Source organism: Carya illinoinensis, chromosome 13 (assembly GCF_018687715.1).
Source record: "Carya illinoinensis cultivar Pawnee chromosome 13, C.illinoinensisPawnee_v1, whole genome shotgun sequence".
NCBI classification, from domain to species: Eukaryota; Viridiplantae; Streptophyta; class Magnoliopsida; order Fagales; family Juglandaceae; genus Carya; species Carya illinoinensis.
Window position 1 is genome coordinate 20979759 of NC_056764.1, and position 144179 is coordinate 21123937.

Below are 144179 nucleotides of genomic sequence, written 5' to 3' on the forward strand. Positions count from 1 at the left end.
GCACCGATGAATAAGAAGATACCTCCAATGTCTTGGTTAGTTTTCCATCGGTAATAATGCAAGCAATCTCCAGTATTCTATCAACTTCAACATTTAAACCTGCACAGACATGGACGTACAAAGAGAGAAATGAGAAATTAAGGCTGTGTTTGTTTCAACGAAAAACGAGGAAAAACAGAAAATGTATTTGGATGAAAATATTTTCTGAAACAATTGTTGATTTTCCAATGTTTGGTTGGCATGTCGAAAATGATGCAAAAATTCTGTGTTTGCTTATATTGAAAATAATGACTGTAATTGTATGCCTTTTTTTATTATATTTTTAAAATATATAAATATGATGAATCAAAACTATTATTTGTGAAGTCATACAATTACAGTTAATAGAAATAGAATAATCCGTTAATTTTCTCATCCATCACCATTAACGTAAAACACGTACCCAATCATAGACTACCAAGTTAAATTTTAAAGAAAAATAATTAAATATTTTCTAACAAATAAGAAACATATTTTTATAATAAAAAGCAAATTATATTTTTAAAATTTATTTTTATAATAAAAAAAATTTAATTAAATTTTTAAGAAAAAAATAAGATCGATATGTGACAGTTTATAATTGGGTCACGTGTTTTATTTGAGCAGAAGACAACGTCTATCTTTCGTTTAGATGGAGAGGAATGCGTGAAGGGGTGGAAATGACTCTCGAGGGGTAACTCATTTTCCGGACACAAGAGTTGCCTATTAACCCACAAGTCCTTTTCCATTGACCTCTATTTTCCACCCTTTCCAAAGAGACAGATGAAAACATATTCCCCAAAAATATCTTCAGCCAAAACAAGCACAGCCTAAAAGGAACTTAAATTTTCTTTTGCATCGTCAGGTAACCACGCATTTGGCAAGAAAAGTGAATATCATAACAAACAACACAACAACATAAAAATTCGCTAAGAAAATAATCTTTTGCCTAGACTGATCAAAAACTGTATCGCAATAACAGAATAAATGTAAAGCATAATCAAATAATATGGGGAGCATTCATTGTAAATTTTTTGTTATATGATCATTATGACTGCACTGCACAAACAGAAAAATGTAATACAATACAGGAGGGATGTTCCCTTTTCTTTATTCATCTATTTATTATTTTTTTGCAGGGGGGCAGGGGGGCAGGGGGAATAGAAATATACCATGAAGTGGAAAATCTAGAGTTAAGTGAATATAGCACAGGAAAATTAGATCCGTACCCCCATCCAAAAACTAATGTCAGAGGGTCTAGCCCAGGAGGGTATAAATGTCAATTGTGAGCTGAGTAATATATAGTGCAACAGTAAGGGGGTAGGACAAGATTTTTTTATTACCCATTAGTTCTCTCAATATCCTAACCTTGAGGTCTGAGGAGCTTAGTGGTTAGTTTTACGGCCAAAGAGAGCATTGTAGGTGAGCTAGTGTGATTGTGGGGGTCCCAAAACAACTAGTTATAGAATCAAAGGTGTTTGTTTTTTGATGAAGGATGGAGGCTCCTTGCTCATAACTAATAGGAGTTGGAAGACAGTAAAGGAGATGAGACTTGGGAAGGCACTAGTGCATTGGTTGTTGGATTATGGGATCCAGCAATCTCCCTTAGTGACTCGCTAGACTTATGGGAGTCCAACGAGCTGGAGCACCTTGTGTGCACTGCAAAGCCCCTCATGCCTACCCGCAGCACTTATAGATGTGGGGCATGCGCTGCCAAAGTGTATAAGGAAATAAAGTTGCGCCTCTGCTAACAGTGATTGCTTGTTAGTAGAGATGGTAATGTGGGGTGATAGTCCTAAGGCCTTGAGGGGGCACCCAAGTTCCCACCAAACCCAAGAAGTGTGTGCTGGGGGATAGATTAAATCCTTGCAGGGAGCCGAGGGTTTGAGGCCTTGCCAGCTAGGTAGTCTAGCCAGTGATCGCTTTTGGCCTAGTGGTAAGCGCTTGATCCTAACATTGGTTTATCATAACGTTGGAGGAGTGTTTGAGGGGTGGGACAAAGGACTTCTACACTATAGCTAGAGAGGGTGCTAGATGTTTCATGGCGCAAAGATGTTCAAATGCTTGTGGTAGATTCATGGCACTAGTGGAATATGGTGGGGGTGGAAGACGAACTTTATCTTCATACCGGAAGAATGGAGGGGAGGGGATGGAGGAGGATGGCTACTGTGATGAGGGAGGCAATATTGGAGGAAGAAAATGTGAACCATAATAGAGGTGGGATATCGTAGAGGTTGCCGATGGTGGGGGCTCGAATGCAAAATCGCTCGTACAGGGAGGTACTGGTGCAGACGACATTGCCAGTGCAATATAGAGAGCACAGTGGTGGGCCAACTCAGTGCAAAACTACCTTGAGACAAGACAATACAAAACTACTGTGGTGTATTTGGCAGGAATGAAATGACGAGACATTCAAAGATATGGAGCGTTCTTTGGAGGAGATTAGAGCATTATTTGTTAGAACTTTGTTTCTTTGTATAGATTTCAGTGGCCTCAATATTCATGATTTTCTTATTTCTATTTCTTCTTTCTAAAGAGGTGTAATCTCTTGTATACCCCATCTGTACTTAGGCTATGCCTATTCATATTAATATAATATAATTGTTTACCTATCAAAAAAGAAAATATTCAAACCGTCATCAACGATAAAAGTCGGAGTTTGGACTTGACAAGGGTGGGAGCGGCGACTTCCCCATAACATAGCTCGAAGCCAGTTTGGTATCCCCCAGTTGTACTAAACTACATATGTCTCCCCTTTTGGAGAACCCAACAACTTTAGAACAAGGTTTTTGAACTGATCACTAGATATTATGGTTAAGAACATAATTGTGCCAGCAGAATCTAACTTCAGAAAAACTGATTCTGTTGTGGGCAAGGCAAGGGCTGAGATGTGGGAGGTCATGCATTTTGGCAGTTTAAAGACTTAAGGCATTCACAAAACATTCAGATACTACATGTCTCTTGCCATTTTACTCTCTTTTTTATTTTTCTTTTTTGGTGGATCAAAACTATGAAGATGCTACATTTTATCGGACATCTTTATGCTATATATTACAGCTACATGCACTCCTTTTTTTCTCTGTACTTAGTAGAATTCATTCCTTTACAATTTTCAGTCATGATTCTTTCAGACATGTAACTTAGTTCTTTGACTGGGGCAGCTCAAAGTTGCTCCATCTAGTGTTTTTTCTTTTTTAAGATAGTCTCCACATAGATTTATAACAACTTTTGAAGACCATGATGTAGAACAACTTGAACTTATAAGTGTCACCCTCTCTTAGCAAAACTGTCGTAACAGGCATCTATGTAGAATTTACCTAATTTTAACATCAGAACAGGAGTCTCACCAAACATGACAAGTACAAATGAAACATGAGAATGGAATGGGAAAAAATAGGCAAATGGAACAGCAAAAGATGCATCAAGAATGAGAATTACCCAAATTACAACAATAGTTAAATTTTTGATTGCCCAATTAGAAAAATTATTCTAGTCCCTGTCATATGAATGCCTTGGTGTTTCACTATTTAAAACCAAAGCCAAAATATAAATGCCCTAACCCCATCAGCTTGCTATTAGATACCCAATTGTTGCCTTCTCTAACAATATGTCACTAAGGTCTCTTTTGTTTTCACAACATCGCATCTCATCTAATCTAATCATTACAACTTTTTCAAATTCCTACACAAAATAAAATAAACAATTCAGCTCTTTTCAAATCCCAAAACAATAATAATATTAAAAAAATATTCTAACAATATTTTATTCAATTTTCAACTTTTATTTCAATTCATCTCATCTCATCTGCGAAAATAAACGAGGCATAATGTTAAATGTTATAATTATTCGTTTAACTTTTACAGTGGGTTTCCACTTTTGGTACGTCTTGCACCTTGTTACATGCAACTCTAACAGTTAGGAGAAGAAAATCAACAAAATATATCCATGTCAAAATTCAAAAGCCAATAAAACTTCACAACAAAAACACTTCAAACACAAGTAATTCAGCTTCCTAAAAGTAGCTAACAACTCAAAACAGAAATTGGGTAATTTTTCTCTACAGTTCTGTCATTACCTAATATTGTTTAAATGCAATTTTTTTTTTTATAAGTAATAAGAAATTTTTATTGACAAGCAAATAGGCATAGCACAAGTACACAGGACTTATACAAAAGGAAAATACCGAAATACAAACTAGGAACTAGAGTGGACTAAAAGCAAATCATGAAGATTATCTCCATTCAATAGTAGAGCTTTAGCCCAGATACACAAAATCGTTTAAATGCAATATTAATCTCTTTATTATCTAATTATGCCTCTATACAAATTTAACTAAGAAAATCATGTCACCAAATTTCCAAAAGGGCAATAGAAAATCAATATCACCCCTTTTCATAACCCAAAAGAGACAAGCTAGGCCAGCAGAACCTTATCCCAAGTACATACATCAGTTAGTGGAAGTCATACACCCTTTTTAACCAATCAGCCATGTTAAAGCCGCATTTTCTGAAATTGATAGGACATAGTTTTAAGGTATTTTGGCCATACAGCGCCTTGTTTTTTAAGGGTTATTCCCCCTGCCAAGCATATCAATTAGCAGCATTTAAGAGGTTCCATTAAGTTCTCCAAATCTTAAAGTTACCATTATTCAGAACATCTGATGTATTTTGGTGGTTCCTGCTAAAGAACCAATGCAATGTTTCAAAATACTGTTGATTCTAGGCTATATTGCACCATAACAAGTTTTTTGAATAGTACCAATGACAAAATTAAATAAAATTTCAACACTCTAAATGGCTACATGCATGTATATTTTCTACAACTAAACAACATACGCCTACCAGTCATTTCCAAGTCAATCCACACAAGGGGAAACTTGTACTCTACTGAAGGAGTCACTGGATTTGATAGACACTGTTTTCCATTTTCTACCACCAATTTGTCATCAAGGCCAATAATTTTCTCCTCGCTTTTATCTGTGTGAACAAAATAAATCGTTAATATGACATGCCATTCCATCACTCAGCCAACTTTTCCAACATTTGTGGCTGAAAAATAAAAAGACAGAAAGCTAGATAGATAAACATGTAGACAAGTATCTATCTATTTGTTTCAAAGAAGACTTGCCATATTTAACAAGAGACATTGGCAACATAAACTATATCACAATTAACCTAGTTTACAAAGAAATACATATCATTTTTTTTTCTTTTGTGCTAAGTAAGATAATTTTTTTTTTTCAGGTAAAATTTTATTGATAGGAAAAGGCATAGCACAAGTACACAGAGTATACACAAAATATGCCTAAGTACCACTAAGCACTAGTGAGAGAGATACAAGAAAATTATGAAAACTGTCCTCATTACAAATAATGACCAAGGCCCAAGAAAATGAAGTATAATAAAAGAATTTAATGTGTTTTTAGGGTTATGAGGGTTGTAGGTTTATGAAAATATAGATTAAGTATTTCAGGTTTTAATTACAAAGTCCATGTTTAATTAAGAATTGAAGTAAGTTGTGTCTATTTTATAGGTAATCATCAGCTTCGTCCCATAAATATTGGATTAATGTCACGGAGTAATTAGCATGATCTTACTCTTCCACATATGTACGGTAAACGAGATACATCATTGTAAAAAGATAAAAGTAAAGCTATGAAAAAAAAAATTTAAGAATGGCCATCAAAGATGCATGGTACCAATGCAGTCATGGGTAGATGTGCAAGCTATGGACCTAAGTGTGGTCCACCATAGTATGTTATGATCAGATCAACGGTTCCCCTTGTGGCCACAGAATATGGAACAGGTGCACAACCTTGCACATGGGTTAAGGTGTGTTGGACAGTCAAATAATTAAGATAAGTTAAATTAGTCAAATAAGTCAAGATCAGTTATGTTAAGAAAAGTCATGCATGCCATAAGCATTATGTTAGTATAAGTATTATGGACGCACGAATTTCAAGAAAACCCTATATTTATTATGGACGCACGTATTTCAAGAAAAACCCGTATTTATTATGTAAACTGTATGATGTACTACTTATTAAGCATTCGACTCATTTTGTTTTTTTATGTTTTTATATTTTAACCACCCCAAGTGAGAATATTTATATTGATGAAGCTACAAGATAGGACTTGACTCGGGGAGGCGTGGCAGAGGCCTAAATCATTTAGAGCTATTAAGTTATGAACACATTGTGGAGAGTCTGTTATAGATTCACAAGTTGGGGTCTTGGGGTGGATGGTGTTCGAATGAGGTATGAGGCACACATGGAGTGGGTTTGTGGAAATATATTAGGAGTCATTGGGAGTCCTTTTGAGGACATGAACACATTGTGGTGGGCGATGGTTCTTGTGTTAGTTTTTGGTATGACAAATGGTGTGGTAACCATAGCCTCCAAGACACCTTCCCTACTATCTTTGAGCTCGAAAGAGAAAAGGATGCAATGATTACCGATCTTTTGGCCTTCTCAAATGGCTCCCCTCAATGGAACATTGATTTCATTAGGGCAGCCCAAGATTGGTTCCGGAAATAAGATGCACTAGAGTCATTCCAAGAAAGGTAATTTCACTGTTAGATCATTTTACCAAGTGCTAACAAGTCCTGGAATGACTAGTTTCCCGTGGAAGAGCATATGGCAGACGAAAGCTCCTTCAAAAGCAGCTTTTTTTGTATGGTCAGCATCCTTGGGTAAGATCCTCACAATAGAAAATTTGAGGGCACGACGGATAATAGTGCTAGATTGGTGTTGTATGTGTAAGAAGTAGGGGGAATAAGTAGATCAACTGCTTTTACACTCTGAGGTGGCCAAGAACATGTGGGATGATTTGTTCACGAGAATCGGATTGTCATAGGTCATGCCTTTTAGATTAGTGGATTTCCTTGCAAGCTGGAGAGGCCTTCATGGTAAGTCTCAAATAGCCACTATCTGGCAAATGATTCCTATATGTATGTGTTGGTGCATTTGGAGGGAGAGAAATGCCAGAAGCTTCAAGGATCAAGAGAGAACAACGGATGAGCTAAAAGTTTTCTTCTTTAAGTCCTTGTTATTATGGGCGGGGGCCATTGTTTGTAATGCATTAAGTGTCCATGATCTTCTACTTTCTATTGTAACTTATAGTTAGGTTCTTATGTATACTACCTATATGCCTGGGCTTTGCCTATTTCTATGAATATAACTTCTTGATTACCTATCAAAAAAAGAGTTGTGGTTTTTATAGTACAAAGTTTCAAAATTTTCAATGTGTTTTAAGTGCTTCCGCGAGCTCTCTTTTAGATTTTAATGAAGTACTTTTATTTTAAATTATGGAATATTTTGTATCTGGTGTTTCGTTAAGAAGAAAAGTTTCAAATCAAGGTCAGTACCACACCAGTCCCCTAGATTTGCTAAAAATGACTATTTTGGGGAGCGGGGTGTTACAAGCATCTCGCAACACCTTATTGAAAATCTCCTTTCCCAACGACAAAACTGGCAGGATGACACCGGTCAAGTGATTGGAAGCAACCATCAGAGAGTTTGTGTCAGACCCAAAGGCAATGGGCCACTAGTCGACGAGCTGGGCTTTGCTAAGGTCCTAGAGCCACTATCAAATGAAGGGCCGGGAATTTTTGACCCACCACATGGGCTAGGAGAATTATTGACCACCACACAAGCCGAGAATACGTCTTGGGCCCATCCCCTACTAAGGCCTTTTCTTTTACACCACCCCTCTTAACAACAAGGCCCTTATCAACAGACTCCTTAACAACAAGCTCTGAATGGGAGCTTGGAGACAATGACCCAAAAGAATACGAACCCAATGAGAGGCCTAAACACGAGTCCACTTTGGATAGAAGACTGTTCATATGCTCCTTCACCTCGAGTAGCTCAGTTTTCATAGCCATTAACACACTCTTCTCATGATTCTCAAGCGCAACACCCTCAGGAAGGACATCGCCGCCAACCATAGTCAGCGAATGTGCAACTTCAGTGGCTATAGGACCAGGCCCAGGACAAAACAACTCACCGCTTCTCCCTGAAAAAAAAAAAAATTAATAACGGAGAAAAAGGATTTACCCCGGTAGATAATAAGTACATGAGATCTTCCCATATATAAAAGAGACAATGACAACATACAATATATCACAGTTAACAGCAACAAAAGCTAAGAAGAAAACCAAAGCAGAAAAATGTAGCATGGCATAAGGCTTGTGAACCAGAGCATAAGTATACTACACAATAGATAATAGTGTCATCTATATCCATCATAAAGCTTCCCCTCCTCTTCCTCCTCCTCCTCCTTTAGTTTTTTATGTACTTTCTTAACATGTTTACTAACTTATCTATTTCTAGCTAGATGAATTTCTTATACGCATCTAATAATATTTGGAATACACCTGTTGCACTTTTTAATAACTCTTATTAATTACCAGAATTAACTTAACATGAAATATGACAAATTTTCTAGCAGGGAAAAACTTAATTATAACTAATAAAAGAGTCTATATGTTCTAACAAGTGCTCTCCTTTTTATGAGGAGTAAACAAATAAACTCACTATTTGTTCCCTGCATGCAAGAAACCACAATAGGATGCATGTCATCATATTACCAAAACACAAATTGGGTATGTCAGAATTGTGTTGAAGTGTGTCAAAGCCCAAAACTTATGAAAAGTTCAGATTCAAGCACAATTGTCAAAGAAAGTATTCTCAAAAGTTCACATTAACAAACTTTCCACTAACTTCAACTTTAGACCACCAATACAAAAAAAAATCATCTTCCCCCAGGTTTGGTCAAAATGGAATCACCCTTGATTGCCAAAATCTCCAAACACCCTCTTGCACTTCCATTCTGGGCTACTTTGATTCTCTGGAAGTAAGACAGGCTTTTGAACCCATTAAAATCCCAAGTCAATTGGTTAAAACATATAAGAGAGGAAAAAAGATCATTCTTAGGGTCGCATCCAGATTGCTTCAAGATTTTTTTTTTTTTTTTAATTTTTTAATGAGGGGGAAACCACCCTACAGCAGATTCCTAACACCCATGGAACCTAAACCCTCATGGAGACTAGCACAACAACCCACTGCCATGGCCTCCCACTTAAATCGCAGTTAGATCCCAGGGGGAATCGAACCTATGTCATGGGGCACATGCACACAAGTTCACCCTTACCACTTGGGCTACCCACGGGTGGGTTGCTTCAGGAATTAATTGACTCAAAGAGAGACCCTTAATTGAAAAGGCAAGCTTTTCCATTGCTTTGACGTAACGAAAATATAGACTAGTGTTTCACATGCACATTCCCTTCAACTGTTGACAATTAATGGAGGCAATGCCCTGCTTTGCAGGGTATATAAAAATTAAGAAAAACAAAGCACAAGCAGCTTGAGGAGCAGTGGGAGAATTTTGGAAGCTTATGGGAGCAGCGTGATTCTATATCGTTGGAAGCATATATGCATGGAGAACAAGTTAGCATTTCAGTCAAATGTGAGTTGTTAATTTCTTTCAAATATGTAAAGTCAGTTTATGGATAGTTTAGAAAGCAAACATGCAAGAGCTAAGTAGTTGGTTAGGACCAGTTTTTTAGCTATATAAATTCAGAAATTTTGTGGATTAGTTATAAAAAAAAAAACCCACTTGCAAAATCAACTATTAGGATGCCCCGGCTCCTTCAAAGTAGCCAACCTTATTTCTATGTGCATATTACAAGTAGTATAAGACTATCGTGTCTGCCATGGAGATAACTACACAACTTTCCTAAACCATTGGCTCACAACAGCTCCATGACTAGAAAGGGCAGCCACTACAAAACAGCCCCCCACCCCCCCAAACACCCACCCCTTTCTTCCCCCAAGGGGCCCCTTGTTAGTCTTGATGAAAAAAAAGATTGAAGAATTGAAGAATTGGTGAAGTAAACGATGAAACGGAGGAAAGGGCCTAAGTAGACAACAAGAAAAAGAGTGCCAAGATGTGGTCATAGCTGAATCCAAGAAGAGGCAGTTCACTCTCAACAATACAGAAGACATAGCCATGAAATTGCTTAGGCCATGCTTTGATGAAAAGAATTCGAATTTTTTCTCTTTTTCATTTTCCGTTTCAAACATTCATAGGAAATTTTTCCTAAGATCCTTTCTTATTCTATGTTTTCTCAGGGGTTGTTTGGGAATAGAGATGGTTTCATCTCATCTCATTGCATCTTCCCAAACATCACTCAACCATAAACATTTCCCAAATTTTTTTTTTTATTTCCACCAGGTGTCCAGGAACAACGTTTTGACTATTTCCGGAGTTGCACAAACCCTCAGTAAGGAGTTTCCGCAAGTGCACCTCGGGTAATGCAAGGAGAAAACCCCCCAATCCGATGGCCCCTATAAATTGTTTGCACCCAAGAGGATTTGAACCTTAAACCTAGGGGGAGCATACCATTTCACTACTATTTATAGAATTCTCATCTCATCTCATCTCATTCCCCGAGCATCCCCTCAGTTTCTAAAAATGACACCTCAATAGAAAATTTTTTGTTCTCTCCTCCTCTCCTCAATTTGCACAAAAAAATTTGCGAACCCAATTAACAAAAAGTAACGTTACAAATAAACATGCAAATCAGTATTTATGAACAATGCCACTAGGACAAGGCCACACCGAATGAAGTGGGGAAACCATTGCTCCCCCGCCACCCCAGAAGCAAAGGAAGGTTTCAACCAGCTCCCACGGGTGACCAGTGCATGGTGGGAGCCATAGAGACAAGGTATCCCTCCACAAAGCATGACCCACCCCGCAGGGTAAAGCAGAACCTAACTCCACCACACAAAGGGGCAAATACACCACCTAGTGCTAACGACCCACACAAGGGGAATCCTCCTCATCTTCATGTGGCGTTCTTGTCTTTTCTTTCTTATATTTTATCTTTAATTTAGCTTTATTTATTTTTAGTGTTTCTATTTTGTTTTTATTAGTTCTTTAATTTCTTAATTTTTCTTCTCAAAGTTATTTTCAAAATTGCATTCCCTTTTGTATTTAGGTCTCAAAAAATAGTTTTTAATTTTTCATCCCAAACAAGATTTTCAACCAATCCCACAACCTTTCACAAACCCCAAAATCTCAAATTTTCTCTTAGAAAACTAAAAATGGGAACATTTTAAGTATCCAAACAAGTCCTTACTTCCTGCAAGTTTAATATCTCAAGAGGCTAACTGGAAAAAAAATGTTTCAAAATGCTAAAATAGAAGGCTAGTAGCAGCAATTTTTAGTATTTATCAAGATCTGATGGTTACGTCAATGTTGTGCTGAGCATCCTGTCGTTCCTCTTGTCTTTATTGTGAGTGACCCTCAACCTGGCAGACAAGGCTGCTTAAAGGACGGGATTTTCTAGAGCATGTTCCCTCTCAGCTATTGGCAACAATGGAGATAGTACCCTGCCTCTTAGTGAGCAGAAAAACAGGGCATAAATAACAACAGGAGAAGTGGAGGAAGTTTGGAACTTCATGAAAGCAACATGTTTCTACCTGTAAGCAATGTGTTTCTACATCATGAGAGGCATATGTGGAGGAAGATTGAGTTAGCATTTCTCTCAAGTATCAGTGACAGTATCTTTGCATTTTGTAAAGTCAGATTAGATCGCTAAGTTGTACGAGTTAAGTAGTTGTTTAACACCAGTATTTTAGCTTTATAAATTCTCTTGTAATTCCGTGCATTGGGTATGACAAAAGGTCGATTTGCAAAATGAAGTGTTAGGAGGTCCAATTCCCTCAAAGTATCTTTACTTTCTATTTGCCGGGTACATAGTGGCCACATTTCTTTCAGGAAAATAACACCTAAACCCCATTTGACAACCATCAACCAGATCTTTATTTTTCATTTTTTTTTAATTTTTTAATTTTTTAAAATGAAAGCTTCAAAACCTTTGTCTTTTCATTTAAGAAAATTTAAATTTAAAAAAAATGAAAAAGAGATCATTTTTGTCAATGGTCCTCAAATATGGTTGTCACAAATGGGATGCGCCCAAGAACTCTTTCTTTAGTATTAATCAATCGATCAGTGTGGTACCCACTTTTTTCCTAGAGTTTCAATACCTAACTTCCATCAGATAATGTTTAAAAAAGAATATCTATTTTATTAAGAACCAAAAGCTTGTTCCAGGAGATGAACCCGCTTCTACTTACTACAAACTCTTATCAAGTGATTTTCAAGACCCAATGATCGGCCTTCCACAGTAAGGAAAGGCCGGTCCAAATTAAGGAAAGGCCGGTAATATACACGTTCTTTTAAACTCAACGAAAATCTTTAATGGTCACTGAATTTGGGGGCCCTCAATCAGTTTCAGTTTATTCTGAAACACACGCTTCGTCAGATTCAAGATAGAAAAGAACTTTGCATAACCTAAGATCAAAGAGCTCATCATTCAAGCAAGCAAACAGCAGCCACCGAAACCCTAGCCCTATCAGGCGGTAACCCAGAAGAAAGGAAAAAGGAAAAAGTGAGTTCAGTAAAGTAAAACCTGCAGTGACAGTGGCAGTGCTAGCGGACACATCGAGTCCGGAAGCAGCAGAGGCAGATGCGGGCTGCAATTGATCATCTTCAGCATCTAGCTCTAGGACCGAAAATGCGTTGTGGAGGTTGTCCATGTTTCTCCCCTCTGTTTCTTCTCTTCGTCGCCCAGTTCAATAAAAGTTGTCTGTAAAAGTCGAGCATCCAAGTAGCTGCAGCATCCCTTGCACAGAAAGCGTCAGGTCGAAAACCAAAGTCCAAGAATCGACTACGACACGCATCCCTTGCACAGAAAGCCTCAGGTCGAAAACCGAAGTCCAAGAATCGACTACGACACGCTGCTGAGTCATCGTGCCTCCCCACAAAAACTTTTAAAAAAAATATATAATAAATAATTTAATATTTTTTCATCGAAAAAAAAAATAATTTAATATTTTAAATTTTAAAATAATAATAATATTAAAAATAATATTTTAAAAATATTTTATTTAATTTTTAATTTTTATTTTAATTTTTCTCTTCTTAACTCGTTATCTAAATTTAACCTAAATAAAAAGTGATAATAATAAATTTATTATTTTCTACCACTCATTTAAAATATAGTGTATTTGAAACTTTTATTTTTTTTATTATTTTCTTTTAATCATTTTTTAACATCCTTAATTATTGAAAAATATTAAAAAATAATATAATTTTATTAATACTTACTTCCTTAACTATTAAATAAAACAAATAAAATGAATAGTAAATAAATGATATGAGGTAATAAACCTATCATTATCTACTAAAAAATTCTATTTATCATTTCATATAGCACACATTAATATATAATTTATCACTTAATAAAATTATCAATCTAGTGTAATGATCCGGAGTGTAAATTTTAATCAGAAAATCAGACCGAACTGAACCGATGGAACCAATCTGGTTTTAGACCGGTCCGATCAAAAACCGATTTCTAAAATACCAAAACTGACCAGGCCCAGAGGTTTGGTTCTAGTTCCATAATTTTTAGGACTGAATCGAACTGGTTCACTATAATATATATTTAAATTAATTTTTTTAAATATTATATATAATACTTTTTATATTATATATAATTTTTATATATAATAATATAAATTATAATTATATATAAGATAATGTTATTATAATTTATAACATAAAACTTTAATTTTAAACATGAAAATTATTTTAATCATATGCTTTAAACATAAAATATATATTAATAATATTTTATAGCCTAATAAATTTTCAACATATTTCTTTTGATGATTCTACTCTTCTTCATAAGATTTTTAAAGATAGATATTTTCCTACATCTAGTATTTAAGACTATAAATTGGGTGGTAATCATTCTTCGTTTAGAGAGGCATTTGGGAAACCAAGCATAGCTTATTACATGGCTGTAAATGGCGAGTTGGCAATGGATTGTCTATCAATATAGACTGATTATTGGCTTCCAAATCACAAGCTACTGTCCAATCTGGTTGTTGTACCTGCTGCTACTGATTCATAGGTAGTGGCCTCTCTTATGAAGGAGGATCATAGAAGCTAAGATGTTGAGAAGGTGAGGAGTGTGCTACTAGTAAAGGAGGCATCTAAGATTCTAAGTATAGTTTTACCACCAGATAATGTGTCAGATTCACTTATATGGTAGCATGAGAAAAGTGGAGTATACAGTGTAAAAAGTGCTTATGCTTTATTTAGTTCTTTGGGGCAAAACAGAGTGAAGGCAAAAAGCTCAAGTGTTGTAGATAATAAACAATTATGGAAGCATCTTTGGAAAATGCATGTCCCTCAAGAGTTAAGGTATTTGCATGAAGAGTATGTAAAAATATTCTCCCTACTCTTAAAAATCTTAAGGCCTAACAAGTAATTGATGAAGCAAGCTGTCAATGGTGTCAAACAAAAGATGAGGATTTAAATCATGCACTAGCTTACTGTTCTCATGTTATAGATTGTTGGAAGTAACTCTTTCCTACTCTCAAAGATGCAACAAACATACGAGAGTTCACAAACATGGCTCTGTCTGTTATTAGAAGAAAATAGTGGGAGCATTAGAAAAATTGTTTCTAACAGCATGGAAACTTTGATATAAAAGAAATCAAAAAATGTATGAGGGAAATATACTGTCAACTGATCAAGTTATTGAGCATGCTTTCACTTTATACCAAGAGCATAATGCAACAATAGAGGCAATGAAAAGTAGACAAAGGTACAAGTATAACTAAAAGTGAAAGCATGCTCAATAACTTGATCATTATATAATTATACTAATCATTGATTCACTATAACTAAAAGTCTAAATCACCATAACCTTCTATATTATTAATATCACTATGACTATATCACTATGACCATATATTGTTATATAGTATTAATATCAAAATTAGTATAATATATAGTATTAATAATAATTTAGTATCAATATATATATATAATTATATAATATATTATAACATATAGTATTAGTATCACTATATCATTATAATAAATATTTATATATACACTAAATGTACTAGTAACACAATAATAGCATAATATATAGTATTAAACTATTAGACTATTAGTAGATATAATATATTAATATATAATAGATAAGGTATGCTATGACATAGCACTCTTGATCTTAAACTAGAAATTTTGGCACTTGGAGGAGGATGGGGTAAGTCTTGTGGCTTGCATGATGAGAAGGATATGGTTGAGAAGGAACTCTTTTATTTTTGAGAAAAAGTTTGAGAGTCCAAAAGCTTTAATTCTTGCTGCCATGCAGAATATTGAAGATTTTAAATCTATAAACAATCCTTCTAAGCCTGATCGAGTTGACAGGAGGCTGATTAAATGGAAAAAACCTGAGGTTATGATCTGCAAAGTAAACTGGGATGCTGCACTGGATGTAAAAAACAAACAAGTGGGAATTGGGATCATTGTAAAGGACTCGGAGGGTGAGATTCTTGCCTGTCTATGTTCAAGACTTTCTGTTGCTATTAAGGCTGTAGTGGCTGAGGCATATGCACTGAGAAGAGCATTGTTTTTCTGTTTGGAGCTGGGACTGCAGAAAGTGTTGTTGGAGGGTGATTCCCAGGTGTTAGTTAAAGATACAAACAGTAATGATGTTATATGGGCAGATTATGGTGTAGTAATTGAGGATGTTAGAAGTTTGTTGAAGGATAATAGGTGTTGGTCTGTAAATTTCAGTCATAGGGATGCTAATAATGTAGCTCATTCATTAACTAAAATGGCTCTTACTTGTGATGAAGAAATTGTATGGATGGAGGAGGGTCATCCACAGATTATGAATGCTGTGTTGAGGGAGAAATATTGTAATGATTGATTGTTGATAAATGAAATATACATGTTACACTTTCAAAAAAAAGAAAAAAAGAAATTTCAGGCACTGCCTTCTCAGATTTGAATAAATTGTGAAGGCTCAACGAACATTTCAGGCAACACTCTATGATTTCAGTGCAGCAAACATTATTGCAGTTATATCCTTTGTTTAAATTGGGCTGAGGCCTAAGAGTCTAAGACCAATTAAGATTTTCATTTGATAAAACTTACCCCTTATAGCAGAATTTTTTTAACATAGCAGATTTTTTTATAAAACAAATTTTTGTAAATAGTAACAGATTTTTTATAAAACAATTTTTTTTTTAAACAGATTTTTTTATGAGAAATTTGTATTTTATTTAAACCAAAAAATTGTAATGAAAACCAACAAAACTGGAGGTACCGGTTTAGGAGAGTACCTGGTGCGTTATCGGTTTTGAAAAATGTAAAATTGGTGCATATCAGTTTGATCCTAAATTTTGTCCAAAACAGGACCGAACCGGACCGATTACACCACTAGTGGTGATTGGGCTCAATTTTTTTTAAAGTACTGAGCTCAACTTTTCTTAAAAATAGAAAATAAAACATACTCTAAAATGTAAATGATGACTTGGCTCAACTTCTTTTTAAATGACCTACAATGCTTGTATATTTTAAATTGTATCCTTATTTCAATTAAAATTAATAATTATATGTAAATAATCCCGATAATATCTTTGACTTTCTAGGGTTTGGCCTCTCCTTATTACGTTTCTTCTAGGGCCTGGCCATGGCAGCTCCCCTGGTCCCTCCGGTGTCTCCTCCACTAGCTGGGGCCTCCTTTGAGTTAGGTGTGCTGACGCAGAAGTCGTATTTACAAGCAATGACAAAATCTACTATGCAATCTTCTTTCAAACTCCCCATGCGTTACCTTGTTGATATTAACGGGGAGTTTGGTTTCATTTTTTCAAAGTCTGAGATGAGTATAGCGACAAAAGACTTCAAGTGTGCCCTAGTGTTGAAGTTTTTGAGGACCAGACCGTCCATTGATACCATCAGACTTGTTGTGATCAAGTCATGGGGTTTGCATGAAATTCCTACGATAAGTTTTATGGATGATCACCATGTTCTTGTACAGATGACCTATGAGAGAGACTCCATTCGTGGATGCGCATGTGAGGGTCAAGTTCTAGATGGATGTGGTTTTCGGCTATTCAAATGGAATGTAAGGTTCTTGCCAGAACCTTATGCACTATCCAGAACACACACAAGGAACTATCAAGAATCACTCACACACACGCAGGAAACTCAAGAATTGATGAGGAAGATACAATGATGAATTATGCAAAGAATTTTCGAGGGATTCTCAACCTTCAAGAAATTTACTTCACAGAAAATCCAAGATACAAACTACCAGCTTACTACTGCTTATATATTGCAATCGTGAAGCACCGAATCAATATTTGATTCTACACAAAACGCAGGTTACAAGGAATAAAACGCCAACTAAACACACGGGTAGTTAAACTCCCCATTTCATTAACACAAAATGCAGCCCACTAAACACTAAACGACACCTCCCTTATTAAGCTTCAAAACACATCGTTTTATTAACACCTTCCTTTCTGTTAAAACAGTTATTTGCAATCTTAGCTCAACTCCTGCACTTCTCTGCACTGCACATTCCTTACCATAACATCTCCTTCCTCAAAGCTTCCCCAAGGCACCCGTAACATGGAACCTTCAACTGCACCTCAATGGATATTTCTCCTAGGATTGCCTATGCACTTGTATAGGTAGGATTGTCTTCAAATCTTTGCTACTCAATTTGGGAGCTATCTTGTCAAGGATAATGCAACTCTAAATAGAACTAGGGCTTTGAGGGTAAGGATTTGTGTTGAAATAGATCTCAATAAGGATCCAGTGGAGGGTTTCCCTATTGTGATGGCTAATGGCAAGAAGTTTTGGCAAGCATCCTAATATGGAAAACATGGTTTTTATTATGTCAAATGTTGTCGTCAAGGTCATAATTCGGTTGTCTATCAGGTAAGTCCGAAATCGGTGGAGAAGAAGAAGAAGAAAGAATCATGTCCAAATAAAAAACAAGTTTGAAAGGACAAGTCTGCTGTTGATCAGAATGGACATGTAGTTAAGGGTCCACAGGAATTAGTTAATGAACCATCTGAGGAGATACAATTGGTAGTGGATGCCCTTAAAGAATAACCAATTAATGTCAATGGAAAAGCTGGGACTTCTACTGTAGAGGCATATATTATAGAATTGGTAGACAACGATAAAGGTATGGGTGTAGTGTGTGAGGAAGGCAAGATTGAGGGGGAGGTAGAGGAAGTTGGTTTAGTGTAGGAGGAAGGTAGTTTGAAGGGTAGGCATGATCATTTGGGAGGGTCTGAGAATGTGTAGGCCATGCATGTTGCACTAAAAGATTTCTCATGCGCTCAGGTAGGAGAGAAGGGACACATTGATACTATTCTTTTATAGGCAGGTGGATGCGGTTTCGACCATTTTTGAACTTAAAAGTAGACTGTTTTCTATCTCCAGAGTTTCGGAAGAAACTTTACTGTATGTTTCTAAGGTGTTGTCGGATTGGGAGTAGGAGGGTATTTTGATGAATTTTTCGAAGGAGAAAGTGTATGAGTTGGATAATGAACGACAAGTTTCTATGGCCAAAGAAAAGGAACCACTTAGTCATTTTGTGAGACACTCCCATTGGGTGCAGACTCGATATACTAAGCTAAATTTATGATTTGCTCTCTTTTAGTTTGGAGTGTTAGGGGGATTCGTAGTTTGAAGATGAGGTTACATCGGTTGATCAGGAAGAATGATACCGATTTTGTTGCAATATCTTAGTCTTTTACAGAGGATAGAATGCTACCTAGTTTGGCTTCTTTTTTAGGTTTACCCAAGCTTTGTTCTAGTGACGCTGTGGGTGAAAATTTTGGCATCTTTGGATGGATCTTCTTTTATTTGAAAGGGTGTTTTATTCACATCAACTGGTTACTAGTTGGGTAGGTTTGGATCAGAAGAAAGTCTTAGTTTCCTTTGTGTTTGCTAAATGTAGACAAGTGAAACGTAGGGTGTTGTGGAAGGATCTTGAAGACATTGACCCAAGAAATTTTACTTGGTTGGTAAGAGGGGACTTCAATATCATCAGGGAGGATGGAGAGAGAATAGGGGGTCATTCTCAGCCTCTTGCTGCCATGGAGGAGTTTAACAATTGTTTAGACAATTGTGGACTTATAGAGGCGAGTTATCATGGGAGTCGTGTTTCAGGGTGCAACAGTCATTCGGGTTCTACTAGGAGTTGGGCTAGAATGGATAGGGCAGTTCAAAATATGGATTTCATGGCTTTTTTTCATAATGCTCATTTTGAATATTTTTCAAGTAAGTCATCTGATCATAGTCCTATGCTTCTAAGGTTGGATAGGGTGTTTAATAGGTATGGTCCTTCTCCTTTTAAATTCCAAAATATGTGGTGCGCTCATGCTTCTTTTAAAGCTTGTGTGGCTGAAGTGTGGAATGCTGTTGAGGTTAGCTCGGGTTTATGGAGGCTTGCGACTAAGTTGAAGAAGATGAGATTGGCTTTGAGAGCTTGAATGTTAATACCTTTGGTAGGGTGGATCATCATATCAAAGACTTGAAAGTGTTTAAATATCCTTGAGTTTCAACTGCAAACAGGGCCCAATTTTGACATAGAGGACGATTATTTTGCAACAAAGTTAGAGCTTGAGAGTTGAGAAAAAAGAGAGGAAATAAGAATGGCTCAACAGGCAAAGAAAAAATGGCTGGCCGAAGGGGATAATGCTGTTATTTCCTCTATGACTCTCCTAGATGGTTTGGTGTTGGACACTCCAAAAGCTATCCATGAAGGGGCAGTGCACTATTTTGAGAACTTCCTCACGGCTCTAGGTAGAAGTGAGATTGCGAACTTAAATAATTTGAATTCTCTTGTTATATCTAGTGAAGAGAATGAGTTTCTTTGTAAAAATTCTTCTGAGAAGAGATGAAAGATGCCTTGTTGTCAATACCTCATCAAAGTAGTCTGGGTCCTGATGGATTCGGATATACCTTTTATTCTTCATGCGGGGATTTGATTAAAGTTGAGTTAGTGGAGGCAGTGGTTGAATTCTTTAGTGGGGCTTCATTGCCTCACTTTTATAGTGCTTCATATATTGTTCTCATTCTTAAAGTGAAAGACCCTACAAGTTTTGATAAATTTAGGCCCATCAGCTTGTGCTCGATTGTGTATAATTTTTTTTTCTAAAATTATGGTGCCTCGATTTATGAGATTTCTTCCACAGATTATCTCCAATAAGCAAGGGGCTTTTATTCCTAATAGGAGTATTTTTGACAATATTACACTTGCACAGGAAATAGTTCAAAGTATTAATAAGAACACTACGGGAGATAATGTAATGATCAAAATTAATATGACAAAGGCATATGATCGGGTGGATTGAGAGTTTCTTCTTCAGGTGCTTGAAGGTTTTGGGTTTTCTGCTTCGGTTTGTAATCTGGTGAGGTAATGTGTTAAATCTCCTTGGTTTTCTATCTTGATTAATGGTACGTATAAAGGTTTCTTTGAACCGACTAAGGGATTGCGTCAAGGTGATCCCTTATCGCCCTACTTGTTTATTGTGATGGAGGAGGTTCTCACAAGTAAGGGTGTAACCACCTAACCGGTCCGGTTTGGTCCCCTTTTTGACAAAATTTGGGACTGAACCTGTATGCACCGGTTTTACATTTTCAAAAACCGATTATGTATTGGTTACTCTCATAAATTGATACTTTCGGTTTTACCGGTTCGGTCCCATTTTTTAATTTTAATAGTATTAATATATATATTAGTATTAGTTATAGTGATTAGAATAACTATATATTAGTATTTGTTATAATAATTTTAATTTATTATAACTATATCATTGATAGTGATAGTATTAGTATTACTTTATTGTTATTTCATATATAATTATTTAGTATAGTGATTTATATAGTAATTTATATATAAACTAGAAAAATATTACTAATGGTAATATAGTATTAGACTATTAGTATTAGTACATAAAATGAAAATTGTAATTAATATACATTATATACTAATGTATATTAGTATTACTAATTTACTAATTTACTTATCAAAAAGAATATATTGAGGATTTATTAGGCCATAAAATGTTATTAATATATATATATTATGATTAAAGCATATGATCAAATAAATCTTCATGTTTAAGATTAAAATTTTATGTTAGAAATTATAATAATATTATTATATATATAATTATAATTTATATCAGTATATATTATATGTATAAATTATATATAATACAAAAATATTATATATAATATTAAAAAAATTAATTTAAAATATATAATATAGCGAACCGGTCCAATCCAGTCCTAGAAAGTATAGAATCAGACTAGTACTTGCCGGTTTTGGAACTAAGAGAACCGGCCCAAAACCGGACTAGTTCCACAAATTCAGGCAGGTTTTCCGGTTAATTTTTACACCCTTACTCACAAGGCTTCTTTGAGATAGGTTTCAACAGGGTTAGATTGGAAGCTTTTGTCATACTCAGGGTGCATTTATGATTTCTTATCTTCTTTATGTGGATAATTTGTTAATTTTTGCTAATGGCTCTAAGAGGACTATGAGAAGTTTGATGCAAACATTGAGTCTTTTATAGGAAGTGGTCGGGTTAGGTGATTAATAGTGATAAATCTGCTCTATTTTTATCTTCTAAGATTGTGATTGGAAGGCAATGAGAGCTTCTTAGATTGACAGGATTTTCTTAGGGAAATTTTCCTACAACTTACTTAAGAGTGACTCTTGTCTCAGGGAGTCTCAAAGTTTGAGATATGGAGCCTTTGGTGGTGAAAATAAGAAATAAAGTTGTAGGTTGGAAAAGTTAAACTGTTGTCCCAAGGGGGAAGGTTAACATTAATACGGCATGTTCTATCATGTATGGCTATGCATCTACTAGCTGTCTTGAAGATTTCGAACGTTACATTGCATAAAATCAATACTATCTTTTCTGTTTTTTTTTTTGGGGGGGGGGGGAGGATGGTAAATTAAAGATGAAATGGAAGAGTTGGAATGAGTTGTGCAAACCTACAAAGGATGGTGGTTTGAGGTTGAGGAATTTTGAGGAGATACAAAGTTCCCTTCACATGAAGATGGCTTGGAAAATGTTAACTGAGAACTCGATGTGGTCAGATTTTTTTAGTGCAAAATAACTTAAAAATGATCACTTCAGGTAGGCTCAATATCCAGGATCTCGATTTTGCAGAGCCTTAGAGGTTGCTCTGAAGGTCCTAGATAATATTTCGGTGAGGGGTGAAGCAAGGTGATGTATCGTTTTGGTTTGATGGCTGGTTGTCGACTGGTCTGTTATGTAATCAATCTTTGAATGTGGTATAACCTACACTGAGACTTCATGACTATTGGTACGAAGAAGGCTGGAATGAGGACTTGCTAGTTGCTCTTGTTGGCACGTCATTGGTAGATTAAATGGAAGAGTTGGAATGAGTTGTGCAAACCTACAAAGGATGGTGGTTTGAGGTTGAGGAATTTTGAGGAGATACAAAGTTCCCTTCACATGAAGATGGCTTGGAAAATGTTAACTGAGAACTCGATGTGGTCAGATTTTTTTAGTGCAAAATAACTAAAAAATGATCACTTCAGGTAGGCTCAATATCCAGGATCTCGATTTTGCAGAGCCTTAGAGGTTGCTCTGAAGGTCCTAGATAATATTTCGATGAGGGGTGAAGCAAGGTGATGTATCGTTTTGGTTTGATGGCTGGTTGTCGACTGGTCTGTTATGTAATCAATCTTTGAATGTGGTATAACCTACACTGAGACTTCATGACTTTTGGTACGAAGAAGGCTGGAATGAGGACTTGCTAGTTGCTCTTGTTGGCACGTCATTGGTAGAGGAAGTGAAGAGCAGGGTTAGACACAAACCTCATATTTTTTATTTTCTAAATCCATATATGACCTTATAATTGCAAGAATCAATCAAATACTATGTCAAATCCATCCAACCTATGGCATGCAATTTGTGGGCATTTTTGTTATTTCAAGCCTATAACCTCTATGGATGCATGTGTGATCAAGTTTCATCAAGTACTAAACCTTAAATATGATCTTGGGGACCTATTTTTAACTTAGATTCAGGTCACATGAGTCATCCCAACACTTATGCATTGATTAACACCAAATCATCATAAAACCTTCAAACAGAGTATATGCATGATGTTTTTAGTTTCTCTTGGTCAATGTGAGTTTTAAAGCCTAAATAAATCATGAATCCTAACTCTCATTTTGATAACAAAGCATTTCTAGATGTTTAACACTCATGCTTTGGAAACTTAGCCAAGATTTCTCAAGATAAACTCTGACCAAGTGAAAACTAAAACATGCTAGATAATCAACACAAGATATTTATTTGTAAACCTATCATGACATGATGTTTTCCTTTCAATAATTCAATCAATATTTCAAGAAAAAAAATCTGGAGAGTAGCCACCATTTGGCAGTAGCCGCTACAAACATGACGTGTTCCTAGCAAATTGACCACTTTCTCCCTTAGCCCCCTCACCCCAAAGCCCCCTCGAATTCGAAATCCTAACAACGGCAATCCCTTGCAGAGCCTCAGTCCCGCACCCCTCCCCCTCCATCTCTGTGCCCGCTCCCCTCCCATTCGTTCATCTCTGCCCTAACCTCAAAGCCCTCCATGGCAGTCCTACACCCCTCACCCTTCGTTTGTTTCTGCCCTAACCCCACCCCCTCCATCTCAGGAATCGCACCCCTCCCCCTTCGTCTCTGTCCTAATCCCTCTCCCTCCATCTCAATCAAGATTCTAACCTTCTGTGTTGATCTTCCCTTCCTCAAAGGTATTTGATATTTCTCTTCTCCATTTTTCTCGATTCAGTCTTGTTATCTGTTATGAGATTGGGGATTTTGGTTTCCTAAAAGCACGAAGACTGTCTTGAGATATTGCTACTGTGTCGTTTCATTTAAGTTGTTTAAATTCAGTATTTTATTGAGTCAAAAGTTGTGGGCTAGGTGGGGTCTTTAGTGGGTTGTTGTTTTTATTAGTGCTTGTAACTGTTTGGGTTAGTTGTTTAATTCCGTAAGTAATGGGTTTGCCCCACGTTGTGTAATGGGTCATTGTCCATGGCCTATTTATGTTAACTGCATTCAATGAAAGAGGATAACAAATTATCTTCAATTTAGAGAATATTTAAAATCATAACAGTGGTATCAGGAGCACGATTCTGGCACCATGGCAGAGGGAACACGCAATGCTCAGTTGCATGAAGCAGTTGCTACTTTGAAGGCTGAATCCACGCAGGTTAGGGAGGAGCAGGACAGGCAGAAGCATTTGCTGGAGGCCATCTTTCAACAGCTCAACAACTTAGCATCCAGCTATGAGCACTTGGTGGTTACTGCTGCAAAACAAAACTCAGAAGAGAATTCATCAGGTAATAATCCTCTTAGAGTAAATGGTAACCCTCTATTTGAGGGTGGTGGGGGAATTCAAGCAAGGACACTTCGTTTGGACTTCCCAAAATTTGATGGATCTGATCCTATTGAATGGATCCTTAGGGCTGAGCAGTTTTTCTCTTACTGCAACACTCCTGATGACCAGAAGGTTCAAATTGCCTTCTTTCACATGGAGGGTAAAGCCCTTACTTGGTATTGTTGGCTGGTAGAGTCGAGTCTTGTGAACACGTGGGATGAACTTGTGGGTGTACTTAAAATTAGATTTGGCCCTACAGCTTATGAGGATCCCATAGGAGTTTTTACGAAACTCCGACAAGTCAATTCTGTTGAGGAGTACCAAAGCCAGTTTGAGATTCTGTCTAACAGAATCAAAGATATTACAGAAGAATTTAGAGTGAGCACTTTTATAAGCGGGTTAAGAGATGACTTGAAAATTCCAGTTGCTATGTTTAAACCAACCACTTTATCAGCTACTTTTGGATTAGCAAGGTTACAAGAGGAGGAAGTGGGAAGGAGAAGTCAAGGTTACCAACCCAAATACCATAATCCACAACCCTTCAACCAATATCAACACCCTAAGCTACCAACAATCCCACCCATCCTTAGACTACCTGCACCTCCACCTAGACCTAAATTTAAAAACCAGAATACAGCTGTGAAACCACCACCTACCATGGCCAGAAAACCCAACTTTCCCATCAAAAGAATTACCCCCACTCAAATGCAAGAGAGAAGAGAGAAGAAACTATGTTATTATTGTGATGAAAAATATTACCCAGGCCATAAGTGTAGTAGACCCAGGATATTCCTCATTGAAGGCATGGGAATTGAGGAAGAAGAGAGTGTGGAAGTGGAAAAAGAAGATGGGATATTAACTGTTATCCATTCTGAGGAGTTTGAGAAGGAAGAAGTGGGAGAATTATTGGGCATTTCCTTACATGCTATTGCTGGTTCATTATCTCCTAAAACCATGAGGTTGTTTGCTGAAATTAATCATCAAAAAGTTTTGATTTTGATTGATATAGGCAGTACTCATAGTTTCATAGATCCTTATGTAGCAAAGAAGTCCAATTTGTCAAGGGAGGAAACCCGCTTAACAGTTCAAGTAGCTAATGGTGCCACTCTTCCTTGCCTTGGTCAATGTAAGGCAGTCCCTTTTAAACTACAAGATCATGAGTTTATGGCTAATTTATATATGTTGACTCTTGGAGGATGTGATGTAGTTTTGGGCATTGATTGGTTAAGTGGACTAGGGTCTATTCTATGGAATTTTTCTGATTTAACTATGAAGTTTCAGTTTGGAAATAAATCTGTTCAGTTGCAAGGGATTCAAAGACCAGTGCACAATATTGTGGAGGAAGTTCCGACTGTGAATCTCAAAGAGGGGGCTGTGAGAGGAATTTGGCTGCACATTATCGAGGGCAATAATGGTCAGGGAAGTGCAACACAACCAGCAGACGTGCAGAAAATTTTGGATCAGTTTCAAGAGGTCTTTGCCGAGCCAAAAGGGTTGCCACCTCCCAGGAATTTTGATCACAAAATTAAATTACTGGAAGGTACTAAACCCATTTGTGTGCGACCCTACAGGTACCCTTATTATCAAAAAGAAGAAATAGAGAAGCTGGTAGCTGAATTACTAAAGAATGGAAGCATAAGGAGTAGTCAAAGTCCCTACTCTTCTCCGGTATTACTTGTTAGAAAGGCTGATGGCAATTGGAGAATGTGTGTAGATTATCGTGCATTCAACAAGGAAACCATAAAAGATAAATACCCTATTCCCAATATTGATGAACTGCTTGATGAGCTTGGAGGGGCTGAGGTATTTTCTAAGTTGGATTTGAGGTCAGGATATCATCAGATACGCATGAATCCTGATGACATCCCTAAAACTGCCTTTCGAACGCATGAGGGATATTATGAGTTTTTAGTAATGCCCTTTGGGCTTACTAATGCACCATCTACATTTCAAGGGGTGATGAATGATATGTTTAGACCTTATTTGAGGAAGTTTGTGCTAGTATTTTTTGATGATATCCTAATTTACAGCAAGTCTATGCAGGAGCATGTTCAACACCTTACTCAGGTTCTAGAATTATTACAAGCTTACCAGTTTTATGCAAAGCTGTCAAAGTGTGTTTTTTGCAGTAATGAGGTGGAGTACTTGGGACATATTATCACACGAGATGGAGTTAAAGCAGATCCTCAGAAGCTAGGTGCAATGCAAGAATGGCCAACTCCTAAAAACCTTAAGGCACTAAGAGGTTTCTTAGGACTCACAGGATATTATAGGAAGTTTGTCAAGGGGTATGGAGCAATAGCAGCCCCACTCACAGCTCTTCTAAGGAAAAACTCTTTTTCTTGGAATGATAAGGCACAAGAAGCATTTGAGAATCTCAAAGAAGCAATGGTAAGGCCACCAGTACTCAGTTTACCCAATTTCACTAAAACTTTTGTGGTGGAATGTGACGCATCAGGGGAAGCATTGGGAGCAGTGTTAATGCAAGAAGGGCAGCCAATAGCTTATTTCAGCCAAGCCCTAAGGGGCAGGAATCTAAATTTTTTCACCTATGAAAAGGAATTGTTGGCACTAGTGATGGCAGTAAGGAAATGGAGGCACTACCTATTGGGACAGTCCTTCAAAGTACGCATTGACCAGCAAGCGCTCAAATACCTCCTTGAACAAAGAGTAGGGACCCTATCACAGCAAAAATGGGTTTCTAAGTTGCTTGGGTATGATTTTACGGTGGAATATAGAAGTGAAAAAAGTAATGCAGCAGCTAATGCCTTATCCCGAGTGAAATACTCAGAACCCCATCACCCAAACAATAACCAAACACCAACCCCAAACACTAGCCAAACAGATCCAACACAACCCAAACACGATCCCATAAATCCAGAACCAGTTCCAACAAACCAAACCATCCAGAAAAACCAATTTCTCCACAACCAAGCAATTATCATCGTGCAAGCTCAATGGATAGAAGAGTTGAACAAGGCTTACCAACAGGACCCCATGTTGCAGCAGCTAATAAGCCACTACCATCATGGAGACCTGGACCTATCTCGTTACCAACTCCGAAATGAGTTACTCTTTTACAAGGGTAGACTACATCTCGGGTCATTGGTTCCCTTCCAGCAGCAGATCCTACACCAATTTCACAGCAGTCCATTAGGGGGCCACACAGGAGTATTTAAAACACAAGCAAGAATCAAAACGGAGTTTTACTGGCCTGGTTTAAGAAATGATGTCAGAACACTTATCAGGGAGTGTGATGTGTGCCAGAGGAATAAAGTTGAAGCCCTCCACCCCTTGGGGTTGCTTCAGCCTTTACCCATACCTAGCAAAAATTGGACAGATGTCAGCATGGATTTTATTGAAGGTTTACCTTTTTCGGGAGGCAAAACAGTGATCTTTGTTGTAGTGGATAGGTTAAGTAAGTATTCTCATTTTATGCCTCTTAATCATCCATACACAGCGCTAACAGTGGCTAGGGTATTTCTGGATAATGTCTTTAAATTACATGGGTTACCACAGACAATTGTTAGTGATCGAGATCCTGTGTTCACTAGCAATTTTTGGAAGGAATTATTCAGGTTATGTGGAACAGATCTATTGCTCAGCACCGCTTATCATCCTCAAACAGATGGCCAAATAGAGGCCATGAATAAAGTACTCGAATGCTACCTTCGATGTTTTTCCAGTGATAGACCAAAAGATTGGGTAAAGTGGTTACCTTTAGCTGAGTATTCTTATAATACCTCAGTTCATACATCTACAAAGGTGACACCTTTTGAAGCTGTCTATGGCCAGCCACCTCCACGGCTGTTACCATACAAGTCAGGTACTACTAAAGTCCAAGCTGTTGATGAAGAGCTTCGAAATCGAGAGTTTATTGCTAAACTCATCAAGGAGAACCTACAAGAAGCCCAATCAAAGATGAAATATTTTGCTGACAAAACAAGAAGACATCAAGAGTTTGAGATTGGTGAGTGGGTTTACCTCAGGTTACGACCGTACAGACAAATGACAGTAGCTATGAGAAGGAATTTAAAAATCGCACCAAGATATTATGGTCCATTCAAAGTGATTCGTAAGGTGGGTAAAGTTGCTTTTGAGCTAGAACTACCTCTAGAAGCTAAGATTTACCCAGTATTTCATATTTCATGCCTCAAGAGGAAGCTTGGAGAAGGAAAACAAACCTGTGCAAACTTACCAATCATCACCTCTGATGGGTCCTTGGAACCGGAACCCGAGAGAATCTTGCAACGAAGGTTGAAGAAGAAAGGGAACATTGCTGGAGTTGAGGTGTTAGTGCAGTGGGCTGGAACCAATGAAGAGAATGCTACTTGGGAAGACCTAGAAACCCTAAGGAGGCGATTCCGTAACCTTGAGGACAAGCTTCCGTAAGAAGGGGGGTCTGTTATGAGATTGGGGATTTTGGTTTCCTAAAAGCACGAAGACTGTCTTGAGATATTGCTACTGTGTCGTTTCATTTAAGTTGTTTAAATTCAGTATTTTATTGAGTCAAAAGTTGTGGGGTAGGTGGGGTCCTTAGTGGGTTGTTGTTTTTATTAGTGCTTGTAACTGTTTGGGTTAGTTGTTTAATTCTGTAAGTAATGGGTTTGCCCCACGTTGTGTAACGGGTCATTGTCCATGGCCTATTTATGTTAACTGCATTCAATGAAAGAGGATAACAAATTATCTTCAATTTAGAGAATATTTAAAATCATAACATTATCGTGTATTTACTCTCTAGTTTTCGGGATGTTTTCTCACATGGGTTTTTGGTTAAGATTTATATATCTTTGATTTTGAAACACAAAACCTCTGAACTTGTTTCCTGTTTTTTTCATTAGTTGAATTTGTTTCATATAGGAGAAGGGATCTTTTGCTTTGATTGATACATGAACTATATTCTATTATTGTTCTGGGTTTTTTTTTTGGAATTTTCATTTGTTTATATTGGAAAAAAGGTCTCTATGGCTTAGCAGACTAGCGGGTCCGATTGCGTACAACTGGTCTCAACCAAATATGAAAACCAGTGTCAAGATCATTCACGCTAGGTAAGTTTTGGCTGTTCTGCTAAGTATTAGTTTGTAGGGTAATTTCTTAATTTTGAGAGAAGATATGTTTGTTGTTTGTTTGTACCTTTGAAATGTGTTGCTAGATAAGTTAATTATATAACTATATTCCATTCGAAAAAGCAAAACTCACTTTGATTTGCTGATGAGGAAGTTTAGGGAGGAAAAACTCATGTAAATTGTCGATTATCTATTTTTTGGGCGGCAGAGGTTGGGAAGAATGAACCAAAATTGGCAAATCCTTATAGAATATATGATTTTATTGTTATTCTAATTTAATTTTAGCAAAAGCAAGAGGAGAACTCAGGCTTTTAAATCTATATATTCTCTCTCTTTTCCCTGGCTTCTTAGCAATAGTAAGGAGAAACAAGTGATATTTAAGTTTTACATTTGTACATACCTTTTGGCATTTTATGGACACAAACTTTGCGTAGGAAAGCGTAGGTGAACTTTAGTTTCTCAATTTGACAAAAACAGGAACCACATTTGAAACTAAAGTTCACCTCAGCTTTCCTACTCAGGTAGCCCTTTTCTTGGCTATGTTATCATCATGGTTACTTTAATGATATCTAATTGAAGTCTGTGATTGTGTGCAATTTTTCTATGGAGGTTGTTTTTAGTACATTTTTGCATGAATTCTTGAATTTTTCTTATGCCCATCAGCTGTTTGATATTGGACCTGTCATATAACCCCCTTATAATTTTCAGTACTGCTTGTTCTTTCTAAGAAGTGCTTATTTATGCCAAATTTAGTGAATCTGCTTATATCCTTCAATTTCCTCAATCAATGTGCTAATAACTCATGCGTAATCAATTTTATTTATTTGCATTGAGCATGTTGTTCACTACTACACCGACAAATTTGGTGGCTGCTTAAAATTTAATCAGACTTAGATTGTAATTAAAATTTAGGTTTCTAATGAAACGCATAAGTGGTAAGGACAAGGCTCATGACAATTTAGATACCTGAATTTCTGTAGTTGTTGCTGTTCCTTCCCCTAAATTCGGATTCTATTTTTTGTGTACTGCAAGACATAGTGAATTTATTTTCAAAATATCTTATATATTTTATGCTTCTGTTTGTAAACTGTACATTTCAATGGGAGTGAAGCTGCCAGTTTCTTTGAAAGTTTACATTTTGAATGAATCTTCAGATTTTGTGCATGTCAAATTATATTTTGCTTTCAAGTTTAAGTGTCAATGACCAATTTTTTTTTTTTTTCTACATACGTGTCTAGAAGGTCTCAATGGTTGGTTAGAAGGGCTCAATGGTTGTAAATTCTGAGTGTAATAGAACTATGGCTGGAAATGCAACAACAAGGCAAATTGGCTTCATTTATCACGCATATTGGAATTGACATTAGTATTTGGTTTCATTCAATTAACCTGGATAGATTCATTCTCAACTAGCCATTGAATTTTTCTTATGAGACCATTAAAGAAATATATATTTTTCATCCTTAATTTTATTATAGGTAAAACCAATAAAGCATATTAAGGGGCTTTTCATTTATGGGATTTTCCAATGAAACCATGTCAAATAACAGTGTGGTTTTGCTAAATTTGTACTGTGTTGTATTTACAGTTTTGTGGGATGCAATGACTTCCATGTTTCCAAAAACATAATAATATCGAATATGCATTATGTTAAGAGTCATGGACTAGTGTCTAGAACACATGCAAATTTTCCCGTCTTATATACACCGGGCACTTGTCAAACCATGTTACTTTATCATGTTAATTGGGAATTCGTACTGTATGTAGGGAGATACAAGGTGTGAATTATTTGTATGGGTAGATATACGCCATTTGCTAGAGGAGAACATTCATACAAAAGAGAATGTTGTTTGGAAGATGTGGGATGACATATTACAGCGCGAGTATGAACTTCAGGAAAGGGAAGATAAAGTGAGAGATAGAGACAAATCTTCAAAAGGAAAAACGAAAATTATTGTGTTTGTAATTTTGTATTGGGGTTGTCACATTTGTAATAGTGTTTACTTGGTTCGGATAAATTGTATGTAAATAGCATGTTGGTACTTGTGTAGATGGTTTTTGAATGGAAACAACTTGTGCACATGATTTGATGAGACTTATGTATGTAAATTGTATGCCATTAAATTAACCTGTGTAATGAAAATAGCTTGTGCACATGATTTGATCTTGCCTGTATATGTAAATTGTACCCGTCCAAGTCCAATGTCATTGGAAGTACCCCAACAAAGAATCAATAAGTCTAAATACCTGCAAATTGCCATTATAATCATAACCTATCCGAGTTCAAGGACTTGGTTTTCCAGAGTCTAAAACAGAGCACGTTCATGTGCTAAACCAGCCAACATTACTAATAATCACAACAAATTAGTTGACTTGCATAAGTGAATCTTTACAAATTAGAATGATCCAGACATGTCTGGGCTGAAGCTCAACATAAACATTTGGCAGAAACATTAGTTCCTATTGTACTTTAAACTCTGGGAAAATAAGCTAAGCACAACAGCTACCGAGCAGGGCTAACCCTTCTCTAAAAAGCATATTTGCCACTTTTGGGGGGGTCCACAAAAATTAGTAGCATTTTGGCCATCCGTGCCTCTACTTCGGTTTGTATTGAATTGGCCTCGTGCTTCTTTACTTTTGCTCTCCCCATTTCTTTCCAATAAGCCTAATGTAATTAGAAGTGGTCTCATTGCCAGGTGAAAATCCTCTAGGTGCTGATACTTCCTCACCATCCTTCTCACTGTCAACCAGAAAAATTAATTAATTCAACCTCAAAAATGCTGGGTGCTTCTCAAGCAGTAGTAGCAGCCATTGATATAACTTCTTTGAGTTTTGTAGCAGCATCTGAAAGGTTCACTGTAGTTGGGCGGCTAAAGAAACATGAAAGATGATCACATAATCAGACAATATTATGTGGATTAATGGGTATATGAAAAGCTAAGGTCACAACTAATACCCAAGATTATCACCATTACGAAGCTGGGGATCAGATTCACAAGGTACCTTGAGACAAGATATTCCAACTTCTTGTTTAGAAAGAAAGCAACATCATCAATTGTTCCATTAAACTTCCCTAAATGGAATAATCTGGGTTGAATATAGAATGTAAATGGAATCTCATATTGCCCATAACGTGAGAAGTTATTATGGATAATACTGAAAATTATTTTGTTAATACAATCATTACGTGGAACATAAAGCTAACATTTTTTGTGCACAAGGAACTAAACTTCCCTGAAAATTCTTCAAATGAACTGTCCAGGCTCAACTGTTTCTTTTTTTTTTAAATGTAGGTCACTACTAAAAATTGACATTATAATATAAATTACTAAAAGGTATACCATAGAATAAGCTTTTACAAATTAAGACCCCCACTTTACACTTGGCGGTAAAAAAATTGTCTAAGACAAAACATTCATACTTTCAATATCTTCTGGGAAGGCAAAGTTATTCGGAAAAGACAAATGGAAAAAGAAGATAAGAAAGAAGTAGCATATCAAAAAAATTCAGAGCTCCAATGTGGAACAGAAGAAAATGTCCAACGATCAGTTGAGGCAATTTAAATAGAGCACTAATTGATTACCATCCATCTGTGGCATCCCGAATTTTCAAGTATATGGTTTCCAAAGGAAGCTTTCTTTGTTTCCAAAAAAAAAAAAAAAACACTATTTAGAAAGAAGTAATCAACTGCAATTCTCTTGGTCCGAACAAAAAAATTTAATCCAATCAATTTATATACTTGTCTGAAGCAAGTCATTTCCAAGAGATTTTCATTTAAAAAAAAATGGAGAAAGGTAATAGAAAAGGATATTAAAGACCCAAAATTTGCTAGCTTCGAGTATTCCCTATCTATAAGGTGCTCATGAAACCTCATATAATTCCCATTTTCACTCCTTCTCATTGTCCAAGAATGCCCATTTGTGTCATTGTCACATTTGTAAACACAATTTCAGGTCAATTCACAGAAAATCAAATGATGGTAACCTTCAGTTATTATGAATGTTTTCAAGTAGATATCTTTTTATTTTCATATAATTATTTTTGTCCATGTTTTCCATCTCATGTTTACAGAGACCATTTCCATTTCAGCCAACAAAAAGGATGAGTATGTTTGCCATTCCATCGAAAATGAACACAGAAACAAAAACATTTTAAAGAACCAAAAACATGTTGTGACATCAATTTCATCTTTTAAGCATTCTTAATTAGATTTGGCGAGAGACAGAGATAGAGACCTAATCAAGAAGCTGAAGCGAACCACGCTTGTACAAGATAGACTAGAGAGAATTGTCCGCTTCCATAACAATCGACTCAGCCTTCTTGCGAAGAATTTCCCCACCACAAGTAAAGCTAGTTATGCAGCTCTGAAATTCAAATGTCTACATTTGGGTTGCTGAGGATTTCACCACAAGAAGAAGAAAAAGAATCAGCTAAAGAGGAGAGTCTAGGTTTACTTGAACTGAAGGTGATGGAAAAGTTTGCTAAGTTCTTTGATTCCTTCTCTTATGCCTGTTTGTTCTCTATCACTGTCGTGATTGGAAGCCAACGAGTTTCAGTGAATCCACACCTACAATCTACAAGCAAAGAGAGAGAAAGCATAAATGAGAAAGCACCCATGACCTCGCTCAGCAAATTTACAAGCAAAGAGAGACAAAGCACGCATGACCTCACTCAACAAATTTACCTAGTGGAGTCTCTCTTAGTACACAAGCAATAGCAAGGGGCTCACAATGGAATAGATAGAGGGAAGGCCGACGGGGGTGTTGGGGCGACACGGGATGTGTAAATTCAAGGGACAACAGAAGAGGAACGAGCGGCGGTGTAGGACAGAGGGATGGGCAGCGTGGGGTGGTGTTGGACCGAGGGATGGGTGGTGCGGGGTGGTGTTGGACCGAGGGATGGCCGTCGCGGGGTGGCGCTGGGCAGGTGACGTAGGTGCTGGGCAACGGAGGTGCTGAAGACTCGGGATCAACCTAAATTTTGAAACGCATTGGGTACAACAAGCTTTTCTATCAAAGGAAAAAAAAAAAAGCAACCACGTAGGGTGTGCATTGTGTGCACTGCTATAGTGGCTGATCTGTAGTTTTTACTCTATTTCAAGATATTAGTAAAACATATAAGATCATATCAAGACATTTCTTTGCTAAAATGTTATCCTAAAACAATTAAGCAAAACTCCAAATCTAAACCAAAATGCATCTCTTCAAGTTAAATCTCATATGACTCAATTAAATCCTCATTCTCATGCCATAATTTAAAGCCTAACATGTCAATCTAAAACCAAATAATAGATAAGGAAAAATTACTTACAGAAATTGTGACCTTTGAGCTCTCAAAAACTCAACTCACTTCAAAAACCTCACTAAAACTACTCAGCTCCAAACTTTTCTTCACACTTTGTGTGTTTTGCTCTCAAGAATACAAGAGGAAGGCTAGAGGAAGTTGTGCGAAGAAGTGAGGGATGAATGAAGGTATTTTTAGGACTCAATGGAGGGATGAGAGGCAAGGAGGGGCATGACATGGCTTAAGGGTGAGGGTTGTGAGTGATGGATATGGGCGGTAGAGTGTTGAGTGCAAAACATTCAATTGTGCCTTAGCTTGGTCAGATTAATAGTGGCCTAAAGTTTCATAATTACATTAGGGTTCAAGTGCTAGAAGGTATCCATAGGTGCAGGGGGTTGCATGGTTCAGAATTTTGAAACAAAATTTCACAAGGAAGTCAGTCATGATTGATGGTTGTGGTTCCTCCAAAATTGTCCTATTTTGATCCCTCTTTTATCCCATCTTCTTGGTCTGATTTGAGTGTATAATTACCACCATTGAGTGGCTTTCCTAAGTGGGTAAAGAGGTGGGGTTGAGTGCCAATTGGTTAAGCTTGATCAGAAAATGAAAAGGAAGCTTGAATGTGCTAGGGTTTCGGTCAACATGAGTTACTTCACCTATCCATTTGCCAATCAGTTTTGATGCTCATGGAAGGGGATTGGCCAAGAGTGTAATGGAGTGATTTGAAGCACTTTCTTAGGGTGAAATGTGCAGAGGTGGTGGTGTATGGAGGTGGGTAATTTATGTAAATAAAATCCTTGAAGAAGCAAGGGTACATGGTTTTGGGACAAAACTTCAATTCCTAGATGAATAGTGGCAAGTTTGGCTTGGCTTAAGAAATTTCTTTTGGCCAACTATTAGGTATGGTTTTAGGGGATATCATAAGGTTTGAATGGTGTAGAAATCTACTTGAAGCACTTGTGGAAAAGGCATTGGTTTTGGTGGCATGTTGAAGGGTTGCATGGTTTTGCACCAAGGGTGCCAATTGGTGGGTTGTGGTGGCATGAACATGCCTTTGCCTCAAGTGACATGGGTTGGGTTAGTTATAACCTTGAATGGTTGTCTAACAGTGAAGCAAAACAAGTGTAGAAGATAAAAATTTCAAATCTAAAATTATGAAGAAAAGAGTTTCAAGAAAACTATGCAAGTCATGATGTTTGAGTTACTATTCATGGGTGTGATGAATAGTCATTCTTAACTCAAGTTAGAAGCCTTACCATGGTTGAAAGAGAACCCTAGGAGCATGTGGGTTGAGATTGGGTAGAATAGAAATCAATGGTATGGTGTATGTGGGTCCCATTTGGAAGAGTGAAATGAAATACAAGACTTGAGCTTCAAGTGTTGGGTTCTAATTGGGCTACATGAACAAGCCTTTGTTCTAGGCCTAGAAGTGGACTTATCCATGGGCCTTTCCTTGGCCTCAATAGTCCACTAAGTTGGGCCCTAACTTTGGGTCTTTCCTAAGTTGTGCCAATAGCCTTAAATCTTACTAAGTTTGGTCTAATAGTCTTATGTCCATCAAGTGGGGTCTAAAGTCTTATGTCTCCCAATTTGGGCCTAAGGACTTAGTGTCTATCCTTAGGTGATCACATCTTAGTAAGCTAGGTCCATTTTTAAACCACTCTTGGGCCTTCTCCCATCCATCTAGTATTTTAACCAAATTACCTAGCCTATCAAAGTAGCAAGTCTCCAATATGCTACGTGTCTTTCTTCCATTGGCCTCTTGGCACTTTTTCTCAAATTTAAATAAAGCACTAAAATTTTTCTAAAAATTCTAACTAAACTAAAGTTTTAAGTTCTTCTGCTAACTCAAGCTCAAAATTTTTCCTTCTTCTCAAGTATCCCAACTTCTACTTAGCTAGGGTCAAAGCTACCAAGGTCAAAGCCTAAGGTATTTTTATGTGGGGTGTTACATGTATATATGTAATTTGCTCAGAGGGTTATTCCTCGCCATGCTTATATATTTCTAATTTACTCAGAGAGTGATTCCTCACCAATGAATATGAATACACATGTTTCTGCTCGAATGATGATTCATCGCCATGCATAAATATATGCGTTCTGAGCTTTATTTACATGAAATGGTGCATGCATATTCATTGTCATTTTCCCTCATTGTTAGTATTGTCATGGGTTTTAACTTACTGAGATTTTATAGAAGGCTCACCATGGTGGTCCCACCTATGGTTTTGTTCCTCAGAGCTGTAGATCTTGATGCAGATCTAGCTCTGAAGAATTACCCTGAGGATGAAAAACCAGCCTAGCCCAAGGAGTAGCTCTGGAGGCCTATCTTCGATTAGCATTTATTTGTATTATAAGACCTTTATATTAGTTAGCAACGGACTATATATGGTTCATCATGTTTTGATGTAAGTGAAGAACTGATGACAGTGTATAACATTATTTGGGAAGAAGTGATAATAACATATGGATAATACTATTAATGGACGATTCTATTTGTACACATCTTTGGTACATTGGGCATTAGTCACTGAATAATTTCTTAACATATTTTGTTGTGATTTATTTTACCTGGTGAGTGCTTATCATAGGAATGCATGCTTCTCGTCGAATAAAGATTGGGGTGTTGCCGACCGGCTGGCATTACACACCCTTGTCGATACATTGTCGAGGGCCAAGGGCACCACAGCTTGGTATAAGAGCTTGGGTATTGAATGAACTTTCAAAGTTTACAATTGCATAAAGGATCAGAAAGGTGTTGTATGCAAGTTACTTATTACAAGGAGAAGTGGCAATTTGGTGGAGTGCCACGAGGTAGATCCATGGAGGCCATTACTTGGGAAAGGCTTGAGTAGTCTTTGCCTCGATTCAGGGACCCAAAGTTGATGGAGATCTAGCATAGGGTGAGAAATGCAAAGGGACACTTGCATTTTAGTCTGGTCAAAGGGGGAACCTTATTTTACAAAGGATGAAGAGTGGTTCTTGCAGATTTGGAAATTAAGGGAAGAATTCTCCTAAAAGCCCATTCATTGCCATATTCGATGCACTAGGAAACCAGGAAGATGTATTGGGATCTAAAGAAGAATTTATGGTGGGAAGGAATGAGGTGGGACATCACCCACTTCATTGAAAGCTGCGTCTCATGTAGGCAGGTGGAAGCCGAACATCAAAGATTTGTTGAGAGTTTACAACCTTTACCAATCCCAAAGTGGAAATCGGATAATAGAGCTATGAACTTTGTAGTTGGGTTACCTCGAACTCCTAGTAGTAAAAATGTGAATTGGGTGATGATAGATAGATTTAGCAAGAGGGCCCATTTTCTTCCAGTCACTACCATAGATGTTTTAGGGAAGTTAACTCAACTATAGGTTAAACAGATAGTTAGGCTTCATGGTGTGCCTAAAACCATAGTGTTAGATCAGGATCCAAGATTTACTTCCCATTTCTAGAAAAGTTTACAAACAATAATGGGCACTAAGTTAAGATTTAATAGTGGATACCATCCGCACACTGATGGATAGTTGGAAAGGACAATCCAGACATTGTAAGATATGTTAAGAGCTTAAGTGTTGGATTTAAAGGGCTTGTGGGAGAACCATTTCCCACTTATTGAAATTGCCTACAACAATAGTTACTGGGCAACTATCCAAATTATACAATGCCTTTGAAGTGTAGGTCACATTTATGTTGAGATAAAGTTGTAGAAGATAACCTCATAGGGCCTAAGATAATATGGGAGATGAGAGAGCAAGTCAAGCTCATACAAGAGAGAATGGTGATGGCACAAAGTAGGCAGAAGAGCTATACCAATATAAGGAGAAGTGAATTGACCCTCGAGGAAGATGAGTGTGTGTCCCTTAACGAGTTGCCTATAAAATGAGTGAAAAAGTTTGGGTGGAGAGAGGGTTGTAATTGATCCGAGTTGAGTTGGACTTTTGGTTATTGAGTCAAACTAGACTCAAATAACTCAAGTTCGAGTTCAAGCTCAAGTTGAGACACTACAAGAAAAAGCATTTTTTCACACGATTTTTTTCTCCGTGACTAACGCTAGTGGGATATACTAGCGTATGGGACAAAACACTTTTGTCACAATAGGTTTTGACATTTATCACCAAAAAATGTGTGACGGATGAAAAGTCATGGCCAAAACCACTTAAAGCGATGAGATAGTGTTCGTGTTAATAAATTTGTGGTTTTACCTCTAATCTATATTAATTTTTGCCGGTAACAATAAAACATTCCACCACATCGTTTTGCCTTAAAAACTGAGCCCGAGAGATCCCTAACACCCAGATTGTGCCCTTCAACACCGCATAATCTGAGGAAAACTCCGGTGGAAATTTCTCTTTTCACGGCCTCGTAGAACCTCACTACCGCCAGTTGTGGCCATGAACGGCCAAGCTATGAGTTTGCTATATTTCTCGAATAGATGTCAATCTCTCTCTTAAATCTGCGCCCGAGAGATCCCTAGCCCAAATTGTGCCCTTCAACACTGCATAATCTCAGAAAAACTTTGGTGGTGGTTTCTCTTTTTGCCGCCCTGTGGAACCTCATTGTAGCCAGTTGCCGCCACTCACGACTATGCTGTTGATTGCTGGATACTCGAATAAAGGTTAATCTCTCTTTTAAATCTTTGCCTATTGTTAATTTCTCTTCTCAAATCTCTCTCTCTCTCTCTCTCTCTCTCTCTCTCTCTCTCTCTCTCTCTCTCTCTCTCTCTCTCTCTCTCCCCTGGTAAATCTCTCGCCTATTGTAGACATTTCTATGTGTGTGTATCTCTGGTTCCTAAGGGCTAGTATGATAATTGTAGCTTTTTTTGAAAGTACTTTCCCTTTAATTAATTGGGAAGGTGGTTTTGTGGCATCATGCAGGATAAGCAATAATTGTCGTACCTTGTTTCTCTCTTTAGGCTATTTGGAATGTGAATCAGGCTGACTGTTTTACACTTGGAATTACATGATTATATATCTCAGGGTAGGGAGATCTACCCTGTTAGTGCTAAAAATCAGCTTCACCTAGAGTAATATAGATCATAGACGTTCATGGAAAACATACAAAACAACTCTACTTCATGCCACACTCCCATATAAAAACGTAGAAATCGATGATAGCAACCTCAAATTAAGTATTTTATTGATAATGTATTGCAAATGGAATCTAGTGAGTATGTTGCATATAAATAGGTTAAATACCACAATTATTTCCTCAAACCAAGATGTTGAACTTGCAGTACTTATTAACCTTGATGCATGGAAAGAGTAGTACTGAAGTCTTAATTGGTAATCATTTTGACGTGGCACCCGATCCAATGTCAAAGCACTAGTGTCAATAAGACCTCAAATTATCAATGAAATTAAGTTTTATAGTACGGAGCTCTCTCTGCTTTAAAGTACTATCTTACTCAGATAATGCATGATTCTTGACATTATATTAAATTAAATTTGTATCCCCCATATATAAATGGATCGGGGCGTGACACTCACAAGTTGACTAGCATCAGTGTTCCATTATCCCTCTTGCATTGGACGATTCTAATTTTTCCATCTTTCCATGATCATGAGCTTATTGCTTACCTATTTTCCAAATCTGAAAAGAGTAGGGTTTCAAACTTGTTTATACCTATTTAAAGATGGTTTCAAACCTATTTATACATGTTTACAGATGGTTTTTTGATGGATTGCAAAAGAACGTACTACAAAATATAACTATAATGGAGAGGCACATGTCTTGTACGTAGTTGGTAGAATCTTCCTTATAATTATAACTACAAGCCTAAAAGATTACAAAATTTGTAATCTATTGTCATTTTGCCAGACCAATGGCGAAAAATGTTAAATCACGAGGTTAAGATGCAATTATAGAAACTTTGAGGTCTACATCAACAACTCTCCATATACCTAGGGCTGAGCAAAAATCCGAAAATCCGACTCCGACTCCGACTCCGACTCCGACTCCGCTCCGGCTCTGACAAGTTGGAGTCGGAGTCGGAGGATTTTTCAGGTGGGAAGTCGGAGTCGGAGTCGGAGCGGATCCGACTCCGACTCCGATTCCGATACTCCGACTCCGACTCCGACTCCGCTAATGTATATATTTTATAAATAATATATGTGTTTTTCTATATATTAATCATATAAATATAAATATAATAACAAGTAATATTAATGTATAAATACTAAAATGCTTAATAACATGTAACATTATAATACTAATGTATAATATAACATATAACACTAATATATAAGTAATAAATTTATAATAGCATTTAATACTAATGTATAAAAATTAAAATTGATTATATAGATTTTATATAACTATATCTTATATATTAACATCATTAGTTAAATTCAATAATATACTAGTAATTCACACTAGTTATTAGTTATAAACTTATAGTAAATAAGTTAATAAATATTAATAATTTACTATATACTAATAGACTAATAGTATTAGACTATTAGTATATAGTAAATTACTAATATATATAATAGTATACTATTAGTTATATATATATTAAATTAATATCTTTAAGTTATTATCTATTAGTACTAGACTACTAGTGTAACTAGTGTTATCACATATTATTAGTTACTAGTTACATAATTATTAAATATATTCCCTTGGATATAAAAACAATAAAAAAAATTTGTCAAATTTCTAATATATAACTAACTCTCTAAGTTAGTAATAATTAATAAAGTAATAATTAACTAGTGATTTTTTTAGTGAGTTAATTAAATAATACACATTAAATTGTTACTTAATTTTATTTTTACTAACTTAAAATATATTTTTACTCACTTATTATTTATTAATTTATTTTTATTATTTAGAAGTAGAAAGTGGTAAACGGCGCCGTTATTAGAAATTGGGTTGCGTGAAACGGCGCTGTTTCACGCAACCCTTTATTTTTTTTCTAACATCTGTCACTGATTTGTATTAGGTCTCCCGTCTTCCACCCCCCCTTCCCCCTTCCCCCTTCTTCCCCCCTGCTTCTCGAATCCCTCGATTCCCTCCCCTCACGCTGCGCCGAAGCCCCCAATCGCTCTCTCAGTCTCACCTCTCATCTCAGATTCTCAGTATTAGGTTTCCGTCTCCCCCCCCCCTTCCCCCTTCTGCCCCGATTACCTCCCCTCCCCCTGTGCCGAAATTTCGAATCGGTCTCAGTCACCCCTCATCTCAGGCTGTACGCTACATTAGGTTCCCCCCCCCCCACCCCTCATCTTATTTCTTGACTAATTTTGTTCTTTTTTTTTTTTCAGGCACAAGTTGAAAAATGACATTTTCTGGACCTTTGGTTATGTATTTTTAATTTTAGTTTGTAATTTTGGACCTTTGGTTATGTATTTTTAATTTTAAGTTTTAATTTTGGTTATGTATTTTTAATTTTAGGTTGTAATTTTGGACCTTTAGTTATGTATTTTTAATTTTAGGTTGTAATTTTGGACCTTTGGTTATGTATTTTTAATTTTAGGTTTTAATTTTGGTTATGTATTTTTAATTTTAGGTTGTAATTTTGGTTATGTAATTTTAATGTTTGTATTTAATTTTAATTTAGTTTTTAATTTTGGTTGCACATTTGAATTTAATTTTATTTTTTATAGTGTTAGATTTTGAATTTAGTTTTATTTTCTAATGTGATAATTTTGGTTAGATAAATTAGAAATCTCAAATTATATTTATAAAAAAAATTGATATGGAAGTCCAAATTCGATTAGAGTTGCAAATTGTAAAATTAAAATGTTAATTGAGGCAAAGAAAAAAGTCTAAAAAAAAAAACTTAATAAAAAAGCCCCAACAAAAAGCCCAACTCCGACTCCGCTCTGACTCCGCTCCGACAAGTCGGAGTCGGAGTCGGAGCGGAGTGGGGTCTAAGCGGAATCAGAGTCGGAGGTCGGATTCGGCCTCCGACAAAGTCGGAGTCGGAGTCGGAGGAGGCTAAATCCGACTCCGACTTTGTCGGTGCTCAGCCCTGCATATACCTTATCTGATCTTTTTCTCATGTATCATACAAAAACCATCAGACTCAAGAGTAATAAGAACCTTTCTTATGTGCATTATCATTGTGAGCATTATATAATCTTTTAATACCGCATTGCATATATTTAATTGCTACCAATCACAATCATATATATATCTAATGTTTGTTACCATCAAGTACTCTACAATAATTGGAAAACTCATCAACACTAGACTTTTATATGACCATAGCATACTTGTGGGAATACTCATTATTTTCCCCTTGATTGAGCAGTGATGTGGGTAGTTCGACCTTTGCACAGTTGGTAGATTAGGTTACATGTGATTAGTGTAATCCTTTACAGTTGGAAATATTTATGTTGTCAAGGGTATCTTAAACTTTGATAGCTACTCTACCATACTCCTACTTTCCATGTTTCTCTACTAATTTGCCGTGTTACTTGCTTTCATGTGACATTCTGCAGGCTTGGTAGCCCTTGATCATCACCCCTTACCACCTAGTTGTTACCTGGAATGTAGTACCAAACAACTGTCATAATCATAGCATGATGGTTATTAATCTCCTACATGAAAATCAGCCATGAATGTAACAATCCTTCTTTGCATTTTTTTTTATAGTAATTAGTGATTAATATAACTTGTATGATATTTATCTATCAATAACAATATGACTTGTATTGATATGTGAAGAAAGCACATTTGGCTATATTTTAGAAATGCTTGCTGCTGCATACCCACAAACTCCGTCAATAATTTTATTTTTCATCAAGTATCCTTTGCAGGGATGTGTGAATCATGTCTGTATGTCATTCTTATATCTATCATTCACATAATATTGGTTGAAATTTTACTAAAGAAATTCCAAAACTTATTCCTACTGTTAATTGTGCCACTCATTCTTGAGTGTTTTGAATGATGTTTATAGGCTTGTCCTTCTCATTCATTCTTCTGTTTATTCATTGCTCTATCTTGTAAGACATGTTTATTACTACCAAAAGTGGTTTGGAAATGAGCAAATTGAGCCTTCCATTGGTTGAATGTGATAACCACCTCCCTCTTTTGCTTTGAAAGATAACCTTGTATTCTTCTTAAATAATTAGATTTCTGATGAAAAACTAATGAACACCAGTTATGCGTAGGGACACAAGAAGGTCTCTAAGATTAGAATGTATATAATCATTTGTGACCTATATTCAGTGGATAACTATTATTACTCTTCCCCTCTTCCCAAAAATATAGTGTTCACAAACTATGAATATTTTGTATTTTGTATTTTTTATCACAAAGTTTACACTACACGCATTGGCTATTGGCATACCTTTCCCACTCATATGTTTGTAATGCACATGCCATAACTAGCAAGTGCTTGCATCTTGATATCTAAAGATGACATCTCAGTTTTTTTGAGGTGTTATTATGCTGGCCTAAAGAAACTAAAGTCCATTAGCTTTATTGCCTTTGGTCACAACTATAGAGCTTTGTAAATTCTAATGGTTCACCTTTACCACATATAGCTAAGAGATTCCAAAGTATCCAATAACCCTAGGTTTTCTTAGTATATTTTACATTAGTCGTATTCTAACATTCATTTTGAACACTCCATGCATGTCATTACCCATCAAAATATAAACCACCATTAATTGACTGATAGGTAATAAACAAGTCCCTTTCAATATGCATATAGCAGATTCATGCATATTTATGGATTGATGGATAGTGATTGTTCACAAACATTAGCTACTATTAAAATTTATACTGTCATAAGTTTCTTCAACAACACTAGTAACATTGGAGCAACTTAGTACCTAGCACTTTCCTCCTTATTTATCAACTTTGGACACTGGAGGCCTGTTTGGGATTCTGTCATGGTTATTAAAAAATGTTTCTCTAGTATGGCTTATTACTAGAGAGGTATAAGCCTTAAGTTAATCGTACTTTATCTACCGCAATCCCAAATATGTACTCAATCTAATGGTTGTCAAATTTTCCAGGATTGTGACATTTGACGTTCATTTTAACATATTTTCCTCTACCCTTATTTAAGCTCTTTTCATTGAATTAGCCTCTACTATTCTGATTCCTAAACAAATAAGTCCTCACCTTGGTCATTACTATTTTTACACTTAGTTTTGTTCTTTACTCCTTAGAGTTTAAATTAGATTTTAACTTTTACAGCGGAGATGATATCTGTACCATATAAGTTGAGTTAAGAAAATTATTATAAGAACCTTTTCAGTGACCATAATACGATTAAGCATAATCCCAACAAGGGCTAATTCTTTTCATCAAGCTCAATATCATTAGGGGTGTAAAAAAAAAATTGATAAACCGATAAACCGCACCGGACCGGATCAAACTTGTGGGATTGGTCCGGTCCCGAGTTTAGTTCGGTCCAGTATCGATTTTATTTTTCTTAAAACCAATCAAAATCGATCTGGTTCCGATTTTTCTTTTTCTAAAACTGGATCGGTTTATATATATTTTTAATTTTTTATATTATATATAATATTTATATATAATATATAACTATATATAAATTAGTTTTGTACTATATGATAAATTACTAACTAATATAATATTAAAATTTAAAATCTTATATCATTTTGTTTATTGTATTAATAGTTATATTAATATTATATAGTGCATATTAATAGTTATACTAATACTATATTACTATATATTATAACATATTATAATATATCATTATAGCCTATAATACAATTATAATATATATTATAATATGCTATAATATATTATCACTATAGTATTATATACTATAATATATTATATTAAAACCGGTAAAACCGGACCGAACTGGACCAAAAATAGGTAAAACTGGAGTACCGGTTTAGGAGTGTAACCGGTGCGTAATCGGTTTTGAAAAATATAAAACCGGTACATACCGGTTCGGTCTTAAATTTTGTCTGAAACCGGACAAAACCAGACCGGTTACACTCCTAAATATCATGGAACCTTAGGTCCATAACAATTTTACCAAATTCATCAATATGCTTATATATACTAAGACCTTTCTTCGTCTTGCTAGTATGTAAATGTCAATTTTGTCATTAGTTCTTCGTCTTAGAAGTATGTAAATGTCTTAGGCCCATAACAATTTTACCAAATTCATCAATACTTATTATTTTATTTGCACGATGTTTGAATCAATTTTCAATCTTATTTTTTTTCCCCCATAAGGGTAGCCATCCCTCAAAAGGAAATTCCTCCATGTGCTCTAATACCAATTTGTCGTACCAAATTGATATTTTATTGCTGAAATGAAGTATATAAATTTAATTAGAATAAACCTAATCCAACCACACAAGATACTCAGATTTATGCATGCGGTTAGCTTTCAGAAAGCTATGTAGCAGTAGAGAAGAAGATTACATAGAAATTTACTAATATAAACATGAAATATGTGCTATATAAAGGACTAGTAACAATTCACTCAAATTACAAGCTGCAATACCACCTATCCCTCACATTATTGTGACAAAGAACAGTATAATAGCCAATCTGAAGCTTTACATATATATCTTCTCTCTTTGCTTTGTGTTTACTTTATAGGTTGAATGTGTGACGTCCCCAAATCCCCACGCATGGACACGTGAAAATCAAGATGTCCGGATGGTGACATCATGGGTCACAACCCTATCAACAAGTGCCAAGTGTGTACATACAATAAGTGTACAAAAAGAAACATGCAGTGGATAGCAAAAGTCTCATAATTAAGTACCAGAATTTTTCCTAGTTTAATACAAAGCTGATCAAAACATACATAATAAAATATTACAAACTACAAATATAGTTCAAAGCAACAACAAAGCATAACTCCAACTCAGAACTCTGGTAGAGTCGCATCCTCGGGCTCAGCCTCCTCCTCCTCCTCGAATTCTGCACCAAAATCTACGGTACCAAAAATGGTACTGTAAGTAAGTAAAATCCAAACACCACTAGATAAAAGCATATTATAACTCAAACCATATGCATGAAAGAATGCCAATGCACATAACTCGTAAAACCATATTTTTCCATGCACATCAAAAATTCCATTTGGCCCAAAAACATATTATTTTCCAAAACTCGCCAAAAGTCTCATTTGGCCCAAAACCAACTCAATCCAAAACCAATTAATCTGAATGCACCATGACCTCCCCTAGGGGTCATCCGCACACCCTGGCTCCTGTGTCACACTGCGGGTAACGACCACGCGTATGACACCTAAACAAGTGATGCCCAGTTCTGCGCCCTGCGTTTTCGTAGCTAAACATCCTCTAGCCTTCGCCAGCGAAGGGCCACAGAGTCGGTACGAGAGCGTTACCAACCCGCCCGCTCCCGTTGTTGCCCAGCGACAACTCAGGGGACGTCACTCAGTATATTACGCTCTCGAGTGACTAGAGGAGCTCCACCGAGATAATACCTCATCTCGGCTTGGGGTCGTGATACACACGCACCCAAAAATCCATTTACGCCCATAAAACAGGATTTTCTCAATTAAATAAAATGCATATGTATGCTCCATATAATGCACGCCTCAATGCACAAAACAACCAACCAAGCACAAATCAATAAACCAAGCAACTCCATCCTCAATCAATTCGACCCCTGAACTCCTCGGACTCAGTCCGGAATCAACCAACCAACCAGATAATTTATTGTAAAAGCAAAATATATTTAAATCTAAAAGTAGAGTTTGGAAAATACTTACAGCACTATATGATATTTTTTGAAAGCTAGCGGCGTTGCAAATGGCGGAGGAAAAACAACGTAATAGTGTATTTTACACTATGACCGTGGGTAATAAATTACCCACTTTCGAACGGTAACAAACGAAGACACAAAATTGATAGGGAAGGGTCTTGAGATGTTTATGAAGTTAAAGGAAGTGAGGTTTGGCTGTGGGTGGTGGTGGAAATGGCGGTGGAAGGCCAAAAAGGGGCTAAACGGAGTTGAGCTCGTGGAAGCTGCTCCGGCAATGGATCGGGGCCGAAATTAGGTGGGTTAGGTCGGCAAGAGGTAGGGGAAGAAATTGTGAAGAGATGGTGGCCGGAGGTGGAACGACGGCACCAGAAATGGCAAAAATCCTTGCGGAAAGAAATGGCTCTAGGTGGTGATCGGCCGGCCGAATGGAACTGGAAATTGGTGGGGGTGATCACCGGCCGAAGGGGGAGATTTTGGTGGGGGTGGTGTTGGCCACATTTCCGACGAGTGGCGGGTCTGGGTGGTGAAGGCTAACGGCGACGGGAAGAGGGAAGGAGGGGTGTTCGGGCATGCGGAGAGAGAGAAGAAGAAAGAAGAAGAAGAAAAAAGAAAAAGAAAGAAAAAGGAAAGAAAAAGGAAAAAGAAAAAGAAGAAAAAGAGAAAAGAAAAATAAAAGATGAGGGAAAGAAATGAGGTCCAATCCTCACTCCAGAATCCAAAAACGATCCGCCGACAAAAATATTAAAAAACATAAAACGACTAAAATAAATTAAACACCACGCCAAATAAAATAAAAAATCAATTTAAACTACAATAATTAAAATAAAAGAGCCAATATATTAATTAAATTAAAAACAACTCATTCAGTGAAAATACACGTAAAAGTGGGTCATCACAGAATGGTTTTTGTAGTTGATGATAGCTATACTACCCTTTTCTCAGTAAAGCATTACACATATTAAACGCATGCAAAGAGGAAACACCAACTCCCCTCTTGACAAAGGAAGGCAACCCGCTCTACATGTCCCTCAACTAAATTTTTAGCATGCAACATCATATAAAAGAAGTATGAACCTTTGCAAACATTATAAAACTTAAAAAACCGACACAAAAATATCAATATTGAATGTGAAATTAAATTAGCAAAATCTAAATATCTTAACATAATTACGACATAACTTCAAATTACGAAATCAACTAAAACCTCAAAACAATTACTGCTATTATAAAAAGCATAAAAAACTCCACTATTGTCAGATTCTTACACCTTCCATACTTAAGTTATTATGTGTAAAACTCTTATATGGTCATGATGCTATGGTACAGTACATGATATCATATTAATTATGGGGTTTAATCAAAGCCATCTCCAAAATTTTGTAGACAGTACATGTCTTCAATATAATTTTAAAACCTCCCTATCCATCACCCCACATTGGATTAGTCAAAATAATGTTGCGTAATGTTATTATTTTGCATTAGTGATGCTTTTAATTTATTTTTTTCATGTTTTGCAATTACACTAACCATGTGTGAATTGGAAGATTGTATTTGATACTTTAGAAGAAGATACGATACAAGAAAGAGATCAACCGATATGAAATCTAATTAAATCAAATAGCTGCTCTCCCTTACAACAACAATTGATTACCACTACACTCAAATTCAAGTTATTCATACATAAGTTGTTCAAAATGAAATACCTTATGGAAGTGCAATCCCCATAAAGTCCATCATGACATAGATGAATACATCACGGGATACAAAAAGGCCAGTAAAAGCAATACCTTTGCAAACCCAATAAAAGGATGGGCCAAGACGTGGAGCTACTGGAAGCAATAAGCCTTTCACCAAATGAAGAAAACCAGAAATCTGAGTGTATGTCAGTTCATATGTTTCCTCAAACTCTCGCAATTATATGAATTGTAAGGATGGCATTCTTAGTGCTAGATTCAAATGTAAATTGGAAAAAACATGTTGTTCAGCAGAGAAGTAAGCAGGTTAGCTACCTTAACACCCTAGAACTTCCTAGCTAATGTGATTGTTTTTTCTAAAAAAACTTAAAAAAAAAAAAACATGAATAAATGACCTTAGAAGAAAACCACTTCATCAGAGAGTAAACTAGAACCAAATCTCTTAGCTAAAGGACCAATTCAGATTTCGTCATTAGTTCCATATAAAAACTTGCAACCCACCAAATTCAGACCACACTTCAGACCAAAGTGCACTATTCAAAGTCCTCATTTTATTGTTTTCCCTCCATGGCTACAACATCCTCACAAAAGCTTTCTAGCTAAATTGGACTTCATCAACATTACTATATGATGCTTTCATGAGATGAACAATAAGCATCAAACTTTTAGCATTCTTTGAGAGATGAGATTTATTTCCCTCCCCCAAACCATTATAATCGTTCCTACTTTGATAGTCTACCAAGAATTCTTTCATATCCTTCTGAACTTGTACAATTTCCTGTGCCGTTACCAGATGGATAGGGCTTGGTTGCATATCAAAAATAGGATGTGTTCCAACGAATATGATCAAGGCATTAAAAAATTCATAGATATGGCGAAGGCCCATGCACCGGGTAGAGACTACATTAGGTGTTCATGTAGGAGATGCCAAAATCGATCTTTCCATCCTATTGCTATGGTTGAGGATCATTTGTTCATCATCGGGATAGATACATCTTATACGTAATGGATATTCCATGGCGAGGAGGAAACTTTGCAATACAACACATTGTCGGATGAAGAGGGTAGTGATGACTATCACTACAATGACTACATTGATGATGTTGACGAGATGTTAGATGACATCCTTGTTGGATCCTTCATGGATAATTCCTCTAGTACAGAAGCTAATGCAAACCGAGTTCCCCAAGGACACACCACTCATACTCCAATACTCACTAACTTGCTAGATGATGCCAAAAGGCCACTCTATCCAAATTTTTCTAAGTTCTCAAAGCTATCATTCATAGTCAAGTTGCTTCACATAAAGATTGTTGGTGGTTGGACTGTGAAGTCGTTTGATATGGTTATCAAGCTTTTGCAAGCAACATTTTACTGCCTCATATAATGAGACTCGCCAATTACAACGTGGTTTGGGCTTTAGTTACAAAAGGATACATGTATGTCCAAATGATTGTGCCTTATTTTGGAAAGATAATGCTGAGAAGAATGAGTGCCTTAAATGTAATGCATCTAGGTGGGCCTCAAGCACAACTAACCAAAATAGGATACCCAAAAAAGTCCTACGATATTTCCCTTTGACGCTGCAATTGCAAAGTTTATTTGTGTCAAAGAAGATTGCCCAAGTCATGAGATGGCACAAAACAGAGCGTGTTGATGATTCCACCTACATGAGACATCCGGCGGATTCACAGGTATGGAAAGACTTCGATGCCAAGCATGCCTCATTTGCTGAAGATCCTCGTAATGTCAGACTTGGTTTAGGGAGTGATGGGTTCAACCCATTCAATAACATGAGCAAGCCATACAGTATTTGGCTAGTGCTACTTGTGCCTTACAACTTGCCTCCTTAGTTATGCATGAAAGATCCGTACTTGATGATGTCATTGTTAATCCCTGGACCAAAGGCACCAGAAAATGATATTGACATGTTCATGCGTCCACTAATAGCTGAGTTGATAGAATTATGGGAAGAGGGAGTTCGTACATATGATGCATACAAACGAGAAATGTTTGTATTGAGGGAGCATTGCTCTGGACTATTAATGACTTTCCTGCATACGCTAATCTTTCCAGCTAGAGCACAAAGGGTAAGATGGCCTGCCTTACTTGTAATACAGAAACAAATTCATCATGTTTGGTGCATGGCCAAAAACATTGTTATATGGGCCATCGTCGTTGGTTGGAGGTAGATCACATTTGAAGATGGAAAAAAAATGCTTTTAATGGTAAGGAGGAAAACCGTCTCCAACCTAAAATGATCACGGGACAGGCTTTATTGGTTAGACTTGAGATTAAGACATAACTTGGACGTCATGCACATTGAGAAAAACATTTGTGATAACGTGCTGGGAACTTTAATGGATATTGAAGGCAAAAGTAAGGACACTGCTAATGCGTGTAGGGATTTGGAAGATCTTGGACTAAGGAAAGAATTACATTTATAACATGATGGTGATTGTACTTCTATGTGTCTTGCATGTTATGTGTTAAATGCAATTGAGTGAAGGAGTTTTTGTGCACAGTTGGCAGATGTAAAATTCCCTAATGGTTTTGCCTCAAATATTGCTCGGTGTGTCATTGTTAATGATAGGAAAATCATGGGAATGAAGAGCCATGGTTGTCATATCTTCATGCAATACTTGTTGCCGGTTGTTATTGGTGGGTTCCTACGACTTGATGTGCGTCGAGCCTTAATAGAGTTGTGCTTGTTTTCAAAGAATTATGTTCATGAACACTAGATAAAACAGTGTTGGAATGGCTTCAAAAAAATATCCCCATCATTCTTTGTAAACTAGAAATGATATTCCCACCTGCATTTTTCGATATCATGGTTCACCTTGCTATTCATCTACTAGACGAGACATTGCTAGCAGGACCTATTCAGTACAGGTGGATGTACCCTTTTGAGAGATATATGGATAAGTTCAAGCAGTATTTTCGCAATAGAGCCCGTCTAGAAGGTTCCATTGCTGAAGCATATGTTCACATCGAGTGCCTGACATTTTGCTCTATGTACCTTAATGAAATCGAGACTAGACATAACCAAGAGAAAAGGAATATTGATGTTGGTATATGCTCCCAAGAGGCAAGTTTATTTGTTTTCTCCCAAAAGGTGAGCCCATTAGGGGCATCAAGCTTATCAAAATTACCTAAATCACTGTTGGCCAAGGCTGAGTGTTACGTGCTTAATAATTGCCCATAGATTGAACACTATATAGAGTAAGTGCACCCTCGTTACCAAATTCAATTTTGAATTTTCTTTTATTGTAAGTTGATAACTTATTGTTGAATTTAGTTTTTGTAGTGACCATTATAACAAGATGAAGGAAGAGGGCTTGAGTCACTTCGAGCATATGCACCAAAGTCAATTCCCAGTGTGGTTTAGAACACACGTAAGATTTCCCTTCTTGAAATATAAACATATCCCTTTATGGAAACTGCGCATTTCTATAATTCTAAAGTCATTTGTCAAATAACCATGTAGATTGAGGAGTTGCATGCAATGACTCCTCCCGAGGTGACAGATGACACTGATGTGAAGAACTATGGTCCTGTTAATGAAAATGATGGATTTCTCAATCCATTGACCCGAGTTGAGAAAGAGCAATTACCAATTGTTCCGTGAACCATCTCACGATCACAATTATCCTCAAGAAGTGATGATGAGGACATGCATAATGATGACGTGCTTAACAATGATTTTTGGATGGAGAACATAGATGATGGGGATAATAATGGTACTGAATATGAAACTTGATTTCCATCATGAGACAACATGTGTTGGTGGAATATCTTATTCTATATAATGGATGATAACGTGGTTGGTCACTTCTAGTCTAAATGCTTTCAGTAAGTTAAATAGTTCAGAATTTTGAACTCGACCAGACATGTAAACCTTGATTAATGATGGACTTTTCACATATTCCACATTTTATTATGTTATATATTAAGTGATTCACCATATAAACAACTGTGTATATTTAGTGATGAATTATATTGTGGCCTGACTTGGTGTAAATTGATTATCCTTGCAGACAACGTGTGACTTTACCTACTTGTGCCATTCCATCTCCACACTTCAACAATGCATATGGCAAGGTAGTAGACATTTGATAATGTGGTTTAGCATGTGAGGTCATTTTGATATTCAGAATGTCTACAATATGCATTTAAGGCTGAAGTTTGTGATATATTAAATGCCTATGAAACACTGATTTGCATACTATGTAGTGATGCATTAGGTCTGTTTTGGGTGATCTGCCTGTTTATCACGTATGATATTGTCATATGGAATCCTGTGCTTCTTATGGTAGTTAGTTTCAGTAGCTTTCATGTAATGAAATATGTTTATCTTCCATTTATGATATTGTGGTGCTTATAAGGTTCTGGTTAAGTGCTTTGCAGTGGCAGTGTGCATGAGCTTCGATTGGATGATGTTCTATCACTTAAATATCCTTGTAACATAACTCATTTACCTACTGGTATGGGTGTTACAGGTAAATTAACATACATCTATTTCTCTTATTTCTCTACTCCTTAACTTGCCTCAATTGTCCTAGTAGTTAGCAATATTGCCATAGGATATGTTGGGGTAGCTATGCTATATGAATCATTCTGCTGCCTTGTGTTAATTACTGTGATACAATGCAGATATTTTTAAGATTAATGCATAGCTATTGTAACTAGGCAAACACCATGTATACACCTTGGAATATGATTGCCACACTTACATGAATGGCTTATAGGGAGCAGCCAAATACACATATGATAGACACAGATCAACACCCAACTAACAAGAAAGAGACTCCTATTAATCTCCATTCTACATAGTTCACCATACACCTTGTCAGCCACCAATCAAACATATAATCCAGAAACCATCAACAACCCACTTTCAAGTCATGCCTTTAGTAAAGGAAGCAATGATAGTGCCGGTTAGTTTATGGACTGTTGAAACTGATACAACTTAAAAATTGACTAAGGATGCAACTTTATAGGCTCATAAGGGAAGCCAGCTTCCAAGATTTAAGGGCCTAGCTATGGACCAAGATGTAAGGGCCTATTTATGCAAGTAGACCTTTCAAGCTTTTGGAAGCATTTCAAAAATAGACATAATGGTCCAAACGTACCACTTAAACAACACATTTGTATCTTGATTATGGTATATTTTATAAGGAAAATGGATTAGATTGAATTGGCCATGTGCAAAGAGAAAGTCCACTCTGTACGCCACTCTTCTTCCACAAGTTGACTCTATATAATTGATCCTAAATATAGAGTCAAAAGTGTGGAAGAAGAGTGGCATAATCATCAAAAGCAATAAGGACATGTGGAAGTTGATCATCATCAAGAAGATGCACTCAAATCTAAATAAACCATAGCATGATCTTTGAGGAATTAATCTCAGCAATATTTTGCAAATGCTTAAACGTATGCATGTTTGGTCAAATATGATAACCCCATATCTGTTGTAAGTATGACAGATTCAAACACTAATTTGTAGTCAAGAATTTAATCCAAATGATTATGTAGTCATAGGTGTTAAACACATATAACATATATTCATTGAGAACACACATAACAAATATTCACTAAGGGACATCATGCTATTTATAACTAAAATCGAAGTATGCAAGGTAGATATGGCCAATTATATACCACCAATGCCAAAGCAAAGCATCAAACTTAATTAGGAATGGTTCATAGTAATTGTAGATGAATAAATGATTTCTGGAATAGTGCTGAATTGGAACTGTGTATCATTTAATTTGGCTGAAAATATAATTTTGTGGAGATGCTAGTATGAATATTCTAAGCTGAACATTAGTAAAAATGCATGAAATAGAGGTTAAAAGTATGCATAAAACAATACAGGTACGAGGAAGATGAAAATTAAATTGGCTTGTGATGCAAATAAGATATGAATAAATGACATCCACAAACAATAATGCAGTGGCAGTGTTGCTAGTAAACTTTGTACAGAATAATGGGCAAGAATATATTGTTTTTTAAGGACATAATATCCCATAAAAGTTTGAGGTAATGATACACTCATCATTGCCAGTTCAACATAAATGATATTGATGGTGAAATTTTTTTAATAGGTGAACTTTCAGCTAGACTTGTTCAGTATTTAAGAAGATTATATAACAGCTAAAGGCGTTATTAACTTTCGCAGCCCAACATAACTTATATTGATCCGTTTATTAAGAATTAAGTAAGGTATAAACCTTACTTAATACTAGCTCTTTTCCACTGTATACACAGAGATCATCAATGTAATCACTCCATTTGTAACGGTAAAATATCAAGGATATTAATGGACAACATGAGTAAACAAGTAGACCCATAAGAGTTCAGAATTTTTCGTGTTCATGCAAGTATTTATAATGGTTTATAGTAAACTCTTGTTACCATTAAAATATAGTGTCCAAAACAATAGGAAAATTTGTGTTAAATGGGTTCTAGTTTAACCAAATGTGAATTGTACCATAACATGTACAATGGAAATTTCTATAGATGTGGGCCACAATTGGCATGCTTGGTTTTATCATTTGGATGACAAATGTTGATAAAAGGATGCATGTTGCATGCATCTCCTACATGTATGATATACATGTGTCCCTTACATACTAGCTAGGTTACATCATTATATTAATTACAAAGGAAAACTTTAAAAGAAACACGTATGTATTTGCCAGTTAAAAGAAACATGTACAAATAGCCCAAACCTAATTCTGATGCCCACTCACATAAATAAGAAATAAATAAAGCTAGCACATAGTCCCAAACCCAAAAACATGTTGAAAGAGGCGGGAATTTAACCTGGGAAAAAAAAAAAACAAAACCCACGCCACACTTTTTTGCTGAAGTGATAGTAAGATTACATCACACTCTCATGGGTAGCAGAGGTTTGTCAAATTAAAAGCTAGTCTAATAATAAGTATTGGCTAAAGAGGAAGCACCAAGAAGAGGGTAGTGTCTGAAAGCATAATCCCAAAAGCCATTGTGGATGCACGGGATAGTGATTTCTAAACCTGCAGTTTAAGCTCGTCCTTCATTCAGTGTGACAAGAGGCTACCCAGAACTTTCAATGAACAGGTACATAGTTACACTCAACCCCTCCTTATTTTGTACGGATGAGGACTTAAAATCCATTGTATAGCTATGTAAGTTAACTTGATAAAAGAAGGGATTTTTCGTAACATAAATCTGTAAGGATATCTAAATGTTGACATATTTGCACAGTTTTTCTCTAGTATGGTTTGAAGTTTAACACAATATAGTTTTCAACTATTCCTGCTGGGGTTTCCATTTTATAACAATGAACTTGCAAAAAACAATAGCTTTCCAAAATCATCTATAAAAATGCTATTGATAAAAGGTATAAATTACTGCTATAGAAAGCTTTTCAACATAAAAAGACATTTCCCTTCCAATCTGTCCCTTAACTTAGAAATGACAGATCTACAAAGCCAAAGGTTAGGACATCTTCAATTAAAATATGCATTGTGAGCATTCTGATAAAGGCAAAGAGTACTGCATTTGCTTAGCAGGAGTTGTTGAAACAGATGATACAAGTGTTTATGAAGCTGAACTTTATAAAACTTGACACTACTAAGAACATTTTTGGACCCCACAAATATTGCAAGCATATTTAGGAAAGACCTTAAACCAAGAAGCGGCATTGGATGAATGATGGTACCATAATATATGGTAAAGAACAGAAGATGAGGACTAAGAATGAAATCAGTCAACAATTAAAATTTTAAATCGTGACTCATCACTCAAAACTCTTACAAAAAAAAAAAAAAACAACCAAAACAAAGAAGGAAAAAAAAAAGAAAAAGAAAAGAGAAAAGAGAAACAAAAAAAAGAAAGAAAGGAAGAAAAAGAAATTCATAGAAAAAAAAGGTAGCATGCACCAAAAAAGGTCCAAGATACCTGAGTTAAGATAATGTCAATGAATCTGAACTAATTTAAATCTTTCACTACTAAGAACATTTTGCCCAATAATTGTAGCATTTGGAAACATATCATAGAAAGCATGAACCTCCTCTATTTCCCAGTCATAAACAGTTCAGATACTTAAGCAGGGATACCAATGCAGTTCTTCATTGGAAAAAACTCATCATTTCTAAAATAGAAGCATGGCTGATTAATAGCTAATCTGAAGACATTTGGGAAGCCTCAGGACCTGTGCGGTCTCACTACACCAAATGAACATCAAACCAGAACCTACTGATTGAGCCATAACCTACCTCGAAATAAACTTGTTTCACAAAAGAATCCCAATAAGCTTCTAATGAATTTCATTGTGGCTGTGATTTTAAAATTTGGCCAATAAAAGTTTAGTGCATGATGTTTGAATCATGTAACAAAATTACATAATAGTTTATCACTAAATCTATTTGGTTCACCAAAATATTGAACTATATGTTGTTGTTTTGGTGAAAAGGTGTCACAAGGCTATGGTAAAGTGTTTCTGCATGGATATTTTGCTAGCAATGATAATTCATTTGTATTTTCTAGCAAATTTTGCCCTATCATGTATATGTTACCGTAATTGTTGGTCATTGCAATTAGAAGTGTATAGATGTTAGAAAAAACAAACTATAAAAGTTTTATAGTGGTGATAACTTCTGAGATCATGGGTTATGAGATAGCTTGCATTGATGATCAGATTTTGTAATTACAGGAAATTAACCTAATGGTTTGGATTGTAAAAAATTCACGGAGGGGACGAGTATCCCGAGGGCCACCTCGGATAGCATCAAGTCCTATTGATGAAGTTCCAGCTGTGCTGCCTCCAACATGGGGCGTAAGTGATAAGGAGGATTCCATAGTTCATGCGCACCAAAAGCAGTACCACAAGTGGTTGTAGAGGACGTAATGCACATTGTAGAATAGAAAGGAAATGAGGGGGGAGATGTCACATGTTTGGCATTTTCTAGCCTTAAATTATCAAGAAAGTCCTAACAAGTTTTTGCTATTTATAATGCATAGTCAATCATGATTGTTAATCACTATAGCTTAATAGCATTTTTATTACAGGTCCACCCATAAAAAGAGGACGAAGGGGACGATCCCAAGGGCCATATAGGATATCATCAAGCCATATTGATGAAGTTCCAAATGTACTGCCCATAGTTGATGCCACACCAGAAGTAGTAATAGAAGTGGTTGTAGAGGATGTAATGCAGGCTGTAGAACAAGAAGGAAATGAGGGGGGAGACATCAGAGGTTTGGGCATTTTCTAGCCTTATGCAGAAAGAATTATGCTACATGTTTTTGCTATTTAATCTTGCATAGTCAAATATGCTTGTTAATCACTACATCTTAATAACACTTTTATTACAGGTCCACCCATAAAAAGTGGACGGAGGGGACGAGTACCCTGAGGGCGACCTTGTATTGTATAATGCATAGCCAATAATTCTTGTTAATAACTACAGCTTAATAACACTTTTATTACAGGTCCACCCATAAAAAAATGAGGCAGAGGGCCTGCAAAGAGTATTGCCTTTGAATAGCTACAGAAGTTGGCTAAGATCCCTTTAAATATAAAGGATGGGCACTGGGGTTCATCATGCGAACATGCCAATGTATTCAGTAGTCGAGTGAGTTGGATAGTGAAAGTACATGCGGATATGAGGAATGCTAGCTAGAGTGTGGTACCTGACAAGCACAAGCACGGGGTTATCAATCATGCTAGAGTAGGGGTTTAACAAATGTGCAGTTAACAAGTTTAATTTATTTTCTGTTTATTCCTTGATTTTTAGAGTATAAACAACCATGTGATATGATGCTGGTGCATTTGCAGGCAGATTTAGTTTTGGATTGGACCAAGAAAAACCATCGTGAAGTTATGGTAAACGCACTTGCTGACAAGTACAACGCATACTATTATGAACTACACAAGCACTACAAGAAATATGCATCACATAAGGAGGCACTAGCTGGTCAAAAATCGTCGGTGGAGCCACATGTTTGCGAGTGGCTATGTTCAAGGTGGGCCAGCAGCTCATTCAAGGTACTGCTTGACTTGTATTGATGGAGGGAAGTGGGGGATTTTGAGTATTTAGAAGTATTTTTCCTATAATAGCAGATTGTATTCTAGACATTTTTGTACATGTTTTGAGGCATGTACAAAAAGTGTAAGAGCATGACATTATTTATTTTGAATTATTTCAGGAACGGTCTCTTAGAAACACTAATAATAGGAAAAGAACAGAAGGTTAAGCATACGGGGGGAAGGAAATCGTTTGTCAGAATATTGGAAGAGAAGGTAAAACAAACTTTCATTAATATAGGTTGTGTAATGACTAAAGGGGATTTTGAGCTAATTACAACATAGTTTTGCAATTGAAGAGTGGGGAGGCAACAAATATGATTGCATTTTATAAAGAAACACATTGGTAAAGGGAGAAGGGTAAATGGATCAATGCCACAGCTGAACATAGTTATGTGAGTTAGCTGATCCATATGTGATTTTCAATTATTTAATCCTATCATTCCTCATGACTGACAGGTTTTGAAATGATATTTTTGTTTGTGAAATTTTAGAATCTTATGATAGAGAGGTTGAATGAGAAAGAATCAAAAGAAGATGCCGAAGAAGTTGCAACCGATGTTTTCAAAGAGCTCTTAGGGTTCAGATTAGGCTATGTACAAGGGCTGGGCCACTCAGTCATTCCTGAGTCCAGCCCTTCGCTGAAAAAGAACAAAATTTTTATACTTTTGGCCGAGGAGAGTGAAAGGATAAAGAATAATGCAAACAATTACAAGATTCAACTAGAGAGAATTTTGGGTGATATGGCTGCTTTGTATCACACTTTTTCTAAGCATGACAAACAACTGAATATTATATCATCACAGTTGGGGTCAAGTAGGGAGTCTCAAAAAGAGACTCAAGGAGATCTCAGGCATCTCTCAGTTGGTGGCTAGTTTTTTGGATAACTGTTTTGGGGATATTTTATGTTTTGTGTTCCCCATACGGAGATGGTAGTAAGTTAAATGCCAACTTTTTTGATGGCTAGTATGGGTAGGTTGGGGTGTTTTTTCATGAATGCTTCGGTTGGTAATAGCAAAATATCAGCATATTTTGTGTTTACTCTATATATAACGCACTATCACATTGGAAGTAGCTACAAAGGTTTGGTGATACTGAGCATCAGGAAGAATTTTGAGAATGTGAATCAGTCACTTAATATCTGATCATTTTTATTCGGTGGTTTGTAGGGCAGTTTTGATATATTAATTATCTGACTGAAGAAACTTCCCTCAAGTTGAAGTTGTTTGTTTTTCTGCAGGGATACATGATTGAGCATTAAGGTAGCTAAAACTCCAGTAATGTGATGGAAGGCCACTGAAGGGTCACAATTGAAATGGCAGTGACCAAAAACAGAATACACAAAATATTACTAGATAGGAGCAAAAGGTTCTGTACTGGTAAATAGTTACTTTTAGATAACTAGTGTTTATTCCATAAGCTTAATATCATGATGTTGTTATACCTATCTTAAGATGCTAAAGATGTTTGTTTATAATATGTGAATTGATCCGTACTTGACTGGGCTATTTGGGAGAATAAATAGCTGGATGGAAATAGAGGCACTAATTTTATTGATCATAGCTATCCAAATTTGTTAAAAACACTTGGCTGGTAGCATACCATATAATGTTGTTCTTAATAAACATGTTTTACATCTTGACATCTGGAGTCTAGTAGAACCAAAATGTGTTGAAATGAGAAATAATTAAAATTGATCATGAACTTAGGTAATTGTTTTATTCAAGTTAAAATGAGGATTGTGCACAACCTAGTTGGTATGCTTACTGAGGGTGAATTTATGGGATATTCTAGATGATTAATGTAGATGTTTGGGTTAGGAATGGTTCCAAGAGATCAATCATTGGAGATCCTGTACCATTAAGATTGTGGTACAGTATCTTGAAGATCGAAAATCATACTGCAGGCACCATTTGTTGGAGAGTTGGGATATAATTGTTCAGTTGGAAATATTGTGAAAACATGTGGTCAGTAGTCCATACAAATGGTGGTAGACACAACCTATCCTAAAGGATTTTTGTTACTTTGATCAGTTACCAGGGTGTCAGTACATGATCTCTTGTAAATGAGTATAGGATTTAAGGAAGAACAAGGACAAGAAAAATGTTTTGAATTGTTGGTCATACAAAATTGGATTGGTTTCTTGTTGACTTTTGAGATAGATACCCAAACAATGAATTTGCAAATGAGGTAGATTTTATTATCACATGCACTTGTATAATTGTAAATTCTTGTTAAAATGCATTTGAGTATGGTATGTTTTGAGTTGGCCTTTACACAACTTAAAATCCTTTGAGGGTGAGAGATAAAATTGTCTAGCTTATATATGGCATCTACATTGTGGTGTACTTTATTGTATACTAGGTAGATCAGGAGGTAACATAACAAGATGTGTCATTTTGGTATTTTCTATGGAAAAAATGTATTGGCTGGAGTGCATTTTATTTTTTATTTTTTTCCTAAGTTGTTATGGACAATATATCAATATTGTAGGCTTGCAGTCTTTAACTTGATGTATGTAATACCATATACATGCATGAGGTCCAAATATTATAAATCCTTGGTTAGTATATATTATACTCAAATATATATATATATACACATCAATAGATAATAATTTTGCATTCTTTGAGATTTGTTGTTGTATGTGAATCTAAGCTTATTGATAGCTGAGTCTAGTCTATTTGTACTATGTTTTTAGATTGTTCCCAGCCATTTGAAATGTGTAGATGTAGAGGAAACAAAGTCATTTGTTCATCTAGGCAGATCAAGTTCATAGGAATCTAATACAAGAATGTTCATAAAGCTATTATGGAATATTATTTGGAGCCAAGTTGTGTGACTAGAAAGTAAATATAACTGTAATATGGGTTATGGAAAAATAGTACTTGTAGTATAATCATGCTGATCACGACCCTCTTGTCCTTCCCGTTTAGTAAACATTTTGTAATGTATTTCCAATCTATTAAATGGACAGTGGAACATGTGAGAATGTTGTAAATATTGAATTATCCATTATGTTATAGTTTATCTGACTGTATTTTGTAGTATATTTGCCATATATCTCACCAAATTGAAGTGAAATAGGTTTTTATGAAAAGTACCAAACAAATTGTTGCAAAATGTACATTATAAAAAATATTATCTATGGGACCCTCTTAGTGGGCAAAACTCCCTTTTACACTTTTACCCAAGAAAAAACATTGGTGGAAAAAGGTATAAATTCTAGTAAATTCAACCTATTTTCCATGAGGCACCTTTATGTAAATTAACTATTTCTCATGAGCATATATTTCTGGAAATAAATAAGGTCTCCTAATTTCCGACGTATACATTACATGGAGATGACATATTTTCCACGAGTATTGTGTGTGGTGAAAAATGAAACCTCTTCGGATGCAACAAATATTTTCCACGAGAACTGTCATGGCCTTTACACATTTTCCACCAAGAAATTCGATAGGGTCAAAACATACGACATGTAGCACAGAGGTGAATAACCAGAAATTACCCACAGAAACATTCGTGGGAAATACTAATAACCACTAACATCTCTCGTGGGAAGTATCCAATTCCCATGAGCCATAAAGAAATTGAATTGCCTTTTGCCATGAGTGGTGGAATGCTCTTGTGACGGAAAATACCATGTAAAAAAGTATCAATTTCCCACGAATTAATGTTTTTGTGGGATATAATACTTTTTGCAGCGACTTATATCCCACGACCTTCCCATGGAATAAATTTGTGAATATAGCATTTTTCCCACGACCTTCCCATGGAATAAATTTGTGAATATAGCATTTTTCCCATTTGCCCATGAAACTCCTCTTTGGAAAAAAACACTTTTTCTTGTAGTGGAGCTCGTAGAGCCAAGCTGAGTTCGAGCCGATCAAACACAAGCTTGAGTTAAGTCAAGTTATTATCCATCTTTGTTTGTACACTTTAATGAGCTTGAGCTGAGCCAAGTTGAGTTATTATTCGACTTTTGTTTGTACTCTTATATATATTTTTTGAATGAATTGAATAATTAAAAATACCAAATTACAAAACAAAATATTATATTTAATGAGATTTTTACAATTAATATATAAGCCTTATATTGAACAATAAAATTATAACATCTTTATGAATACATTTCCTATATGGTTGGTTAGACATTGTAGTATATAATGAAACTACCAAGTCCTATATACTAACTATTACATATTATAAAATATATACAATAATTAATCACTTAAGTACTTAATTAAATAACATATAATTATGAACTATATTCAATATATAGGTATAAATGACTAGACATAAGTAATTGGGTTAGATACTATATATTTAATTTTAAAGGTAACTATGCTTATGTTATTAAATTTAATATGTATAGAAGCATATATGTGTATAAGAATACTAATATATAGAAAGAAATTATATATATTCAATAATTTATAGATGAGCTTTAATCGAGTTGAGCTAACGAGCCGAGTCGGGCATGAACAAGCGAGCCTTAATGAGCCTAAATCGATTCGAGTTGAGTTTAATCGAGTATGTGTCCTTCACTAATTGAGCAGGTTTATGCTTTCACGAGTCAAACTCAATTTAAGTTTAGCCAAGCGAGTATCGAGTGAGTAATCATACGTACTCATTCATTTACAGCCCTAGGTGGAAAAGAAAGTTGAGCTAAAGATATGTTAGGCCCTATCAAATATTGGAAAGGGTAGGCCCAATGACATACAAAGTGGCGCTACCAAGAGAATACGAATTTTGGCATGACATATTTCATGTTGCCTTATTAAGAAAGAGCTTTAGGAACTAGCAACACTGAATAGTTAGTCCAAATTAGGTTCAATTGTAACCAAATCTCACGTATAAAGAGAGACCAGTACAAATCATAGACCAGAAAAAATAAAGGCTATGGTCCAAAATCTTACCCTTGGTGAAAGTGTAATGGGGAAGTCTAGGGAACGAGATGCAATTGGAAAAGTGAGAAGGTCATGCGGAGCAATTCCCCTACCTATTCTAGTAGTAGTAATTGAACCAAAATGCTTTAGTAAGGATAATTTGATCATTTTGATGGTAGGGATGCAGCTATAACTAACCTTCAAACTACTGATTCCTGTAGAAACTCTTGGAACTCTGAAACATTCAACATGGTGCAAGAGAAAAAGACCCCAAGAAAGGTAGCCATATTGCCAAAAATGATATGATGATTTAAGGAAAAAGGGCATAAAGCCACAAGGTTGGAGGAGGAATGTCAACAAGAAGAGGAGGAATGTCTATGGGACAAAGTGGATCACCAAAGGTAAGGCCTTGATGATGGAAATGTTGAATCAAGATGATGGTGCTGTGAGACAACAAGGAGGAAAACAGACAATCCAAGAACGTGACTCTCAAGAGTAGGGTGGAAACTTACGCCTTTTGAGGATAAATCTAGTAGGGATCTAGAACAAAGAGAGCAACAAGGGTGGGTGCTATAAAAGCACCCAACAAAGAATATTATGGGAGGAAACCCTTGATCCCGTGGCAGGTGATGATAGTCAAAGAGTGAATATAAGATTGCGTGTGCTAACACCCCGACCTGCATCAACATAGATAGATTAAGAATGCCACATCTTAGACACATTCCTAGTAATTCCATGGTGAGGGATAGTCGTCCTTGTGAAATTTCAAGGACGAAGCTTTCTATTAAGGATGGGAAGGATGTGAGGGGTGTGCCAAACCAAGGGAAGAGATCCCCTCATGTAGGCAAAATATTGGTGACAATGAGTCAACCTGGTAGGCAATGTGCAACTGGTCAAAAAGTAAGGCAAGCAACCCGTTGTAGAGAGCTTGAAAGATGCAAGACATCATAGGGCAACAAAGTATGGTTCACTAGACACCAGGCTAGCAGATGATGTGCTAATTGTATAAGGGAAAGAAACAAGCAAGGACAAGCTTGATGCAGACATGTGAGATCACTAAGATAACACAGAGGTGCTCAGAGGGCGGCAAGTGTCGTTCTAGAGGCCCATACTCTATTAGAGATGTCACATTTGGAGTAAGCCTACAGAAGAAAGATTACAGGCCTACAAGCCATATTATTTGATTTTAGAGGTATGACTTGCCATGTGGGAGAACCTTACTATGGAAAGGATTGTGGGATTGGACCCAAGGCAAGCAATAGGACATGCACGCCTTGTCCCATCAGTCACTTGGCCTACCATTCTTCAAGTCTAGAGGAAAAATGGACAGTTAGGATCGAATGTCTCTCATTCAAGTATATCAAGAGTCAAAAGAACATTAAGATTGACTGGTAGTATTACCGTATAATAAGGCCATGGACAAGAGTCAACATCTAACTTTTGAGATCTTAAAGTGTTTACTCTTTCTTCTTTTTAGAGTCATTGAGAAAGCGACTTTAGAGCCTCCCAATGGAAGGATTAATACCAGCATAATCATAGTATTAGACATTCGGGTAGGTTAACTCCTACAACCATACTAGGAATATGGGGTAAATGTTTGTGAGTTTGTTCAAGGTTTGCATAATCTATATCTCATATATTTCTTACATAAAAGTGCATTCTTTCTTCACTATATTTATTGGCTATCTTTACGTTGTGATCTTGAGATGTGATTTGAGATAATGTGATTCCAAGTGTCATGTCTTACTGTGTATCTAATAATCATGGACGGGTTGAGGAGTCCCTGTGCCATTCCTATGATATGTTGGCATGAGTTTCAAATGGGTAGAGTGATTCCCCGTGATGATCAGGATGGAATGTCTTTGTATTAACCTCAATTTATAACACGTATAGAGAGAGTCCTTGGGTTGATCATGTGTGGTGTCCTTTATTATGTGTTGACCGGGTAGTACATGTAATAGCCTGCTAGAAATTTAAGGTAGAATTTCTATAAGTTTTAGGAATCTTGTGAAAACCACTTATGTTTTCACAAATTGATTAATTGCATAGGTTTTAATCTGTCAGCATAGTCAGTGTTATCACTCACTATAGTGCCAAAAGTGTGATTTTATTTATTTGAGATAGTTAGAACTGTCAAAATGCGTTAAGATCTGTGCCATTAGACTCAATTGATTATTTAAAATTTTATGGTACAATAATATCATTTTTAGTTTTTGGACGACACGCTTGTTCGAAAACAGGTTTTGCTTTTTTTTTAGGTATTTCGGGGTAGAATTTTGATAAACAAATTACACAGTTAGGTTTGTATAAATATTCAGAATTTTTGAGTTCAAATTTTATTTTTCACTTTCCCGAAATGAATAGTAACTTTAATAGTAACAACTAGCATAGTATTTTCAAAATCATAGTGTGAAATGTCTAAATTATGTTAGAGAAGTTTTATTTGGACACTTGGCAAGATCTTAACCACACTTTGTGAATGGTTTTGAATACTTGGTACAAAGAGGAACCATGAAATGGATTGTGAAGGAATCAAGGTGTGAGATCATGCCACCTAAACGAAACCATATTCTTTCATTCGATCAACCAAATTGTGACAGACCAAAGAAAGTTTCAAACCTAGTGAAACCTTAAATGGTTGGAATCCAATTGAAACGCCAAAATTTTGGTTGAAATCCCAAAAGTTTGGTTGAAATCGAAACCCTAAACTATTTCCCCAAACCCTAAAGTTGGCCTCCAAACCCTTTTTTATCCGATTTCTAGCATTATGTTTAATCACTTGATTAAATCACTTTTGCACGCTATTAATTTATGAAATTCTTGTTATGACAGCTTTATCCAACCTTTTAAATTTTAAAAATTTGATTGGACAAAGAAAAATTAGATTAGGTATTGATAGCATCCTAAACTTTAACCAAACCCCCTTTAAACCCCAAGTTGAAGCCTACTTGGTTGAAACCCATTGAGACTCATGAATTTGACAACCTTGGCAAAGCTTCTTGAAGAATTTTCCTCCTCCACATGGCAGGCCATCCACTACTCTTAGCTGCACCCAATAGTGTTTTGATGTGAAAGAGAAATCCACCTCATCACCTTTCATACCTCACAACTGCAGCAGGTAGCCCATGTCCCTCACTATTCTTTATTTTATGTGACATAAGCACCTCTAATAAAGGGTCATTCAAGCCCTAAGTTCTCCTTTTAGAGGTTTAAAGTCATGCAATACACATTTGAGTTCATTTCATCACTTTTTCACCACATTCTTAGAGAGAAAAAAAGCTCTCTGGGGCAGATTTCTGGATCTTTTGCATGGTAATTTTTGACGATTTGTAAATATTTCTCATAGTCACTCCTTGATCAAAGTTCGTGGATATCCGGAGAGTATTTGAATCATTAAAAGTATTTTTAATCTTGGAAAGGTCATTCTAGGTGTTAAACTTGAGAGTATGTCATGTTTTGGAGTTTTTGACCAAGCTAATGGACTCATCTTGGTCTGAAAACTTTATGGAGTGTTGGTAGCATGTATTTAGAAATTGTTGTTTAGGTTTTGTTGTATGACTAAAGCTTTTAATGATAGATTTCCTTAGTTTTAGAAACTTGAAAACTGGAAGTGAAAAAATAGTTTTTGTTTTGAGAAAATTTGAATATTTCATGGTTTAATCTTACTCCAAAGGATTTGATATTTTTATGTGATGATCCTAAGCCTATTATATGCATGTTAGGATATTAGTTATAAGATATTTAGCATTAGTTCCAAAGATATGGTTTTTCTATGCAAGAGGATTTTGGTAAGGCCTAAAATTTGATATTTTTGGGTTAGATCCATGTTTTATTGATTTTTAGCCATATGATTTTAAACTTGATGGTTGGATCTTCTTTAGGACACATTTTTAAAATATGTGATGTTTTTGTCTGAAAATCTCGTCTTTTAAGTCATGGATCAAAAGATTGATCTAAACTAGTTAAAATTTTTTTTATGTTTTTTGACTAAGTGTAGAACTCAAAAGTTTAAGTGTTTTTTTGTGATTTTTAGTGACTTTTGTTGGTGATTTAAAGCATGATTGATCTTATGATAATGTTATGAATATGTTAGAAGTAAGATTTGATTTTTGAAATTCTTGGAGACGTTTTGATTAAGGTCAAAACTTGTAATTCAAGGGTTTACTTTTTGTTAAAAAGTTTGGGTCTTTTTATAAAAAGTTTGGTGTTGATTATTAACTTTTTTAGTAATGGATGTTTTAGGTATGTTTTTAAACTTATGATAGGAAGATCTTTGTTGTAAAATTTTGGTTTAATCATGAGTTTTAAATTTAGAAGAAATTGCAACAAAAATGAAGAGAAATGGCCTATAAATGTTTTGGACATAGTGAGTTTCCCATAGTTGAGAATTTTTTTAAATTTTTTTGAATTGATATTTGAGTTTAGGACAAAATTTACATGAGGAATGTAAATTTTAGAAAGTTTTTGAATTAGGATGTGAAATCCTTAAGTTGGGGGTAAAATAATCATTTTTTCACATGTAGAGGGTAAAATGGTAATTTTACTCTAAGTTAGTATTTTTTTTTTATATTTCTAATTTTTAGTGATTAAATTTCAAAAGAATATCCTCTTACAGTTCATCGTGTTTTGCACTTTATTATTGTAGAACACGACAATTGAGGTAAGAGTTAAGTCTTAACTTACTATTAGTTTACTATATATGTGTGATAGGTAAGAGAACTACAATTTATATTCATATGTTTTCCTATATACCATGTCATGCCATGTCATTACATGTTTATCTGTTATACGAATTATATTGTCATGAAATACTAATCTATTATATAATATATTCTATCATTTATTGCTATCTATTGCAAGTATGTTATATTATGTATGTCATTTGTTACATGTATGTCATGTCAAGTCATATTCGCTATTACATGTAATGCTATATTATGAAATACTGTCTGTTACATGTTATGTCATGTTATAAAATATTGTCTGTTACATGTTATGTCATGTTGTAAAATATTTCTATCTCAAGTAAGTCATGTTATGTGTCGTCAGGACTTCTGTCCTTTCATATTCCAGTCACATTTCATCTCGAATACAGTTGTGTACTTCAAGAACAATTAAGTTTCAATTATCAGTTAATTTATACTAGTGTCAAGAATGATACACACTGCTTGGTATTGCTGTCAAGGCTATGCATTGCTGAGTACTAAGGTAAATATGCCGTACTACAGATGGATAAATCAGTTAAGTTATATTACGGTCAAGGATAATGTGCGCTGCCTGCTACTGCGATCAAGGATATGTATTGTTGAGTACTACGGTGAAGGAGCATAATCTACCATCATGTTGTGTTATGTTCACGTTCATGATATGTTTCAAGTTCATTTTTATGTCATGTTATGCTCAGATTTATGTTATATTCAAGTTCACGTTTATGCTATGTTACGTTTACATTTACGTTATGTTTTATGTTCACGTTTACGTTATGTTTCAAATTCACGTATGTCATGTTATGCTCAAGTTCATGTTATGTTCAAGTTCATATTTATGTTATGTATGTTCACGTTCAAGCTATGTTTCAAGTCCATGTTACGTTTCAAGCCACGTTCATGCTATGTTGTTAGTCCATATTATGTTTTAAGTTCACATTCATGTCATATCAAGTCAAGTTTAGTTCAAGTTATATCATGCTATATGTCAAGTTATGCTATGTTTACTTATGACTTTAATTATGCATTTATGCTTTTACTATCATGCATGCATCATTAACATGTGTGGAAATTTTCTGTTAAACTTGCTAAGATTTATAATCAAATCTTATCGTGGTAGTTTCAACTACCATTCTCCTTAAATGGTAGGTGATGTGTCAGGATAATAGTAAGGAGCGGACACTGGCAGAATATAGGAGGTTGACTAGATGTGACGTAGAGCTTTTAGCTCCCATAGTTAGATTTTTGGACAGTATTTTGGCCTCGTTAGTCGAGTTACACGAATTACTCGGCCAACTGGCTCAATAATGTATTTTGGTAATGTAAATATGGAGTCTGGTCTCCCATGTTTTGATATTACACTCTTCTGAGACCCGTACTATAATTATGGATGTTTATTTTGTTAAGTATGTATGGATTACGCTTTAACTATTTGGGATATCATAAGTTTGGTGTATAGTATTGCTAAAAAAAATTATCCGTTGTGAATATTGCATAATGTTAGATGCATGTTAAGAATATTGCATCTTATATATCATCAATGGGGCAAGTAATCTTGTGTTGCATGTCCCGATGCTTTAAATGTCTGTTCGATCCCAAGTGGAATCCAGGGGCGTCACAGAGCGATTCCCTAAGTTGGATAGGTTGGGTGATTTTCCATTAGTTTGTTTTGGTGAATGAGTTTACAAGTTGATCAGGGTGGAGAGATTCTCTATGTCGAATGGGTGGAGTGATTCCCCATTGGTACTTATGTGATGAGCTATTGTGGATTTTGTATTTTGATAAGAGGGTGATACCTCGCTATGACTATGCATATATGCGATTTGGTCAAAGGATGATTCCTAAGCATGACTATGAATGCATGTGTTTGTGCCTAGAGGGTGATTTATTGTCATATATAAATATATGTGTTCTTGGATTTACCGACATGAAATGGTGCATGCATATTCATTATCATTGTCTCTCATTGTTAGTCTTATCATGGGTTTTAACTTCCTAGGATTTATTAGAAATCTCGCCATGGTGGTTTGACTTGTGGTTTCATTCATTGGAGTTATAGAACTTGAGACAGATTTAGCTCAGGAGAATTACCTCAAGCAAAGAAATACCAGTCCAATCAGAGGAGTAGCTCGAGAGGCCTACTCCGATAAGTGTTTATTTGTATTATAAGATGTTTGTTTTAGTTCGGTTGTCAACGAACTAGGTATAGTTCGTAATGTTTTGATGTAAGCGATGAACTGATGAGGGTATATAACATATTTGGGAAGGAGTGATAATGACATATGGAAATTACTATTAATGGAGGATTTTATTTATATACATCTCTGGTAGATTTTAGCACTAGTCTCTGACTAACCCATTTACATATTCCACTGCGATTTATTTCACCTAGTGCGTACTTATCATAAGAACTCACGCTTCTCCCCAAGTAGAGATTGGGGTGTTGATAACCAGTTGACACCCCTGGCACCACTGACCCTCACTAGGTACGTTACTGAGGGCATCATAGAATGTGATAAAAAGCTTGGCTACTAGCATCATCAATGATTTAACCAAGGTTGTGCTTTTAGGGTTTCAAGTGTAAAATTTAACTTAAAAACGAATATTGTGTTATTAAAGCATATCTTTAGAAGAAAAGTGAAAATGTTGATAGATTATAAAACTTAGGGTTTTGGCCATGACAAATCCTCTTAGGGTTTTAAAGACCTCATGTGTGTCAAGTTATCATATAACTAAGAGTATGATATCTAACCTTGAAATTTGTCAAAAATAAGAAAAGCACATAGATTTACTAAATTTGAAGTTTGGTCTCAACTAGTATTTGATGCTCTTGTGTATAAAAATATGAAAGTGGATTTTTGAAACTATGCCTATTCGACTAGCAGTTAAGATTATCAACAATTAGAAATAAGCATATAGAAAAAGATGCAAGAGATAAGAAGAAAAATTCTAGAAAACGAGGCAAAATGTGAATTATATAACGTTTAGGGGATAGCAAATTATGAAAGTTAAGGGTCAATATTAGGGATGAAAATCGAGACAATCGGTTTGGTTTCGATCCAAAACCAAAACCGAATAGATTGTTTCCTTACATATTTAAAACTGGCTGATTAAGGAGGAGAAAACCAACGGACTTCGTTTCGACTAATTCGAAGGGTGGCGCATTGTGATGAGAGAGAAAAAGAGATGGGAGTCACTGCGTGAGTGAGAGAGAGAGAGAGAGAGAGAGAGAGGCGCTGCATGAAATAGAGGATAAAGGGACAACGTCAAAATGAAGAAGAGTGGAGGGGACGACTAATAAACCCTAATCCAAACGACTCCATTTGGCGCATCTTTTCTTCTTATTATATTTTTTCTAAACCTTCGTTATAAATTAATGTCGCCATTTATAAATCCAATGAATTGTTTCTATTTTTCTATTTTTTTTTTTTTTTGGATAAAACTTTAAGATTATACCTTTTACTAATTCGTTAAGGGAAAACTATGAAGAAAATGGAAAAACTGGGAACTCCCAAAGGAAGTAGGCAATCTGCAAGTAACCTCTAGGTTCTATAACCGGTTGCATATAATATGTTTTCTTGTTAACGTTTTATGAATGAATTTATTTATTGAATTGTCAAGATTTCTATGTTTATCTCATTGTTCTGAATGAGTAATAAGAAAGAAAGATGACCATACAGTTGTGAAGAAAATAATCTTGTGAAATCACTACTTATCCCAAATGTTTAAACCGATAAAGAAATGTAGATTTAATTATTTGTATTATATTCTTAACACTCATAATGTGTGAGCTAGACTCTCATTTAATGGATGGCCTAACACATAGAATATTTGATTAATGGGATATAGTGTAAAGTCAGAATTCAGGCTCAAGATCTCTAGTACTCTAATATCATGTGAAACTAGCATTTGCCCCAAAAGTTTAAACTAATTGAAAGAAGTAGATTTAATTATTTATATTATATTTTTAACAATCCTAATGAAATTCATCTAGCCAACTCTAGAGTGAATAAATTCGTAAATTGATCATTGCATGTTTACTTCATAATTATTTACATCATATTAAATTCGATACTTAAATTTGAATATTCTTATAATTATGAAAAAAGTTATAAGTAAAAAATAAATTGAAAGTGAAAAACGTTAATTATATATTGATGAATTGTGAAAAGGTATTTCATCAGGATGGGAAGGAATCAGATGCCAAAATAAATAAATAAAAAAAGTTGGAAAAGTAAGACAATAAAACGGGAAAAGTGTTTACGTGAGGATGTGAGGGAATCATATGCCCTTTGTTGTTGGGGCCAAGGCCGCTTAACACACACACACACAAAGTATATGTGCATGTATGACCTGACATGACCTCTGCATTTGCCACACTGAGACCCAAGCAAATCAAACATTCCTTTTTCATGTTTATCTGTTTTTATCTGCCAAATCCCTTTTAGAAAGGAAGAAAAAATGGCTGATCAGCTCATGACTGACGAACAGATCTCTGAGTTCAGGGAGGCCTTCAGCCTCTTCGACAGCGACGCCGATGGTAGATCTATTTTTTTGTTTGTTTCCTAAATTCTGTGTTTGAAGTCATATAGTCTTATCTAATTTATATATGTCTTCTGTTTGCAACGGACTAATTATTTCCTTGATTTTTTTGTTTGTTGATTGATTTTGTGGGTGATGCCATATATATTTACCGGTCATTAAGGGGTTATCTGAAGAAAAACTCTACTCATCATCCTCACATAATACCACACACCACACAACACACTGTTTTTGTTTTTAAAAATTTTTTAATTTTTTTTTTTGTTCTATTCTTCTTAAAGTAATTGAATTTTTCTACTCATTATATATCTATATACCATACATTTGGTAAGAGAAAAAAACAAGTGTGGTGTATGATGTGTGGGAATGATGAATAGCAAAACTCTTGTTTGAATAGCGAGATCAGATGATATGGTTTTAAATAAAAGTTAAAATTTGAATATAAAAATATTATTAGAATATTATTTTTTAATTAGAATATTATTTTTTAATATTATTATTATTTTGGTATTTGAAAAAGTTGAATTTTTTATTATATTTTGTATAGAAATTATTTGAGAAAGTTGTAATGATAAGATGAGAAGATATGATTTATCAATCTAAATAGCCCCTAAGAGATCCTTGTAATTTGGTATATTGTTTATATGGACTTCAACGCGGATGCTAATTCTGAAAGATAATTATAAATTGGTCTAAAAGCTTAGACATGCAAAAGATCAAGTTTGTCATGTATTTATGATATTTGCATGACTTTGTGATCTTATAAGCAGTTTGGATGCCTGTTATATAATTACAAAATATGGTATATTTAGAAAGAGTTATATGATAAAATACTTGCTAGCTAGGTAGTTAAATATCTTGCTGAAATTAATGTTACATTGTCTCAAATATTTTTATATTTGGTACAGGCCGTATCACTACCAAAGAGCTTGGGACTGTAATGCGGTCACTAGGGCTGAACCCAACTGCACCGGAATTGCAAGAGATGATAAATGAAGTTGATACTGACAACAATGGTACCATAGATTTCCTAGAATTCCTTGATCAGATGGCCCGACAGATGAAGGCCGCTGCTTTGGAGGAGGAGCTAAAGGAGGCTTTCCGGGTGTTCGACAAAGACCAAGATGGCCTTATTTCTGAAGTTGAGCTGCGAGATGTTATGGCAAATCTTGGTGAGAAGCTGACGAAAGAGGAAGTTGATGAGATGATTCGTGAGGCTGATATGGATGGTAATAACCAGGTCGACTATAAGGAGTTTTCCAGAGTCATGATGGCCAAGTGAGGATCTATTTCCAAACTAAAACTTGAAAAACATAATAAACATAAAAGTTCTATAATATACAGTTACTTTTGCGTACATTTTGAACATTTTACTGATATGATTGACCAAATCAATTATTTTATATTAAAAAAATGATACAGTCAATTACATTAATAGAGTATGCAAAGAGTATACAAAAGTAACTGTTCATAAAATTTTTTAAAAGGGAATAAACATGGCAAATAAGCTAGTAGAAATTTTCCATTTCCCCTAGGATATTTGCACTTGGTACTATTTGCTTTGTTTGGTTGCTTTATTGTTTGCATTATTTGTGGCATGCATTGGGTAAGTTAATTCTATCTTCGGTATCATGAATCTAGAACAAGAATTTGAACTTGTCGGTAGTTGTATCATCCATAGTATGTATGATCAAACATGACATTTTGAGACCATCACCCACACATAACAAAACAAAACAAAAAGTGCCGTTGGTTTTGATTTTCCTTTGCCCAACAAGAGAATGTCTCAGGTTAGTTAGCTTTTGCGAGCTGTCGTCCTATTGCTTTGTCTGAATTTGTGAGTCGGAGTCCTTTCTTACCAATAGAATTAGACGGGTTAAAGTTACTAGGTTGACATTTTATGGAGGTTAGCTTGATCATTAGAATTTTAATTGTTTGATTATATAGATGAGATGAGATAAAATGAGATTAAAGTTGAAAATAAAATAAAATATTGTTAAAAAATAATTTTTAATATTATTTTTCGTGGAATTTGAAAAAATTAAATTGTTTATTATATTTTATATAGAATTTTTAAAAAGTTGTAATGATTAAATAAGATGAGATGATTTGTAAAAACAAACTAGACTTAAGATCTTGTCCCGTAAAAGTTATGTGCCTTCCTCGGATTTTTTTTTTTTGCACCAAAACCCATTTTTGTCTATCAATGACATTTTTTCGTCTCTTTATTAATGTTGGTAAACTAAGGCATGGTTTGGTTTCATAAATTTTTAAAATTATCTCCTCTCTTCTTAGCCCAATCCATCCTATTTCATCTAATCTCAATATCCAAATATCATTTAAATATAAAATATTTTTCAATTTTAAATTTTAAATTTTTTAACTTTTTCATCTAATTATTATAACTTTTTTAAACTTCTAAACAAAACATAAAAAATATTTCATTTTTTTAAATCTTAAAACAAAATTATATTTAAAAATTATATTCTAACCCTCCTTTAACTTTATAATTTTTTATTCAATTTTTTTCTTTCAGTTTCCAAAAGAAAATGCTTGGTGTCCCAATAATATCTCCCATAGTGGGTCTTGATACTTCTTTTTTTTTTTTAACACAATCATTAATGAAGTATTTTTTAATGATGTTATGAATTTTATTTTTTAAAACTATTTTAAGGATATAAAAAAATATATGGAAAAAAAGGCCGAATGGCCTTGTCGGCATAAATTCTTAGTAGAATTTGTTGGGTACTGTACCATCCTTTTCCAAAATCTTATAAAAATCTTAGTTTAAACCATTTCACTATTATTAACAAATTATTTCATTACTATTTACAAGTTTTTCATCTTATCTCATATGTGTAACCAAACAAGACCTAAAACTCTATTTGGTTTCACATATGATCTTAACTCATTTTATTTTATCTCAATATCTAAACATCATTCAAATACAAACACTCTTTAATTTCAAATATTTAAAATTTTAATTTTTTCATTTAATCATAATCTAATCATTGTAACTTTTTCAAACTTTTAAATAAAACATTAAAAATACAATTCAACCTTTTCAAATATCAAAATAAAAATAATATTAAAAAATTATATTATAACAATATTAATTTTATAATATTTTTATTTAACTTTTTTTCTCTTATTTATTAAAATTTTATAAAATATCATAACTCTTATTTTATTATTATTCACAAAATTTTTATTTTTATTTATAAATTTTTCATCCCACCTTATTTTATCCATATAATCAAACAAGGCAGACTGAATGACTCAATAACTCCAGAAGATCTGAAAGAATATATCTTTTAAAAATTTCGTGCCAAGCATAAAATATACAAAGATCATTCTCGATAGAGGCGCAAGTAGAGTTTGTAGAAGTTAGGTGCTAAGTTGCTAACAGTTGTTTTTTTCACCTTTTTGCCTTTTTTTTCCCTTTATCATGAACATTTAGATTGAGTAAATACTAATTTGATTTGTAAACGAAGGGTTTCACTTTGGAATCCGTGTTTGCTTTCAGCACCGCCTGTTCGCAACCATCCTTAAAGTTTTGTATGGAAGATGTTATTGGTGATGCTTTATAGATTTGTGGGTATGCATACGCCTACAATTTTTTTTTTTAATATTTCATAATTTATTTTATAATAAATTAGAGTAATACTATACACTATACTCTCATTCTAATTTCATCAAATTATATAAGATGTGACACATTTATTATCATTTAAAATTTTTCTATAAATAATTATAAACAAATTGTAGGTTTATCATAGTAACACATTTTTTAGAAAATCAAAATAACAAAAGTGTATTAGAAGTCAGGACGACATGCACTACAAGAAAAACCACCTATTGCGATGATTTTTATATTGTTGCAAAAATAATCGTCACAATAGGTCACTTTTTGCAATGATTTTAGAATCGTCGTAGTGTTTTTATATCGATAGTTGATTCAAAGTGGGTGGTCCCCTAATTTTTGCATTTGCAACAAATAATAGGATTTTTTTTTTTTTTTTGTTTTTTGGCAACGAAAGCTTTTGTGGAGAAAAGTAAAAATCTGCTGCAACTCTCAAAGAATCGTCGGGATTAGGTATAGGCAGCAAAATTGATGAAATATTTTATTTTTCCCCCTGAATTCTTTTGTTCTCCACTTCTCTCTATTCTTCCCCATTTCCAAGCATGCAGTCCCGATTACTTGCTTGCTCCACCTACCCTCGAATGATTTTATCTCCATTTTCGATCACCACCCAAAGCTTTCTTCTCCACCCCATTTTCCTCTTGTGGAAGTTACGGTCGAACTTGTCTCCTCCCTATACTATGCCGTTTGATTCGTCCTTTGGGCAGTTGGACTTTTTCATAGATTTCCCAATATTGGAGGTCGAGATTTATTATTTGAGACTCGTGGGTACCTTCCGTCACCATAGGTATGATTGCAACTCATTTGAATATCTCACCCCCTTCATCCGTGCTTGTTGCTTTACAAATTTAAGCTTTTTGTTTGTAAACTAATTTATAGTTATGCAGTTGTGAAACTAAGGATGAAAAACTGAGCATGCATGGTTGCCTCAATTATATGCCCAATTTTGACAAAACCATGGCCTTGGATGGAAAATCTGTTTAGATTAGGGGCTAAACTGATCTTTTAGAACCTTTTTGGTATCAAATCCTCCTGAAATTCAGAGCGATGGGAGTTGAGACAAGCATCCTTCTTTGGTAGGTGTTACGAACCAATCTTTTTAGGATCTTTTTGTCTATGCTTTCTTTTCTATGTGCATATGAGATGGTAACAAAACAAGGAAATTTAGAAGTTTCTTTTATTCTCTAGATTCATAAATTGCAAAAGTATTTTTGATAATGAATTACAAAGTATTTATATTAAGGACTAATAATTAAACTTAAAATACAAGTAAACATAAAATACATGATAATATGTGCAACTGATATGTTTAAAAATACATTTGATAACTTGATACCCCCTTTAAGATTGAGAGTAAATGGAATGAACTCTCATCTTGGTGATCAATTTCTTAAATTGTTGATGTCTAAGAGCTTTGGTGAGAGCATCAACAAGTTGATGTTGGGAAGCAAGGTGAGAAGTCTTGATTAATCCAACTTGAATATTGTGAAATGACAATCCAGCTCAATGTGCTTAGTTTGTTCGTGAAAAATGGTGTTGGCAGCGATGTGTAAAACAACTTGGCTGTCACAAAACAACTTGAGCACTATAAGTATGAGATACGTGGAAATTATAAAGAAGGGTAAAAAGCCAAAAAATTTCACAAGTAGTAGATGCTATGAATCGATATTTAGTTTTAGCTAAAGAACAAGAGAGTTTGTTGCTTCTTAGTTCCAAAGAAACCAAAGAACTCCCAAGAAAAACACAATATCCACTTGAAGGTCGACGACTATCAGGACAAGATGCCCAATTTGAATTTGCAAAGGCTTCAATAGTTAGTGAATTGTTAACTAGAAATAAAAGACCATGACCAAAAGTATTCTTAACATATTGCAAAATTTGATAGACTGCTGCTAAATGAGGATGCCTAGGTTGATCCATGTATTGAATAAGTCTTTGAATTGAGTAAGATAAGTCCAGCCTGGTAATAGTAAGGTATAAAAGCCTAACAATGAGCTTGTGAAACATTGTCGAATCAAGAAATCTCCATCATCTTTGCTGAGTTTCGGATTTTTCTTTTTTTTTTTTTTTTTTTTTTCCATGGGGAAGGGAACTGGTTTTGAAGCCAGAAAACTAGCATATTGTAAAATCTCAAGTGCATACTTCTGCTGGCATAAAGAAATGCCCTTTGGGGATCTAGCTACTTCCAAGCCAAGGAAGTACTTGAGCATATCAAGATCTTTAAACTTGAATTTAGCATCAAGCAAGGATTTCAAAGAAGACTCCACAAATTGTAAATTATTACTAGCTATCAAAATGTCATTGACATAAAAAATAAGAGCAAAAGAGGGATCCGGAGACTTGGTGAAAAGTGAATAATTACCTCATGACTATACAAAACTCAAATCAAGAAGTGTTAGAAAATTTAGAAAACCACAGGTATGAGGACTGTTTTAGACCATAAAGAGACGTATTCAGTTTGCCAAATTTGGGCCCCCTTTTAATATGAAAACTAGGAGGTAATTTCATATATACCTCTTCCAACATATCCTCATGTAAAAATGCATTATTCACATCAAGTTGAATGAGATGCCAATTCTACACAATGTTTTAATAGTAGCCCTTTTTGGTATATGTAAAAATGTTTCAGTATAATCCAAATATTCTTTGTAGGTATAACCCTTAGCAACCAACTTTGCTTTGTATCGTTCCACAGAGCCATCAGCACAATACTTGATTTTATAAACCCATTTACAGCCTATGGGTCATTTTCCAGGAGCCAAAGAAACAATAGTTCATGTATTATTTCTTTTCCAAAGTGGCTCTCTTAGTGTAGGACAACTTAGTGATAAAACTTAGGTTCAATATCAGCAGTAACAGCTAGGGTAAAAGACTTATGATTAGAGTATGCAGCACAGGAGTTGCAATAAAATCCTACAAGTAACCAGGAGCTCCTCTGATTTTAGTTGATCTTCGTGGAGGTATAGGTGATAGAACATCGGTTTTAGAAGCACAGATAGGAGAAGAGGTATGATTGGATGGAGAAGTGACATTGGGTGAGGATGCTATTGAAGACACAGTAAATGATTCAAATGTTGAAGATTCAATAGGAAATGGGAGAGATACTTTTGAAGAGGGAGAAATCAAATTGATGAAAGAAAGAATTATTAGACTTGAAAGGAAAAATATGTTCATGAAATACAGCATGTTTGGGCACGAAACACTTATTTGTTTTAAGATCAAAAAGTTTGTAACCTTTGATACCAAAAAAATATCCAAGATACAACTACAAGCCCTAGGATCAAATTTTGTGTGAGATCTTTGTAAGCTAGAAGCAAAACACAAGCAACTAAAGGTTCTCAAGTGTTCATATGAAGGAGAAGCTTGAAACAGCAACTCAAAGGGAGATTTATTTTGTAATAGAGGAATAGGCAACCTATTATTGAAGTAGCTTTGAAAATAGCATCACCCCAAAACTTAGTAGGCATGTGAGACTTGAATAATAAGGCCCAAGTTATGTGAAGAATATGTTGGCGCTTTCTCTCCACAACAAATCGGATCTAGGTTTTTGAAATAAGATTTTAATGGGTCTAGATCATCATGACTTGATTCTTGGCTTTCTTGGATAAGTTTTCAATTTGATTGTGGGTTCAAGAGATTTTGATCCCATGAGTTCACATCAAAAGCTCTCTCCACAACAGAGTTTTGTTGTAGAGTTTCAACACAGTTGTATTGATGAATGACTCTTTTTGAATTAAGAAAAGATGAGATAGAAAAATTTGTACCATGATTAGTACAAATATATATAAATTTTTTTTCTTGTATTGAATTGAGTTTTGACCATTTTGAAATACTTCTAAATGAGAATTGGGACTTTAGATTTATACTTAAAAAGATGAATCCAAGTTACTCGAGTACAATCATCAATAATTGTTAAAAAAAAAAGAGTAACCTTCAATAGTTGAAATGAAAAAGGTCCTCGAACATCACAGTAGATAAGATGAAATGGCAAAGTACAAAAATGACTTGTTAGGAAAGGGGGTAATTTTTTCTGTTTGGCTAATGGACAAATTGTATATGGATTATCAGACATAACCAAATCATGTACAAGTTTATTCAAGAAAAACATCCTTGCAACAGAAGGATTGCCTATTCTATTATGCCAAAGTTCAAACAATGAAGATTTGGAAGAAGTAAAGCAAGCAAATGGTATCAAGGCATTATTGAACTAGAAACTTCATTATGAGAAAGAGGAAGCTATGTGAATGGAAAAGAAAGAGAAGAGCCTGTTGTTGTAGGATGTAGAGTCCTTCTTGTTGTCTACCCACTCCAATCAACTTCGAGGTGATCAGGTCTTGAATAAGGCACATGTTAGAAGAAAATAGAAAGTAGCAAGTGATTGATTTAGTGAGCTTGTTGATTGAAATTAATTTGAATGTAAATGAGGGTACACAAAGATGTAATAGATGTAAAAAAATCAACCGAGGAAACCATATGATCTGTTGCCCTCGTATCAAGAATCTAGGCTGAACAATTAGGATCAAACAATGTATGCTTGGTAGAGGAAAAAACAGAAGGATGAGAGGAAAACATACCGGATAGTGGGTAGGAAGATGAAGTTACAGCGTTAACAGCATGACTTGAGTCATCAAACTTTTTCTGAGAGTGAAGCATAGCCAAAAGTTGTTGATATTGAGTCTTAGCTAGAGAAAATGGAGATGCAACTGAGGAAAAGTGATCACTGAGGAAAACTCGATTAGCCATGGACTGTTGCCGTGGCTTTGGCTTGTATCCCGGTGGAATTCCATGCAGTTTATATCACTTCTCAACCACATGTCCAGTAATTACATAGCGTTTACATACTTGTCGATCCTTCTTGGAGAAGGGTTTTACAAATCTGGAATTATCAATCTTAACATCAAAAGCATGTGGATCAGTAGGTGTAAGAGAAGTAATATAAATTTCTCTCTATTTCTCTTGTTGAAAAACAAGAGAAAACACCTTATTGAGTGGTAGTAAGAGCTCCATCAACAAAATCTAAGCCCTTACTGAGGAAAAAGACTCATTTAGTCTCATAAGAAACTATAAAATATGCTATTGTTAAACATATAAATTCAATGTGTTCACAAAACCACACCAACAAACTGGAACAGGTTTATAATTGACTAGCTCATCACAAAGGGCTTTCAGGTGAGTAAAATAAGCACTTACCGAACATTGGCCTTGAGAAAGAGTGGAGATCGATTTCTATAGCTAGAAAATCCTAGGACCGTTTTCCTAAGAGAATCATTCTTTTAGATTGGTCTAGATCTCATATGTAGTGATAACATACAAAACACTACCAGAAATATAAGGAGAAACGAAGTTAAGGATCTAAGATATCACCATATTATTGTAGTGCAGCCATGGGGAGAAGAGAGGATCAGTCGAATCCGCTGGTTTGAGAATTGAACGATCCACAAACCCTAACTTGTTTTTTTTTGGCCTGGGTGCCATGGTCATAAATCGGGACCATGTGTGATAGTTATCTTTGATAATGAGGTTGTGTGACGAGGACAACACCAAGATTGTCACTGGGATGAAGAAAAAAAGGACTGGCAGCATCATTAGGGAGTGTGTGTTGAGTCGACACCATGACAGAGGAAAGGGGGGAAAACATATGATACCATAGCAGAACAAGGAAACCTAGAAGTACTTTTTTGTATTTTCTAGATTCATAAGATTCATAAAATGCATAAGTATTTCTAATTATGAATTACAAAGTATTTATACTAAGGACCAATAATTAATCCTAAAATACAAGTAAATACTAGTAAACATAAAATGCATGATAATACATGCAACTGACATGTGTAAAAATACATTTGATAACTTGATAGAGGGCCATGGGTTGCTTCTTATATATAGGATTTAGTATATGAATTATTGATTTTAATTTTTAAAAAAATGGATAGCTAGTCAAATTAGTCATACCCACTATCCGTTAATTAAATTTGTTTAGTGCAGATGCTACATCTCAATATCTAATTTATGCATGGCAGGCTGGATAATTGATCCAAATATCTGGTTACCTAGATTTTTTTATTTGGGCAGAATAAAATTTGGCCCACACACATAGGTGTAATAGGGTATGTTTGAATGTTAAGAGTATTTTAAATTATCTGTAAATAGTAGTGAAATAGTTTATGAATAGTAAAATAATAATGAATCGTTTGTAAATAGTAGTTAACTATTTGTGAATAGCAATGAAGTAGATTGAGATGATCTAAGGTGCCAAATACAACCATCATGGTGAAAAAGTAAAATATTTTCATCTTTGATTTGAGAAATGATGCCTTATATCCACGAGCTTATGGTTGTTTGAGCAAATGTCTACATAGTGTTCTTGTTTCACACATTGAAATATTTTAGGGCTGTTTGAGAAAAAGTTTAAGAATGAAGAACTTAAATGTCTTTCAATGTAGTTTTTTCTATTTTTTTTAATCCCTTGTTTGGTTTTCTCGTATTTCAATTTGACAATATTGATTGCTTTTTTTAATCCCATATATCTTCGGGTACAATAAAATAAGTGATAATTGAGGAGCCCTAATCACCTTTCAAATTGAGTATCATGCAATGATGTATGATTATGATTCAGTCCTTGATGATCAAGTACTAATGTTAGCTAGCTGACGTATTTCATGTCCCTAATTTAATTTGATTTAATTTTGTGGAAGACGTAAGAGGGTGGGAGATCAAAGAAGAGGCCCAAGCCCTAGTTTCCGAAGAGTAGATCAGCCTATCAAACTGAGGTCCTCAAATGTAGAGGTCAGTGACAAGGGACGTCGTCTTTGTTGTTTCCTCTAATTACCAGTAAAGCACTCCTGAATGGTCCAAGTTGTGTGGTCCAAATGACTCAGGTATTTTTCGGCCTATGTATAAGAACAATAAATAAATAAATTGGACAATGATTGTATATATCACGTACGTAGCATGTAAAGTTACCTGGCGGCCTCTACTAATATTAAAGTCCTAAAGTATTGCAATATCATTTGATTCCTCCTAATTTCCTTTCTATTTGAAGTGGGTGGGAGAGTGAAGAAACGTTCTAGTTTAGATGAAGTTGATCCATGCGGCTCTGTTCATGTGCAGACAAAACATACATACCATTTTTATGATTCAACTATTTGTGAACATTCTTTAAGCATTACACTTAAGATCCATAAGGTATAGATTCAAAACACAATTACAAGGTGAATAGGCATTTTTAGTCAATGCATCGGAAGTTAACAATTCAAATAATTTATCCAAGCGATCATGGATTATATCAAACCAAAGTCTAATAAAGCACGAGATTTTGGTCATGGAGTGAAACTCTAGCTAGCAACATGCCGGCAACAACCCAAAAACAAAATGATCAAAATATAAATGAGTGATATTGGTCTATCTCACAATGAGTTTTCTCTCAAAACAAACAAATAGGATTTCTAAAATAATAACCAAGAGCTCTACAAAAGTCTCGTATCATAAGGCATAATTAGGCCAGTAGGGTTTACTTTAGGGTCTAGTTCGTATTGTTTAAATCAGATTTTCACTCAATCAAGATGTCTCATGTACGTCTTGCAAAATTTACTTCACCTAGTAAACACTAGAACTTGAAAATCTTCCTTAAAAATGATCTTGTAGATCATCCTTTAAGTTAACTTTCTAGCGTTGCCGAGCATTAGGGCTGTTCGTATGGGCCGGAATCCAGATAACCGGATAACTGGTTCCTATTTTCAGCCCAGGTTTAATTTGAGCCGGAATCTGAATTTAAAAACCCGGATGAATCCGGGTCGGGTTCGGGTTCAAAACCCAGTACCCGAGTTTTATAAAATGAAAAGATAAACCTAATTCGCTGAGTAGCCCCTCTCCCCCCTGAGTTTTCTTCTTCCCAGTCTCAGACCTACTCCCTCTTTCTGTGGTCTGCGTTTGCATTTGCGCTTGTGTCTGCGATGCCCTAGCCCCTCCCGAAATCACTCTCTCATCTACTCTATCTCTCACTCTAATATTTGTGATGATGACCGGTGGAAGTGCTTGAGCTTGGGATCCAAGAGATCAGAACATATTTTCGTTTGGGTATGTTTTCTTTCTTCTCTTTGTTTTGTTATCTCTCTTTTTTTTCCTGAGAATGTTTGAAGAGTATTTTTATGGGTTAGATCCGTTTGAATGTTTGAATGTTTGAGGATATTAAATCTAGTAGATCTGATAGTTCTGTTCTCTGTGTTGTAGTTGCAATGTTTTACTTTTGTCGTTGTCATTGTGGCGGCGGTATCAACATTGCAACTTTCTTTGAATCTGTCTAGGAGTGCTCATCTACAAGGGTGTTTGCCAATGGATCGATCACCACTTCAGTTGTCTTTAAAATCTGTTGTGTCGTTTCCTTTCCACACTAACATGTTATTTGTTTAGGGTAAATATATAAATTGATATTTCCAACAATCAATGGCTCTTCTATGTCCCTATTTACTCACTCAAATATTATCTGAAATAATGAGATTTTTGCTATCTGAACTCTTTTATGCCATTATGCTCTACTGACGACTGGGAGGAGCACATTCTTGAACCACAAGAAGCTGGTTGTAGGGGACTCGATTGTATTCTTAAGAGCTGAAAATGTTGATCTTTGTATCTTTACCATATATAGAAAATAATAGTGAATGAAAATTTTGCATCTATATGTCATCATGTATAGTTTCTTGAGTATATGGGTTTTTGTTTGATTTTACATGTCTCTGTGATGCTTGGACAAGCTGATTGAAGAATGAAAGGAGGCCAGCCCTCAAGCAGTAGTACTGAACAAGTGTCATGAAGTAAAGGGTGTTGTTTATGATATCATCCCAGCTTGGCAAAATTGATTGGTTATTGTTGTGATGAAGTAAAGGGTGTTGTTTATGATATCAGTCTACAAGATACTTTGCATAACCTAATGGTCAAAGGTATAGTCAATCGAACCTACGAATTTTTGCTCCTCCAAGTGAGAATTCTTGAAATGAAGTTCATTTTACCCTCAGTTTTGCATAAATTGATATCGTTTGAAATCCTGCCCAAGTTTCCTCTGCATCATATAATATATGTTTGGGGATTTAGAATCTCATATTCTGTTGTAGATATTTTGTTGAGACACCTTTCTCTAATTGCATCTTATATACTTCTCAATTGGGTTTGACTTCTTTCTTAAAACATGTACTTTTACAACCCCCCCTTCCCCTTTTCTGGGTTTCTAAGGCATTGCAGTTTGCTTTGTTGGTAAAAGTTCCATATTAATATAGAACCCCTTTTTTACATGTATCATTTGCAATGTTTTTTCTATTCGTCGTTTCTAGGTTGAACCTCAAGTAAAAGTATTTTAGGACAATTGTGCTTGCACTTGCAAATTTCTTATTGGAAAGCCTTGATATATCTACTCATGGTTTCACTAATGAGGTGATCCTTGAAACAAATAGCGTTGCTAGGATTGTCCATTTTTTTTGTTTCTTCTCCATTATTCAAGTTATCATTTTTCTTGTCCATTGTTTCAACTATAAGACCAACTCATGGGGGAGGAATACTATTCAAATCAGTTAAGGCCAAAAGACAGATCACTCAAACTTGCTACTTGCTACTTGAAGTTGTTACTTGTTGGAATTATTTTGTAATTCAAATCTTGTAGTTTTGTATTTTGTATTGTAATGTAATATGTAAATAACAAAATAATGTAATATCTAATGGATTGCATGCATTTTAGTTTTTCATTTTTATATATTTTTAATATTTTGGAAATGTTAGTATTATGCTTTTTAATGAATTAGAAAAACCTTTTATATAATATAGTCTTTTATAAAAAATTAAAAAAAAAAGTATGATTTTCAACACTTTTTTTTAACTTTTCAAATAAATATAAGAGAATTATGATTTTCAACATTTTCATATAAATATAGGTTTTTATTTAAAAAAATCTACTTCTAAAACAGATTTTTATAATTTTTGTTTTTTTGTTTTTTAAAGAAGGGGTACAACTAGGTACCCAGATTTCTGGCTTACTAAAACTCGAATTAAGCCGAGTTTCGGCCCAGGGTTATAACCAGGTATACCCGAGCCGGGTTCTGACCCAGATTTGAAACCCGGGTTCTGGGCCGGGTATACCCAGATACCCAGTCCAGTACCCGGTTGAACACCCCTACCGAGCATATCATTTAGATCTAGGAATAAAAAGTTAAGGTTATTTTACTTTGGTTAGATTTTAATTTGCCGTATTTGCAATATTTGTTCAACTTCAATTTAGGCTCTATCTGATGTATTTACATCTCATTTGGACCTAGTTTTGTAACAAGAATGTTCCAACATTTTTTTTTCACATTAGCAAAACTTATTGCATATCACTTTTGTTTGGATTTTTTTAAAACTACATGTCTAGAAATTAGGATTCGGGTGCTGCAAGTGTGAGGACTATGCCAAAATGAGGGAATGAATCCCCTCACGTGGGCAAAATGTTGGCGACAAGGAGGTAGCCGAGCGGCAATGTGCATATGAAGTGGCAGCAAGGAGAGTAGCATGTTGTAAAGAGCCTGGCAACTGTGGGACAACATAGGGTAACGAAAGAAGACAAGCACCGGGCAGGGACAAGCTTGGTGCAAAGCTGGGAGCACTCCAGGACAATTTAGACAAGCTCAAAGGGTAGCAGGTATTGTACCCAAAGCCCATGCTCCATCAGATAACAAGTCAATTCTTCCTTTTAACGGCAAAAATGAGATCACCTCAAATAATATCACTAAAAAGCTATTTTTCGTGTTGACATTAAGGTTGTGTTTGAGTAGTGAGGTAATCTTAGATATTATGTAAATAGTAGCGAAAAAATATTGAATAGTAATGAATAGTAGCATAAAATAGTAGAAAGTGAAAAATAATGATAAAATAATTAAAAGTAGTGAAGTATTCTCAACCACCCAAACCAGTCCTAAATTGCCGCTAAACATGTTGGATGATATATATATATATATATATATTTATAGGAAACATAACTTCATTGCAATTAGGCACAAAAGGCCTTAAGAGTTCTTACATGAAAGTGCATCAATGTAAAAAACATTGTCAATAAAATGAGGGACTACATTCCACCATACTTGCATCTTAGAAATAGACCATGCATGCCTTGAATGGTGAGTTGTTGCATTAACCATACGGAAACCATGCTGGATGTGACAAAGCTGAAATTGCATAAGCCTTCTAATCTCAGCAATCATAGTTCTTATAGTAGTAGAAGGCTCAACAACACTGTTAATCTCCTCCACTAATTGAAAGCAATTACTCTCAATAAGTAAGTTATGAATACCTATCTGAAGATAGAATTGCAGCCCCCTCAAAACTGCCACAGCCTCCACATTTTATGGTTCTAAGAATTCCTCTTTGACTTTGCTAAGAGCCATGATTACTCCACCATCAGCATTACGAAGTATAGCTCCAATGCTAGTTTTATTATGGTCAAAGAAGAGTGTCCCATCTACATTGAGCTGGTTTTGTTTGGTCACTGAGAATTCTCAGATGAGAATTTTGAATTTTAAGATTAAATATTAAAATATTATATTTTAATATTATTATTATTTTGAGATTTAAAAAAGTAGGAAAAAAGTTAAATTTTTTATTATATTTTGTATAGGAATTAAAGAAAATTGTAATAATGAGATGAGAATTTTATGTTTGAAATGAAAATTTTGTGTGGCCAAACAGTACCGAACCAATCCATTGGTGGAGGACTCTATTGATAGTGCAGAGGCTTAGCAGATAATTACTGTTGAGGACCTATAGGTAACATACCATTCAAGGAAAGAGCATAGCTCAAAACTTATTGAGGAGGCAAAGAAATACTTTCATGAATCATCTTATTCCTTCGATAACAGCACCCCTAAGCCATAAGAATGAAATTTGTTAACTTGTCAGCAAACTCTATTGAATTAATATCCATGGCAGTAAGCATAAAAGATTTGAAAGTTTCCACATTCTGTAGAGCAGCAAATTTGCACACCCAGATCTGAGGACAAAAAATAGAGCATGAGCTAAATCTTCTATAGGCTGATCACAGAATCAACAAGAACTATCCACCATGACCCTTTTTCTAAGCAGGTTGGACTTTGTGGGAAAAACCTCCCTGCAAGCCCTCCATGCAAAAAACTTAACTTTATGGGAAATTTTTAGTTTCCATAAAACCTTCCAAAACTTCTTATTTGAGGCCCAGTAGAAGTCTCCCCTGTAATTGGTGAAGTGATGTCCTTAAAAACCTGCATGCACTTCGCTAAAAATATCACTCTTTTCATGCTCCCAAATTCACATTTTACTAATAACTATTTAATTATTTGCAGCTATATTAGACCGTCACAAAAGTTCATTGAAAATGAAAAAAGGGAAAAAATTCAAAGCAGTATAAAAAAAATATTCCTGTTTCTTCCCCCTGATGCCTCTGAACCCCCACCTTGTGATGTCTCTCTCTCTCTCTCTCTCTCTCTCTCTCTCTCTCTCTCTCTGCTATGCCGCAGTCCCTAGTCGTTGCCAGTAGTAGTTTCGTCATGCTGGTAAGTCTCCATCTATCCCTCTCATTTGTCTCTCTTTTCTCTCTCTTCATATGCATCTCTCACTTTCTCGATTCACCAGCCCATCTCTTTGTTTCTTTGCTCTCCCTCTTGTTCGCCGCCTCTATGCTCCACCACACTGGTAAGGCATCCTCTCCCTTTTCAACTTTCCTCTCTCTCTTTTGCTTTTTCTTGGTTTTGTGCCCCTCCTCTCTCTCTCTCTCTCTCTCTCTCTCTCTCCTCTGCCAGTACTACTGTCATGACCAATGCATGCCGATTATTTTAAACATACATTTGTGGAAAACTAGTTAGCGCACATTGATTTTATTTTGGCTTTGATGTTCTGTAATATATTGTTATCGTGTATTTTTGAATTCAGGTTGGTGCTATCATATTGCTAGTGAATATATGATCATGTTCTCTTGGGTCGCTATCAACATTGTAATTTATGGATGCCGAAGTTGTAAATTTGAAACATAATGAGAAAGCCATTTGAGGAATTAAGATTTGTCTTTTAAGCTTGGTAAAAGGAATCGAGCTATTGTTGAATTAGTCAAAGTTCGTACAATAAAGCTGGTTCAATTGATACCAGGCATCTCGTATTGATTGTATATATAGAGAGGATTACGAAGTTTAAATTACAACTTACAGATGAGCATAGAATTACAAAATGTAGTTAGCTACATGTAACTAACTATATGAATGAACAATAGAAGATAAGGGAGGATAAGCTATGTAACAGCAGCAATTTAATATTTCTTAAGCTTATCCTCATTAGACAATTTGTTAGCAAACTTCTCGGGACATATATCTTTAACATCCCCCTTCAAGGTGATGGGAAGGTCACGAACCATTAGCTTGTCACGAAGAAATAGGAAGTGTGATGAAGTTAGGCCCTTAGTGAATATATCAGAAGGTTGAGCAGTAGTAGAGATATTTTTAGCTTGAATATCCTTGTTGAAAACCTTTTCCCAAATAAAGTGATAGTCCACCTCGATGTGCTTAGTGCGAGCATGGAAAATTGGATTAGAAGAAAGAGCCAAAGCACCAACGTTATCCACTCAGAGGCAGGGAACATCTATGAGTGGAATATGACATTCCTGAAATAGCATTCTAATCTAGTATAATTTAGCCACTGTAAAAGCCATAGATTTGTATTCGGCTTTTATACTTGATCTTGCTACAACTGGTTGCTTCTTAGCAGACCAAGATATGAGATAGGGTCCAAGATATATGCAGTAGCCAGAGGTGGATTTCTTGTCATCAAGACAGTCCGCCCAATCAGAGTCACAAAAACCATTAAGTTGAAGTGTGCCTTTGCTGAACTGGAGACCAAACTGTAATGTCCCCTCAAGATACGTCAATACTCATTTGGCAGCAACAAGATGATATGTAGTGGGACAGTGGAGGAATTGACATAATTGATTCACACTAAAGGATAGATCTGGCCTTGTGAGAGTCGAATATTGGAGAGCTCCCACTAAGCTACAATATTCAGTAGGATCAGATAATGGATCACCTGAAAATGTGGAGAGTATTGCAGCTGAGTTGCAAGGTGTAGGAGCTAGTTTAGCACCAGCCATTTTGATGCGATGCGCTAAATCAGTTAAATATTTTCCTTGATTGAGATGTAAGCCATCAGAGGTCTGTGTGACTTGAATTCCCAAAAAATAAGAGAGTGGACCAAGATCTTTAACAGCAAAGTCACAACCAAGATTAGTAATCAAAGCATCGATAGAGGAGGAAGAATTGCTTGTAACAATTATGTCATCAACATAAATAAGCACAAAGACTGCGATGTTGTTGTGATGAAAAGTAAATAGGGAGCTAGTAGTGCTTGTGACAGTCTCAAGAGCCAAGCTCGAGGAGTTTGTTTAAGTCCATAGATGGACTTGTTCAACATACATGGTCAGAAAGATGAGGATCTTCAAACCCTTGAAGCTGCTCCATATAAACTTCTTCTTCAAGATAACTATGGAGAAATGCATTAGAGATGTCAAGTTGACGAATAAACCAGACATGGTGCACAACTAGAGCCAACACTAGTCTGATTGTAGCTAGTTTTATAACAGGGCTAAAGGTCTCAGTAAAGTCAACCCCATCAATTTGATCAAAGCCTTTTGCCACTAATCTAGCCTTGTATCGATCAATACTCCAATCTGATTTTTGTTTAATGTTAAACACCCACTTATTTCTCACAACTTGTTTATGAGAAGGTCGAGGACATAAAGTCCAAGTTTGATTAGCTAGTAGAGCATTGTATTCAGCTTGCATAGCATCAATCCATTTCTAGTCCCTCACTGCTTCTTTATAGGTTTGAGGTTCAAAGGGTAAGGTTATGGTAAGTGTGATCTTTATATAACAAATAACAATACTAAGAATGGTAGTAGTATTTCTTACATTAGAGAGAACATAACAAGTTCCAGCAGGCATTTACATACTGAAAATCTGTTCAGCAAGAATAGAGAAAAAACAAAAAAGTTCCAACAAAAACATGGAGAAAACATACAATTTTCAGGAAGCATTTATAGACTGAAAAACAAAGCATAGATGGGAGATTCCAACAAGCTTTCATAGACTTAAAACAATGTAAATGTGAAAAACTCTAGCAAGCATTAACAAGCTGAAAATGGTGCAAATGTTTATATATCCAGCAAATATTCACAGATTGAAAACAATACAAATGCGGGAGTTACTAGCAAGCATTCAAGACCGAAATCAGTGTAAATATGGAACTCTTCCATTTAACAATATACTTTTTTTTTTTTTTGAGAAAAACTCCATTTAACAATATACAGCAAACCATGGGGGCAATTTATATTACAGTTCTGCTAGGGACAACCGTCCCTAGAACCCTATTGCGGCCTCGGCTCCGTTAGCCGATATTATTATATTAAAAATAAACAATAGAGAAAGCGAATGGAAAGCACGATTTGAAGAACATCTGAGCATTTTGTGAGAAAGAAGCCAGAGAGGGAGATCTAAAGCCAGAGATTATCTGACTATTTCGGTTGTCCATAGCCTTTTTCTTCATCCCCATAAACCAATTCAGCCTCATTTTCGTCATCATCGGTTTGGAAATCATCCCCCCGGTCCCGCCCCAAATCATCGTCCAGTTTCATTATCAGTCTGCTCCTATATTCAAACTCTACGTATGAACATAAACTCAGAATAATTTCTACTCTTTCCAATCACATTAAAAATAAAAACAGCAAATTTTGTGTTACATAATTAACAGAAAGTAGGGAGAAATTGAATGAAACCTGGTTTGGTCGGGTTTGACTGAAGGGTCCAAGAAGCCTAGGTAATCGGAGATTATACATGAGGTGAGAATAAGATGTACTTTTTTCTGAGTTGATGACCGACTATTAATACCAAATACGCACGCACCTGAAATATATGTCAACCATGCATGCAACAGAAAGCAAGAAATGGGAGGACTGCGTCGTCAGATTCGTGGTTTGATTTCGGAGAGGAAGGTGGGGGGGTCGATTTCGGAGAGGAAGATGGAATTTGTGAATCGAAGACGAAGGTTTCGAATGGGGGAAGGGGGAAATGAAGGAAAGGGGGGAGGGAATTAAGTGGTAAAGAAACGACGTCTTTTTTTTCCACGTGGACGCGAGGCCGTGGCAGGGACGCGAGGCAGTTGTCCATAGCGTTTTTCTTTATATTATACCGTACAGGAAACCATCTAAGCATTTGACCAGAAATATAATCAATGTCTATAGTTCACCAAATAGATGACGTCCCAAGCCCTCAACACCTTCCATCTATATATCCACTAGACAAGTTAATCAAACAAAATGAAGAAAGTTTGATATATAATCTGATTGTTAGAACCAAAGATTGGAAACCTGATGAAACACGGGGTAATGAGTTTAATCAATGAAACCAACTTCATGCCTGAGGACTGCCATTGGACTTGATATATAAATTTCAGGAAGGTGATCACTCATATTGGGTTCTTAACTTGAAGAGCATTGATATGCCAAACTCTGAAATAATAGCCACACTGTAAACTTCATAAGATAGACATGAGTAGAAAAAGAAAATGTTGATAGAAATGCCAATGTACAAATAAGAAACCAAGAGTGTTGAAGATGAAGCAATGAATATTTTAAACTAAATCCTGGATACTGAGACTTTTTCGTTATGCATTCCTTAATGAGATGCATGTACATAGACTTCTCATCAAAGCACCATATGCTGCTTGTGCACTTGAGTAGAGCTGAAAGCAAAAGAATCCAAAAGAAGCAGTAGTAACACTAAGTAGTCAACATACCATTATCATAAATAATCTAACATCAATTATATAATTTATATAAACTAAAAAGCTGAGAGGAAAACATATATTATATTCGAAGTGCATTAATTATATTAAATCAATACAAAGTGTAAAGTGGTCTAAAAAATCATTTCCCTAGCTTGGTGTTGGATGTGGTTGGAGGGGATGCCTACACGTCGGTTTGGTGTATTAATATTGTTTTTTCTTTTCGCTCGTTTACTCATCCAGTGCATCTTTCTATGATTTAGTAGTTGTGCTTATATTTTTTTATCCTTTCCTTTCAAGTTACCTAGAAATTGTTGTTTGTATTCCAATATCTTCTCACTTTGAATTTCGAATTGCTAGTTAAAAGGTACGTATACCATGGATAGGTTGGCTGAGATTTACTGGGTCTATTCCATTTATTGTACTATTTTTTATTCTTTTTTAGTCTATGATCTTAGTGTATTTGTAATATATTATATTGTTCACATTTTTTTTTTAATGTATTTTAGGTATAAGACTATGATATTGTTTTACTAGTATTTTTTTTTCGTAAAAGACTATTTTCGATGATCCGAAAGCACCAGAAATCGTCTTGTGGTGGCAAATACATATTCGATTTTCATCGCGGCATATAACCATTTGCATTTATAATTAAATTTTGGTAGCAAATATTTATTTGCGGCAATTAAAATCATTGCAAAATGCATCTCCGATCAAAACACTCAACTTTATACTTACTTTTTCCGACACAAAAAAGTTGCTGTTTTTTCCAACTCGAAAATTCACATTTTTTGCTACAACAAAAATACCGAAAATAAAAGTATTTCCGGCATGTTGTTTGTGGGTTTAAATACTATATCTTGCCACTTATTTCCAAGGAGGCAGCTATGACTTGAAGTGGTGGAAAAAAGTCATTTCCACAAAAATATTGACTAATTGTGACAAAATCACTCGCAGCCAAAAAAAAAAAAAAAATGCTAATTTGTTGTAGCAAGGATGGGGAGAGATCTCCCAAAACATAAGTTTTATCTTAAAAGAGTCTTGGGCTTTTAGATATCTCATATTTAACCAAAGATGGTATTAACTTGGATTTACGCTACTTCAAATCCTTGTTTTGTACAGAACAAAATCAATTACTTACCAAAAATTTGTTTTGATAACGTAATTAGCGTCAGGACTGCATGATCAGATAAGTTCATGAGATTGGCCGTGCATAACAGAAAATACACGACTATATTAATTTTGTTATACTAAAGTCAGTGGTTTTCTGGTTATATGTGGCTTATAACAATACTACTTACATCACTGTAGACTTACGTGCATTCTTGAAATGAGTTTGTCGCACACCACTTCTTGTAAGATCATTATAGTTATAAAAAAAAAAATATATATATATATATATTCATTTCTCATTATTTCATGATATGACATCAGATGATATGTTCACAAATAAAATATAATAAATAATTTCTAATTAATCATTTAATATCACATCATGAAATAATAAGATGATGACGAGAATTAGGATGATATGTAGGATTTGTAACGCCCTGTACCCAGGAGGGTCGAAGAATTTCTACCTGTCACCAATAATCGGGTCTCCCAATACAGATAAATCCCCAACAATTTCAAAATGGACAAAAATTCTTCTTTATCAACTTAATAAAATAAAACCCTCAATAAAGTCATCAAAATGAAAAGATTAATTAACATAAATCCTTGTCTCCACAATCTTCTAGTAACCTTAACATAATAGACTGAAATTTTAAATAAGTCTCAATAGATCTAAATGACATAAAGAACTCCAAATACTCAAATCAAACTCTTCTAAGTATATTGGTATCCTTAGGTATTCGGCTCTCTATCTATAGCAAGGCAAGTTCCAATTTCTAATCCCGACTCATAGCTGGGTCATCAATATCATCTGAAAAATATTGTGAAAATAAGGGACGAGTTATCAACAACTCAATAAGCAAAGAACATATACTAATGTGCAAACATGAGTATTTATAGAGTTCAAAATGCAGCACAAAGTAGTTTCACTTTCAAAATACAAAATTAGAACAGTGTAATAAAAAGAAATCAGAGAAAAGTTTCAGAAAATATTTTTATTCAAAATTCCTTTGGCACATCGTAACTGAAACATCACATCAGAACAAAATTCCATGTTTAACCCCTGTGGTAAGGTTGTGCAAACCCTGCGGCCAATCGAGCAGAAATATAATATGAATCTTCTCCTTATTATTCTCGGAGCCCTGAGTGTGCACATAGGAAAGACCATGCAGAAAACTACTTTGCTTCCAAAGTGGGTGTACTAGAATTAGAAAAGTTGGTACCAACCCGAACAGAGGCCACAATTTTACACTCGTGGTAAGGTCAAAATGGAACAAAAATAGAAATAGAATATTATGCCAGAGGTTTTCAGAAATCACATTATATCATATCAGAGTACAGAACATCTTTCGAACAGAATAAAAATTAGATCACAAACATAATTTATGCACAAAATTTCATATTCGCTCTCTTTTGCACATTTAAGAAACAAAAATGTCAAAATAGTTCATGTCTACACCAGTCAGGCCAAAAAATACTTTATTCTTAAACAGAATCTCATGAGTAATGCAAAACAAATAACTAAGGTAGTTCAAATTTCTTTTCATAACAAAAACATGCATATTTTTCAAAAATCAATATCAGCCCATTTTATTTTTATGCAAAATTATAGCATAAGAACCCTACTTACCTGGTCTTCTTATCTTTTTAGAATTTTTCCTCAATAGTACTAAACAAAAATCAATCGTCACCTATAAAATAGTCATGTAATTCTCATAAATTTATGATCCAACACATATTTCAATACATAAACCCGAATGGTACTTTCTCTACCAAATCTGCTTGGCATTAATCAGAGCGACAGGGCTGTTTGCCTTTGGAAAAAATGGCTTTGGCATAAATTGGTTCCTAAAAAAATGTCTTTTGTTTGTTGGCGTGCTAGAAAACAAGTATTACCTGTGGATGATATCATTGTTAAGCTAGGAATTCCTCTAACTTCAAAATATTATTGCTGTGTTTTACCACAACAAGAATCTATTGATCATATTTTTTGTAGTGGTGACTTGGCTGCTATGGTTTGGAGGTATTTTGCAGGTATTTTGGGGATTCGGTTACCTTAACTCCAAAGATGGAATGTGGTTTTGAATGTTTGGTGGTTTTGAGCGTCAGAATCTTCTCAAGTAGGATGTTGTCGTGGTATCTTACCAATCATTATCACGTGGGCTTTGTGGAGAGCACGGTGTGAGATAGAATGGAAGGAAAGAAAACTGATTGGAAGGGTGTGGTGAGGTGGATTAAGTTGATGTTAACTGATATTTTTTCTCCGCATCGGAAATTTGATAGATTCCAGTCGCACGATATCAAGGTTTTTCAGGAATTAAATTGCCCAATTGCTCCTGTTGTCAAGAAAAGTATGAAAGTTGTAGCTTGGACTAAGCCAAATAGAAGACAGTATAAGCTAAATGTTGATGGTAGTTTGCTCAGAAATCCTAGTATAGCAAGTGGCGGAGGGGTTATTAGAGATCATGATGGTCGAGTGATGGTGGGTTTTGCAAATCATTATGGGCAGGTTTTCAATAATGTTGCTAAGGGGGGAGCCTTACTTGATGGCTTAAAGTTGGCACAACAGTTGGGTATTCGAGATATTTTGGTGGAGTCCGATTTGAAAGTTATTGTGAGATGGATTCAGGCTAGTAAATGCAGCTTATGTTACTTGTGGGATTTTTGGGATGACATCCAGAGATTGTTTGCTGAATTACAGTGTTCCATCCGTCATATTTTCAAAGAAGCAAACATAGTTGTGGACTATCTTGCCAAAGAGGGGGCTTCTAATCGATGTAAGTATTTCACAGGGTTTGTCCTTGATAGGGGTATCCTTCATGGATTATTACGTACGGATTTGTGGGGACTTCATTATATTAAGATGTAATTGTTTGTTCTCCTTTTGTCTTCCGTTGTAAGCACTTTCTTTGGTTGGTTTTCTTTGATCACGGGGGTTTTAGGTTTTTATTTCTCTTTTTTGTAAACCCTCTGGTGATTGTTTTATAACCACGGTATTCCTCCGTCATATGTGAGAGCTATTTAATAAATTTGGGATGGGGCTGCTACGTGGGTGACTACCGGCTCTTCAAAAAAAAAAAATCCTCAAAACCAAAAATCCTCATAATTCCTAAAATACCAACATTTCTTCAAAACGATCAATTATCCACTTAGTCCAATTCTCACTTATTCACAAGGTTTATTTAAAAGAAATTAAAAATCCAATCCATTTAAGAAATGAAAAGTCATTGAAATAAAAAAATATATTACCTGATCCAAAAATAATTTAGAGCCCGAACTCAACCCAAAAATATTTTACATCAAAATCACTTAATGAAACACACTAAAAAATATATGTAATAGAACCAAGTAAACAAAAAAAAAAAAAACAAACCCACTTAAATATATGTAATGAAACACGCCAAGTAAACAGGGACAAAATCAAATAAACTTGGGACAGGACAAAATTGTAATTTTAGAAAACTAAACCTCCGTACCACACGTAAAGGACCAACGTAAAAACACGTCAAATACTTCAAGAGGCCATACGGAAAGGGGTTATACTGCAAGGTTTAAAGGGTCATCCTTGATGTATACTTACGTAAAACAAAACCACTCAAAACATACGGTTTGCACCAAAACTTAAATAAAACATTGAGTTTTACAGTGAGCTATAATGGTAAACAAGTACTTATAATCTACACTTTCACAAACCTAAAGGCCTAAGCACCATAACCCAATACAAGACAAAAAGCTAGAATAAAAGCTGGTGCGGCTGCTTACAGAGAACAAGGAAACTGGAGGCTGGAAGCTGGGCTGCTACGGTTGCACAAAGATGTGAAACAAACCTGTCCTGAAGAGAAACCAAGAGAGAGATCGGCTATCGATCACAGCAGAGGAAGTGAGTGATGAGCATGAGAGAGATGAAGAGAGAGCTCGGTGTGAGAGAGAACGAAGCTCACCGTGAGCTAGAGGTGGCGTACGGTGGACCAACGGCTGGGCAGAGGTCGATGATGGTGAGCTTGACAGTTGGCAGTGATGCTAAAAGTGGCTGAGACAACCGGTGTGAAGGAGCTGGTGTAAGTGGACTGCTCTGTTTTTGGTTGCTAAAACAGGGACAACAGCTGGATGGTTTTCCGTTAGATGGGTGGCTCTCGATGGGGTTAACCGTGGCTGGGATGCATGGGGGATTGGATTTCTAACACAGCAACACCACGAACGTGCCACCAGTCATTCCGCACAGGCCTTGCTAGTTGCAACGGAGTGGAGGTCTCGGTTTGATCTTCATTGATGAGAAGAATGAGTGGCGGCGACTCTAGTCTAAAGGTTGAAAGTGAACACTAGGCACAGGAGAATGAGGGCTAACCGTACGTGTACAAATAGAGGAAAGGATGACCAAACAAAAACCCTAGATATGAGAGGGTGGCGGGCATGCAGGGAGTAAACGGATGCGAACGTGTAGAGCGTGAGTTTGAAATTATTTTCACAGGCTAGGGCTCTAAGACCTAAAATTTTGGCCCACATCCTGGACCTTGTATGGGTTAAAGCATGGACTCACCCCAAAAACGAATATACTCTCCTATAATCTTTCGAGGGAAGATCCACTTGGTCATTAAAAGTTTTTAAACCTAATTATCAAACTTACTGGAAAAAAATTAGACTTAGCCAAAAAAATATCTAGTGCCTGTACTCTCTTACAAAAATTTTATTCACAATTCCAAATGGCCTTTTTATATATATATATATAAATCCAAAAATTTTATAAAGCAGGCTTGGCTGGGCTCGGGTGTTACATGATTACTCAAAATTAAGCTTTCCAATATAGTTTTTCTTGGATTAGAGATGACGAGATGGAATCTTCATAATAGGCATATGTGCCTATTTTTGTATAAAATAAGGTAAGATCACATCCATTGGGGTCGACATTTGGGCACTTGGAGCATGGCCTGGCCATGGACTTGAGGCCCAATGCCTTTCTAAACAAGTGTTAGCCTTAAGCACATGGCCCGTCTGCATTCTTTACTCAAAATAAAGAGAATTGCTACGTCTAGACAAACTTTTTACTACAGGCAAGTTACGCGTAGACTTGGCAATAACAATGTCAATCTTGGCTAATAAAAAATCTAACTCAAAAAATTCAATTAAGAATAAATTGATTGACACGTCAATGCACATAATCATTTTTGTAGGATTCTAGTTAGAGATGGTAATATGTGACAAGAATTGCTAACTTAATACAAATACGACACGAATTTAGTAGGTTTGTATTTGATTTTAACCGGTTTATATCAAAATAGATTGACCCATTAAGACAGGATTCATTAACAGGTCAAATTTTTTATTCAAAGTTCCAATTATATCCATTTTAACCTTAAAACAAAAATAATTTAATCCTATTTCATATTTCCTAACTCTCTCTCAAAGCCACACTCTCTCAATTAAAATTTTTAATTGAGTTAGTTCTCACAAGTCATGATTGCCTCCCACACTTCCTCTAGATTGTAATTTTGGTGTTTTCATTGTTTGAATTATAATTTTAGACTTATGTAGTTAGTTTTATATTTTTGGGAGATATTAAGATTTTAACTTCTATTTAAAATTATATTAATCAGCTTAATGGATTATTTGGGTCAATTCAACTCATTTACATAAATGGTTTGACATGAGTTGAAATATATTGTGTCGTGTCAATATAATTTTAATTAATTCATAACGAGTCAAAACGAATCATATCATGTCAATCCATTTTTTTAATGGGTTATGTTAAGGTTTGAAAATCTAATCCCTGAAATTTAACGAGTCGTGATAGGATTGACCCATATGGTATAATATATATAACTTGACATGTTTCGTTAACACGATTTGCCACCTCTAAAATTTATAGTATAGGTCAAATAATTCTCCAAAATAAAATGGTGTGATTATGACAAGAGACATGATTAGAATCCATGCACGCTAGTTTGGAATGCTATGGCACACATGGAATGTGGACGGGTCCACTTGTTGGATGTGGGACACGTGTCTTACATCCAATGGATCCAATTTGTATTAGAATTGGACTAGACTCCTGATCTGGCACACACCACCAGGCCAATCCCTCTTACATGACATATCTAAATTCAAGATGTAATAAGCTAATGAAAAGCTATGAATTTTCTAAAAGTCACTTCAGTCTCTATAGATAAAGGATTCAACCTACAATTTTTTATTTATAGTTTACTTAGTCAAACACAATTTTGTTGAGAAATTTTGTATAACTAACTTCAGAATTGTTGTATGTAAGTAGTTAATGACTTTGTTATATACCGGAAGTGAATTGCTTATAATCCTGTAGCAAAAAGTGTAACTTCTTTCTCAATAAATATAGTATTCATCCCAATAATTTTTACTCATTCTTCTCTCATATTTTTATTCCAATACATAATTTTGAAAAGGAACTCCGAGGGAAAAATCTCAAAAACTTTGTATGCAATTAGTGGTTTTATTGTATCTTAGAGGTGACTTTCTATGTAACCTAACATTAAAAAAGTGTCACTTCATTCTCTATAAATAGAGAGAATAGGTTAAAGAGAGTGTTATCTTTAATTATTTCTTGTAACCAAAGTGCTTTTCTACCGGGAAGATTGATCACTGATAATGTTTTGATAGCTTATGAAATCTTACACTCCATGGAGACCCGCAAGAAAGGAAAGGTGGGAAGTTTAGCTTTGAATTTAGATATGTCAAAAGCGTATAGTAGGGTTGAATGGAGGTATTTGAAGGCTTTGATGGTGAAGTTAGCATTTAGTGGGAAATGGGTACAATTGGTGATGGAGTGTGTTAGTTTAGTAAGCTATGCAGTTTTTGTTAATGGTATTCCAGGGGAGGTTTTTTGTCCAAAGAGGAGGTTGAGACAAGGTGACCCTTTATCACCTTATCTCTTTATCCTCTATGCTAAAGGTTTGAGTTCTTTGGTTACTACTGCAGAGAAGAAGGGGGATATAAAAGGTGTTTCAGTGAGAAGAGGCGGGACAAGTATCAATCATTTAATGTTTGCGGATGATTGTATTCTTTTTTGTAGAGCAAAGATTTCAGAGTGGAAGAAGATCCATGATTTGCTGCAACTATATGAAGTTAGATCAGGTTAGATTATAAATAAACAAAAATCTTCTTTCTTCTTTAATTAGTTCTAATACTAGAGCTAATGAGTAAAGAGATTATTCAAGAAGTAGGAGGTGGTGTGTGTGGGAGTTATGAAAGGTACTTGGGATTACCAGCTTTGGTTGGAAGGTCTAAAGTTAATACTTTTAGAGGAATAAAGGAGTGTATATGGCAGAAAATTCACAGCTAAAAAAACTCATTTCTCTCTCAAGCAAGAAAAGAACTACTTATCAAAAGTGTATTACAAGCTATACCTACATACACAATGAGTGTATTTCGGCTACCAAAGAATTTATGTCATCAGATTTCAAATATTATTGCTAAATTTTGGTGGGGTAGTAGGGAGGGGGAGAAGAAGATTCATTGGATAACGTAGGAAACGATGGGCAAATCTAAAAGTGAGAGAAGTATGGGGTTTAGGGATTTGGAGAGTTTTAATGAGGCTTTGCTTGCCAAGCAATACTGGAGATTGCTACAGTTTCCATCCTCTTTATTGGCTCAGATTTTTCAAGAGAAGTATTTTAAGAAGAAATCTTTGATGGAGGCCAAATTAGGCAAGGTTCCTTCTTTAAGATGGAGGGTGGGTAATGGTCAAAATATTAAGATATGGGGGCATAAGTTGCTTCACTCTCCAGAAAACTTTTAGTGTGCAGTCACAAGTCAGTAGGCTGGACCTAGACGCAAGAGTGAGTGAGTTGATTAATGAGGAGAATCACAGCTGGAATGAGCAGTTAGTAGTCGAGATTTTCACTAAGGAAGAGGCATAGCATATTTGCAATATTCCTATTAGTTTTCTTGGAGGACTTGACAAAAGCTATTGGGGATACACTGGTGATGAGAATTTTGTGTAAGGATTGCTTATTATTCTACTCTAAATCAAAAACAAATGAAGCAGGAAGAGTCTTCTATAAAGTGTGGTGTGGATAAGAGTTGGAAGAAATTATGGAAATTGGAGGTACCAAGGACTCTGAAGAGCTTCATGTGGAAGGCATGTCAAGGTGTGTTGCCAACAAGACAGAATCTATATAAAAAATAGGTGGTTGACTATCCAACATGTATGGTATGCAAACAAGAGGCTGAAACAGAGGTACATGTGTTATGGAGGTGTGTTGCAGCTAATGATATATGGAATGATGCAGCAAGCCCAGTGAAGAAATGGAATGTAAATGAAATTAATTTTTTAGAGCTTTGGATAAGGTGTACAGAGACACTGAATGATGTTGCTCTCAGTTGGGTTGTTGTTATGTTGAGAAAAATCTAGCTAAGAAGGAACAAGTTTCTGTTTGAAGGAATAATGCTTTACCCAAAAAGACTTGTACTGGGAACTGATGAGCTCATTGAGGATTTTAAGGCTGCACAGGTGAGAATGAATGAAGGCCAACAAGGAGGGACAAGTGCCCACGCCACCAAAGCATGGTTCATTAAGGCCAATTGGGACGTTGCACTACATGAAGATGTTCAGGATATGGGTATTGGAATCATAGTTTGAGACTGTGAAGGAGAAGTTCTGGTTTTGCTCCTTGGTAAAAAGAGTTTTAAATCCAAACCAGTGCTAGTTGAATGTTTGGCATTGTATAGAGCTATGGTTTTGTGCCATGAACTTAACCTTTGCAATGTAATATTTGAAGGTAATACACAAAGTTTTGTGAATGCAGTAAATAGTAAAGAAGAAAATTGGCTTGGTTTGTGCAAATAGTGGATGACATCAAAAAACTACTTAAGAGAAGACCGGATTGGCAGGTTGCATGGATACCGAGAGCAGAAATGGTGTTGCACACCAACTAGCTAAGTTCAGTTTTAATTATAGTAATGAGATTGTAATGATCGAGAAGAGTCCCGAGGTTATCTCAGGCAATGTCTTGTTTGACAAACTCTATAATTGATCTGTTATCATCAATGAGAAGTTCATTTCAAAAAATATACAAAAAAATAAAGGATTTACCTCTATGATTTTTAAGTCATTATTCCCTCATTTATTTAGTCAAGTACACAATTTTATAGAGAAAATTTGAATGAAAAACTTTGGAACTACTGTTTATAGGTAGTGACTTTATTGTATCCTAAAAGTAAAATGTTTGGAACTTGACAAAAACTAGTTCAAAATATTTCAATATGCCTCAAAATCACATTTATTTTTAGATTATAGTGCTTGCTCAATCAAGACAATTTGTAAGACTAATCTTAATAACGGGAATGAATTTAAGTCCCATCAATTGTAATAAAAGAAAAAAAAAAGTGTACAAACTAGCATGATTTTATGTGATATGTCAAATTTTAAAGTCTTTTTTCATTTAAAAATAAATCTACCATTAATTTTCATATTAAGCTATATCAGTTTGTAAATTCACTTTGTATGCTCTCTTAATAAACCTAATATTTCTCAATAATAAAAATAGTTGGAAAAAATGAACCTTTTCTTTTAGCATGTGGTAAGTAGAGGAAATGGGGGAGTTCATTGGGTTGACAAAGAGTTTTGAGAGTAAATAGTGCTTATATTTGTATCTATGATCATGCTTTTACAAGAAAAGCATGTTTTCCTTGTATTAATTTACCAGAAAAGATAAATGATTTTTATTCGTTTGTTATTTTTATGTCATATTTTCATGTTGTACATGCGGACAATTTTGTTGGCTCTGAATCGGGCGACTATCAATTTTTTCCTTTTATGCTAGAGTACAAAATTGATTTCTCTAGGAATAATGATGCAAATGTATCAGGCCTTCTAACTTTTAAAGCTTTACAATTATTCTAGAGCACTCCATATTCTGGTTCATTATTTTATTCTAAGAACTAATCTCAAATGGCTGGTTTGTGACCTTAGTTGTCATGGATTTTCGAAAATTACTAAATTGTGACTATTCAAGGTCGTATATTTGACACTCCTAAATTTTGCTTTGGATCAGATAGATTTTGAAACATCAAGATATGCAACGTAAGGCTACCTGTCTGCATTCAAAATAAATATGTAATGCACATAGCATGCATCTAAAAATATGCAATATATGCAGAAGATAATTTTTTTCTTTTTTAGTAATACTATGGACTAGATATATATATATATATATATCTGTGTGTGCCAAAATAATCATAAACATACTTTATAATTCACATGATAGCAAGTATCCAAAAGTTATAGTACTTGTTCAAAGAATCTGTGATTTCATAAGTGTGGGAGACAGAGCTCCATAATATAGTCTTAAAAAAATTTCTAATAGATTGCTGAGCTACCCATGCAGCCATGCTATAATGTCTAAAATAGTGTCTATGAAATGGATAACTGTGGTCATCAGTTTTGCATCTTTCCTTTGTGGCCTAGTCAGCCTCATCAAGACCTTCGAGCGCTAGTTCTTGATGTCCCGATACATTATCTACCATTTCAGGAGGAATGGTAGTTAGGATTCCCAAGTGAAATTTGATTACAAATATCAGCAATTTAACAACCAACTCAACTAGCAGTATACAGGTACATGCCTGAGATTAAAATGATATGAATGCAAATGTGAATGTGAATAAGAGTGACATAACTTGGCAAATAGTATAACATGCGTTGACATAACTGAAAATTGACATGGACTAAAATCTGACATTGACTAAATTGACATGAACTGAACACGGACATGGAATCTTTTAAAACAATAAATGGGTTAGTTAAAAATGAAATGTGAATGTTACACAAGTCCCATTGAGCCATGTGCTCCTGCCAATACCCCATCAACATTAGCTGTGAGTACGTCAATATACTTAAATGAAACTGTGGTTGTTACTACCAAGGTTTCTGCCTAACTTCGCTTTGGAAACCAATTATTTAAGTCTCATTCGAAACCTATTGATATTTACCTTGTCAACTTAGGGAATTTCACACAGTTTAAACACTCCAGCGTGAACAATGGAGTTCCGCTTGAATAATATCACATCTTAGTACTTGGAGTCGTGATAAAAAAAAAAAAAAAAAGAAGAAAAAAACTCCATGGAATTGAAAATAGTAATTTTTATGCCGTACTCTATACATGTGACATTGCATTACATATAATAATTGACCTTGTGATAGATGAAATGACATGTAATAAATAAGCATTTGCTTGAAATAATTAAAATGACATGGCATATGAGAACATTTATAATAATCATGGTGATAATACTATGAAAATTATGGCTTACCATTGCACATACAAAAATACATCAGAAAGTATGTTAGAAGCCAACTCACAGTGATTATAATGTAATATATGTAAAGGTAGGGGAAAAATAGTGTGAACTGTAATGAAATAATTATAAGGGTTAGAACATCCCATTAAACATTGAAAACTCAAAACTCAGTGACTCAGGGCAAAATTTGCAATTTTAATCCTCTATATGTGGGAAGTGACCATTTTGCCTTGAAATTAAGGATTTCATATATGAACTCCAAAGGCTATGAGAATTTGCATTCCTCATTTAAATTTTATCCTAAGTCCAAAAATTCAATTAGAAAAATTTAATTCAAAACACAACCATATAAACTATGCCTTGGCCATAACATTTAAAGGCTAAAAGGTCTTGATTTTTATTACAATTCTTACAAACCTCAAACCATATACTTAAACCGATTCATGCAACATTTAACAACTATATCTAAGGTTCTAAAATCATACCAAGAAATCAAAATAAATATATCACAAAAATCTAAATTACACGTATCAACAAAAGTGCCAAACACACCAAGTCTTAGACAAATAAAACAACTCCATGATGTACTTGGTCTATCACCATTCTAATAAACTCCAAGGACTCCAAAAGTCCATAAAAGCATTCTTAACATGTGTATAATTCAAACCTAAGTAATAAACATGCTTGAACATCAATCAAAACTAAAACAAAATCATCATCAAACCTATTGGCATAATACAAAGTGTTTGGGTCACAAAGGTTGAAACCCTCTTTAGTTTGCTACAAAGTGTCTGGTGGAAAGGAATAGTGTTTGGCTTTTAGATGTCATGATCACAATAGTTTATTTTCCTTCCCTTTCTCCACATTTCCATATTATAGTTCCTCTTAGTGCCAAGTGTCCTACACTATTTACTAAGTGTGAATAAAATCTTACGAAGTGTCCACTAAAATTACTCAATACTAATTTTGGACAATTCACGAAGTGATTTAAACGACAATACTGGGTGCCACATGATGCTATCTCGAGTGTTATTATTTACTCCAAAAAGTGCGAGATTAAACATTGCACCTTAAAATTGTAAATAATAAAACAAATCTAGTGGTGTAATTCGTTTTGCAAAATTCGACTCTTAATTGCCTCAATTAAATTGAAAGGAATTTTTTAACACTTTTCATCCGGAAAATGAAAAACATATTATTACATCGTAAAATCTAAAATATTCATTTAAGACCAATGGAGTACCTCATACTCCTAAGTACTTCAAATAAATATAACAGCACTGTTGTCATCACAATGGCTAGAAAATTGACTATGCTTACTAGCTAAAACCTAAGCGGTTGCTCAATTTGTGAAATCTTTATGGGATTTCATGACACTCCTAATGTATAAAGAAATTCGTCCATTAAATTTATGGCAGTCTATTTCATCCTCCATTCCTAAAAAAGATTTCGTCCTTGAGATCTATGCGTGTACATAATATAACTGCTATCATACAAAAGGAGAAGATGATACTCACCAAGTCTACTATCCATCATTGGACATATAATTGCTAGACGATGCATGTGGGAGTGCATAGGTGTCTAATGATGTGGTATGTTGGGGCACATAATAGAACACATCATTGTCAAAATCGTATTTCATGTTACCAAAATGGCTGGGGTCAATGAGCTGCTTGAACTCCTTATCACCATTGTCTGGAATGTGACCCTAAATGAGTAATCGCCCTTGATGAGTAGATGACATTGATCTTGAAGTGTTGGGCTCAGGACCGGTGACTACACTGTGATATTTAGCTACTCTACTAAACTCTGCTCCATCACATGACATCCTTTCCTTGAAGTTTTCTCAATCCATCCAGGTGGTTGGGTGAGAACGCTCCTCATAGGGCAAAGTCTTCCTCTCGTAGCCTACCTCATTCCTATCTATATCCATCACATGAGGGCGATGGTTCTCTAAACGCTCCATCTCCTGCCAGTAGTTAGTAGTCTACCTATCAAGCTCAATGAGTCACCTCCTACAGTGCTCTTCTCTCATTTTCCACACTCATTGTGTGGAAAGTGCCAAATTCCTTGCAATCTTTCGCTTGGGTGCCATGGAAACTAAAAAAGTTAGAGTCATATGGAAAACAACTCACAACACAATTAAACACGAGTCCACAATAGATCTAAGATGAAATATATACTTTATTTGATATCCAAGCAAATGAAGTGCAATGACTGACTAATGCCATATAGCCCATACAAAAGTGAACACAAAATCGGTTGAGCCGTAATTATAGAGAAAATCCATAACTATACTAAGGTCCAAAGAGATGAGGGTACTTCACTCTTACATCCATTTCTTTCTCTCAAGCTTCTTCCTAAACATTATGATCATGCCAAACTACTTTGACCAACGGAATCTTATGGTTACGTAAATCCTTCTCCTTTCAATCAATGATTTGTACTGGTTTTTCTTCATAGATTAGGTTTGATTGTAACAGTATACTCTCGGGACCAATGACTGCTAGTGTAGATTCCCAAAGCTTTTCTGATCCCCAAAAATTTGTGATTGTACTTTTACGGCTCTAATTTCTGATTATTTGGGCAGATAAAACTCATGAAATATTACATTCGACTATTTAAAAAAGTCATCGGAAACTTGTTTTTGGCGTGCAGCATTGTGGCGGTGTTTTCTAGCTAGAAATAGGTTTTACTGAGGATTAATATATAATAAAAAGAAGAATAAATGTGACACCCCGAGATTCTACTTGGTGTCAAACAGACATCTGAAGCGTCGGGATATACAATACACAGTTACATGCCCCCGTTCATGACATATAAAATGCAATGTTTCTAACATGCATCTACTATTATGCAATATTCGCAGTGGATAATTTTTTTCTTGAGCAATAATATACACTAAACTTATAATATCCCAAATAGTCAAAACATAATACATGCATACTTAAAAAAAAAAATATCCACGATTACAGTATGGGTCTCAGGAGATTAAAATCTCAAAACGTGAGAGACCGGGCTCAATATTTACATTACCAAAATACACTATTGGGCATCCTAACATATCACCTACCATTCGGGAGGAATGGTAGTTGGGACTACCACGGTGATTTGATTATAAATTTCAACAAGTTAACAGGAAACTCTCACATAGATAAATGATGCATGTATGGCAGTAAAAACATGAATTTACAATCAAAGTCAATGGTAAGCATGACATAATTTGACATAATGTGACTTAATATAACATGGACTTGAACATAGCACGAATGTGAACTTACATAATATGAATATGAACTTGAGCAAAACATGACATAAACGTGAACTGGAAACAAAACATGACATGAACGTAAACTTGAAACATAACGTGAACGTTAGTGTAGTATAGCATGAACGTGAACTTAAAGTTTGATATGAACTTGAACTTAACATAACGGCAGATTATATTCCTTCACCGTAATACTTGACAGTACATAGCCTTGACTGCAATACCAAGTAGCGTGTATTATCTTTGATCATAATACAACTTAATTGATTTATCTATCTATAGTATGGCAAATTATACTCCTTCACCCTAGTACTCGGTAGCGTATATCATCCTTGACCATAGTACAAATTAACTGATAACTGAAATTTAACTGTTCTCAAAAAACACAACTGTATTCGAGAAACGTAAGTGGAATACGAAAGGACAGAAGTCCTGATATCACATAACATGACTTGAACTTAACTTGAGGGACATTACTTACTTCAGATAAAAACATTTCATAGCATGACATAACATGTAACAGATAGCATTTCATAATATGGTATAACATGTAACAGTGAATATTATGTGACATGGCATTCATGTAATAGTGAATATTACGTGACATGGCATACATGTAATAGATGGCATAACGTAATATGACATACTTGTAACATATAGCAATACGTGACCAAATAGATTATGTAACAGATAAGCATTCCTGATAGAATAAATCATGCGAAACAGATAAACATATAATGAAGTGGCATGGCATGGCATATATGATAACATACATACATAAATTGTAGTTTCCTTACCCATCACACATACACAGTAAAATGATAGTAAGTTAGAAGCTAACTTACTTCGATCGTCATTTTCTACGAGAATAAAGTTTGAAACACGAGAAACTAAAAATAGGGATTCTAAAAATTAAAAATTTAATCACCAACAACTAGAAGCATGAACACAAGTTAACTTGGAATAAAATTACCATTTTACCCTCTAAATGTGGAAAAATGACCATTTTACACCTAACTTAAAGATTTCACATCCTAACTCCGAAAATTACAAAATTTTACATTTTGCATGTAAATTTTATCCTAAAGTCAAATATCAACTCAGAAAAATTTAAAACAATTCACAATTATGGAAAATTCACTATGACTGAAACATTTATAGGCCATTTTTCTTGATTTTTATTGCAATTTCTTCCAACTTCAAAACTCATTATAAAATCAAAATTTTGCAACAAAGATCTTCATATCTTAAGTGTAAAACCATACTTAAAATATCCATTAAGAAAAGCAAATCATCTACACCAAGCTTTTTGTAAAAAGACCCAAACTTTTTAACAAATAGCAAACTTTTGAATCACAAACTTTGACTCTAAATCAAAACATCTCCAAGAATTTCAAAAATCAAATCTTACTTCTAACATGTTCATAACATCATCCTAAGATCAACCCTTTCTTAAATCATAAAAAAAAAGTCACCAAAAATTACAAAATAATACTTGGAGTTTTTGGTTTTACATTTAATTCAAAAACATAAATTTTTTTCTCAACTAGTTTTGATCAATCTTTTGATCCATGACTTAAAAAGATGAGATCTTCAAATTAAAATATCATATGATTTAAAAATGTATCCTAAAGAAGATCCAACCATCAAATTTAAAAATCATATGGCTAAAAATCAATAAAACATAGATCTAATCCAAAAATATCAAATCTTATGCATTACAAAAATCATCTTGCATAGAAAAATGATATCTTTGAAACTAATACTAAATATCTTCAAACTAACATTATAACATTAAAATAAGAGACTTAGGATCTTTATATAAAAATATCAAAGCCTTTAGAATTAGAGCAAACAACAAAATATTAAAACTTTCTCCAAATAAAAACTGTTTTTCCACTTCCAATTTTCAAGTTTCTAAATCTAAAAAAATCTATAATCAAAAGTTCTAGACATGCAACAAAACCTTAATGAACACTCAGATAAAACATGCTTACAACACTCCATAACATGTTCGAACCAAGATATGTCCATTAGCTTGGTCAAAAGTTCCAAAACATAACATACTTTCCAACTTCAAGCCCAGAATGACTTTTCCATGGTTATGAATATTTTTTACTAGCCAAATGACTATGTAATGAGACGACTAATATATCTACGGAAACTATACTCAAAGAAGAAGAACTTTTATGAAGGATTCATCGTGTGAAAATACTTACAAATGGTCAAAACTCTCCACGAAAAAAACCTAAAAATCTGCCTGAGAGAGCTCTTTTGGGTTTCTCTCTAAGAATGGAGTGAAGAAGTGATAAAAGGTATTGAAATGTGCCATACATTACTCTAAACTTCTGGAGGGGGGAGGTATGGGCTTGAATGACCCCTAATTGAAGGTGGCTATGTCGCTTAAAGTGGAGAATAGTGAGAGGCAAGGACTGCCTCCTGTAGCTAGCTGCGAGATATGGAGGCTGATAAGGTGGATTTCTTCTTTAAATAAAGACACTATTGGGTGTAGCCAATTGCAGTGGATGGCCTGCCATGTGGGGGAGGAAGCTTCTTCTAGAACTTTTTCTAAGGTGGCCAAATTTGTGGGCATTGCTAGACCTTAAACAAGTGAGCTTCAACACGGGGTTTAAATGGGGTTTGGTTAGGGCTTAGGATGTTATCAAGCCCAAGTCCAATTTTTCTTGGTCCAAACAATTTTTCAAGGTTTAAAATGTTGGATAATGATATCATAACAAGAATTTGGTAAATTAATAGCATGTGGAAGTGATTTAGTCAAGTGATTAAATACAATGCTAGAAATCATATCAGAAAGGGTTTGGATGCCAATTTTAGGGTTTGGGGAAATCATTTAGCATTTCGGTTTCAACCAGGTTTTTGGAGTTTCAATTGGATTCTAATTATTTAGGATTTCACTAGAGTTGAAACATTCTTTGATCTGGCTCAATTTGGTTTATCAGATGAAATAATAGTGTTTTGCTTAGTTTGCATGATCTCATACCTAGATTTCCTTCACAAATTCATCTAATGGTTCTTCATGGTGCCAAGTGTCTAAATAAAATTTCTTTAACCTAATTTGGTTATTTCATACTATGATTTTGAAAACATTGCACTTGGTGCGCTTATCGAAGTTACTATTCACTCCAAAAAAATGCCTAATAAACTTAGTACTTAAAAATCCTAAATATTTATATTAACCTACAGTGAAAATCATTACCAAAATTTAGCCCTAAAGTGCTCCTAAAAATAATTTCATAGTTTCGAACAGGCGTTAGGTCTGAAATTATGAAAATTGTTTATGGCGCCATAAAATTATAAATAATCAACTTAGTCTAATGGCGTAAACCACAATGCATTCTGACACTTCTAACTACCTCAAATAATTAAAATCATATTTCTGGCACTATAATGAGTTATAACACTGACTATGTTGATAGACTAAAACCTGTTCGATTAGTTGATTCGTGAAAACTTATGAGATTTTCACGAGATTCCTAAAGTCAATAGAAATTTCACTAGTGAATTTCTAGCGGACTGTTGCAATAAAACTACAGTGCCACCCCAATGTGACCGCTCATCAAAAACTTTTTTTACTTAATGATTAAGGAAGTGATTTTTAGTATATTGGTATATTTTTATATTTTTTAAAAATATTTAAATATATTAAAAAAATTTGAAAAGAAAAAGAACCAAAAATTGAAAACCTTAAAATGTACTAGCAGTCAAATGGAGCAATGCTACTTAGGTAAAAAGAAAGACCACGAATAGACCAATAAAAAAAGGGTGATGCTAACAGCTGGTCAGGTGTAATAATTGCTTTGACACCTACAAAAGAGGAGATGTCATTTATGGGTTGCAAGAAAATAGATAATACACCCACATATAGTTGATTACATTCTTTTCTTTCTTCTTCCCCTCTCTCTCCCTCCTTCGTCGCTTTGCCATTTCTTTTCTACCATCTGGTTTTTGGTTCAGTAACTTTCCTTTTGTTGTAGCAGAGTGACCAAAATGAAATTAACTCTGCGCGGCCACTACAATGAGATTGGTCTTTAATGGCATCCAAACAACAATTGCGGACATCTTTTTGTGGCTATTACAGGAACTTTGTGGGTGATTTTGGTTGTTTCCAGCTTTGGTTTTATAAGTGCAAATTTTGTACGTTAAGCTTGGATTGTTGAAAATTAGCTAAAAATTTCGTATAACTTGAGTTGCGTTGTTGATATATAAATCAATTTATGGTTTTGGTGTTGTATTTTCTTCGTTTGATCTACTTTTTCCCACATCCAAAGTGAAGACAAGCCATCACTTTGTGAATTCCTCAATAATTTTATGTAGTGATCGTGCGATTTACATTGTAGATTGATCAATTGATCACTGCCAAAATTAGAGAGTGGGTTTTGGCTCTTCTTGATAAGTTTAACAAAAGATGGGGGGAACAAAATGGTGAGTGTTGCCTGGTAGAGCTTCGTGACTGTGTCTATTTCTTTTGCAATGGCAAACAGTTTTGGTTACAAATTTGTGTTACAAGTGAAAAAAAAATAGAGATAAAGAGGGGGGACTTGGAGGCGACAGGAGGTTGGGGAGGGAGAGAGAAGAGGTAGAAGAGAGAGAAATTAGAATGAAATAATTTGGGGCATGTGGATGTAAATTTTAATTTATTGCACATCCTATATGGCAGCTTTTTATTGGCTAGTGTTATATTAGTACTGTTGTCACCCGACCTGTTATGAACTTTTCCATAAAATAAAATAAACAATTACCATTCCTATATATACGATAAAATTTTGGGCCACTAGGTAGAAAGCCGCGTCTCTAGCTTGATGATAAGATTAATTATTATAATGATTTTAAAGCAAACATACTCTTATAAGATCGAAGATAAGAAAAAAGGAAAATATTTTATAAATGGCATCCACTCCATGAAACTGTACGTAACCATGCATACAGCTAATAGCGAACAATAAAATGAACAATTAATTAGTATGATAGTGGCCTGCCATGCATCAGGTCATAGAAAAACAAAACAAAAAAACGAAAGTAGTTATATATTATTATTATTGTTTCATATACGTACAATCACATAATACAATAGAGATGAGCTTAATTAATGCAAACAGAGCTAACTACTTCATGATACTAACACGCGTGTACGAGTAAGTTTATACACTACATTTTCATCTTACATTTATTTCACTACGTAAAATATGATACATTTATCACCATTCTAATAAAGAAAATTCTATACATGATACTACCATTCTTTTTGTATCCCACTAAATAAGATGTGTCACATTTATTATTATTAAATAATCATTTATTATATATTTCTATATCATTAAATGATAATAAATGTCACATTATATTAAGTGAGATACAAATAGGATGATAGTGTAGTATATAACATTACCATTTCTCCCGTGTATACGGCATCTAGTGTTGAAACTAGTGATTTGAGAGGCTTAATTCTCCTTAGAAAAAAAAAAAAAGGTTTATCTAATATAGGCTAGCTAGCTAGCTTCAGTAAGTGCTATATTATATCAAGTTAAGCATATAGCAAATCGACATAAGGAAAGCAACTCTTATTCGAATATCGGATCGTTACGTACCAGATTGATTATTTTTTCCTATGATCAGCTATTCATGATATTTTACATTATCTGCACTGCTTGAGGGCCTGAGGCTCCATTTTCTCCAGCTTGGTCAATGACGTAATTGCCGGCGTGTGCCCAATAAACAAAGCAACATGACCCATGAGTTTGTCTTTCCGTGAAAATGTTGTCCCACATGAGCACTGCCACTTCTGATCATCCCCGCAGTGCTTCTCGTGTGTTCGTAGATCAGATAGCACCGAGAACTGCTTCTGGCTGCATCTCTTGCAAACGTACAACTTCGGGCAATGGCTCCTCTTGTAGTGATTCTTCACGCAAACCAGGGACTTCAGAGGCTGGAACTTCGCATGCTTTCGATTCCACCTGCACCCTTCTTGTGGACACGAATATTTCCTCGGAAATATAGTCGAACCCTCCTTGTTATCCGACGTGCTTTCATTCTTCATGGGGTTGCTTAGAGCAGCACTGGTCTTGTATTCGTCTCCGTGAGCCCTCATGTGCATTCGCAAGTTGGCGTCTCTCTTGAACCCTTTTGCGCAAACTTTGCAATAATGTGTGTACTTAGCCAACAAATCGGCAGCCTCCAATTCAATGATATCATCACTCTTTGATGAAAGCACTTTTATGAATGCTAATTCGTTATTAGTAACTCCCATTACTTGAGGCACTTCTGATGATCTTCCTTCCACTCTGTTGTTTCCAACGATGACACTTCGATTATCATCCTTAATATTCCCGAAAACATTACAGGTTTCAGCATCCCAATTATCAAGCGTGTCACCAGTGTAGAAGCTTCGCTGTGTTTGCTCTCTTTCTTGGCCTATGTTTCCAACAGTATTACTGTTTCCGCCAAAGTTTGGTTGAGGAAATCCACTTTGACGCTGCTGCTGGCCGTACAATATTTCATCGTTGCTAGTGCAACCGGACGTAGAACCAAGAGCCATTTGTTGGCAAGTGAACATTATTGAGGAAGCTGTCATGATAATTTCTTGGATTACAGTATTCACGGTGGCTGTGGCTAAGCATGTTGAAGATTCGGTTTGGCTGTGATTTGGGGAGATGAGGATGCTGATCAGGGACTGCACCTGATGAACCTTGTCCTTGAGAATGGAGAAACTGCAGAGAAGAGAGTTTCGATGAGAATCTGAGCCCGAGTTTGCATCAAGAGAGGAAGAAGCAACCTCTTCGGCCGTCATAGAGTACATCTGCAGCCCTTGTGACGAGACTTTCGGGAAGCAAGGAGTACTGGTACTCCTTGAAAGCATTTTCAAAATCTTGCTCTGCTAGTGGCGCCGCTGCTGCTTTTCCAACCTGCCAGCTTTGATGTGTGTATTAATCTTCTTTTTTGGATCACTTGGGCTGAAAGATTGTTATGGAATCGAGGAGATTTATATAGGGTAGGGCGTAAGGAGTCCTATCCTTTGGCAATTTGAAGAAATATTTATTGCGGGTCGAGAGAGAAAAAAAATGCAAAGTCAACGTGCAGGCAGCTTCAAACATTAATCCCCAGTTAAAACCTCCCTCTTCTCTCGCCAATCTCATCACTTTAGGGCAACAGCTTCAACAAAAAAAAACAATAACAAAGTTTTTAGATTGCTAAACAATTAAACCATAATTAAGCTCGCTTCTGCAAATTGTCAACTTGCATGTTGGACATGATTAGAGCTAGCTAGATTGCATTATATATGTTCGAGAACTAAATAGCATTCTTTTTAACTTCTGAAAGCTGTCGGTATTTGTGCTTGAGCCATGAGCTGAGGTGGTCAAATGGGTAGAATCTTTACGCATAGGATGACGACAGTCTTTGCCAAATCAGCCCACGACTCAAAATCTAGCTATCCAATGTCATCATTCGCCAATTACAATCCGACAGCTTGTCGGCCTTTCGGCCCATTATGCCACCCATGTATGAGCAGGCACCTGTTCGATTAGCCATGCGCGCATGCAGCATAAAAACTTGCTTTATCTTTGTTTAATAAGTGGGGGAATAATATGTTTTTCTATTTTCTAGTTGTACGTGACTGTTTCCTGTAGCCATGCAAAAGTAGAAATGAATGGTCTCCATTAATTATTGGTCCGGCCACTTCCAAAGCTAGAGTGCAGGATGATGTAGACATTTGATCTTTCTCGAAAGATAAAGTTGGGAGTTTATAGTGAATTGAGACGTGAGTAATTAAGATAGAATTTAAAAATCAGAATAAAATATTATTTTTATTTTAAAATTTAAAAAAAAAATTAAATTATTTATTATATTTTATTTAAAAATTTAAAAATATTATAATAATTAGATGAGATAAATTAAAATTAACTGTGAATCGAACTTTATTTCAAACTTTTCAAACCAAACATTGGAGTAGAGTAGTAGGAAATCAATAAATATATATATATAAATAGATATTTATCGTTTTCAACCCAAGTTGCTATTATTATATAGGAGTTTTTTACTTTCTATTTTGATGGAACAGTTGAACAACCTTCAGCTGGTTTCTCGTAGCCTCATATGGTCAGGTCTTTGGCACATATAATTACCCTTCTAAAGAAAGCTGGGAAACTTGACCAATATAGACCTATTTGGAGGATATATAGCTTCACATATGAACAATTTTATGAGGGGAATCCGAGTACTGGCGCTTCAGAAGGCTGAATAAATAATAAAGTGCATTTGAATGCTGATCTTTTGTCAACCCTAAACTCAAAATTAGAACAATTCCACTTCGGAGTGGTGATGACCATTTTAAGCCTTAGAGTAGCAGCCAATAACACATTCACATCTCAGTAGTGCATAAAATAAAATCACGAGGATGACTACATCAGATTGTTACGGCCTAGAATATCCTCAAAAGATTTTCCTTCCCTTTGTCTATGCTGAATTTTACACCGTTCCTGGAGCTAGCTGAGCTGGCAGCGAGCATGGTGGCGGCGTGGTGCAAGTGAAGAGCTTGAAGCGGTAGCTGACAATATCAGAGCAGCCACACTCAAGCCACGACTAGAGGTAGCCCCATGAGTTCCAAGCACTGTCCTCGAGGCGAAGGATGAGCCAAGTGTCGGGACTAGGTTGGTTGATGTTGTGAGAGGCATAGGACGGTACAAATTACAAAGTGACCATGGAGGTCACGCATGGTCACGGCGACCGTTGAGCCAGAGAGGTTGTGAATGGTTATGTGCCATCCCTTCCGTTGTTTTTCTGTTTGGCCCTTTTCAGTGTGAGAACCCATTAAGCAACTTCTATAAGTGTTTGGTTTGCTCCACGATGGCCAAGATTGCAAATTCCAATCATTCATGTTCTTGAAACCAAACTTGCAAGAACCCATTACAGTCATGCAGGTTATGTGGGCACAAGGGGAATAGGGAGGATGATTCTAGAATCTGATTATTTTGTAGTCTCTATTCTTGGGAGGTTTTGGATTCCTTGAAAATCCAAGTCTGTGAAATTTCCATGATTCTCATCATCATCATCTTCTTCACTATTTCTCTGTTCATTTACATTCATCACTTATCAATTACACTATTATTCTATCAAAATCGTAATAAAATCCTTCTTCTCGTCCCCTCCGATGGCAACCCAACCTTGGTTAATATTACTAGTCCTTTTCTCCACCATGCACAAATCCACCTCCACCTCGACCTTCCCCAATAGCTTCCCACTGTTGAAGCCACACATGTTCCCTCTTCACCCCAGATAGACTGCAATCTACAAGACTGGGTTCCTCCCCTTCTTCATAAGTTTGTCAATGTGGGTCTTGTTTAGAGTGAAAGCGGCCACAAAGCAATCATGAGAGTTAGTTTGGCTTTCTTGGGCTATCCAAGGCATAGTACTATACTAGGTGCGGAATTTATCGGGCTTGATCTTGCAAAAGCATAGGGACATTAAGGGATGGATAGCAGAAAAGGAAGGCTTGGAGGCTACTGGAAACTTGACGGCAAGGTTGCCGACGAGGATCCGCACAAAATAGCATGGATCCATAGAAAGCTCTTTGGAGGTTTTGTGGACTAGGTTTGGTGAGAGAGAGACAAGGGTGAGGGGAGGGATTGGATCTGGTTTTCAAGGGGCGAGGGATCTTGGTGTGAGAGAGAGAGATGAGGGTGAAGGGAGGGATCTGAGTTCGGTAAGAGAGAAACGAGGGTGAGGGAAGGGATCTAGTCCCACTAGGTTTGGTGCGATACGGATGCATTTTAGATTTAATGGGTGGGCTATGTGGTAGAAGCACATTAGAGGTTATTTTCAACCCTTTAATGGAATGACCAGTTAGAAGTTATTCACAAATTGGAATATATATATATATATATATATATATACTAGTAGTTGGGCAACGTCCAAGGGACGTTCGTCCAGTGTATAGAAATATTATTTTTATTAAAGAAAAAATTTTGAATAATAATGTAATATTTTTAGAAAAAAAATATATAAATTCTAACATCAAATAGTAAAATAGACTTAAATCAGTTTTAAAGCATTTAGAATTTATAAAAAAAAAAAAAAAAAAAGAATCTTGAAACAAACATGTGCAGCACAGGAGATAAACTGTTAACAGTAAAGGAACGTGCATAGCACGTTTTTTTAATTTAATAAAGCGATTATTTTTAAAAAGTAACATAATTTTTATAAAGAAATAAAATACTAAGGTTTTTATAAGATATTATTATTTGATTTTAATGTTTCATAATGAATTTAAATTGATAAATAAATAATATTTTATTAAGATAATTGTATTCGTAAATGTAGTTGGTAAATATATTTAAACTTAATTATTTTACATTTCTCTTTGTTTATATAAGGAATGAATAAAAATTTTAAATCACATAAATAAATTGATATATAAATTATAATTTATATAAAAGATCATATATATATAATAGAATATAGAATATATATTTATATAATTTATATAGATATATATAATAGAATATATATATATATATATATATATATAGATATCTAATATACCTCATAAATAAATGATCATCAATGCATAGGTTACAGGATCATGCATGCTGCATGAATTTTAATAATTATGAATTTATTCATAAGTGATTGGGGAGAGAGAGATTAAAAAATTAAGAACTTTTAAGAAGAGAGAGCCACTTTAATTTATTCATGTAACTAACGGCGTTAATTTTAACGGTAAAACAACAAAAACCGTTAAACCAATAAAATTCCGTTAGATAGCCTATATATATATATATTTATCGAGGGAATCTCCCACTTTGAAAATTCAAATTTCATAACAATTTCCATTTTCTCGCGCAAGAGCAACGACCATTATTGTGAAGAAGACCTTCACAATTAAAAAGAGGTTGGGAGTAAACACCAAATATTGACAACAGAATTAAACCAAATATTGACAACAGAATTAAAACTGCCAATGATCATCTTCTTCTCTTTTTTTTTTTTTTTTTTTTTTTTTTTAATTTTTTAATTTTTATTTTTTATAACCATATTGCACTTTATTCAAATAAGCAAATTTCAAAACATTACAAAGATAAATCTGCCCAAAGAGCCTGGAAAATAAAATATGGGATTGAATCCCACCAAATAACTATATCATTGAGATTCCATACAAATCGGGCCAAAACATGAGCTACTCCATTAGCTTCCCTCTCTTTATGATGCACTTTCCATGATGGATGCCTGTTAAGTAAGGATTTGATATCTTGAACTAAACTTCCCCACAAAGTTGATGAGAAATCATCTTTTTGCAATTCCTGAACAACAAGCAAGGCATTTGTTTCAATTTGTAAGTCTGAAATGCCTAAAGGAATGCACAGCTGCAAACCTCTTAACATAGCAATTAACTCAATTTCTATTAGATCTACAAGTGCATCTTCATGTTTACTTGCAGCAAACAAAACATGTCCTCTGCCATCTCTTAAAACCACTCCAATACCAAACCTACATTGATCACTGAAGAGGGCTCCATCCACATTAAGTTTTAACACACCCGAAGGAGGTGGTTTCCATCTACATCTATACCTCAGTCCAACTTTCAATGCCTCTGCAGCTGCCTTATGCTCCTGATCAATGCCTCTACAGCTACCTAATTAATTATTTGCATCTTTCTTAGACACACTTCAAGTCTTATATATCTCTCATTAATTTTGATTTAAAATTAACTGTAGTCTGTTGTCTACTTAAATAAAATAAGAGAGACAGAGCAAGATAAATTAATTTAGAGAATAATACGAATCACATGATCGTCTAAACAATGACAATAACAAAACAATGAGGGCTTGACTTTTGAAGGTTGTTAATTAATCAGAATCTTGCATGCATGCGTGTGTTAATTAATGGCCCTTGGAACGCATCAAAAAGTACTTCACAGAATGCATGCGTCAACATCTAATTAATGGTATTTGCCTTGCATGTACTGTCCAAATTTCTGGGGCCTATCACAAAAAACAAAAATAAAAATAAAAAAAAAACAAAAATAAAAATAAAAAAAAAAAAAGAAGAAGAAGAAGAAGAAAGAGGTTTTCGAGGATTTGTCTATCCCCTAAACACCGAAAGTACTATTAGTGAAATATAAGATTATATTTAGATGTGATATCAGATAATATGTAAATAATAATAATAAATAATTAAAAGTTTGTAAATAAGAGTGAGATCATCTCATACCACCTCATTCACCAAACATAGCCTTGATTAAAATTTTGTGAAGAGCCCTACATTTCACACAAAGATACAATATTGGCCACAATGCAAGCTGGATATATAATATTGCATGGCGGGCACATGCTAGAGGAAGGTAAGGTATATAGTAAGAATAATTCTACTTAATATCTCACACACTACATATCTTTTATTTCATTTTTCTTTTTTTCATAACAAGTATGTGGTATATGGATGATAAATAAAACTACATAATTAGTTTAGCAGGAATAAAATAAAGAAATAAAAAAAATATGTATAGTGTGTACAACATGAATTTAGGCTACAATAATACGTGAAATCCCTAGGGTTTGGCTCAAGTGATAAAGGCCTTAGGTTTGATGGTATGCTCTCCCCAGTCTAAGGTTCAAATCTTCTTGGGTGCAACAATTTTTTGGATCCATTGAATTGGAAGATTTTTTCCTTAAATTACTCGAAATGCAATTGAAAGAAACTCTTTACTGATGACCTATGCACCCCCCAATTAGATGGGATGTTGTTTCTAGGCACTAAGTACCAATAAAAATAATAATAATATGTTAACTTTATTGTCCATTATATATATACATATATTTATATATGCAACGCATGCATTGCTTTGTAAGCTATATATCATGCGTGTTTGGAAGAGCTAGCACGCCTTGTTTGCATCCAATTATCTTATATATCAGTCACTTTCGTTTGGTTGTTTACCGGATTACTATTTTATCAAGCTAATTTTAAAGTAATGCTTATAGATATATATCAAGTAGTAGTGCAGCACTATGTTCTCTGAACAAATCACAATACTAGCACATTATACGCATGATAAAAGGAGATCGAATATTCTTTTCCTCTATTAATCTTAATAATTATACTTGTTATCTTTACATTTCAATACATATTTTAGTTGAGTTATTCTATTAAGCAGTCCCATACCATGCACTAGATTTTTATTTCTTATCTTTTTATTTTTTTCGCTTAATAGGTGTGCAGTGTAGAGACTGCTGAGTAGAATTTTTCATTTTAATTTTATCATCGTATGTAACTTTCTGTCCCCCTATGAGTAATGCTAATTTTAGAAAATAGAGGGACCAAAATGCTACTCACCTTAAAAGATTTATTTATTTTATTTTATTATTTTTTATGAAGGGCAACATATAAGAAGATTCAATTGCATTAAAATTAATCATACATTAAAAAATTAAAATAGAGTCTACGGAAATTTTTAGGGGTGTAAATTGGTTCGGTCTAGTCAGAGGATGTGATTTTTGGTCCATCATTTTCCTTGAACCTGATCGAATCGGACCAAACATCTATAGGGAGCTATCGGTCCAGTCCAGCCCAATTATTATTATTATTTTTTATTTTTTTTCTTATTTTTTTCAAATTAATTAATTAAAAAAAAATTATTTAAATTACTAAATTAAAATTAAGTAAATTATTAATGTAAATTATGTAACTAACTTATTAAAAAAATATTTTATATGGTCAATGATAATAAATTAGATGAAAATTATATCATTAACTTATATAATTATTATATAAAAATAATATATTAAGTTATTAAAAATATTTTTGAAAAAATATATCGAACCGAATGTCAATCGGTCCACACATTTTGGGATGGAGACCAATCCGTCCCAACTTCAATTCGGTCCGATTTGGACCGAACCGCTTGGTTTGGTCAGTTTCTCCAGTCCAGACCAACCAGCTGACAGCCCTAGAAGTTCTTATTAGAAGTTTCAACTTATCAAAAAACAAGTTCTTATTAGAAGTTTCTCAAACCTTTTTCTATTCAAAGCATAAAATTAAACGCCTATGTGTAATCTAGGCATTTGTCACTTCTCCCAGATCCAAGTTCTATCCCGCGGCTTCAAACCTCATTTTAAGCACTACCTGAGACAGTCACATATTTAAAAAAAAATGAGTCAACTACTAAGTAAGAATTTCTCCATACTGTAAACGTAGATTTTTTCATGTAATTACAGTCACATTCAATCTCATTCATCAGATTTAGTCACAATAATACTTATACATTGTGACACCCCGTTTTTACGTGTATTTTCACTGAATGAGTGTTTTTAATTTAATTAATATATTAGTTCTTTTATTTTAAATTATTGTATTTTAAATTGGTTTTATTTTATTTGATGTGGTGTTTAATTTATTTTAATCGTTTTATGTTTTAAAAATCGTTTTCAGTGGATCAGTTTTTAGATTCCGGAAGTGAGGACTGGACCTCATTTCTTTTCCCTCATCTTTTCTTTCCCCTTTTTCTTTTTTTTTTTCTTTCCTTTTTCTTTCCCTTTTTCCTTTTTCTTTCTTTTTCTTTCTTTCTTCTTCCTCCTTCTTCCCGTGCGCGTGCGAGCTGCTTCTTCCCTCTTCCCGTCGCCGGTCTATTCTTCACCTAGACCTGCCGCTGCCGGCCGATGTGGCCGACATAGCCACCACCGTTCAGCTCCCCTCTGGCCGGTGAACACCCCCACAAAAAATCACCTCCATTCGAGCCGCCGATCACCACCTAGAGCCCCTTCTTTCCGCACTGTTTTGAGCCGTTTCCAGCGCCGTTGCTCCACCTCCGGCTACCATCTCTTCACCACTTCTTCCCCTACCTCTTGCCGTCCTAACCCACCCATTTTTAGCCCCGATCCGTTGCCGGAGCAGCTCCCATGAGCTCAACTCCGTTCAGCCCCTTTTTGCACTTCCACCACCGTTTTCACCGCCACCCACGGCCAAAGCTCACTTCCTTTAGCTTCATAAACATCTCAAGGCCATTTCTTATCGATTTCGTGTCTTGGTTTGTCCTCGTTCGAAAGTGGGATATTTATTACCCATGGCCACAATGTAAAATACATTGTTACGTTGCTTTTCCTCCGCCGTTTGCAACGTCGTAAGCTTTCAAAAAATACCTTATAGCGCTGTAAGTATTTTTCAAACTCTACTTTTAGATTTAAATATATTTTTATCTTACAATAAATTATTGTATTAGTTGGTTGATTATGGACTGAGTCCGAGGAGTTCGGGAGTTGGATGGTTTGAGGATGGAGTTGTTGGGTTGATGTTGATATTTGTTTGAGATATTTGTGCCTTGATGTTTGCATTGTATAGTGCACGTATGTTCATGTTTAAAAAGGGAAAACCGGGTTTTTGTGTAGTTGCATGCATGTACATGTGTTTGTAAAATGAAAACTGGGCTTGTAAGCGAGAAATGATTTATGGTATATGTGAACGGTTGGACTGACTAGTTCGAGTCAGAGGCACGTGTAGGGATGGTGGTAAGCAGAGACGGTGATAGAATCCCGCCTGTGATTCCCGCCTACGGTGCACACATAGGGATGGTGGTAAGCAGGGAAGGTGGTAGAATCCCGCCTGTGATTCCCGCCTATGGTGCACGCGTAAGGACGGTGGCGAGCAGGGATGGTGGTAGAGTCCCGCCTGTGATTTCCGCCTATAGTGCTCTGACGGTCTGGTTTTTGGGCTATTATCGGGGATAATGGCGAGGTTATGTTTAAAGGAAATATTTTAGGCCAAAATGGAATTTCTTTTGGCGTGCATGGAAAAATGTGGATTTCTGTGATATGTGCATTTGCATTCTTTCATGCATATTATTTGAGTTTTAATGTGTTTTTATCTTGTGGCGTTTGGATCTTTACTTACCTGCTGTATCATTTTTGATATAGTAGATTTTGATGAAGAGATCGAGGAGGAGGAGGAGGCTGAGCCCGAGGATGCGGCTCCGCCGGAGTATTGATTTGGGAGTTTATGCTTTGTAGTTAGTTTGAAACTATGTTTGTGATTTGTAATATTTTATTATGTATGTTTTGAACAGGTTTGTATTAAACTAAGAAAAATTCTGGTACTTAGTTATGAGACTTTTGCTATCCGTTGCGTGTTTCTTTTTGCACATTTATTGCTTATGCATACACTTGGCACTCGTCGATAGGGTGGTGACCCGTGATGTCATCATCCGGACATCTCGATTTCCCCGTGTCCGTACGTGGGATTTGGGGGCGTCACAGGTGGTATCAGAGCACAGTTTGGCTCTGGGTAAAACCACATGTCCCGTAGGTAGTACCAGAATGTTTTTTAAAGTTGTGTTTTAAAATTTATTTTAAGTAAAGTTGCTATTTGACATGTTTTATTTGTTTGAATTTATTTGAACTAGTTTGCTTGTATTTATTTATTTAGTTATGTTATTGCATGCTGGTTTCTTTTGTTTCTTGTTATGTGGTTTGGTTTTGATTTTTGGTTTTATGTTGTTGGTTTTATTTGTTTGCTTCAAGGGTGTCAAAGGTTGTGTTGTGAGAGGAAGATGGTGAGGCCAAGAAAGTCTACTCAAGAGCCTCGGGACGATACGCCGAGGCATGATGTTATAGCCCAAGCGATAAGGCAGATGACTTAGTTCATGCAACAGAATTTTAGGCCACAACAAGGAGGGTCTTGGTTATACCCAGGAGGGCCTAGTGGCTTGGTGCAAGCTGGATGCACCTATGAGCGCTTTCTAGCGCATAGAACTCCACCCTTCACAGGAGAAGAGGATCCACTACGGGCTAGAAAGTGGGTCAGAGATTTAGAAAGAACTTTTGAGGAATGTGGTTGTACTGAGGCGCAACAAGTACTCTATGCCAACTATCTGTTGCAAGGCACCACTTCTGAGTGGTGGGATACAAAAAGAGTGATGCTGGAGTCAGAATTGGGATCTTTTGCCGCTGTGACCTGGTAGCGCTTTAAGAAAGAATTTAATGACATATTCTTTCCCGCTTCTGTGAGGCGGCAAAAAGCCAGAGAGTTCTCAAGCTTGGTCCAAGGGAGTATGACCATGGAACAATATGCCCGAAGAGTTATAGAACTTAGGCGATTGGCTCCCCACCTCATCGCCATGGAGGAGATGCAGGCCTAGCGTTTTCAGGAGGGTCTGCGTCCTGATATACGCAGAATGTTAGTCTGCCATCGGATTGCCACTTTCCAGGAATTGGTTGACTTAGCCACTCTTGCAGACCGAGAGATTAATTTGAGTATGGGCTCTCCTCAAGGACAAAAGAGGCAGAGTTTTACTGGTGAAGGAAGTAGTTCGGGTTCACCTCAGAAGTTTGTTCAGCGGACCGAGACTCGACCATTAGCAGCCTCGGGAGTGCCTATGGGAGGACGAGTGCCAATTTGTGGAAGATGTAATAGAGCTCATGGAGGCGAGTGTCATCTGGGCAGTACCAATGTTTTGAATGCGGTCAGACGGGGCATCTTGCTCGTGAGTGCCCTAGTCGAGTTCAAGAAAGCCGTGGTGCTCGTCGCAGTGGTAGAGCTAACCAGAAGCAATTAGTTCGGGCTCGAATGTACGCAGTGACTCCTGGTACCATTGGAGGCAAGGTTACAGAGACTCAGAATGCTGGAGTCATGACAGGTATGGGTCTAATCTAATCCTTCATGATGAACGCCTTGGGTGGTTTGTTTATATATATATATATATATATATATATTATCGAGGCTTGGAGAGAATGACATGATCTGGGTGATCTTTTAGGGAAGTAGAATAATTGAGTTCTTTAGTTCCGTGGAGTTTATGAAGTGGTCTATAACGTAATAGGTTGTAAGTTCAACAAATTGCAAGGATATATTTTATGAAGTTTCAGCAAAGTTTTAAAGTTTGGGGCCTTAAAGATTTTAGGAAAATAAGTTTATGGTAATTAAGGTTTTAGGTTTGACAAGCTTTGGGGTGAAATAATTAAATTTTGAGTTTTAGATTTCGTGATTCGGATGAGTAATTTGGTGGCAATTGGGGCTTTAGATTTTACAAGCTTTTAAGGTGAATGTTTTGGATTAAAGTCACCAATCTTGAGAATTTCAGAAAATGATTTATTATCTATTAATGTTTTAGAATTTGAAAGATTTGGGAGTCGATTTTTCTATTATGGGATGTAAGTTCATTGATCTTAAAAGTTCCGGAAGATGATTCTTATTTGATTTAAGGTTTTAGAATTGCAGAGTTGAAGGACTGATTTATAATAAGAATTGAGTTCTTAATTTTACAGACTTAGTGCTATAGCTTGATCTACTCTAGTGAGTGATTAGTTTGTAACTATTAAAATGGGGTTGATTAGAGTTGAGTTACTGATATAAAAATTTTTCCAGAGTAGATTTCTTTGAGGATTGAAAATATCGAGCTAGTTTAGAAAATAATTATTGTTAACTCGAGGTTGTAGTAGCAGATCTTAGGAAATGATTCTATCGATTCGAAAGATGTAAGTCCATCAGGGTGTTGGAAATAGTAGATTTTGTGTTGGTATTGAATACGATTGAATTTGAGGCTATATGATCCGTAGACTTTTGGGAATGGATTCTTAGCAAGTTTAAGGTCATTCTCGGTACCAAACTTTAAGTAATGGTTAGTTACTGATTTAAGGATATACGTTGAGTAGATTCAGGAATGATTCTTATTGAGTTGAGGATATTAGTCCAGATGATGGAAATGTGATAATGGATCACTTGTACGTTTGAATGATTTTTGGTGTTGGCTAGAAGTGCACGAGATGGACGAGTAGTAATGGTACGTGTGTATGGATTTCGGAGAGTGCTAGTCCTAGTCTCATCTATTTGTGGCTTGGTAGGAGTTGAAGAGGAATCTGTGTGATAATATTAAATTTAAGAGATTTTGGCTTTGAGTTGTTTGGTAAGTTGAACGGAATGTGCAGTCGAAGCGTATTACCCATTGGGATGATGGTTTGTAACAACTGTTGTGTTTATCTTAAGAAGTAATTGTGACTTGAAGTCAATGGTAGTTTATAGTGAGTTAGATATTGCAAGAGTAGATGTTATTCAAAATATAGGTAATGAGCTTGAAGCGTGGGATATCGGGTAGAAGTTATAGGCGCTCTCGTTGGTTGGCTGGGAAGTACTTGGGCCTTTTAGATATGTTCCTTATCTTTAGAAGAGACATGTGTATGTTGGGATGATGTTATGTGTTTTCAATTTGGGGCCTGGAGGTTGATTAGTATTGATTTATGTCATCAATCAATGGGTGTATTTTTGCAAAATGTTAATTTTTGATTAGGGCAACGATGGCCCACTAAGGAATGAGTGGAGATTTATAGTTTTGGAGGTATATTATTTTCTATAGAAATGTGGTAAAAGTTTTCTTATGATTAGGTATGGATTGAACTCGTACTTCATAATGTTAATTTTTTTGAGGATATAGCCTTTATGTATTTTGGTGAGTTATCAGAGTACGCGCGAAAGCATGATTTTTGGAGATTCTTATATATTCAAATTTTGTATTGATTTTGAGGAATTAGTAGTGATTCAGAATTTTAATGGGAGATTAATCTTTTGGTCATGCAAATTTTGTTTATTGATGGGTAACTTTGGAAATGGCTATTAGGTTACCAAAGTTGGAATAGGATGAAAGTTTGGAAGGTAAAGCAAAGACGTCATTGATATTAGCAATTTATGGTATGAAGATAATAACTATTGAAATTTGTTGGGAGTTGTTGATGATATGTATTTCTCAAATATGTTCGGAGTTGTATCTTGTATCTTTTTGGCATTGATGTTTGACCTCACAATTTCGAGGACGAAATTTCTTTTTAAAGGGGGAGGATGTGACATCCCCTTTTTACGTATATTTTCATTGAATGTGTTTTTAATTTAATTAATATATTAGTTCTTTTATTTTAAATTATTGTATTTTAAATTGATTTTATTTTATTTGATGTGGTGTTTAATTTATTTTAGTCATTTTATGTTTTAAAAATCGTTTTTGACGGATCAGTTTTTGGATTTCGGAAGTGAGGACTGGACCTCATTTATTTTCCCTCATCTTTTCTTTTCCCCTTTTCCTTTTTTTTTTTCTTTTCTTTTTCTTTCCCTTTTTCCTTTTTCTTTCTTTTTCTTTCTTTCTTCTTCCTCCTTCTTCCTGTGCGTGTGCGAGCTGCTTCTTCCTTCTTCCCGTCGCCGGTCTGTTCTTCACCTAGACCTGCCACTGTCGGCCGACGTGGCCGACACAGCCACCACCGTTCAGCTCCCCTCTGGCCGGTGAACACCCCCACCAAAAATCACCTCCATTCGAGCCGCCGATCACCACCTAGAGCCCCTTCTTTCCGCACGGTTTTGAGCCGTTTTCGGCACTGTCGCTCCACCTCTGGCCACCATCTCTTCACCACTTCTTCCCCTACCTCTTGCCGTCCTAACCCACTCATTTTCGGCCCCGATCCGTTGCTGGAGCAGCTCCCACGAGCTTAACTCCTTTCAGCCCCTTTTTGCACTTCCACCGCCGTTTCCACGGCCACCCACGGCCAAAGCTCACTTCCTTTAGCTTCATAAACATTTCAAGGCCATTCCCTATCGATTTCATGTCTTGCTTTGTCCCCATTCGAAAGTGGGTAATTTATTACCCATGGCCACAGTGTAAAATACACTGTTATGTTGCTTTTCCTCCACCGTTTGCAACGTCGTAAGCTTTCAAAAAATACCTTATAGCGCTGTAAGTATTTTCCAAACTCTATTTTTAGATTTAAATATATTTTACTCTTACAATAAATTATTAGATTGGTTGGTTGATCCGAACTGAGTCCTGGGGTTGGATGGTTTGAGGACAGAATTGTTGGGTTGATGTTGATATTTGTTCGAGATATTTGTACCTTAATGTTTGCATTGTATAGTGCACGCATGTTCATGTTTAAAAAGGGAAAATCGGGTTTTCGTGTAGTTGCATGCATGTACATGTGCTTGTAAAATGAAAACTGGGCTTGTAAGCAAGAAATGATTTATGGTATATGTGAACGGTTGGACTGATTGGTTTGAGTCAGAGGCACGTGTAGGGATAGTGGTAAGCAGGGACGATGGTAGAATCCCGCCTGTGATTCCTGCCTACGGTGCACGCGTAGGGATGGTGGTAAGCAGGGACGGTGGTAGAATCCCGCCTGTGATTCCCGCCTACGGTGCATGCGTAGGGACGGTGGCGAGCAGCGATGGTGATAGAGTCCCGCCTGTGATTCTCGCCTACAGTGCTCTGACGGTCTGGTTTTTGGGCCATTATCAGGGATAATCCTGATAATGGCGAGGTTATGTTTAAAGGAAATGTTTTGGGCCAAAATAAAATTTCTTTTGGCGTGCATGGAAAAATGTGGATTTCTGTGATATGTGCATTTGCATTCTTTCATGCATATTGTTTGACTTTTAATGTGTTTTTATCTTGTGGCGTTTGGATCTTTACTTACCTGCGGTATCATTTTTGGTACCGTAAATTTTGATGCAGAGATCGAGGAGGAGGAGGAGGCTGAGCCTGAGGATGCGGCTCCGCCGGAGTATTGATTTGGAAGTTTATGCTTTGTAGTTAGTTTGAAACTGTGTTGTGATTTGTAATATTTTATTATGTATGTTTTGAACAGGTTTTTATTAAACTAAGAAAAATTATGGTACTTAGTAATGAGACTTTTGCTATCCGCTGCGTGTTTCTTTTTGCACATTTGTTACTTATACACACACTTGGCACTCGTCGATAGGATGGTGACCCGTGATGTCATCATCCGGACGTCTCGATTTTCCCTTGTTCGTATGTGGGATTTGGGGGTGTCACATACATACATTCCCTTGATTTCTCAAGGTCCCAATCATAAAGTTAAGTCATGTGTTAACATTTAGTCACCTTTCAACCACATTCTGTCTTAGTTTTGCCTTTATGGTTTTTCATCATTTAACTTCATGGCTAGTTACACTGTTAATGCTCATGTGTTAGGGTGATCGACCCTTGTGGTCTTGGCCTTTTAGAGGACTGTCGAGAGAGAACCTAATCCTTCTCCAGAATGGACATTACTAAGCGCACCAATAGTGATGCATCGGCGTTGCAATCTACCCTTTGACCTCATGGTACCGTCTTCACTGTCATGGCCATTTTAAAATTTTACCTCAAATAGTCAACGTGCATTTTAGTCCATTTCTTTTCATTCTCATTTAACCTTTCATTTTCTTATCTTTCATTTATTTTATATATATTGATACTATATATATATCGTAAAAACATACAACCCATTTCTTTCATACATCACATGTAATAATAATAGTACATGTATCTCACAGATTGCAGGACCACAAACAAAATGGGAATTACGACACTAAGTAGAAGCAGTGTAGTAGTGAAGGAATGCATGGCAGCATACCACTTCCAATGCCAATACAGAATACTCATAGCAACACTATATGTCAGAAAATTGATGCAAAGCACTACCTAGCTGTAATATCCACACACGTGTATAGAATATTCTTTGTAATTCACTAGAGGACAAAGTTAGTTTATGATCTTTTTCTTTTACCGATGCAGTGTGTGTGTATATATATAGCAGTATACTATGAATGTCGAGGCATACCTTCAATGAGAAAAAACCAATTCTCTACATTTTAGCTTTTCATCCCCTTTCTAACATGGTATCAGAGAAGGAAAATTTTCCTGCTATGCTTTCTTAGTCTCCAAACTGTAACGCCCCGATCCCGTAGGGGTCGAAAAGTTTTTTCAATGAGAAAAAACTCATATGCAGTGTGTGTGTGTGTGTGTATATATATATATATATATCAGTATACTATGAATGTCATGGCATACCTTCAATAAGAAAAAATCAATTCTCTACATTGTAGCTTTTCATCCCCTTTCTAACATGGTATCAGAGAAGGAAAATTTTCCTGCTATGCTTTCTTAGTTTCCAAACTGTAATGCCGCAGTCCCGTAGGGGTTGGAAAATTACTTCCTATCCCTTAAACTCATATTTCAATAATATAATTACATACTCCAAATTCTCAATATAATATAGAAATTTTTATTCAAACTATATTCCCTAATATAATTAATTTTCCAAAATGCTAAGTCATCAGAACACAAAAAAATTTCTTAATAAATTTTGCCAATACCCATATAGAAATTCTCTATGCTTAATCCACCATTTTTAAAACATCTCACCCAATGTTTCATAATCTGATCCTCAGCTGAGATATCTAAATATCTAAAAAATATTGTGGAAATAAAGGGTGAGTTATCAACAACTCAGTAAGCAAAACACATAGTGTGTAAACATGAGCCTTTTCAGAAAATTCAATATGCAGAAACAAAACATTTCATCTTCATATGCACATCTCAAAATGTATTATCAGAAAATTAGAGCAAATTTTCAATCTTTTCATAATCAAAACCAACTATTCATATTCAAAAGCCTTTGTTAATATTCAAGGACCAACTCTAGAGGGTACTTATCAAAGCACTGTAGGCGTGAATCACATTTGAGACTCTACCACCATCTCTGCTTACCACCATCCTTGACTTTGTTCTAATATCAACTGTTCATATCACATCAAAGACTTTTTATTCATATTCAAAATTGCACATCTTTCTTCATCTTATCATGTCATTTCATATTGTATCATATCATTTTTTTTTTTAGAAGAAACATCTTCATTGAATTAAGTCATAGGTTACAAGCATCACTAGCAACAACTTGCTTAATACAATTAGGAATATCCTCTAGATCATAAAGATCAAACCCACTCAAAAGGTCATTCTTGGCTAGCATGTGTGCTGCCACATTAGCATCTCTTTTAGTATGAGAAAAATTCCAAGTAACAAAGGATCTTAATACAATTTTTGTGTCTTCAATTATAAGCCCTCCTATGCTCCTACCTTCCCCTAGGTCCTTGAGCTTTTTGACTACCTGAAGAGAGTCACCTTCCAGTGTAACTTCATTGAAGCCAGATTCTTTACAAAACAAAACAGTCATCATCAATGCATACGCCTCTGCAACATAAGGAGATAGACTGATTTCCCTTCGAGCTCTAAGTGTTCCCATGACTCTTCCATAGTTGTCTCCAATAATGGCTCCAACTCCAACTAGGCCTTTTGTGGTATTGAGAGATGCATCCCAGTTCAGTTTGTAGTTCCCCTCTGTAGGTTTTTTCCAAGTCTGAGGTGAGGAGGCAGAACTGGCCAAATTTTGGGGGCCCTTAGCTTTTATTATTCTGAAACAACTTAAGTCATTATGAGACCTTTGGATGATGGAGCTCAGGTGTTTAAGGTCCTTCCCATACACGAAATCATTCCTCCTAGCCCAATTTAGTCTAGCTATCGAGCTTGCTTCTTCCAGCTCCTGCTAAGCTAGTTTTTCTATCATTTGCTCCCAGATAGACTTTAAACAATTGCCAGTCAAGGATAGCTTTTGTAGTGGCCTGCTAGCCTGCCCCCATACATCTTGGGTAGCACCACAACTCCATAACACATGACATGATGTTTCCTCCTCAAGATGAAATAGTGGGCATGAGGACACTTCTCTTATTTTCCTCTTTTTTAAGTTACTGAAGGTGGGCAGTGCCTCAGTGCATGTTCTCCATAGAAATATCATTGTCCCATTTGACACCTGCAGCTTCCACAGAGATTTCCAAAAACCTTCCTTGGTGGAATTAGTTGAAGGGCCACTCTCTTGGCTGGGTTGTAAGTCACGATGGAAATGGAATGCACTTCTGACAATGAACATACCATTTGAGGTGCATTCCCAACTCAGTCGATCCTTCCTGTGGCCTAGACTGATGGGAATGGATTTTATAGTCTCTACACATTCTTGTGGGAAGAGGCTGGCTAGCAAGTTGATATCCCATCTCTTTAAAAAGAGGATCAATTAAATCTTCCACCTGAGTGACAGCTTCTATTGGATTCTTGCCATTGTTAAAGGTCAGAACATGAGGTCTTGGCAGCCACCTATCCTCCCATATGTTGACTTGTGCCCCATTCCCAATCCTCCACGTGATTCCTTCTTTCAGTAGGTTTAGGCTAGCTTTTAAACTCCTCCAGGCAAGTGAGGGTCTGAGTCCCAATTTAGCTTTCAAAAGGCTCCCATTTGCAAAATACTTTTGTTTGATAATTTGAGCTGGGAACGAGTTAGGTTTTGTGAGGAGATTCCATCCTTGTTTTGCTAGTAGGGCCAGGTTGAAGCTCTTGAAGTTCCTGAACCCCATTCCTCCTTAATTCTTTGGCTTGCTAAGTTTATCCCATTTGACCCACTAGATTTTGGCTTTTCCTTCATTAAACCCCACCAAAATTTTCTTAGAGGCTGATCTAGTGTATTAATGATAGACTGAGGAAGGAGGAAAACCCCCATGGTGTGAGTGAGGATAGCTTGTAGGACTGATTTTACTAGTATCTCTTTTCCAGCTATTGATAAAGAGTTAGTCTTCCAGTTTGTCACTCGTGTCCAAACTCTATCAATTAAGTTGTGGAAGGATGCAATCTTGGTTTTCCCCACCATGGTAGGAAGGCCAAGGTATTTTCAAAAGATCCTATTGCATTGACTCCAGCTATCTGCAGAATTGTACTCTTGTTTTCAGTTGGTGTGTTCTTGCTGAAGTAGATTAAGGATTTTTCTTTGTTGAGCTTCTGGCTAGAGGCTAGTTCATATTGGGTCAAAATCCTCATTAGTCTACTCCACTCAAGGGAGTTGGCTTTGCAAAATATCAAACTATCATCTGCAAAAAAGAGATGGTTTACTTTGATAAGGCCTTTGCCCATTGGGACACTTGAGATACTTCCTTCAAAATCTGCCTTGAGAATGAGGCATGATAATGCTTCTGCACAGAGGATGAAAAGGTAAGGGGAGAGGGGGTCCCCTTGCCTTAATCCTCGAGTGGGCATGAAGAAGCCTTGAGGTTCACCATTTAGAAGGATAGAGTAGGAGACTGAGGAGATGCATTTCAGGACCAAAGAGACCCAACTGTTACTAAAACCCAATTTTCTCATTACTGCTGCCAAAAAGCTCCATTCCACACAATCGTATGCCTTGCTCATGTCTAGTTTGAAAGCCATTTAGCCTGTTTTCCCTTGCATCCTGGTTGTCATTGAGTGTAGAGTTTCATAAGCCATCAGAATGTTATCTGTGATGGCTCTACCTGGCACAAAAACACTTTGATTTGGGGAGATAATGTTAGGCAAAACAGCTTTAAGTCTATTTGAAATTACTTTTGCTACTATTTTATATAACACATTACATAAACTATTTGGTCTGAAATCTGAAACTCTCCTGGCCTCTTTGATCTTTGGGATGAGTGTGAGAAAAGTGTCATTGCTCCCCTTCGATGAGCCTTCTTTGTTCAAAATGTTGAGGGCAAACTTTGTAACTTCTTCTCCCACTATATTCCAGTTTGTTTGATAGAATAAGGCTGGGAATCTGTCTAGACCTGGCGAGCCAAGACCATTCATCTGGAACACAGCCACCTTGACTTCTTCTGCTGTGAATTCCTTTACTAAGTGTTCATTCATCTCAATAGTAATTTTGAGGGGTACATCCTTGAAGCAATCAGCAATGCATGTTGGATTAGATGTGGAGAAGAGATCATAGAAGAATTCTGAAAAAATGGAACCAATCTGTTGTTTATCAGTAACCAGTGATCCCTGCCCATCCATTACTTGGTTAATTCTATTTGTTTTTCTTCTTTAGGTGGCATGTTGGTGATAAAATTTGGTGTTCTGATCACCCATTTTGAGCCAGTGCTGCTTTGCACTTTGCTTCCACTTTAGATCCTCCTCTGCAAGGGATTGTTCAATCTCATTTTGCAGCCTGAACATTAAGTCCACATGTTCCCCCTTGCCTGCTTCTTGTAGCTTACTCGGTTTTATCATTTTCTATTTTATCTCAGCAGGTGCATGCCTATTTTCAGTAGCATTCCATTTTTTTAAATCTGAACTACAATTTTTCAATCTCTTTATCACGATTGGGACCTAATCCTCTCCCCATCCTAGATTCCTCCAAGCCTTCTTTATGGTAGCAACACACCCCTCCTTAAGTGTCCAGGCTGCTTCGAATCTAAACATCTTAGAGGGAAAGTGTCCTGGTGCCTCTTGTTTGATAAGGCAATATGAAGTGGTGAGTGATCTGACTTCACAGTAGGAGATATAGTACAACATGCCTTTTTGTACCTCTGACACCAAGCTAGGTTTGCTGATCCTCGGTCTAGCTGTTCTTTAATGAAATTTGGACCTCTTCTGTTATTAGACCAGGTGTATTTAGGACCTAAAGTCAAAATCATCTCCAATGAACAAAATTCAAGAGCTTTTTTGAACTTCTTTAATTGTTTATAAGGTCTAGGGGGACCTTCCATTTTTTCATCTTGGCAGATTATTTCATTGAAATCACCACAGACCAACCATGGAGTGTTAGGAAAAGGTTTGAGATCTTTTAAAAGCTCCCAACTGCTGTTCCTTTTAGAGGTCTCAGGATGCCCATAGAATCCTGTAAAGAACCATGGGAGTGAGCTTGGATAAGTCGAGACACTAGCACTGATATGCCACCTTGAGTAGTTGTAAATGGACACATCAATATTATTTTTCCACATTAAGGCAAGACCTCCACTGCTTCCCCTACTTTCAACAGAGATGCAGGCATCAAAATTCAGACTTCTCCGAACTTCTTCAATTCTTGATTTAGTGCATTTGGTTTCCATGAGAAAAATCATGGAGGTGGACTTGTCCTTTACCATGAGGTTAAGGAATTGAACTGTCTGAGGGTTCCCAAGCCCTCGGTAGTTCCAACTTATTAAACTTATGACTCTTGGCAGGGCTGCCTTGCAGCCTTTGCCTATCGTTTTTGTTGATCATCCTTACGTTGTTTGATCTCAATACACATATGGTCTAGTTTGGTTTTCTTGCCATTGATGTTTGATATGTCTCCTAAGGTTCTTTCACTAAGTCTTTTCTTTAAAGGTTCCACTGGGGTAATTGAGAATTCAAGACTATCTGGGTGGGGGCGGGCTTTCCTCTTCCAAGTGGCTTTTCTAGTTTGTATAGGATACTCAGTAGGGGATAGGTTCTCTTGGGAATGTTTTACCAGCCTTTTTGAGCTTCTGAGAAGTGACTTAGGGTTGGTATTGGTTGGTTCCAGGCTTATGGCAATGGGGTCTTGTTCCATATTGACTACAGGTTCTTTTACTAGAGTAGGGGGGTTGGTTTGGGTAGTGCAGAAAGGGATGGCTTATTATTTTCCTCTGTGGATAAAAGCTGGCAGTTGACAACTGAGGAAACGTATAGGAGCTCGCCTGACTGTACTTCTTGTAGAGATCTTTCGTTGTGTGACTTAGTAGGTAGACCCTCCTTATAGCCTTGCACCACTGTACCAGTTTCCACTGTAGGGTCCTGGATTCCTGCCTTGCCTAAGCCTTTTGTCCTTCGTTGCAGTTCCTGAAGATCTAGCCCCTTCCATCCATGGTTGAATATGCAGGCTTTGAATCTGATTTTTTTGGTTTTGGGCTACTTCCATAAGACTTAGTAGCAATGAAAGGGATCTTGTTTAGGGTGGCATGTAACCAGGGACCATATTGAGCTGGTTGATCAGCTTGAGGTCTCTGGTTATGGCATCCCCTTCCTTGATGCATAATGACTCCACATATGAAGCAAAAGCTTTGGAGTCTTTGGTACTTGAAGGCAGACCAGATTTTCCTATCCCCTGCTACCACCCATCTCTAATGAGCAAGAGGTTTGGTGATGTCTACCTCCACAAAAACACGCAAGCATTTTCCCCAACCTTGGCCATCTTTGTTCACTTCCACTTTGAGAACTCTTCCCATAGCCGAGGCAATTTGGTGGCCATAGTTTTCGGTCATGCATGCAAATGAGATGTTGTGGAGTTACACCCAAAAAGTTCTAGAGAGAAACTGACTGCACTAAGGGGGAGACTGCTATCAACGTCTTGAGGTCCTATCAGGCTTCGATCAAAGGTCCATGGCCTCCCTTTTAATATCTTGTCCTTGTCTGTCTTCATCCCAAACTCCATCATAAAGCTGCACTCCCCTATCTCAGTGAAGGTTAACTCTCCTTCCACCTTCCATACCTGGAGCATGGTTGATCGAAAGGCCTCCTTATTGAAGCTTCTTTTGGTGATGACCTTTGCCAATAGACAAAAGGACCCTCTTTGAGCCTCCATCATGAGGTCCTTGTCCGAGACTTTGACAAAAGCTTTTTCATCCTCAGTCAAGTTTAGACCTTTCCATAGCTTTGAGAGGTCCTCGTCTCCCATGGATGTATACTTCACACAAACTAGATCTATTAACACACAAAACTATAGAATTCCTAGATACCAAGAGGAAACTAGTTTCAAAGACCACCCTGCAAAATAATTCACTGCAATGCACCAATGCTCTTAGCTCTCGCTATGAGACATCTTTCTTTGTATCAGGATACAAAGAAACACAACCTTACACTCTCACTCTCCCAGTAGTAGAGAGAGAAGGACCCAGAAATTCGTATCATATCATTTCATATCATATCATATCACGTGCTGAACATATTCATATAATTTCTATATGACCAAAAGAGATCCAAAACATTATCACATAACAAGTACAAAATTCTCAGATATCATATTCACTCTTTTGCACATTTTAGAAACATGTCAAATATTTCTCATGTTTACACTAGTCATGTCAAAAAACGCTTTTCTCTTTCATATAGATTTCATGAGCAATGTAGAAATGCATAACTGAGGTTATTTTTCACATTTTCTTTTCAAAACATATCATGCACATTTTTTAAACCGACTTCAATTCACTTTTCTTTTTATACAAAGTCTAGCGTAGGAACCTCACTTATTTGAAATTTTTAGCTTTTCAAAAAACAGTGTCAAACGAATCTTACTCGTCACCTATAAGATAATCACATAACTTTTTAAAATCCCCTTATCAAACCCAAAATATTAAAAATCTCTATTTTCCTAATGTCTAAAATCCTCGAAATCCTAAAATATTGAAACTCTATAAATAATACTTTGATTTTCATATGATTTCTCCAAATAACTTTCATGATTCATTCCTAAAATCATAGGAACTCCATAATATTGATATTAAGGTCATAAATCTAGAGTTCATGTGTCCCATTATAATCTCCCGAAATTTCTTCAATTTTTCTAAAACAGTCAAATGTTTTATAAATCCACACTCCTCGTTAAGCCCATAACTATCTTCTGTAGTAATATTTATACTTGAAACAAATCTTCAGAGTAAACTTAAAACCAAGCCCAATGTATAACCCACCTACTTACATGGGTAATTTTGGGAATTGACCATAAATGTGTATGGGTTCTTTGGGAAAGCTGGGGTCTAAAAGACAAGACTCAAGAAAACCACCCAAATCTTGTAACAAAGAAGAGGCCGTACTCACTGAGTGGTAAGGAGGCGTGCGGCAGATCAAGGTGGCTGGGGCAAGGGTAGTGCACTATGGGAGGGAGAGGGAAAGTGCTGAGAGAGAAAGAAAACAGATAGAGATAAGATAGAGAGAGCACGACATGAGGGAGAGAAACATGGAAGAGGTTGGGTGCATACCGAGATGCGATAGTCTTGGCTATGGGTGGAGCACTGGCTGTGTTCTCCTAGTGAGAAAGCACTGAGAGTGGAAGCCTTTGGAGTTGGGTGGATGTGAGACTGCTCATGGTGCAATTTGTGGAAGTTGGACTTGGGTTGCTTTATTTTGGGTAGCAAAAACAAAGGTGCACATTTGTTTCAACAAGCAACATGGTTGCCGTGCAAAGAGCTAGGCAGTGGGCAATCACATGATGGCTGAGCAAAGGAGTGATATGGTGGGCTAGTGTGGAGTTTTTCATGGAGCTTGACCGGATGTTTTGTGCTAGTTGTTGGGCAAGATGGTACTGTGCAGATGGGCACACACAAGTTGGTTTTCTGTGATGGTGAGGACGTGCAAGTGGAGTTGGACGATGGTTGCAAGTGCTTGGGTAGTTTCTACATGCATGGGATAAGGTATGTGTGTGTGTGTATATATAAATATAGGTGAAGGAAAAACCCAAAGGGAAAACTGAGAGGATGAAATGTGCAGGGGTGGAAACAGGTGCAAGGATTGCATGACGTGGAGACTAAAGCCTGTAGGATTCTCACAACTTGCATTTTGGAGGGGGCTTTTTCCTTAAATTTGGGCTTTCGCTATAACCTCTAAAATAATCTAACTTGTCTCACTAATCTTCTCCGCCCAATAAAATATTTCACCTAATCCAAAATATTTAAAGATTTTAACCTACTTACCAAGCCATAAAATTATTCGATATTCGCCAAAAATAAAATTTGGGCTCGTAGTCTATTCAAACAATACTCATAAATTTCAAGTGGGCTTCTTATCCGTATACCCTCAAAACTTTTTGGAAAGCAGACTAGGTTCTGGACTCAGGTGTTACACAAACAACCTTCAATTCATAAACCATGACCTCATCTTCTTTCTATTCTTCTTCTCCTACCGAGGATCCAAATAGTCCATTTTCTTTTCATCATAGTGACAATGCAAACACTATCACTATCTCACCTCCCTTAACTGGTTCTGACTATATCTCTTGGAGCAAATCATTTCTACTCTCTATCTCCATCAAGAACAAGTTAGGATTCCTGGATGGCATCATTTCCACCCCTAACTTATTAGACCCCTCATATATTTCATGGTTGCGATGCATCAACATCCTACTTGCATGGATTCTAAATTCTGTCTCCAAAGACATTACCTCTAATATGTTTTTCATGACCTCCACTAAACAGGTTTGGGACAAACTTAAGGAACATTTTGCACAACCTAATGAAGCTAGGATATATCACCTTCAACACAAGCTTAGTGGGATTGTTCAAGGGCATCTCTCTGTAAGTGATTACTTCACACAACTTAAATGCTATTTGGGAAGAATTGCATAGTTATAGACCCCTTCCTTGTTGCTATTGTGGACCGTGTACATGTGATGTTATGAGAAATGTTGGTGAAGTCCAACAAAGAGATTATGTGTTTAAGTTTTCAATGAGCTTAAATGATAGTTATGATGCTATAAGAGGACAGATTATTTTGTTGAGTCTCTTATCTTCTCTAAAACTTCTTCATTGATTTTACAAGAGGAAAGGCAAAGGCAAGAAAAAAATATGGCCTTGCCCACCACAGAACTTTTGCTACTCTTGTTTTCCAAAATTCACCAAAGAAAAAGAGAAAACAAAACTTGTTTGTTAGCACTATGGGAAGATAAAACACACAAAGTATAAATGGCACAAGCTAATAGTCTTCCCACCCAGCTTCAAGTTTACCAAATCAAAATTCGGAAATGCCTTTGCTGCACCTTATTCTGCAAATCAAGTTACTCTTACTGGCTTTTCTGTTTCCCACTCTACTGGTCAAATTACCACTCTCCTGCAAACCCATGAGTACTTGCTCCAAGTGCTTCTCAATTGATCCTCTCTCAAGCATAAGAACAACACCTTATGGCTATTGTCAATGCTCAATTCCCTCAACTAAACTTGGGACAGACCAAGCCATTACTGCCTACCCCTACACCTCCTAAACCTGTCACTTGTGACCAAAATTCCTCAACCACATCTTACTCAAACTTAGCAGGGAATCATTATTGTCTCTCTAGTTTTTCCATACCTACTAACCCTTCTCTTTTCATTGCCATAAATCATCACAAACTCACTTCAATTTCACATTTTAGGCATTCTAATATTCATAACACACTATGGATCATGGACATAGGAGTCACTGACCACATGGTGTGCTCCACCTCCTTTTTGATAATTCCTCTTGTTGCATTCAAGCCTTTGTACAGCTTCCCAATGGCACAAAGGCTCAAGTGATACACATAGGCACTATTAAACTCTCAAATTCCTTGTTTCTAACTAATGTCCTATGTGTGCCCTCAATCATATTTAATTTCATCTCAGTTAGAAAGCTCACTCAAAGGCTAGATACATATATGTTTTTCCTAAATGATCTTCAGGTCCTCTCTTTATAGATAATGATTGGACTTGCTGAGGTTCATGCTGGTCTCTATTATCTACTACATTGCACACATGATAGCAACATCACTCCTCCTTTAATCCTCTCCAGTCAAATTCAAGTCAATTAAGCAGCTATACATCAAGATTTCAATCTATGGCACTTTAGATTAGGACATTTATCTTCACAAAGAATGAATTTAATTCATTCTCATGAACCTAATGTAAAGTCCAAAGACCAATCTCATTGTATAGTTTTCCATTTAGCTAAACAGAAATATCTTTCCTTTCCTTCAAATGTTTCCACTAGTTTATTTCCTTTTGATTTAATGCATTGTTATAAATGGGGCCCATACTCTCAAGCTTCACTTCAAGGATTTCATTACTTCTTAACTATTGTTGATGACTATTCAAGAGTCACTTGTGTTTTTCTAATGAAACTGAAATCAAATACAAGATCACTCTTGCAATCGTTCTTTCATCTCATACAAACTCAATTCAATAGTAGAGTTAAGAAAATCAAAACTGATAATGGACTTGAGTTTGACATGGATGACTTTTACAAGAATCATGGCATCATTCACTAAAAATCATGTGTGAATACCTGTAACACCCGTCCTTATAGTGGGTCATTTTCATATCGATTTTGATAAAATCAATGGGAATTACAATTCCTTTTAAATTTCTTTTCCATTCATGTTAGGATACAAAAGACTCCATGTCATAAATAAAATTCATTTTTTCTTAATTAAAGATTTTAGCAAAAATATTACATTTCATAATTAAAGTTTCCAATATAAAAACATCTTGCCTAGGCCTTCGTGCTCTTCCCCTTGAGTTGTGCCCGTCCTGACCTGTCATTCTCATCTTGTACCTGGGAAGGCACACATAAAAACTAAAATGAGTCGGTGACTCGTAAGCATTATTTCATACGGTCAAAATATAATAACATAACTTTTCAGTCATGCAGTTATCATTCCATATATACATATCATACTTAGCATGCATACATCTTCTTTTCATTTTAAAACATTGCGAGGTGGGGTTTTTTTTTATAAACATGCTTTCTTATGTAAAACAGTTTCCCACGCATCGCTGCCTTCATTTCTTAAAGAAAATTTCATGCATTTATCTTTTTACGTACATTCATGCATACATACATACATTCATGCATTCATCTTTTCTTACTTGCGTACATTCATGCATTCAGTCCATTCATACATACATACATGCATCCTTTCTTAACATGCATCTGTTCATTCATTCTTTTCACTTTCATTGGCCATTGCACAATGTCACTTTCATGTGCTAGGGTTAGGGGCCTTTTGGACTTGATTCTGCCTGTGGCCATGGGTTGGGAATCTATTCCGTCAGGGTGCAGCACTGGGTGCACTACCAGTATTACTTACCCGGCATTGCAATCTGCCCTGTCCAGTCCATTCATTTGGTACCATTTCCATTCTAGTCCATGTGGCCCTTACATATTTTCATACATCATGCATTAAGTCCATTCATTCTTTTACAGTTATTTCATTTCCTTTACAATCCATTCTTTGATTCCAGTCCTTACTATTCTTACGTTTCTTACAGTTCTTACGGTTCTTCATTTCTTTCAGTTCATAAAATTTCTAATTAAGAAAATGGTTTTCTTTCCTTTGTTTTAAGAAAAGTTGTTCAGAAGAGTCTGAAAAAGTTATTTTAGAAAGAATCATTTTTAGGAAAGACAGTTACTTTAAAAAATTTGTTTTCTTTCTTTTCTTTTCTTTCTGTTTATTTCTGATTCAGTTCTTACAGTCCTTAACAGTTCTTACGTTTCT

At 35.7% G+C, this 144179-nt stretch overlaps 5 protein-coding genes and 3 long non-coding RNA genes across 12 annotated transcripts in view; 3 read left to right on the forward strand and 5 right to left on the reverse strand.

The window, feature by feature from the left end:
• LOC122291710 (oligoribonuclease) overlaps positions 1–12825 on the reverse strand; it is a 24258-nt gene extending 11433 nt beyond the window's left edge. For 2 of the 4 annotated variants that reach the window (XM_043099603.1, XM_043099602.1), the window contains exons 1-4: positions 12496–12825; positions 7815–8033; positions 4860–4994; positions 23–99 (exon numbers count right to left, since the gene is read on the reverse strand). In XM_043099603.1, coding sequence (XP_042955537.1) covers positions 23–99; positions 4860–4994; positions 7815–8033; positions 12496–12622 — 558 coding nt within the window. In that variant the 5' untranslated portion in view covers positions 12623–12825. The remainder of the gene's footprint in view (positions 1–22; positions 100–4859; positions 4995–7814; positions 8034–12495) is intronic. The other 2 variants (XM_043099601.1, XM_043099604.1) reach the window with 2 other exon arrangements.
• A 4923-nt stretch (positions 12826–17748) lies between these two features.
• Positions 17749–19411, forward strand: LOC122291037. Its single transcript, XM_043098688.1, has 2 exons — positions 17749–17843; positions 18877–19411. The coding sequence occupies exons 1-2, from the start codon at positions 17749–17751 to the stop codon at positions 19409–19411; spliced, it is 630 nt and encodes a 209-aa protein (XP_042954622.1).
• A 53665-nt stretch (positions 19412–73076) lies between these two features.
• Positions 73077–83943, forward strand: LOC122291865 (calmodulin-like). The gene is made up of 3 exons (XM_043099889.1): positions 73077–73274; positions 74185–74554; positions 83615–83943. The coding sequence occupies exons 1-3, from the start codon at positions 73196–73198 to the stop codon at positions 83742–83744; spliced, it is 579 nt and encodes a 192-aa protein (XP_042955823.1). The 5' UTR covers positions 73077–73195; the 3' UTR covers positions 83745–83943.
• Positions 83944–86792: 2849 nt separating this feature from the next.
• On the forward strand, positions 86793–89958 carry LOC122291867. Its single transcript, XR_006236788.1, has 2 exons — positions 86793–87579; positions 89838–89958. It is a non-coding gene; the product is annotated as an uncharacterized LOC122291867 (long non-coding RNA).
• Positions 89959–90017: 59 nt separating this feature from the next.
• On the reverse strand, positions 90018–93232 carry LOC122291866. 2 transcript variants are annotated; one of them, XR_006236786.1, is made up of 2 exons: positions 92722–93232; positions 90018–92593 (listed from the first exon to the last, which is right to left on the reverse strand). It is a non-coding gene; the product is annotated as an uncharacterized LOC122291866 (long non-coding RNA). The 2 variants fall into 2 exon arrangements; XR_006236787.1 differs by having other exon boundaries at positions 90018–92606.
• A 2177-nt stretch (positions 93233–95409) lies between these two features.
• On the reverse strand, positions 95410–99300 carry LOC122292841. The gene is made up of 3 exons (XR_006237043.1): positions 98783–99300; positions 98604–98700; positions 95410–95652 (listed from the first exon to the last, which is right to left on the reverse strand). It is a non-coding gene; the product is annotated as an uncharacterized LOC122292841 (long non-coding RNA).
• A 15586-nt stretch (positions 99301–114886) lies between these two features.
• On the reverse strand, positions 114887–116591 carry LOC122292742 (protein SENSITIVE TO PROTON RHIZOTOXICITY 2-like). Its single transcript, XM_043101228.1, has one exon. It carries the CDS (start codon positions 116246–116248, stop codon positions 115028–115030), a length of 1221 nt encoding a protein of 406 aa, XP_042957162.1. The 5' UTR covers positions 116249–116591; the 3' UTR covers positions 114887–115027.
• Positions 116592–134839: 18248 nt separating this feature from the next.
• On the reverse strand, positions 134840–135433 carry LOC122291038 (uncharacterized mitochondrial protein AtMg01250-like). The gene has a single exon (XM_043098689.1). The coding sequence runs from the start codon at positions 135431–135433 to the stop codon at positions 134840–134842; it is 594 nt and encodes a 197-aa protein (XP_042954623.1).
• Positions 135434–144179: the final 8746 nt, after the last annotated feature.

Coding starts and splice junctions, on each gene's coding strand:
- LOC122291037 (XM_043098688.1), top strand. CDS start 17,749: ATGGCAAGAAGTTTTGGCAAGCATCCTAATATGGAAAACATGGTTTTT. Junction 17,844..18,876: donor ATAATTCGGTTGTCTATCAG/GTAAGTCCGAAA, acceptor TGCTAAATGTAG/ACAAGTGAAACGTAGGGTGT.
- LOC122291865 (XM_043099889.1), top strand. CDS start 73,196: ATGGCTGATCAGCTCATGACTGACGAACAGATCTCTGAGTTCAGGGAG. Junction 73,275..74,184: donor CTTCGACAGCGACGCCGATG/GTAGATCTATTT, acceptor TATTTGGTACAG/GCCGTATCACTACCAAAGAG. Junction 74,555..83,614: donor TCCAGAGTCATGATGGCCAA/GTGAGGATCTAT, acceptor ATTTTGTGGAAG/ACGTAAGAGGGTGGGAGATC.
- LOC122292742 (XM_043101228.1), bottom strand. CDS start 116,248: ATGCTTTCAAGGAGTACCAGTACTCCTTGCTTCCCGAAAGTCTCGTCA.
- LOC122291038 (XM_043098689.1), bottom strand. CDS start 135,433: ATGGCTTTCAAACTAGACATGAGCAAGGCATACGATTGTGTGGAATGG.